We start from the raw sequence: 142330 nt of genomic DNA, 5'->3' as shown, positions 1-142330 counted from the left end.
CTGTTAACCCCCCCCCCCTCTGCAAATTGCCTTGAAGAGGTATGTGGGAGTGGGATCCAGCAGACAGATCCCAAACCAAAATGAGCACTCGGATCCCCGCAGCATTTAAAAATAGCCGCTTTCTGCAGCTTGCCATTTTGACAGGTCCTGGACTCTGATGGCATATCTTGTTTCCTTGAAGCTACCTTGAAACTAAGTACACCTCTGGGAACCATCTTGGGCTCATCTTCCAGTCTAGCTGGCGGAGGACGGGGGCCCAACTGAAGCAAGTTGTTTTGGCAGCGGCCGCAGAAACTAATAGACATCGATCATGGGAGACAAGGTTACAGGACTTGGAGCACAGGGGACGGGGAAAGTCATTTGCCAAACATTACTTTGCTGCAGCAAGTCGTCCCCGTCCCCCAGCATCTTTGCAATATTAGGAATGTACTCAAGCTAAAAAATAAAATAATCATTTAAACTAACCCCCACTGAGAACATGGCCCAGCTTTTGATGTCTGATGCATCTTGTGTTCTTTTATATTCTGTTGGAAGCTGCCCAGAGTGGCTGGAGTACAAGTAATTAATAATTTTATTATTTTTATTATTACTACTATTATTATTACAACTGTCATGTTGTTGTGCTCTGGTGTCAACCAGTATCATAACAGTATTCTGGTGCCTGTACTGGTTTCCTGTTCCCAGGCTCAAGCGAAACAATTGCTTCCAAGCCCATGGGGAAGGGATAACCGATTTGCATCAAACTCACATATACTAATTTATGTTAACAGCGTGGATGCAGATTTAGAAATAATGACTGTGGCATGAACAGTCCCCAAGCCTACGTCTGCCCTCAGCCAGCCCCCACTTGCCAGCCTTCTTACTTGCATCCAGTCTAGGGGGAAGGGGTCCTTGTCTGCCAGCTTCTTCCACCTGAGTCCCAGTGTTGCCCTTGTAGATACTCAGCAAGGAGGAGGATGGGGGGCAGAGCTAGAATTAGCTCCACCTCTCATTGGCTCTGGGCTTTGGTTCCACTGAGCATTCTGCATCCCTGCATTCTGCTCTGACCATTCTCAGTGGGCAGTGGCCACCGCAAAACGTGAATAGAAATAATAAAATCATAGAACTGTAGAGTTGGAAGGGACCTTGAGGGTCATTCTAGCCCAGGGGTCAGCAAACTTTTTCAGCAGGGGGCCAGTCCACTGTCCCTCAGACCTTGTGGGGGGGCGGACTATATTTGGGGGGGGAATGAATTCCTATGCCCCACAAATAACCCAGAGATGCATTTTAAATAAAAGCACAGTTCTACTCATGTGAAACACCAGGCTGGCCCCACAAATAACCCTCAGGTGCTTTTTATATAAAAGGACACCATCTACTCATGTAAAAACACAACTGATTGCCGGACCATCTGCAGGCCAGATTGAGAAGTCAATTGGGCCAAATCCAGTCCCCAGGCCTTAGTTTACCTACCCATGTTCTAGCCCAACCCCCTTCAACGCAGAAATAAATGCAGTTGTTCGAACCTGCAACCTTGGCGTTATCAGCACCACTCTCTAACCAACTGAGCTGTCTGTGAAGCATCTCAACATAGCTGGAGAAGACTGTGGCCAGACTGTGACCTGCTTTGTTCCTTTTTTGGTTGTCCAGGTTGGGAGCAGTTGATGGGGACCCTCCAAGGTCCCTTCTGTCTGGGTTCTGCACTGGATAGCCTTTGAAACAGAGGATGCCTTCAAAGAGAGGACCACCCTCTAACTGCCTTTCAAATGCAGGATTGTCCTCTAAAGTAGACCATGCCACTATTCTACTGCTTCTATGTACCTGACAAATAACTTGTGGGAGCATGTGATCATTGAATTGTCGACTTGGAAGGGACCGCAAGGGTCCTCTAGTCCAGCTCCGTGCAATGCAGGATCCTGCCCACAGCCATCCCTGGGTGAGCTCAAATCACCAACCTTCTGGTTAACAGCAAGACCCACGGACTCACTGTGCCACTAAAGCAATGTGGAAGCCTTTATGTTTCAAGCCCTAAAAACAGCTTGAGATTGGGAAATCTCCAGGACAGTCTCCTCTTGTATGGAACCCGTCTGCACTCTGCACTCACCAGGAAACTTTATTCCACCCAATGAGATGCAGAGGATGAGGATTCGAGACGGAGCCTTTTATTTTATATTTATGAATGCCTGGTCTTTGGAACTCACTGCCAAGGGAGCTTCAAGCAACTGAAAAATTGGTGTCTTACACCAGACAATGTGATATAAAAGATGGAAGAGTCACCGATGCTCATTTAAAAGAGAAGGATCCAGATGTCTTGTTGTTGTTGTTAGAGATGTACTGAGACTTAGGTGGCAGGAGAGATGCATTTCTGATATTTGTATTTCCCACCTTGAGAATCCCAGTAGAGGGAAAGGAGAGCAAATATAGCACTCCTAGTTTGACTCCAGTGTTAGCTTTTGCTGAACAAATAGATCAGCTTCTGTGGCAACTACTTGTGGGCCACCTTTAAGATCAATTGTGCTCATGGGCATTAGTGACAGGGCCTTCTCAGTGGTGGCTCCAACCTTATGGCACTGCCTTCCAAGAAAGATATGCATGGCTCCTTCATTTTCATTTTCAAGGAAGCCTTACAATACCATCAGTTTTGCTCAGCGGGAGCATGGATAGGGAACCTATCCAATGGGCTGGACTACAACTCCCATCATCCATGATCCCTTGGCCATTCCAGCTGTGGCTGATAGTAAGTCCAGCAATAACCCGCTGGAGTTGCTATATATTGAATTTTATTGACCTGGAAACTAGTTGATTTTTGAAGTTTGTTTGTAAACGATAATGTGCATCTGTTACTAAATGCAAGCCTCCTTGGGAAGCCAATAGTCTTGAAAGACTAGGTTAAGAAAAAGCTCTAAATCATGGAAGGCACAGAAGAGAAGCAGCCACGCAGAATTCAGCACCGTTTCTAGATTGATAGCAAAAGTAACCAAAATGGAAAAGTGGCCGCAAGAGGCTTGACTATCCAGGTCAGAGACATTTTTATTTGTCTGCAACTTTTTGAGAAGGAGAAAGAGCAACTCCTTCCTCCATACTCCAGAGAGCCATTAATCACTTTTACACATTCTTAAAACAGTAATGGCATATTTAACTTTTAGGGTGGCTGGTGCTGCTTTCTCTACTTCTTTGGGGTTGGTCCCCCCCCCCCCCCACGCTGCTCTGGGAACATGTGGGCAGGTATGTGTTTCAGCCACATTTTATTTATTCTTCAATATTTATATACCCACACAAGAACAAAGGTTTCTGTGGGTGGTTTAGAAGTAAAAAAAAGAAAGAAAAGAAAATGAAACCATAAATTACAATATCAAAAGAAAATCTAATACTACATAAAACCTGCCACTGAATAAGACCAGAATTTAAAAAGCAGCAGCAGGGCAGACATCAATACAACAGCGCTAAAAAGTACCAGATAGATAGATGATAGATGATAGATAGATAGATAGATAGATTTATAGATAGATTTGTGGGATTAAGCCTGTGGCAAGTAATGCGGCATGGCCCACACTACTGTTGTAGCACATGAGGCAAAAAGGTTTACATGTTACCAGAGCATTGCGGGAGATGGCGCAAGCCACAGTGAAGCAATATGGCAGGCAACCCCAGCCACACAACTGAGGCAACGTGTAGATCGGCCCCTCAAAGCAAACCAACTGAAAGCTGAAGGGTGAATATGACAATGCGAGCCTGTGCAGGTCTACTCGGAGGTAAGTCCCGTTTAAATCAGCGGGGCTTACTCCCAGGTAAGTGAGTGCAGGATTGCAGCCTGAGGTTTTAGAAATCTGTGAGTCACGTGTGGAGAAAATGAGGAGCAGACACACAGCACTCACCTCAGGAAACCTGCGGACAGCTGTAAAAATTCATAGGCAGTAGAATTTTTAAGAACACAAGAAACGCATAATTGGTTTATAGAACCCATAAATGGCTTTTTAAAAGGATTAAACAGATAGATGATGAGCTTACGGGCAGCTACTAGCCACAAGAGCCAAATTCTCGAGCTCCATTTTCAGAACTGGCAGGCAGTTCTAGGTGCCAGAGACAAGCAACAGGGAATGGCTATTGATTAGCACCAGTGTGTGTGTGTGTGAGAGAGAGAGAGAGAGAGAGAGCGCTTCTGTTGAAAGCCTTCCCTTCAATCTGTCTGAGTGGGAGTCTTTAGCCAAGACAGCTCTTCCCAAACCCCAATAACCTGCTGAGGGGCTTCTCTCTGGCAACTGTTCATACACAGAGTAATGCGTTCAAAAGTCTCCGTGTTCAGCAAGGTGCCTCAGACAGCAAAAAGGCATCTCGGCCTGCCCTGGACATAGCCAGCATGAAAGCAGGCCTGAAACCATCCAGGACTGTGTGTTCATTATCTAAGACCCCTTTTTCATGTGCCTCCTCCATGTGAGGTCCGGAAGGTGGCAACATGAGAACGGGCCTTTTCTGCAGTGGCCCCCCGTTTCTGAAATGCTCTCCCCAGGGAGGTTCGCCTGGTGCCTTCGTTATATACTTTTAGGAGCCAGGCAAAAAATGCTCCTCTTCAACCAGGCCTCTGGCAGAGAAATATTCTACAGCTTTTTAAATGTGTCTGTGGTAAGGGTGGTTATTGTTTTGCCATTTTGTTTTACTTACTTACTTGTTTTTAATCCTGTGTTTTATTCTGTCAACCGCCCTGAGATCTTTTGATGAAGGACAGTTTGTAAATCTAACAAATAAAATAAAATAAATGATGTACCTGGGAGGCTGGTGTAGCCTAGGGAGAGTCCTGAGGACCAGCCACAGAAGCTTGGAAGGGTACATTCTGTTTCCCTGCCTGAGGTTCTCTACCTTGGCTTCTCTGTGATAATGGCCATTTGGAGGACTCTAGGGACCAATGCCATCTTTTCTGGCTGGTGCCTTTCACAGTTGCATAACAGACTGGGATTCAATCAATGGGGCTTTCCCCATCGCTCTCCCAAAATAGCTACTATGCCTGTTGGATTTCTGCCTGTTGTCCATACAGGAGACAACCCTGTTTTATGCATCTGGTGTAGACACCAGTCCACAAAAAATCAATGCCATAATAAAATCTGATAGTCTTTAAGGTGGCACAAGACGTTTCATTACTCTTTGCGTAACAAGCTGGGCATGAACCCAAGGCCTGGCTCTGCCATTAGTACAATGCGAAAAAGCTTACTCTTCTTAGCGTCAGTACCTGTTCTGCTCCAATTGGCGATCTGGCCCCCGGAGATTAAGTGGGTTAGTTTTGCATTCACCTGCTGAGAGCATCTGTGCTTTAATTAAGCCTCATGTAGATGCATTGCAGAGACGGATGAGGGCTCTCACCACAAGCAGCCTCTGTTATGGCGCAAGGCATGCCTTCTTAAATTACACTGCCACATTTGTGTAGACAGCAGAATCAAGGCTCTCTCCTCAACTGGCCTCATTACCATACACGTTATATATGGGCCCAGCACTTGTGCAGGGAACACCTGATGCTGTAACATTGTCAACAGTGCGACCGGATGGGAGACCACTGGAGCTCCGCATAAATCCTTCTGAGTGTTCCCAGACAAAGGTGGGATACAATAATAATAAACCATACATATATACATAAGGTCATGCTTCACTAACGGGGAGTCTTTTCCCCTATCCTGCTTCTAGGCACACATCCCTATTCACAGGTCTTCTGTTAGCAGAATCAAGGCACTTGATTAGCTTGATTCGCTTGGCTCCGGCGTGGGAGTCATTTCAGCAGTGTCAGTGGCTTGCCCGCCCCAATCACCAGCAACCCATGCTACACCACTGGCTGTCTTGCATGTTGTGTGCAAGGTCTGTGCTGTCTCTGTACTCAGAAGTCTGTTGGTTGTTTCTCTCCCCCCCCCCTTTCTCTCGGTGTGCCATGTGGGTGCCTTTGTGCCAGCACATAGTGGTGGACTGTGACAGGGGTGTGTGTCTCTGGTTCACCTGCTGCTTTGAGGTTTTGTGGCAGTGTTTCCCCCTCTTCCATTCCTGACTGGCCATGTGCTGGAGACAGTGGCCAAATCTGCCTGTATAACGGTGACCAGGTCCAAGAAATAAGGCGAGCACAGGATTACTCTGGACATACCTGGCAAAAGTAGCACAAGAGAGCCGTTTGAAACTGCCCATATTTCTACAGAGTGATGGGGCAAGAGGCCAGGGCTGGCCCAAGACATTTCAGCTCCTGAGGCAAACCCCAATATGGGGAGCTGTGCTTCCCGCCAGGGAAGAAGGAATGAGTGAAGACTGACATCGGGAACAAGCAGTGACGGAGTGGGAGTGGGGAGAGAAAGATGAAACAAGGATCTGCTGCCCCGGGGACCCTGTCGCCTGAGGCCATCACCTCACCTGGCCTCGTGGGTGGGCAGGAGACAGTCCATGGACATTCTGCTGGCTGATCTTTTGACCACAATCTCCTCTTTTTTAATTACTGTAATGTGTGTGCGCGCGCACACACATTTTAATTATGGATTAAACTATGGCTTTTAATGGGATTACTTTATTGTGTATTTTAATTATGGATGCTCGTATTTTAATGTCTATGGAATGGGTTTTTGAACTTTGCAAACTATCTTGATCTTATATAAACAAACAAACAACAACAATAGAAATAACCCAGGCATTCTGCAGAATTGTGGGGATTTAAAAAGGCGATGACTGGGGACGTGCAAATATAGAAGGGGCTTTCTATAAAGCACTGAGCCTTAAATCTGGAGCTGGTCCTGAACTGAACCTCACCCTCTGGTACCCCTGTGCAAAGATGGAAGAAGTTCATGCAAACATCCAGCTCAGAATTCTGTCCGAATCAGAGGCTCGCACACTTCCGCCAACCTATAAAGCTTTCCAAATATCAAAGTATCACTTTACTTATTCCGGATTTCTCATTCTTTGCTGTACAAAGAATGCGGTACAATAAACCTTGACAGGTGCTGTAGAGTCAGCATTGTTAGAATCAGTACTACAGGCAGGTGTTTGGAGCGGGGGAGAACTTAAAGGTTGTTATGACAGGTGGCAAGACAAGGGAAATGTCCTTGTTGTTCGTCCCGACCGCTTTCGGATAAAAAGGGCCAATGCAATTCACAACAAACAATGCAATTCGGCAATTGCTCCATTGAACAAAGCAGCCAAGTTTTTTGTAGGGTTCAATGGAATAAAGCCTAGCAGCTGTTGCATTCGGGGATCAGATGTGTATTTCCACTCCTTTGTGTATCCTGAATCCAGAGTTCACAAGGAAGGGAAGCAAGTCACCTCTATCGCCCAGTTATTTGCTGGAGCTGCCATCCTGCAAGGAGAAGGGAGTGTAGGCTCTGCAAAATCCTCCAGGGGTCAGCATGCTTCAAGCCGCAGCTGCCTGCTGTCCCAAAAGAGCCATTCTCCTGTGTCACCCTGCCTTGGGGAGCCAAGAGTAACCTTCTCCCTTCCTCCATGCATGGCAGGCTGCGAGACCAAAGAAGAATCAAGTAGGATGGGGCCCATCAAACTGACCAATGAACCAAGAGGAAAATCCAAGATGGCTGAGAGAACTGGGCAGGGGTAGTGGTGGAATGAGAACCGACTGAAGAGGCCTTCAGGCACCTGCTCCCCTTCCAAGTCCAGAAAGTGTCCAGAACCAGCAGTCGAATCTTACTTCAGTGTTGGCAATAGACCAGCGTCCTCAACTGCACCCAAGTGCAGCAGGCTTGCTTTGTGGGTTCAAGCTGTGGCACGTGCCCCATACCTGCCTGCAGCACCAGGCAGCCATGAGTCCTACCTTACAGAGGACTGAAGGAGCTCCCCATTGGAAGGGCTGTCCGGTCTGAGGCTGGTTTAAAGAACCCTAAGAAGGAGGAGCACATAGGAGGCGCTAAAGCACACTCAGAAGGTCACCTGTTTGCAGCTAATGCTGGAGATGATCTGCGATGCCGCTTTATATTGTAATAGTTATGTCTACATTTGCATTTTCTTTTCCCTATAATTGTTATTAAATTTTCAGTTTTACATTTTAGGATATTCACTTAAACCACCTTAAAATAACAATGATTTCCCTTCTTCTCTTCCCATGGTTCATTTTGCATAACATAAATCCCTGCATATTTTACGTAAACTAAACCATTCAGTGTTCCATCACGTATTACATCCATCAAAACATATGGTATTTACACTGTTGAATTTATCTTAATGCTGCCCACATTTTCAAATGTACACAATTTCCCCGCATATATTCAATAAAAAATTTCCAATCTTCTTCTTGTTCTCATATTCTGTATGATAGGTCAGCAAGCTGCACATATTCCACCACTTTAAGTTGTCATTCTTCTTTAGTTGGGACTTTGCCCATTTTCCATTTTGGGGCTAACAAAACACGGGCCACAGTAGTGTCATACATAAATAACCTTTATGGACACCTGGGAATTTCCATCTGAATTACCCCCAACAAAAAGGACTCTGGTTTTTTTAAAAGCACTTTTAAACGTTTTTTTTCCAGTTCATTATGAATTATTTCCCAATACTCTTTTACCCTTTTACAGGTCCATCACATGTGATAGAACATACCCTCCGTCTCATTGCATCTCTACATTTCCATTTACACCTCTCATCTGCACAGCTGCCTCAAGCAAAAACACATTTAAGATGGACAGGGTTTGAGTCAAGGATGACTAGGAGGTAAACCTATTGTTATGATCCCAGAGGGCAGGTCTGGGACACGTGGACTGATCACAAAGACAGGTGGCCTCTGCCTCACCCACGTGGGGTCACAGCCACCCCCTTCCGAAGAAATGTCTCAGGAAACAAGGAGGCTTTCATCTAAGAGGAGATGTTTTTCAGAAAGGCTTGTATTCCTAATGCTTCTCCTATGAGAAATTAACTGCAGCAATTTCAGCTCTGCCTGTATTGTGTTACTCAACTCCTTACCTGCCCCCTTGATTCTACTCCAGGAGAGCTCCTGCTGCTGTAATTGACCTAGGTAAGGTTTCAAGAGTTTGATCTGGAGCTCCAGGTCTGCAAGGGAGGGAATTTAATTCTCAGAGTGAGAAGCTGGCAGAATACTTTCGGTTCAGAGTTTTCCTGATTAATTTAGAGCGGCCACTTACATGCATTGCCCGCCCCCCGCAAAAAAAAAAGATAAAAGAGGACACAGGTTTGCATATGTGCATTTATATGCATTGATGTGAAATTAAAAATAATTCCTGCAATTTCAATTCTTGCAGGAACAAGTCCTGTTGGGAGGTGGTGGATAAGTTTAAAAGCGCAACCTCGTTTACCACAACTATAGAATTGTAGAGCTGATAGGGAGGGACTGTGAGAATCATCTAGCCCAACCCTCTGCAATTCAGGAATCTTTCATCCAGCATGGAGTTCAAATCCACAACCCTGAGATAAAGAGTCTTATGGTCTACAGGCTGAGATATCCCTCAGGACAATGTGTGCTATATATAAGTCATGATGCTATCCACACAAGAAGAGCAGTGAGATTCTTCTTGCCTATACCACTTCAGACTGCAGGTGGGGACTTCTGTGCCCTGACGCTCCTACATGTGCATATATCCTTGAAGTTAACAAAATCAATATACTGTTACAGATCTAGAGCTGGCGAATGTTGGTAAATTAGTAAAATGGTAGAATTCAGCTGATACTTGAGGTGCTGAAGGGAAAATTCAGGCTGCAGCAGTTCTCCTGAACTGTGCAAAAAAAACCCCAGAAATTCCTGGGTTTAGCCTATGCAAACTAACCTGGCCCGGCTAGTTGAGTGGTCAGTCTTGAACACATCAAAGACAGATCCTTAGGTCTGTGCAAAACAAGTGGTTGCCAAGGTGACTGGGGAGGGCGTGATGTCACACAAGAAAAATGCGTCCCTTTTAAAACAGAGGAGGGGAGGGGCCCCTTAGCAAAGGTTATTGGGAAGGGTGGGAAAGGAGGTGCCAGAACTGGAGGCAAGAGGCTGTGTCGGGCAGAACCGTAGTATTGGCAGGCTGAGGCAGAGGTGTGCAGAATGCCTTGGACTCCAATGCTGCGTTGCTGTGCAAAAAGAGCTCCCTCTTGAGATATAACACTGCAGACTCTCTTTCTCCACCTTGGCCCAGGTGTCTAGAGGTGCAAAATAAGCCCAGTCTCTGATAGCTTCCTTCCTGTCTTCTTTCTTGCACTCTGACTAGGGGCATGTCACTGCCTGTCAGCTTCTGCCTCCTTAGTCTCAGTGTCGCTCTTGTAGAATTCAGTTGGGAGGAGGATGGAGACAAAACCAGGATTAGTTGGCTCTGCCTGTCATTGGCTCTGGCGCCACCTACTGTTCGCCTCCCTGTCTTCAGCCCTACCAGTGCCAACCCATCACTACTAAACTCTGGAAACAGGGTGATCTCAGCAAGACTGTACCACTTGCCTAATCTGACCACATAAATCAGCTTAGTCCTATCATAGTTAAAGAGCGCTCCCTCATTTCAGAGCCTTGCACTGAGGGATAATGCTGTACAGCCACAGAGAGATGGAACATGGTAATTGAATTTATTTTATGCGTTTCTAAAAAAGCACGCTGCAAGCCTGTCATATTTCCATGCCCTTTGGCTGCACTAAGACACTAACCTATTTACTGGGCAGCTGCCCGAGATCTCGCCTCAATTAAGAAGAACAAAACTTGACACTTTTGAACAAAAGACTAAAGAGCAGGTCAGTTCTGCAAAAGGAGGGGCCTGTTTGTTGATGTCTTTGCCTGCAACGGCCTCCGGTCTCTTGTCAGCTGTGTTCTCTTTTCTTGCTTATTTTCAAGGTCTACAAGAGCTTACGCTCCGGAAGAAAAGGGGTGTGTATGCATGTTGTATCACCGCTGAGAAAAATGGCTCCACATTTACAAAATGTTTTGAAATGGGAGGAAGACAAGGGAGCGGAAGAGAAGGGGGAAATGGGATACCACACCTGTTTTTGGCTCTGGGCCTACCCATCAGCAGCTGCCAATACCCCCTAAATACCACCTTTGACAGAAAAAAAGAGTTCCCCCCCTGTCTGTTATATATAGTTAAGTCACTAGGTGGCACTGGACTTAGTATTGAGGCGTGCTCAAGGATTTCCTGTGTCTAAGTTTCCTGTGTCTATCTGTTCTGGATGAAGAGTCAAAATCTGGGGGTTTTCCCAGGCATACCATTTGTAGCGCTATAGTTGCTGGGTTTGCGGTTTTCTTCCAGATTTTTCTGTATGCTTCCACATGACATTGTTTTCATTCCATCACTATTCCAGAATATTGCCTTCATCGTCAAACTGCTTTTTCCTCTTTCGTAAAAAAATTCTGAACCTTTGTGTGGTTGTCTTCTCACAGTGTGTGGAATATGTTTTGCGCAATTTCCCATTTTTATGTGAGGTGGGGAGGCTTGCGGTTTGAGCAACTTATGTTTCACACAATTTCCTCAACTTTTTTGTTTTCAAATGCGGCCTGTAACTGCATTCTCCAAAATGGTGGATAGCTCCAACTCACCCAGTGAACTCAAGGGGTTCCTGCCAACTATTTTTTCCTAATCTTCGACTGGAACAGAATTCTGGAATTCTCCCTGCTCAAAAAAGAGTGAAAAGGGCTATCAGTAACCTGTTCACATGCTCATAATTTGGACATTTGCTAGTTGCTGGAACAAAGGGGCAGAAGGGATGGAACACACCCTGTCATTGGTGTGTATGGAAGAAAGCTTAATCACCCTTCGAAAAACAGCAACAAGCAGCTGGTGCAGTGCTCCACGACTATTTTGCTCCAAAAAAACCCATCAGAACAGACAACAACTCCTCTCTTTCCCAACTGAGCTTCAAAGTCTTGTAGAGGTTTTTCAGCACATACTGAAAACAGAAAAGCTTATCTATAAATTACTCTAAGACCAAGATTGTGATTTTTGGCAGATAAACGGCGTTTCCGTGTGCTGCTCTGGTTTGCCAGAAGCGGCTTAGTCATGCTGGCCACATGACCCGGAAGCTGTACACTGGCTCCCTCAGCCAATAAAGCGAGATGAGCGCCGCAATCCCAGAGTCGGTCACGACTGGACCTAATGGTCAGGGGTCCCTTTACCTTTTATCATGCTTGGATCATCCGGCTATAGAACAAACTCACTCATTTAGATACGTGGGTATACTCTTCAATGAAACCCCGTTGGACACTTGGCAGTATGGAGGCAGTGAAAGTCAAAGCACATAAAACCATAGGGGCATTGATGAGGGAGGGCAGCTGATTGAACCTGCCCTGAAAATATTTGGTAGCACAGTGCATACTCAGGTGCTCTATGGTATTGAAATACAGGGCTCTGATCTCCATTACAGTTTTGGAAACTGCAGGTTTTTTCTCTCTCCAGAAGCTATAGCTTCTGCCGTCAGGAATATCAGCAGCTCTTCTTCATACAGAATCTGGGTGGACAACAATTAAAACAAGAGCAGACTGCACTCAGTTAAAGAATATTTTTTAAATTGCTACTATGCCTAATGAGCGCATTCCTGCTCTGTGCTATATGGAACTGGGTGGAAAGCAGCTTGTCAAGATGTTTTAGACTATTATCATTTTCCAGAACTCAGCTCTGCTTTGACCTTGAAGAAGTGTCAACTAAGGGATTGTCTCTTCTGGATAGAATCCAGAATGGACCTGCAACTAATTAGAAACACAATCCACCCCCATCGGTATCCAGGCTTGAGAAAGAGCATTTTAGAGCTTGTCATGTGACCAAACTCTTACCAGCTTCATTAAGAAATGCCTTTTAAAAAGGTAAAGGACCCCTGACAGTTAAGTCCAGTTGCAGATGACTCTGAGGTTGTGGCGCTCATCTCGCTTTACAGGCTGAGGGAGCCGGTGTTTGTCCGCAGACAGTTCTTCCAGGTCATGTGGCCAACATGACTAAGCCACATAATTAGCATCACAAATCATGTGCAAGGAAGTTGCCAAAGCAATTAACCAACTAGAAGGATTACTGTTAATAGCACCAGTTTTCCTATAACTTGATATTGCTGGATAGTTTTGATGAACTGCAAAGGCATTTTTAGTTTGCTTTCTGCTGCCACCATGGAACTTTTCTTTATTAGTGCCAGTTTGTTTTGTACGATTCCTTGCAAATGAAGGAAAACAACTTTTCTGCTTGTATATGTTGATAATGTAATTTTGGTTACTGAGGACAAACAAGGTTTTACAAAAACAAGATTGGGTGCAGGCCTGGCCAGGACATAGGCGTCCTGACTGTGACAAAGGTGACCTGTGTGCTTGCTTGCTTGCTTAACAGCTATTGGGAACTTCAGGGTCCCTGCTCTCCCTTCTTATGGTCTTTGTACTGGGCCTGGAGACTCCAATAGAGAGCATTCCATGTCAAGAAGGAGGGCAAGTGGGCACTCTATCAAATGACAGGGCAGGAGCTACACGGAGCAGGGCCACTTCACTGGTGGTGCCCATTGTATGCCTCACTCTTCCCAGACCTGCTCTCTTTTGGCCTGTATTTTGGAGCTTTATAATTTAGGAAGACCATGGAAGAACTGGTTGACAAGTCTTATCAGTTGCTGACATATGAGCGGATTTTATTTGCTGCTATTCTGTGCTTCTGGTGCACCAGGGTTTACACCAGTGTAATAGAGTTGGCCAGGATGCCAGAAGGGATACAATTTATGTGCTTTCTCCATTATCTGCACAGCAGGAGGTGTTCAGTCAACAGTGCAAAGGCTGAGCTGAAGCGTTCCCTGCTGGTTACCTGCTTTCAGCAATAGGGGTCGCTATTTGGTAGTACCCAAATTCTAGAGCTCCCTATTAGTGGCTCTTAGGTAATTTAAAAAATACAGAGTCCATTCATAAAACACAGTGTTCATTCATTAAGCAGTAACATAAATCTCCATTGCTACATATTGGTTGTATATTTCAGCGGTTGAACATACAAGTTTATGGCCATGCTGTAGTGTAGTGCTTATGCGACAGTGGATAAAAGGTGGCTGGCTCATTGTCTCAGGGTTTGGGGGGGGGCATGCTGTAGTGTAGTGCTTATGCGACTGTGAATAAAAGGTGGCTGGGCTCATTGTCTCGGGGTTTGGGGGGGAAGAGGTTACAAATCTGATTTCCAATAAGTGCCCCCCCCCCTTATTTCCATAACAATTCCTTTAGTCTGTACTCTGAATGGTGACACCAGGGACCTAGAAGGTGCAGGGCTTGTCAGTCCAACCCCTGCACAGTCTCATCAGGGCTGACCTTAAGGCAATTGGAGCAATTGGGCCAAATTGGGCCCAGCGGGCCGCTCCTAAAGGGGCCCCTGCACCAGGGGAATCTAGGTGGATTTTATTTATATCTATAAGATTTTGCAGACTTTGGCTGTGAAATGGGGCCCTACAAAAAAAAAATGCAAGTTGTGCCCCACTGCTTCAAATTGGGCCCCACTGGCTAATAGTTGCTGGGCCTGAGTTGCCCTGCCATTGCATGAAGTCTTGGGTTTGCAATTTTGGGAGAGGAGAGGCTGCAGCACTGGGGAGCGGGTAGGCTGGCGAGGCGCCCTAGATTTAGAGGCCCTAGGCTTCAGCCTACTCAGCCTATACATAAATCCCACTGCCCCAACAGTATGGTGTCTGCAAAAAATCTCAGTAAATATTCCCTCAAAAATCCATGGTGCACTGGCTTGACCTCTTCCACATTGAGCACATCCTCTTAAACATGCCCAGATGTCACTGGGTGCCAGACTGGACTCCCTTCCTCTCTGAAGAGGAGAGGTGCAAAGAGCTTCTTTCTGTGTGTGTGGTAGTAGTGCTGATGTAGGTGCCATTTTCCCATTGAAGGGGAGGGTCCATTTTATGGCCCTGTCTCCTTTTCCGTTCGTCTTGGTGTGGCGGCCATTTTGTGTTATAGCCCACACACTGCCCGGTGCTGTTTCCTGACTGGCACTCACACACTGCCCAGTAACCACTTTCTGGCTGGCACTCACGGCACCTTCCCAAAATTCAAAATGCGCCATAGCCCTAAAACGGTTTGCAACCCCTGTCTTAAAAGATGTTAGGTGATTGTTTCTGGGGGCAGCATATTCCACAATCAGAGGAGGCCCTTTCTTCCCACCTAACCTCTGAAGATGGAGACACTTAAGAAGACCTTAAGGCGGGGTGGGGGTGGGGAACCCAGTCAGGTTCATATGTGAGCAGGAGACCCTTCAGAAACAGGGCTTCACAAACCAAATAATGAAAAAAGCTTATCTAGAATGGCAGCAAATTATTCTGCACGCAGCGATATGCGTGTTTCCCTATCAACAAGGGATGCAGATCGTACACTGCAGATTTATTTTTAGCTGCAACTACAGCAGAGCAATGGCAGCCCCAGGTGTTTCCTTTTCAGAGCCTTGTTAGGATTTCCCTCCATTCAGGCACTCGCACTTTCCCACCAGGAGCTATTTTTAGAATGTGCTGCCCTTTCTGGTGGTGCTGGTAGTGTGTGTGTGTGTGTGTGTGTGTGTGTGTGTGTGTGTGGAGGGGAGTGCTTAACGTTGGGGAGGGAGAGTAAGAAGCAAACTCATTGGGGAGAAACATGAAAAGCTTGCTTGATCTCCTCTTGGAAGAAAATCCCTCGTTTCCAGGCAACAGGGAAACACTGGGGTCGGGGAGCAGGGAGGGGGATATTGTTCTGAGATGCTTAAACATTTCTGCAGAGTCTGAGCTTGGGAAGGTGAATCCCGTTTTGCAGGGAGGGAGGAGTTGCTTGCAAAGATAAGCTTTTCAACTGGAAAGCTTAAGGGTTGTCGTTTTTAAACATATGCACAGATACACACACTCAGCGCCAGGATTACACCCCCCCCCCACCAAATAATTCCATGCCTGAGAATGGAAAGTCTAAATAGCATCATCCCCAAAACAGGAAGGTCTGCTGCACAACGCTTGCTTGAAGGAACAGAAGCTGCAGAACAATACTACCACACCCCATGGGTCACGGTGTCTCCCACTCAGTGCATGAGTGTACACTCCCTTAGGTGACTGCCCCCATTACCTAATACTAAGGCAGGCTTTGTTGAATTAAGAGGACTGTCAGGGACTGTCTGGATGAAGAGGAGCGGTGGGAGGCACCAGCCAGGGGAACCCCCAAGGAAACCCCCAGGGGACAAAGGCTCAGAGCCAGGGGATTGGTGGTGGGACTCCGAGGAGAGGTCAGAGGGAAGAGAGTGGGGAAGGAGGTGCTGGATGCTGAAGGGGCAGCAGGGTTTAGTGAGCAGGAAGAGACAGTGACAGGGAGCAGTTCAGAATCTGAGGCTGAAGCAGAGGAAGGGGGTCAAGAGGTTGCAGAATAATCCAAGGAGTCTCCCTTTCCTGTTGCGACAAGCTCCCCTCTCCCCAAGAACATGCAGGATAATGAGGAGGGCAGAAAAACTCGATTGACGTTTGCTCCAATTCAGCAGTAAAGAGTGTGGTTTCCCAGGGAAAGCAGCAGGACAAGTGGAAGTGTGGAGGAGCCTAGAGACAGCCTGAGATATGGTACTGTGATGGGATATATTGCCAGGTCAAAAATTATGAAATGGATATCACAATATGGATGTCAAACTGGTTTTGGGCGATATATCAATATATCACCCAGCCCTACGCTGGACCATAGGAACATCGGCAATAGGGAAATATAGGTTTCCATATACATCTTTAACATTCAATAAATATATTCAAGCATAATGTACGATCCAGCCTCAGTTGTTCTCCTCACAGTAAGAGACCTGCAGCCTGTGCTTCTGGCCCCCCGTTGTCCCAGATCTCTGGGTCCCAGTAAAGGCCCCCACCGTGACACCTGAGTCCTGATAGGAAGTTTATTTCTGAGCCCAGACCACCATGTTTGGCTGGTGAACTCTGTTTGGGTTAGTGAGTCACAAATTGTGCAGGGCTGGTCAGAAAGCTCCCCTTTCTCACGAAGATGAGGGGAGAAAGCTCTTTCCCATGGTGCTTGCTCTGAATGTCATCAGTGGTTTTCCTTAGTGAGAAGTCCCTCTTCTTATGAAATAGTTACCCAAGGCGGGATTAGAACGTGCCTTCCTTCCGTGAGAAGACCGTGGTCTTTCCACTGTTGTGAGGGAAGGGGAGAAAAAAGGGTAAACTGCCTCCAGAAGTCACAAGGAAAGATCTTTCCTAAACACCAAAGTTATCCCAAAGCAGAATGCCAGGAAAAGAGGGGGGAGAAAATGCCATTGTGCCTTTGTTCTGGCGTGGGCTCAAATCTCCTCTTACAATAGAGATTACGCGAGTCAAAAACAGTAGCTTTATGCAACTCCCAGGCTGCAGAATGGGTAACGTAGGCTGGTTATCCAAACACAAGGCGGCACAGGAAACCATGTCAAAAGGCTGTAGTCACCAAATTTCCCTTTGAAGTAATGATGCCAGTGCCATTTTCCCAAGATACCTAAAATGGCAGCCAAAGGTTTTGGAGGTTAATATTAGGAAAAATCAAAGGTATAACGAAGGCACACTGTTAGATCCTTTTATCGTTTTGTTAGGGGTTTTTAAAGAAGAAATGGGACCGGAAACAAAAAAAGGGAATTAATTTATTCTCTGTTAATGGCAGCCAACGTTTTAGCTGCTCAGATTTGGAAAAAGGAAAAAGAACTGGGAAATCTTATGTTGCATGTTAACCTGGCCAAGTTAAATTACTGGAGAAAAAGTGAAGAAAATCAAAGAGAAATAATCAAGATGGGCTATTTTGATAATTAAAAAAAATATTTTAAGAACAGTATAGATTTTAAACTGGATTGATTTAACAGAGTGTTAAGAATGAGGGGCTTGGATTTTTTTATATATATGGAACAAGGAATTTTATGGATTTAAGTGGATTTTTGTGTTCGACGTGAATTTATAGATTTTGACAGCAAGCTGAATTATCTCTTGTCTCTGAATATTCTGGATGTTGTATCTATTGTGTTTGTATGGTTTGTTAAAATTGAATTTAAAATAAAATAGTAAATACAATAAAATAGCCAGTATGGTTATGTCCAAAAACAAAATGCAGAGCTGAAGTCACACCAGGTCATGAGCAACATTGAAAAATGCCCAGCATCTTAGGAATGAGCAGGTGGAAAGCCTGCTCTGAGATGGGCCACTCAGAATGGTCTGAGGCTCAAGCCTTGAATTCAGAAGCCAGGGCTCACCAAGCCAGAGGGCTTAGGAGACTCAGCAAGCAGGAGCGTGGGTCAGAGTTGATTTGAGGGCCAAGCCAGAAGGTGAGGCGCTAAACGACCATCAAGCACAACTTAACCAGTGAGCAGCAAACTACTGTTGACCTGACAAGATTCTCAGCAGTCTTTGGATCTCCTAAATTGTTTCCTACCTCAGTGAGCAAGACCCAACAAAGGAAACCTGTACCCGCTGAACATCTCCAACACGTTGGCCTTACCTGGGACTATGCCTGATTCTCCAGGCTGATTTAAACACGCCCTCCCATCAGATGTCAAAGAAATAAACAACTATCTGACGTTTAGAAGACATCTGAAGGCAGCCCTGTTTAGGGAAGTTTTTAATGTCTGATGCTTTAATATATTTTTAATTTTTTGTTGGAAGCCGCCCAGAGTGACTGGGGAAACCCAGCCAGATGGGCAGGGTATACATAATAAATTATTATATTATTATTAGAAACAGACACTGAATACACCCACCCACCCCAGAGTCATATACAGAAGAAAAGCATTTCCCAGTCCCAATAGATCACAAGCAAAATATGAGAATACAAATCAAGAGGCAGTTTCACAGGTAGTGACACTTTAAAATGGGTGGGTGGGGGTTAAGAGTGTGTGTGTGTGTGTGTGTTTACATTTCCCATCGTGTCTGGAACTCAGACCTACATTGGCTCCCAGTACGTTTCCAAGCACAATTCAAAGTGTTGGTGCTGACCTTTAAAGCCCTAAACGGCCTCGGTTCAGTATACCTGAAGGAGCGTCTCCACCTCCCATCGTTCTGCCTGAGGTCCAATGCCGAGGGTCTTCTGGCAGTTCCCTTGCTGCGAGAAGCCAAGTTACAGGGAACCAGGCAGACGGCCTTCTCGGTAGTGGCACCCGCCCTGTGGAATGCCCTCCCACCAGATGTCAAAGAGAAAAATAACTACCAAACGCCCTCTGAAGGCAGCCCTGTTTAGGGAAGCTTTTAATGTTTAATAGGTTATTGTAGTTTAGTGTTTTGTTGGAAGCCGCCCAGAGTGGCTGGGGAAACCCAGCCTGATGGGCGGGGTATAAATAATAAATTATTATTATCCAAAAATGACATTGGAGCAGACATGCACACAGATGAAAGATGGAAATGTTTACACTGAATGGTACACTCAGTTTGATATGTGTATAAAAGTCTGCATCTCTCTTCCACATCTGTGTACAGATTGTGTAAGGGCAGTTGAACAGGTGGAAGCTTCCAAAATGTTTGTGATCCTTCTCAACGGAATGACAAGAGGAGGCAACTTCCCAGTTCCCCCAGCCTTTTCTCACAGGCACTGGTTCCTAATCCAGTACAGCCAAGACCTCTTGGAGATCAAGCGAACTTATTTATTTTTTCTAATGCAACTGAAGGGACCAAACTAAGACACGTGTTCCAGATGAGAACTTGGGAGATCAGGGTTCACTTGGCCATGACGAAACTCACTGGGTGACCTTGGGCCGGCCACTGCTTCTCAGCCGAACCTGTTGCGGGGATTAAATGAGGAGGAACAGCCATCTGCATCACCTTGAGCTCCTTGGGGGGGGGAATAGGTGGGCTAGGAATGCAATAAATGAGACATTTCACTGGAACCATCTATGTCTGCTAATGCCTGATATCTCTGGCCCTTTCCTCCAGCTGTGCATGGCATCCCAAACCCCCAAGTATTTAATCCTGCATTTCTCTCTCTCTCAAACAGCTCTGCTTAAAGAGGTCTCCCGGCTGCACAGGCACGCATCCATCAGCCTCTTCGATTTCCCATCCACTTTCTTCTGACAGGCTTGGGTTTCCCTCCCTGCAAAGGCAATCCTCTCTCTCTCCTGGTCCGCCTTCCTCAGACAGATCCTGAGCTTTGCATCGCTTTCCCGTTTAATTACAGTTAGTTTAGAACAAAAACAAAAAGCAGACCGTTTTCCTCGATGACCGCCTTCATTACCAAGCCTGGGAAGCCCTCTGGCAGCTGCCCACAGATAAATCAGCCTTCCCCCCCCCCCCACCGCCCGCCACTCCACATCCCCACAACCCACCCCTTTCCCCTCTCCGCCCCCCCGCCCCTGCCAAGCGAGGCTGCAGTGCGGTAGGATTTGTGCCGCACACCTTCTCCTTCCCACCCCCCCCCCATCGCCCAGGAGTGGAGCCCCCCCCCCTCACACCCTCATTCTGCATTCAGGCCGGGTGGGAGCGCGTGGGAGGCGGGCAGGGAGGTTTATAAATAGTCAATGTCGCCGAAGCAGCTCTTGCTAAATATAGAAACGCCTATTGACCCAGACAACAAAGCAGCTGCTGCTGGAGCAGCGTTGACCTCCCAGGGTAGGGGGCTGGTTTGGGGGGGGGCTGGGAGAGGGGAGCAAACAACAAGGCCTTGGCTGTAAGGCGAGAGGTGCCACTCAGCCTGGGAGAAATCTGCAATGTCACTGCAAAGACTGCAAAGAGCCTTTATAGCCCTTAAGGACTACTAGCAAAAGCGCGTTGCTTTGTTATGGCAATCCAAAATCTGGCATGGCGCAGGGCAGCTGGGGAGATCCGGGGGTGGGGGGGGTGGAGGCTCTCTTCTCCACCACCATTTTGGCCACAGATCCCTCCCCACACTCCCCCACCCCACCGAGCGGCCTTGGGGAAGTTTCTGCAACCTCTATTTCCTCCCAGGTCCCTTCACTGTGTGCTCTGCAAAACAAGGCCCTCGGAGGAACCTACAGGCTGCTTTGCTCACCGTTGTGTGTGTGTTTTCCCCCCTAGGTGGCTTTGCCCAAACTCTGCCTCTTTGCACCCTTGCGCGTGCCCCACCCCCGAAATGCTTGTTAAACATTTTGGAGAACGCACTCCAGAGACAGGGAGCCGTTGGAGCTATGTTCCGGGTGCTAATGAAGACTTTAAATATGCATCGACCTATCTGCCTGTGAGTTGAGAAAGAGCAGTTCTGAAGGCCTGCTTTCTCTTGGTTTCAGGTGATCCTGCGCATAAAGTAAAGGTAAAGGGACCCCTGACCATTAGGTCCAGTCGTGACCGACTCTGGGGTTGTGGCACTCATCTCGCTGTATTGGCTGAGGGAGCCCGCGTACAGCTTCCGGGTCATGTGACCAGCATGACTAAGCCGCTTCTGGCGAACCAGAGCAGCGCACGGAAACGCCGTTTACCTTCCCGCCAGAGCGGTACCTATTTATCTACTTGCACTTTGACGTGCTTTCGAACTGCTAGGTTGGCAGGAGCAGGGACCGAACAACGGGATCTCACCCCGTCATGGGGATTCAAACTGCTGACCTTCAGATCGGCAAGTCCTAGGCTTTGTGGTTTAACCTACAGCACCACCCGCATCCCAATCCTGCGCATAAAGTACCCCAAAAGCAGGCATAGGCAAACTCGGCCCACCAGATGTTTTGGGACTACAACTCCCATCATCCCTGACCACTGGTCCTGTTAGCGAGGGATGATGGGAGTTGTAGTCCCAAAACATCTGGCAGGCCAAGTTTGCCTATACCTGCCCAAAAGGAACACGACGTGTCCTCCACCAGAGGTGCTACCCCTCCCCTAACACCCCATACACCAGGTGAGAGGATACAGAATTGTAATCTAAGCCTCTCTAAACTCAACAGATACACACATGCTTGATACTGTGATACAATAAGCTCTTGCATCCAAACATAGCCGTACTTAGAGCAGCAGCAGGCCTGCGGATTTCAGTGGGTCTGCTGAATGCACGCCTAAGTCAGGATCCCAGCCTATATTTTGGGGCCAGTCGCGCTCATGACTTCACCGAGCTCCCTTATGCTAACATTAGGCAGCTCCTGTTGTTCCCGAGGTGTTTAACCGCCTGAAAGACCACAGAGAGGCATCAGCTGAACGAGGAGAGGAAACGGAGGAAAGCTTCTGTAGCTTCATCACCGCGTCTCCTCCCTCCTTCCTCGAAGGAGCAGCTGGAGATGTCAGAGCGAGGAGCATAGCTCAGCAGACTTCTTTGGAGAGCAAGTGGGAGCAGAAATCCCGGCATCCCCCTCCAGTTTCCTCCTCCACCGCCGCCTGGTTTCCTCCACGGAGGGAGGGAGGGGGGGCGAGTAGGAGAAAAGCCTGGCTGCCTGAAGGAGATGAATATTTATGGGGGTTGAAAATAGCTCCGGCATTCGGTTTCCCCCTCACGTGCTGAGCCAGCAGGGATACTGCTAAATTGGATGTCAGCGCAGAGAAGGGATTCTGCTCATTCAGGCAGGAGAGGGATACAAAATAGATGCGTGTGTGTGTGTGTTGTGGAGATATATCTCCTGAGTGAAAAAATCCTTGAGAAGCCCTCCCTCCTGCAAACCGCCTGGCAGCATCCGGACACTCACTCACACACACACCCCTGGATCTCTATGCCATGATTGACGGCTGCAAAGCTCTGCTCCATCTCCCCCTCCCCCGCACGCCCACCACCATCCTTCCTCCTGCGACATTCCCCCAGCCCTCCACCAACCCCTAACTCGTCTCCTTGGCCCCACTGCAGGGGTCCCAAGACGCAGGTGGGTCTGGGGACTGGCAGGTGGAGCCGGAGCGACGGGACTCGGATCGCCCCAGCCCCCGCCCTGCCGAGCTCTGCAAGGGGCAACACGGAGACGGAGGGCGGGGGGAGAGGGAACTCACAGCCAGCGTCTCTCCCCCCCCCCCCGCTGTGCTGGTTGCAAGGAAGGAGGTAGGCAGACAGACAGAAAGGGGCTGGCGTGGGGAAGATCGAGCCTGGTGGGGCGAGTGCCCCCATTTGCCCTCTTGGACCAGCCTCCCAAAATAAACCAAAGGAAGAGATTAGTCAGCAAGATGGGATGGATGCAATATGGTCCCTTGCAGTACTGGGGAAGGGGGTATCCCTGCCCGCTCCCCCCACCCCGATTTATCAATACCAGATATTTGCTTGCCAGCATGTTGGCTCCCCGGTCCCATATTTTTTTCTCTGAAAACGAGAACAGGCTAGATCATCCCTCCCACCCCCTTTTCTAACTCACATTTCTCAGTTGGCGTGCAAAAAAAAAGCATAGGGGGGACGATTTCCCCACCCCTTACATTAAGTTCCTGAGTTACCTGGGGCCAAGGGGAGGTCTCTCTTACCTGTTAGATCCCTCTCCTCAGCTACTATATTTAAAGGTGGGGAAGGAAGGAGGGCGAGTCAAGGGAGAGGTCTTTCGAATTTCATTAAGGGGAATTTCAACCTTCCCCCGCGTCCCCACAAAAAAATTATATGTATTTTGGAGCGTGGCATCGCTGCATCTCGGCCAGGTAAGATACCTCCCCCCCCCCCCACTCCGCTGCCCGAGATATCAGAGGACTGGGTTGCAGATCTGCAGCCAAACCCGGGGGGGTCGAGAGCATGCGGCGAGCAATACATCAAGGGCGCTTTGAAAAGGCGATCAGAGCAATTAAATGGCGCGGCCGGTTTGGCTCCCGGTTGCGTGGCACGTCCTCGGCTGGAGCTCCTCGGGATCTCAAGGCAGACGCACATCTAACAATCTGGCAGCTCGCAGGCTCCAGCATTGCCAACTGCAGCTGCGAGGAAATCTCTGCGAGAGAGGGACCCTCTCTGCACTGGGAGGAGATGACGTCAGCCCAGGGCTCGAGAAGCAGGCCGGCGGTATAAGCAGCATCCCCTTGGCGCCAGCGTCCAGCAGAAAATTGGTAGGGGGCAACGCCACCTATCGACTAAAACCGGCATCGCCCGGCGAATTACTGCGCCGAGCTTTGGAAAAGGAACCTTTAATTCACACGCGACACACAGTCGTCTGAAGACACGGCATTTGCTGCCACATTTGCACCAGTATTCACAAGCGGGAGGAGGAGGAGGAGGAAGAAGAAGAAGAGACAGATGCCATCAAACACACGCAGCGTAATCCCAGGGGGTCTGCCTCCATGTGAGGCCCTTTCACACTTTCCTTGGGGTCCAATACAGAAACATGCAGCAAACAAGCGTGTCCGTATGAAAGGTCAGCCATCCAACCCTTGATTTAGGCTGGAGGTGCAAACGGCTTGCAAGATAGAAAGGGACAACACTGCTCACAACTTTCCTGGGAGTTGTTTTAGATGGGAGTCTAACGCCAATGTTCACCTGTTGTTGTTCAGTCGTGTCCGACTCTTCGTGACCCCATGGACCGCAGCACACCAGGCACTCCTGTCTTCCACTGCCTCCTGCAGCTTGGTCAAACTCATGTTTGTAGCTTCGAGAACACTGTCCAACCATCTCGTCCTCTGTCGTCCCCTTCTCCTTGTGCCCTCCATCTTTCCCAACATCAGGGTCTTTTCCAGGGAGTCTTCTCTTCTCATGAGGTGGCCAAAGTATTGGAGTCTCAGCTTCAGGATCTGTCCTTCCAGTGAGCACTCAGGGCTGATTTCCTTAAGAATGGAGAGGTTTGATCTTCTTGCAGTCCATGGGACTCTCAAGAGTCTCCTCCAGCACCATAATTCAAAAGCATCAATTCTTCGGCAATCAGCCTTCTTTATGGTCCAGCTCTCACTTCCATACATCACTACTGGGAAAACCATAGCTTTAATTATACGGACCTTTGTTGGCAAGGTGATGTCTCTGCTTTTTAAGATGCTGTCTAGGTTTGTCATTGCTTTTCTCCCAAGAAGCAGGCGTCTTTTAATTTCGTGGCTGCTGTCACCATCTGCAGTGATCATGGAGCCCAAGAGAGTAAAATCTCTCACTGCCTCCATTTCTTCCCCTTCTATTTGCCAGGAGGTGATGGGCCCAGTGGCCATGATCTTCGTTTTTTTGATGTTGAGCTTCAGACCATATTTTGCACTCTCCTCTTTCACCCTCATTAAAAGGTTCTTTAATTCCTCCTCACTTTCTGCCATGAAGGTTGTGTCATCTGCATATCTGAGGTTGTTGATATTTCTTCCGGCGATCTTAATTCCAGCTTGGGATTCATCCAGCCCAGCCTTTCGCATGATGATAAAACAGCCATTGAATAGCAAGCTCTGGACTGGATACACAGTGAAGTAATCACACCAAGACTTTTATTGTGAGACAAAGAGATCTCTTATCAACCCAAGATAAGATTAATGCAGGTAATCATAGTGATACTTGCTTGGGAGAAAGTCCCATAAAACTCAGTGAGACTCCGGCTGTATACACAACGTATATTCAAAGCAAATGTCTTCCCTGCAAAAGAATCCTGAGAATGGTAGTTTGTTAAGGGTACTGGGAAGTGTAGTTCCATGAGGGCTATGCGATAACTCCCAGGATTCTTTGAGGGAAGCCATGTGCTTAAAATGTATGGGGTGTGTTTGCGTGTGTTACATTAATAGAATTTTTAGGGGGGGAAATAAAATCTGCCATGATGTTTGACGAGACTCCAGGAATGATTCATGTTCAAATGTTTGTACTCCCCCCCCCTTTTTTTTTTTGCACCCTTAGAAATATCTGGGATGAATGTACTAAAAAAAAAACAAAGCCAGGGGGATAGTCATTTCCTGTTGTCTTACAAACTATATTAACCATATTCAAAGCGCTCTCTCTCTCTCTCTCTCACACACACACACACACACCTCCCCCCCAGTGGTGGAGCCGGCAGGTGGGGTGGAGGGGGGCGTGGCTGGCACGCATTCTGGGGGCGTCCCCGCACCCCTGTTCCTCCGCCAGTGCTCGCCCCACCAAAAAAAAAAAAAAAAAAAAAGGAGCAATACAACATTAGAAGCAAACCCTTCTAGCCTAAAGTAGATAATGAGGTTAACTACATGAATGCAATTAACTGTGCATATCTTTTGTCATGTAATTAGTGGCAGAGGGGAAGCCTGAACAGTAGGGAGTTTAACTCCTCCTCTCCCTGTCCTAATCCTTACTTACAACAACAACAACAACAATTGCCTATCTGAGGTTGCTATTTGCATCCAGGGATGGCTGCAGTGGCATTTAATGCTTGTGGTGAACAATTAAAAAAACAAAACAACAACTACAGTATTCAACATGAGTAGGGGCAGGAGTGGGGGAAATCTTCCTAGTTTCTCCCGAAGTTAGGAACACATGGAAGTGGGGACGATGACACAGTGGCAGGCAGTAAGTGGAACCCTTTTGCGTTGGTCACAGGGCAGTGCAAGCCCACATAGGAGTGCTTAGGGCTCAGGACATGCTCTGACCTGTTGCCATGAGTCCTTTGTGGATCTTGGCTGTCCTGCCTTGAAATTGCTGCAGCTGCCGAGTTCCTACAAAAGCTTCTGACGACAAGCAGAGTGGTTGCTGCTTCCAGAAGCTGGGCCATAGGTTAAAGAAATTACACGAGCATTTTACTACTCTTTCATAAATCCACACACTTCCCATTCACAACTGGCTGTTTTTCACGCCAAAGCACTTGGTGAGTGTTCAAGGGCTGAAGCTCAGCAACTGGAAGGCCTGGAAGTCCACAAGCAGCCTAAAAAAACAAGGTGAACTGTAATTAAATGTACCTGAAGGAGGAAATCAGACCCAAGTACCTACTTCCTATAAACAGACATGCCATTAAGTTATTAGAAGCACTTACAGACTCTTTCAACAAACCTCCATGAACATGTAGCCTAAATAAACCGCATTAGTTAATTAAAACAAGCAAGCAAACAAACAAACCTAAATCACATTTCCTTTTTCTCAAATCATCATGGCTGTACCTTTTCCTGTGCATGTCCCACCCTAGCTCTCACTACAGTGAAGCAAGTGGTGAGATTTCATGACACCTTACATTTACCCCCCCCCCCCAAATATATATCATGGAAACTGTAGTTTGCTAGGGGGTTCTGGGAACTGGAGCTGTAAGGGGCAAACTACGGTTCCCGTGATTATTGGGGAGGGATGTGTGGGATGTGTTCAGAATATATAGTGAGAGCCAGTGGGGCATAATGGTTAGTGTGTTGAACCTGGGAGACTGGGGTTCGAATCCCCACTCAGCCATGAAGCTCACTGGGTGATCTTGGGCCAGTCACCATCTCTTAGCCTAACCTACCTCACAAGGTTGTGAGCATGAAATGGGGAGGAGGAGAACCAAATACACTGCCTTGAGCTCCCATGAGGTTAAAGGTGGTATATAAATGTAGTAGTACTACTACTACTACTAATAATAATAATAAGGTATCTCGGGTTAAGAACTTAATTCATTCTGGAGGTCCGTTCTTAACCTGAAACTGTTCTTAACCTGAGGTACCACTTTAGCTAATGGGGCCTCCTGCTGCCGCTGCAGCGCAGCTGCATGATTTCTGTTCTGATCCTGAACCAAAGTTCTTAACCCAAGGTACTATTTCTGGGTTAGCGGAGTCTGTAACCTGAAGCGTCTGTAACCTGAGGTGCCACTGTAATAATAATAATAATAATAATAATAATAATAATAATAATAATAATAAGTGTATGTAGCCCAGGTCAGTGAAGGAAAGGGCCTCTTGAACCCTTACCCCATCCTTTAACTCCCCCCCCCCCTTGCTTTTTTTTCTTGGCTGGACTCTTTTTCTTTCTTTTTTAAGGATACTGGAGAAAAAAGGTAGCTGGTGAGAGGTTAGGGACTGAGGAGGATTCCACCCAATCTCCTTTCCTAATCCCTCTCAATATGAAATTCCCACCCACACCAGCTTAATGCCTTTCTGGCATGATCCACAGCCCAGTAACCACCCCATCTCATTAGTTAGCCCCACAGAGAAGACTGCAGATTCCTGTAAAGAGAGAACAATGGTCTCTGCATGCCCTCAGCAAATCGCTTCAAGAGGCTCCTGCGTTTCAGTCAAAACCAGTCTGAGCCATGGAGCCAGTGGCGGCCTTGGCGGCACTGTTTGGAAGGACATTTTTCCCCCTGTAGGGAAAGGGGAATGAAATGTCAGAGAGCAGCTGGAATAGTAGCAGGTGGGGGTGGGGGGGGGCTCTTCTCATTTCTAGGAAGGCCCCAGGATTCCTCAGCTGCTTCTCTCCAAAACATAGCGGGGTTTGGTATTCTCCCTGCGTGAATTCCAGCAAATGAAAGGCAGAGTTTTCTGAGGTGCGGACAGGGAAGAAACCGCAAATAAATTACCAGCGGGTATTGGAAGCCATTCAAGACCAAGGTGGTGAAAGATTGGCTAAATGAGGCAAGCGAGGACTAAGAAGAACGCCACAACCGAGAAAGCTGCCTTGTGTTGAGTCAGGCCAAGGGTCTTTGAAATCCTTTCTCTCAGTCCCCACCATCTTCACAGGCACATTTGGTGAGGCCACGGCAGAAGGCCTTCTTAGTGGTTGCCCCCAAATTGTGGAACTCCCTGTCATGGGAGGCTAGGCTGAACCCTTATCTGCTCTCCCTTCCCTGGCAGGCAAATACTGTGGTACCTCGGGTTACAGACGCTTCAGGTTACAGATGCTTCAGGTTACAGACTCCACTAACCCAGAAATGGTACCTCCAGTTAAGAACTTTGCTTCAGGATGAGAACAGAAATCATGCAGCGGCAGTACGGTGGCAGCGGGAGGCCCCATTAGCTAAAGTGGTACCTCAGGTTAAGAACAGTTTCAGGTTAAGAACGGACCTCCGGAACGAATTAAGTTCTTAACCCGAGGTACCACTGCACTCTTTTTGTTCAAGCAGGGCTTTGGCCGCTAACTCAGCTGTTGTGGCAGGGTCTTCTGAGGGTGGGTATTGCTTCGAAATGGTTTCCAATGCTGCTTTGAACAGGGTTCTTTATTCAATTGCTTATTCAATCCACCTGGGGATGATGATGATGATGATATTTGTATCCCGCCCATCTGACCGGATTTCCCCAATCACTCTGGGATGCTCAAGAGAAATCAACAGGTGCAGCTTTTCATCACACAGGCCAGAGGTTGCCAACACCAGAAGAGTCTTCCCTGGCACCCAAAGGATTCCCCATGCCCCACCGAACCAAGGCTTGAAAGATTCATTTAGCTGGGAGTCAAGAGAACAGAGGGGGGGGGTGCTAGGTTAGGATGCATGGGCAGTGTCCACAAAACTTTGCAAGTGTGCCACAGGTTCAGAAAAGGTTGGCAACTCCCAGCATAGGCAGAAATGGGCATGATCACCTCCTGACACCTGCAAGTTTAACAGCTGCTGAAATTTGTTGTTGTTGTTTAGTCGTTCAGTCGTGTCCGACTCTTCATGACCCTATGGACCACAGCACACCAAGCACTCCTGTCTTCCACTGCCTCCCACAGTTCGGTCAAACTCATGTTCGTAGCTTCAAGAACACTGTCCAACCATCTCGTCCTCTGTCGTCCCCTTCTCCTTGTGCCCTCCATCTTTCCCAACATCAGGGTCTTTTCCAGGGAGTCTTCTCTTCTCATGAGGTGGCCAAAGTATTGGAGCCTCAGCTTCATGATCTGTCCTTCCAGTGAGCACTCAGGGCTGATTTCCTTAAGAATGGAGAGGTTTGATCTTCTTGCAGTCCATGGGACTCTCAAGAGTCTCCTCCAGCACCATAATTCAAAAGCATCAATTCTTCGGCAATCAGCCTTCTTTATGGTCCAGCTCTCACTTCCATACATCACTACTGGGAAAACCATAGCTTTAACTATACGGACCTTTGTTGGCAAGGTGATGTCTCTGCTTTTTAAGATGCTGTCTAGTTTGTCATTGCTTTTCTCCCAAGAAGCTGCTGAAATAGGGCCAGGTTAAAAGAAAAGAAAAAAAAGAGGTTGGCAGTCCTGTTTGCTTGTTTGTTAGTTTCATGCTGCCTTTCCAGACCAAAGTCCTCCCAAGGCAGACTATGTACAAATTTAGAACATGAACTACAGATAAAGATCAATTAATTAAGATGATAAAACTAAAGCAATAGTCTAAAGCTCTCTCTACAGTCCAGCATGTCAAGTCCAGTAAAACAATTCAAAACCGAGACTACAACAATTTAAGCAACATAGTTTTTGGCACATCTCCTTTCACAGAAAGCAAGAGTGAAACTAAAGGGGTTTCAATGCCTGTTTGAAGGCTGATAAGGATGGGAGCCACACAAATGTTCCCTGCGAGGGAGTTTTGCATGTATGGGGCCACTCCAAGAAGGCTCTGTGGCCAGTCCAGACTGGTGGGGTTTTTTTTGGTGATTATATACTGAAACATGTCACTGATGCAACAACAGAGCATTCATGGTGGATTTATAGTGGACCATCCACATGAATCATTCTGCTTTATTGGTTGCTTTGCAATGATTCCACAATGGTACCACCTTATTGCCATCTAGAAGGCGACTCCTGCACTAAAGCTGAAGGAAAAGCCCCACAGAATATCTGCAAGTATAAAAAGTTACAGGATTTCAGCAGGAAGCTATGGGGCACGTACCCATTGGAAACAAAGCACTATGTCTGTCCTGGAACTTTTGCAAGTGGAAATAGTATTGACAATGGGATTGTGTACGGCCACACATCACGGATGTGTATAACCTCACGAGCATAAATCATCAGAAATGTACAATAAAAAGGACATCTGTGCTGGAAGTGTTGGGATGCAACTCAGCTTGTACTGGAGGCTGATGTGTCTGCACTGGGGAGAGCACAGCAGAGCCTCCAAATTTCCTAGGCTGCAATCGTCTCTACTCAGAATTAAGTTCCACTAAATTAAATTGGAGCTTACTCTCAGGCAAGTGGAGTTGAGATTGTAGCTTTAGGCACCTCCTCAGTGCCTATCCTGCCGCCCCTCGCCTTGCCACGGGGGATGGGAATCCCGCACTTTCCTCGTGGCATGTAGTTCCATTCAAACAGTGCATATTACCTCTTTATAAAAACAATTTGAGCGGCTCGATTCCATCAGCCGGTGACGGCGAGGTGCCTGGTTCTCACTGAGATGTTAAACCTGCTGCGCCTGCCCGCGTTGGGCTGTAACATTACAAAAAATAAATAAATATAATCGCTGTGCGTTAAAGAAAAACCAGCATGCCAGGGGCAAAAGACTAAAATACAACCCTAAAATCGACGGGAGGTATCATCATCATCATCATTTTGTACAGGGATCAGAGACAGTGCAATCTAATAATTGCACCGCCTGCACAGAAGTAATCCCCAGAAGTTAGTTGAACGGGGAAAGGCGGCGCAGGATTGCAGCCAGAAAACCCTGCCAGCCTCCGCCGTGCTCCGTAGCTCATTGGAATAAATTTGGGACTAGCGGCTCCCTGGAGAACTACATTTCCCAGCATGCTCCACCGTCCGCTGGTGATGATGTGTCCGGAGAGGCGGTGCCTGCGAGAGCTCCTTGCTGTGTTGTCAGCTCTTGGGAAGAGAAGTGTGAGCTGCGGGGAGCGGGGCTTTCGAGGGAGAGGAACACCCCCACTTCGTGAACCCCCTCCGCCCCCCACCGCCGTTGCCTTTCCAGGCAGCCCAGATCTGGGGGCCACGAAGGAAGGAAGCCGTCCCTGCTGGTAAATGAAATGCATGGGGGGTGGGGTGGCGGTGGGGCAGAGAAAGGGATCCGTCTGCTCCAGCCAAAATCACAGCTTGGGGGGCGGAGGGTGCTTGTAAACATGCCAAGGAAGGAGTGGGCGGCCAAGCGAAGGAAGTTTTTAAAAATTTGGGCCTGGAGGGGGGAAGCACCTTGGAGAGGAAGGGATGCAAATATATGGTAAATGGGAGGAGGTTGTGCACGGTTGCTTCGGGGAAACGGTGTGTGGGTTAAGAACAGCTGCTGTGGGTGTTGATAAGGGAGACGGTGTACGTGTGAACGCTTTGAAGCGCTGCTCTCGTTCAGAGAAGCTGGTGGGTTGCTTTTAAAACGTAGCCTGGGGAGAAGAACTACAGAGTCTCTGAAGTTGGGAGTGACATGCTTTTCTCCCCCTTTGGACATGCTGGGCCTAATTTAAGAGGGAGTAGAAAAGTCTAACGCAGCAGAAGCGGGTGCTGAATGTTGTGGGTTCGAGATACGCACACACCTTTCTGGGTATCTGAGCCCACGATTTAGTTCAGAGCCTGGGAATTGCCAGTGTCGGCCTTGTTTAAAACTCCTGCACCGAGCTTTGCTGCTGTGTTTTAGCGTGTGCACCTGTTTGACTTAAGCCAAGAAGAGTGAAGGCTGTCGGGAAAGCATGAGGGGTTAGGTCAGGAAGGAGAGGGGGGATGGAAATCTCCCCAAGTGTCTGCAAAAAACAAGCAAGCAAGAGCAAGTTTCACTGAGGTCACATCCACACCAAACATTTAAAGCACTCTCAAACTGCTTTAACAGTTGCGCCTCCCCCACAAATAATCCTGGAAAGTGTAGTTTTTAAAGGGTCTGAAAGTTGCTAGGAGACCCCCTTACAGAGCTACAGTTCCCAGCACCCTTAACAAAGTACAGTCCCCAGGATTCTTCATGAGAAACTATGGCTGCTAATTTATGGCATGGATGTGACCTAGATGACTATGTTGTATTCTAGAGTTTTGGGAAGTTTGTTTGTATAGAAAATGTGTACAGCTCTCTGTAATGTTGTTGGAGGTGGGGAACACCCAACTTCTATATAGGACAGGAATCAGGTTTGGGCACAACACCCCTGTCCTTTGACCTCTTTTTCACCATCTCTAATATGTCTGCTGAAGCAGCCAGCTCCATCAGCTCATCTGCCTCAAGGCAGAACTCCTTTTCACCCCGAGATTCATATTCTAATGTGGTCAAAAACCCCTGTGGTGCTATGGATAAAATTGGAGACTGGGCTGGACTAGAAACTACTGTAGTTGTTTACTTGCAAGGAGGTACGGCTCTATGAAAAATGGCACCACCCGCCCACTCGCAGCTCCAAAAGGAAAAAGGCTGCTGTAATAACTGTGTAATGACAGACAAACTGCCCTGTGAGGAATATGTACTAGAAGGCAACTTTATATATCTGGTAAATAAATACTGACTTGGAATTCTACTCTGCCTCATTCTTTTGCTTGGGCAGACCGGGTTATAGATTTGGGTCTAAGACGTGGGAATAGGGTAATACTGGAGAGATTTACTAAGCTTGGGAAAGATAGGTTTGGTTTATTTTTTGTGGGTTGGGGGTACCTTTATCCAACATGTGGTAGATGATGTGTCTATTGTTTGCTTTGGATCCTTTCAAACAACCTAATTCCTCTTGATTGACTGCAAAAGACAATGCCTATTGAGAATAAACTTGCTTGGCCGAAACCAGTCCCACTTCATCCCCAGTGTTTGGCCATTCCTTTTACCCCCAATAAACCTTCATAGTGTTTTTTTTATAGCTGTTGAAATCCATTTACAATCGCATACCGTTTGGGGGGGAAAGGTTTGGAAATTGAGAATACGGTGGGCTAAAAGGAGGCTGCTATTTCTGGACTTTGAAACACGATCCTAACTTCCTTTATGGAAGAAATCCTATCTGTGAATGGACTGTGTGCTGCCTTCGCTTCCTCCATGCCCACAGTATAGCTTTAGTGGGTTGTATACAGTCTTAGTCCCACGCAAGAGTAGACCTACTGGAACGAATGGGCATGGCCAACGCTGGTCCGTTATTTTCAACAAGTCTTGAGCAGAACGCTGTTGGGTGTGACCCAACATAATTCTGTTTATCCAGACGTTTTGGGTTCTCTCCAGTCGAGTGGGATGGCTAGAGTCATGCTGCAAAAAGGTCACTTAGAAAGAGCCAAGTCAATAGTCCAAAGAGCACCAGCTTGAGGCACAAGTGATGCTGCAATTAATGAATCACCAGCCACTGGAATAGGAAGAGCCCTTAATTATCCTCTCCTATGGTGCACTTTGCAAGGATGAGACGAGCAAATAAATGTGACTACTGCACCGTGCATGGGCAGAGGCAGTGGCAGGACAAAGGGATGGAGGAGACCTAGGGACACATGACACAGCCGCAAATTGACTCAGACCATTGGTCCACCCAGCATTGCGGTCTGACACTGCAGGATCTCGCCCTGCCCTGCCACCAGAAGGGTTTAAAATTGATGGTTGAGAATGCCATTCGCTGCAAGAAAAGCCTGCGTTCTGCCATAGAGCTAAGTTAAAGAATCCTCAGTCCAAGCTCCTCCAGCACAGCCAAACTCTGGTTCAAGAGAGCTTTAAACTGCATTTAACTCTGGAGGGGGGGGGGGGTTACCCAGCTCTTTGATTGGTTTGGTTGCCTTTTTCAGCACCTTTTTCCAGCGCTACGGTATCCTTTTTGAGGCGACACCAGAACTGTGCAAGGTATGTGCAAGATAAGGCATTATTGACCCTGGAAGATTCGTTTTTGATCCCTTAGAATGAAACTGGCTTGGTTCCTCGCAATGATCGGCCATAGTTTATTAAACTGAGGTTTATTAACTCGTAGCTTGTTTGACCCTGCTCAGCAGCTTAACAGTGGATTGTTTGCCGCCAACAAACCATAATCCAAGTGCATAACAAACAGTTTCGATTACAAGCATTTTATTTGTTTTAAATAGGGTTTGGTGTTACGTGCAAACCTGGCACCCTTCCTTAACCCATGGTTTGTTTAGCCAGGCCACCCCAATCCACCCTGGATGCTCACAAAGCTGCAAAGACATGAAAACAAAGTAATGTTTGGAGGAACGAGCTGTGGTTAATAATTGTCTGTGGGACAACTTGCAGTTAATCATGGTTTAATGTCATCATATTGTTGCAATAATATGGTCAGATGTTTCTTTCCTTAAAAAAGAAACCACCTTTAAAAAGTTATACAACCCATGTTGTTTGATTAAATTGGTATCCTTGCTCAGATTAGCTTGCTCAAGCCTAGTTAAATTTGCATAGAACAGTTACATTATGTCAATACAAAATGATCCTCAACTGAGACTGTTGAATTAAACTCCCTCAAATAAAAACCAGGACTTAAGAAATCAAAGGCAGTTGCTTAAACAAACAGCTTAGCAAATAAAGACATCGAAATGTTAGATCTGGAGGTTTCAGTTTCTGGCTGAAGTAAGCTGCCCAATATAGTCTAGTCTCAATACTCTTGTATTTTGTTCTGGTTGGCCGAAACACAAGTTGCACAAGTTAAGCTCGGTGAGCGCAGAGGCTGAGCAAAACCAAAATACCTTCAATAGGAGTATATACAAAGACCACTTAAAACAGATTTGTGATCCATGGTGCTGTTTAGGGAGCCTGGGGCATACATGTCTCTTTCCAATGCCACTCTGGAAACTACAACAAAATGTTGCAGTGTGGAGTGTTCCCTGTTGAGAATTCCAGCCATTCTATTCCCCCTCATTCCCCAAATCGTTGGTATTCCACGCTCACTAAGCATGCCTAGTTCTTATTGGAGCTGTTTCTGGGGTTCCCACCACCCCAGGCTTTCCTTTCCTGAAGTTTGTATCATAAAAGGTTTTGGGGTTTTTTAAGTTCTGCAGACTTTGGAGTTCTCCCAAGCCTGCTAATACTTTCTTCCTGTTAGCTTCAGAGCAACAAGACTCACGTCTGAAATGTTGGAAATACAGTGGTACCTTGGGTTAAGAACTTAATTCGTTCTGGAGGTCTGTTCTTAACCTGAAACTGTTCTTAACCTGAGGTACCACTTTAGCTAATGGGGCCTCCCGCTCCTGCCACCGTGTGATTTCTGTTCTCATCCTGAGGTAAAGTTCTTAACCCGAGGTACTGTTTCTGGGTTAGCGGAGTCTGTAACCTTGAAGCGTCTGTAACCTGAGGTACCACTGTTGAGGGAAACAGTCAAAGCCCTGCAACAAAATGTTGCAGGTTATCCCTGGTAACCTGAACCTGCAGCTGAGGGTGGTTGAAAAATAAAAGTTAACATCAAATACATATGCGAGTTTCTGTTCTAATTTGGTCTTCTACTTCACGTGCAATGGAGAAAAATGTGGGTGTTTTCACATTTAAAAATGGAACCAGTCTGCTTGCAAGTTAATAGAGCATGAGGTTTCTGCAGGCAGCTGGGTGCTGGGCTTGCTGTCGGAGGCCGAATAGCCCCATCTGTGGCCTGAAATACAGCAATGGGTCTACTTTACAGGGCTGCCGAAAGCTGTTTTTTCTCCAGCACAGCCCTCCAAGCTGCAATAGGAATTTAGCAGTGAACTACACTACCGGGTTGTTGTTGCCCAACTTGCAATGTGGGGATTAAAGTAGCAGACAGCAATGCAGATTTGTTGGAAGTTTAAGCACAGTGATCTTGCATTTGCTTCGAAATTTGCACTAGCGATGTTGGAAACTATTCCATTCGTTGCTGCCTTTTTCTTTGGTGTGTGTGGGAGAGAGAGAAGTGAGGAAAGTGGAGAGACATACTGATGCCTAGCCCTAGCTGAGTTACAATCTTGGATTTCTCAACTGGTGTCTATGGGCAGTTCTCAGTTCTGTCTCTGGGGACATTCGAAAATAGCTGCTCAGCGTAAACCAGGAAATGACCTAGCTGGACTTGTTCCTTCTGCCCTTTATATCAGGGGTGTGGAACGTTTTTGGATCCACAGTGTTATCAAGAACGTCCTCGCAGGCCAAATTTGACAGGTGGGCAAACTATATGAGTGAGAGTTTTGAGACTATGCCTGCGAGTTTTGAGATTGCTCTGTGGGCCTGAAGTTCCCCATCTTTCCTTTATCTGTCCCTGCAGTCATCTTCCAGCCAGTTCATTCCATCTCCCCACCACTGACACACCCCTGACCTCTCAATATTCCATGGCATTTGGTTATGATGGGCCTGTCTAACTTCTGTGTATGCATGCCTAGGATGGCACTGTAAACGGCCATCTGTGCTAGTTTTGCATGCCAAAGGAACAAGTCCTGTTGGTGTTCCTTTAAAAGAAGGGACTCATCGCGAACATTGTTATTACAAGGCATTAAAAAATAGCCACTTAAAAAAAACCACACCTTTGCTATTTTAGAGTTTCACGCAAAATGATCTCTCTGTCTCTCACTTCTCCCCCCCTCCCCGAATACACAACACATGACAAATAAGTATAAATGTGAATCTATTGAGAAATCGCTTGGATCCAGGGTCTCCTGTCCTCATTTCATGCTTCAACGCAAAGTTAATAAATTCAGTGTCTCATCTGTCCTTGTAGTTCTCTGGTTAATGTAACTTAAGACAGGAGCGCATTCATCAGGCATGCTTGCTCTGGTGCCAGCTGTTTCCAGCTGTTTATTTGCTACCCACCAGCACCACTTGTGCTCTCCCTATATGCAGCCAGATTTACCATTCTGATGGTTCCTAAGAGTTTTAATGAACACTTCCTTAAACGGAGTTAATTTCATATGTAGCCTTGTCGCCGTTGAAAGCTTTTAACATGATCACTTATTTATCCTTTGCAATCAGAGGCTTTAAAAATTAACCACAACAAACGCTGTCAAAATAGGCCAGGGACTTGTTTGCAGTCCGAATCTGAACATGCACAAAAGTGGTCTGTTAAAATCTTACTGAGGAACCTGCTTCTCCCAACCCCTCTCCAAAAACGTATTCTGAAATGGAGCTGGTTTAGAATGGTGAGAGGGGCATCCTAAAAGCGAAGAGCAGGTCTTTTGGAGAGAAAAAGTGAAATTGGTGTGATATAGAGACATTGCTTTCCCATGCTGTCATCTCTGGTTCAACCAAGTTTTGAAGCGTTCTTTCTCCCCACCCTGCCCCAAAACACAATGATAGCAGGATGAGTACCCCACTGTCAACAAAACCTCCATCACACCACATTTTAGCTTGCTTTCAAAATGCACACTGTGAATGCTTGCAAGCTGAGCCGGGTACTACCAGAAAAGACCCCACTAGACCATAGCTGTCAACTTTTCCCTTTTCTTGCGAGGAATCCTATTCAGAATAAGGGAATTTCCCTTTAAAAAGGGGGAAAGTTGACAGCTGTGCACTAGACCCCGCGAAAACAAACAAAACTATAAGCTTCAGTGTCTTCAGCCGATATGGGAGAGTTCCCTTTTGGATCCCAAATATGGTTCCACGTGAGTGGAACAAACCACTGTATGCCTCCGCAAAAATAAAGCGCCCTTAGAGCCAGCCACTACCTGCCATCTCTGAATGTCTTCTTGATGGCTGTGGCAGTCCTAGAAGAGGGATGGAGGACTACCTATGGCTTTTCAGATGTTCCTGGATTCCATCTCCCATCTGTTTCTGTTAACTAGAACAACATCCTTAATGACCATTTGTACCACTTTCAGGCTTCGGGTTAGCCGCAGCCATTTATTTCCATCTTGGCCATTGGCCTTGTGGTTGCGGGGTGGGGGGAGTGGGTTTCGGGAGTCGCATCCGAAAGGCCTAAGGGATCCCTATCCTTGAGGAAAACAAGAAAGCCAATATAGCTTCCCAGAAAAGGTGCTCTGTCTGGCTCTCCAGGTACAGATTGAGCTTTTTCCTGTGGCTCATTTCATTTGCTAAACAGGCAACATCAGTAGGAGTACTGGGCGTTAAGGATGCAGCTTGAGTTCCCTAAATCTCAGTTCAGCCCAGAGGATCTAGCTGTTGCATTTACTTAAACTGCACTGACATAAGCGGATCCATGAATGACTTTGCACAACCAACTAATCCTGATTTGTAATGGGCTTGCTCCAGATGCAAAGAGGCCTGTGATAAATCAACTTGTTTCAATCTGAAAAGGTACTATTTAGGTCTTATTTTTGATGTGCTGGACCAGAACAACAACCCTGCCAAAATGTTAATGGAGTTATAGCTATCTATAGCCCTCCCATCAGATGCCAATGAAATAAACAACTATCTTTTAGAAGACATCTGAAGGCAGCCCTGTTTAGGGAAGTTTTTAATGTTTGATGTTTTATTGTGTTTTCAATATTCTCTTGGGAGCCCCCAGAGTGGCTGGGGAAACCCAACCAGATGGGTGGGGTATAAATAATAAATTGTTATTGTTATCTATCTATTGCCAGCTTTTATGGTCTACCCATCACCTGTTGGTCCCCAGGCAGGTTACACAGGTGGTGCTGTGGTCTAAACCACTGAGCCTCTTGGGCTTGCTGATCAGAAGGTCGGTGGTTCGAATCCGCACAATGGGGTGCGCTCCCATTGCTCTGTCCCAGCTCCTGCCAACCTAGTAGTCCGAACGCACGCCAGTGCAAGTAGATAAATAGGTACCACTGTGGCAGGAAGGTTAATGGAATTTCCGTGCATTCTGGCTTCCGTCACGGTGTTCCATTGCTCCAGAAGCGGTTTAGTCATGCTGGCCGCATGGCCCGGAAAGCTGTCTGTGGACCAACGCCAGCTCCCTCAGCCTGAAAGCGCAATGAGCGCTGCAACCCCATAGTCACCTTTGACTGGACTTAACCGTCCAGGGGTCCTTTACCTTTTACCTTACATACATTTTTTAAAAATACAACCCAATCAGTCTTCAAGGGCAGCCCCAAGTACAGTGGTCCAGTTAGATCCTTCTCTGCAGAGGAAGGACCATAGCTGCTAAACCAGCTGTCGCTGGCAGTAAGCGCTTCTTGTCACCAAAGCTACTTGATGGTTCACAAGAGTTTTCAAGGATCTCTGGTATCAGTGCTTGTTTAAGCAGCATATTTTGGGGTGGATGGGAATGTAACTCTTTACATTTATTTATTTTATGCTTATTTATCGCTGCATTCACTTCATAGGAATTTGCAATGGTCAGTGTTTGCGGCGTCAACTCGCACGTTTGAACAACTCGCGACCCTGCCAAGCTAAACGTCGCCTGGCAACCTTGGCAAGAGTATTTCCCACCCTGGCAAGGCCACAGGTTCTTGGCTTGCCTGTCTTTCATCCCAGGATAAGCAGTGGCATAAATAAAAGCAGCATTGCTTTTCCTGGTGGGCAGATCAGAGAGTCTATTTTATCTCAAGTGATCACCTTAAGGGTTTTCTTGCATTGTTTGCAAGGGGCAGGTACATACGGTGTGGCTGGTCCCCACTAGGAGTTCATGCACGTTTGGGTTTGAGGTGTGGCTTTGCTGGCAGAAGAAGCCGGACTGCCATGTTTTGAATGATGGGAAGAAACGGCGGGCTTCAAGCCCAAACTAGAGAAAGTCCCACTCAGAGCAGGTCCATTGAAATTAATGGACCTAGGTTAGTCGGGGCCATTAACTTCAATGGGCCTGTTTTGAGCGGAAAACTAGCACTGGATGCAACCCAGTGGGGTTAAATACCAAAGCAGATGCAGTACAGGCGGTTTAAGGGAATGGCTGTGGCTCAACCGGAACGACTGCAGCTCATTGGTAGAACATCTGCTTTGCATTCAGAAGGTGCCTGTTTCGACTTGTGGCTTTTCCAGGTAGGGGTGTGAGAGATCCATGTTTGAAACCCTGGAGATCTGTCTACACCATACCGTTTCCTGCATTGCAGGGGGCTGGACTAGATGACACTCGGGATCCCTTCCAACTCAACAATTCTGTGATTCTATGACCTTGCTGGACCAGAGGTCTAACTCTGTATGAGGCAGCTTCCTTTGTGTTTCAAATATAGAGAGAGAATTCAACAGTGCTTAGTTTCAGTGTTGGTTGTTCCTTAGTGTTGCTAATACAGTGGTACCTCGGGTTAAGAACTTAATTCGTTCTGGAGGTCTGTTCTTAACCTGAAACTGTTCTTAACCTGAGGTACCACTTTAGCTAATGGAGCCTCCCGCTGCTGTTGCGCCGCCGCCATGCGTTTTCTGTTCTCATCCTGAAGCAAAGTTCTTAACCCGAGGTACTATTTCTGGGTTAGCGGAGTCTGTAACCTGAAGCGTATGTAACCCGAGGTACCACTGTATTGTTTTGTGGATTAGGAGTGCTGTATAGTGGTACCTTGGTAGTCAAATGGCTTAGTTGTCGGACAAATCGGCTCCCGAACGTCGCAAACCCAGAAGCGAGTGTTCCGGTTTGCGAACGTTCTTTGAAAACCAAACATCCGGCATGGCTTCCAACAGGCTGCAGGAAGCTCCTGCAGCCAATCAGAAGCCACGCCTTGGTTTTCGAACTTGGTTTGCTTTGTTAATAGTGTTTCATAGAAGGCAGTTATGTTTTACTGATGGTTTGCAATCGTTTCGCTGATGATTTCGATAATCATTTTATACGATTACGCTGCGGTTCTGATGTTCTGCTATGTTATCACTTATCGTATATAAGCCGTTTGGGACTCACGTGAGTGAAAGGCAGAATAGAAATATAAGAAACGAAACAAGTTGTTCAATAAACGCAGCAAAAGGGGAGGACCTTCTCATGTTAACAGCAATACGGGTGCATGGGTAAGGGGTGCTAAATCCCACCCACCTACAATTTACCACCCTGCAGCACCTCTTCCCAAGCACCATTTGTCAATCAGTCCATCACTAATGGATGAGCCCAGACAGAGATTTGGGAGTGGGGTTCTGCGTGCTGCACACCATTTTACCTTTTTTTGTTTTGTTTTGCTTCTAACAATGTATTTTCCTTTCTCTCCCCTCCACCCACCCCCCACCCCCCTTTCTATCTAAGCAGAACGGGAGCTGTCTCTAGTTCCACTCAGATACGTCAATTCTGCCCTGCTGGAGAGGTAAGCAAAGATTAAAGTTTGACATCTTATCAAACGCTCTCCCATATTTGCGCAAGTCCTTGGTTGGCTGCAGTGGTATGAAACCTCGGTCAGGAAACCGCTCAGTTGTGTCCGTCTTTTACGAGCAGAAAAAATAAAATTTGCTTCAGCAATCTGAACTTTGCTCTCCAATGCAAGGAGATGTTTTCCTGCGCAATCCCAGTTTTGAAGCCTCAGGGAACGATTGAAGTCGCCTCCCCACCTAATCATAACCATAGGGCTAATAAAGGCTAGGTTTCAGGGCTGTCAGGCCCTTACCTCTCCTAACACACATTTGCCTGCTCGGGGACACGACTTTGCGCCATGCTGTAGTCATCAGTAAAACAAAACTCCACTTGCAAATTTTTAAAAAGCCTCATAAAATGCTTTGCCGAAACAGGTTGTTAATTTTTATAGCTCGGTATTTTCTCTCTCTTTTTTAATTGGTCTTTTAAACTAACGCCCAATTGCTGCCAGAGTTCCGGGATAATAGCTGGAGCCTCTGCAAGGCAAATGTTCATGAATAGAGAGGGGCGATGGTTGTGTGTGTGTGTGTGTGTGTGTGTGGAGAGAAAGAGAGAGAAGCTCTTGGACAGAAGTAGTGTCTGATAATTCCTTTTATTGGCCTGCTTCATGTGCCAATCTCGGATCAGAAGGGTGCATAAAGAAATGTTGTTGCTGGTCACATTACCTGTAGAACTCCCTTTGGGAAGGAAAACTTATGCACCAGGTATCATGTTCTTACTTGCACAAGAATGTGAACAGCAAGTAATATAGGAAGTAGACTGAGTCAGGCAATTGGTCCACCTAGCTCAGTATGGTCTGCACTGACCGCTAGCCACTCCTCCAAGGTTCCAGACAGGGACATTCCCAGTCCTACCTGGAAATGCCCAGGAATTGAAGCCACGACATTTCATACACAAAGCAGATGCTCTTCCACTGAGCTGTGGTCCTCCCTCCGTGTACAAATTACTAGATCAATGGGGAATCCAAACTGCAGTGAACAAAATCCATGGAAATGCTGTCCAGCTATTGATTTTTCAGGTATTCAGTGGTACCTCGGGTTACATACGCTTCAGGTTACAGACGCTTCAGGTTACAGACTCCGCTAACCCAGAAATAGTACCTCAGGTTAAGAACTTTGCTTCAGGATGAGAACAGAAATCGTGCAGTGGTGGCGCAGCGGCAGCAGGAAGCCCCATTAGCTAAAGTGGTGCTTCAGGTTAAGAACAGTTTCAGGTTAAGAACGGACCTCTGGAATGAATTAACTACTTAACCTGAGGTACCACTGTATAAGAATGGGGGGGGGACCCAAAAAGCCAGCCAGAAAAGTGGAACGTATGAATATGTATGTTAGAAGCAGAGAACCGTGTCAGTCCAAGATTATTCTTTTTTAAAAACAATACATAATTGGTGTCTGGATAACACCACTAGAAAAAATGCTCTGTGCTTAAAAATGGGTGAGTGGGTTGTGTCCTACTGTTAAGCAGGCTGATGTGCAGGTGAAGGACCTTGTTGGGTAAATTCAGCCTAGAATGGGAGGTTCTATAAATAGCTACAGAAAATGTGTCTGACTTGCATCCCAGCTGCGTAGATAGCAGCCCACAGACAGGCCAGATGTTTGGGATCTGACTGAGATTACATGAAGCTTGAAGGACAGAACAGCTACAGAAGCAAGTGCTCTTGCTCTCTTCCTCTCCCTCCTCCCCCAATTTTTTTAAAGTGGCCAGGACAATGCAGACGGCAGAACTACAGACTCTAAAACAGCTCAGGCCCAAGTCTAGATGCATTTGCGAACATCTGGTGTCCACGCTGCCTAATGATGCAAGAGGCCGGACTGCAGCTGCCTTGATAATTAGGGCACATTCGCTGTAGAGAACAGATAATTAAGACATTTTGGAAATGGGTGCCATGGGAAACTCCTAGGATAGAGGAGGAGGAAGTTAAGTGCAATGTGCATATTCTGACAGCTGCGATTGCATTGCATGCAAATTGGATGGTTGCACGGCGCTCTTTTATGGGACTGCTTTGTAAGGATTGCTGAGAAGAAATTAAGCAGAGAGTGGCTGTATGTAGCTCATTGTAGGAATACCTGCTTTGCAGGTCCCAGATTTAATCCTCAGCGTTTCCAGGTAGGGATGGGGAAGACCGCTTCATGAAATCCAGGAGAGCCATTGCTAGCCTTTGCTAACCTGGTGTCTTCCGGATGTTTGAGGCTATAACTCTTCGGCCCCAGGCAGCACACTTGGAGGGCGCCAGGTTTGTGAAGGCTAATGCAGACTCTACTGAGCTAGGTGGGGCAGTGGTGTGACTCTGGAGTAAGCCAGCATCCCATGCCCATTCAAAAGTGTTGCATGGATGCTGAATGGCATTACTAAAGAAGAGGCAGGAACCAAGGCAGCTTTCAAACTTCTTACACCTTCTGAAACCTGTGCCTGGTCCCTATTTCCTGTATAACTGTGCCCCTAGTCATGCTTACTGGAGAAGTGGTGGAGATGTCTTTTTTAAAATATTATGATGCTGTGTGTGTGTGTCAGCGGAGTCTGTGCCACTGGTCCTCAGCCCCCCCAAAGTTAAATATTGAGCGGGAGATGGATGTGCCTTGACCCTAGCGCATAGAACATGTAAGTGCCGGTTGCCAGAGCGCCGTCCCTTCCTTGCCATCCCTTTTGCCGGCCCTCTTATCTAAATAGGAAACATTGCCTAATGTGTGTGTTGTTCTGCCTTTGAGTTGCAGCTGTTCTGTCGTCAGGACAAGTGGATTCACTGTGAGAGCAAACATTGCTCCATCTGCTATATGCATGTATTCATTTACTCTGCAATCGGAGGCTCTGCCTTGCGCTGGCAGGTTGTGGCTAGGGCCCAAGCTAGATGGGGCTATCCAGCCCTCATGCGGATGATTCTTCACCCCACCCCACCTAAAAATAAACAGGTCCTGCAGGGGTTGAACCAGATTGCAGCTGGGGTGCTTTAAACCCTTTGCACTTGGCTACAGTCAAAATTCGAATTGGGCTGGGTGCGCGCATGCACGCGTCCCTTCTCTTTGCAGCAGGAGGGAGGTTTCACATGGTTCAAGCAACAGGGATGGTCCCCCTCTTGATTTGGAGCATAACCACAGTGGGGTGCACACAGGGTTGGAGATGATCTTCCCCATGCCAAGGTATTTCTCCAGCTCCCTCACTTGGCTATTTGTTGTGGGAGAGGGCCACGCAAGGGTTAAAGATGTGAATGACTTCATGCCCCGCTTGGCCCCGGCACAACAACTTCGTAAGCCGGAGCGCGGCAGGGCATGCCATTGCAAGATAAAGACACACCATGTGCCGCAGATAAAATCAATACGCAATGGCAGTGTGCTTATGTGATTGTGGTGACAGTCGGTGTGAGGATTGTGGGTGTTGTGTGTATTTAAGGATGCCTCAATGTGTTTTTGATTGGCTGGAGAGTTCTAAATCCGGGCTCTGTTAATGATTGGACCCTATGCACCGTCCCTGCGGTGATATCTGTTATGTATCGAAGTCACAACTCACAACCTAATAGGAAGGGAATTACAAGATGGCCTCCCAGGTCTACGGGAAGCCAATTGAGCGGGGATGTGGCTGCCCTGATGATCTTGGTCTGCAACTCCCGTCTCCCCTGATCATTCACTCTGCTGGCTGGGCTTCTTGGGTGGCTAAAGTCCAGCAACATCTGGCACATCTGCTACTGAGCATCTGTAAGGGCCGTACCCTCACCTAGCCGCATTCTGAATCAGCCTTGCCCCTTGGTGGGATAATCAGGCTTAACAATATCAGGGTTGGTTTACGGAAACATGCAAAAATTGACCCAGGCCAGAAACAGATGGAGCCACCTGCTCCAGGGCTGGGGAACCCAGACCTTGTTGGACTACAACCCCCATCTGCCCTAGCTGTGGCATGGATGATGGGAGCTGTAGTCCAGCAACATTCCAAATGGCCGCAGATTCCCCCAGCCCTGGTCTTTTTTCTTTTTTTCTTTTTTCCTATTTGGGAGCTTTCCCTCATCCTGCTAACCCATCTGTGTCCCTCTGTGTCCTGCTGCAGGGCCGCCGAGCTGGAGAGATGAACGTGGGCACAGCTCACAGCGAAGTGAACCCAAACACCCGGGTCATGAACAGCCGGGGCATCTGGCTCTCGTACGTCTTGGGCATCGGCCTTCTGCACGTGATCCTCCTCAGCATCCCCTTCTTCAGCGTCCCTGTGGTTTGGACTCTGACCAACATCATCCACAACATGGTACGGGGAGCCCCTTTGGCAGCAGCTTTGAGTTCCGGTGTTGGGCATTGTAGGCAGAGGGTGCTTCTGCAGGCAGCACTTTCTTGGTTCATTCGCCGAGTGTGGTTATACCACAGTTTCCCAGTTCAGGTGAAATGGGAAACTATGGTTTAAATTAACTCTGGACCACTAAAGCTTGCTGCAGGAAGGGAGTGGGGGGGTGGAGCACAGGGTTTATTAAAGATTAGTAAGCCATCTGAAAAACCTCATACATGCTTCTACCTCACCTCCTGCTTTTGTTTTGTGCAAACCAGAGACTGTTAAGGGGAGAAAAATCCTCCCTAAACCCGTTCAGAAAACAAAAAGAACATATCCCAGTTTGAAAATCACACCAGTTTGAAAGGTCATGGCTTCCCCCTAAGGAATCCTGGGAAGTGTAGTTTGTTAAGGATGCCGATAGTTAACAACAGGAGACCCTCAACAGAGCTAGGCTTTCCAGAGTTCCCTGGGAAAGAGGGATTGATCATAGGGGGTTTCAGCAACCTGAAAACAAACTGCAGTTCCCAGCATTCTGTGACAGTTCACAGTGCTATAGTACAGTTTTAAAGGTATACTGCAGATGGAGGACTAAAGCTCAAAAAACAGGCTGCACAAGGAGCAGGTGTGAAAGTACAATTTGAAATAATCATAATATAATTTTAAGGATGATGACTATGGTGTGCCTTAGCAGAGGCTCATTCTCCCTCGTCCTTAACACTGGTCCATATTTCTGGGCATCTCCTCCCCCCAAACCCTCAGTTAACCTTAATCTGCTTAGCCTAATATCCAGACGCTATCTCAGCGCAGACATGGCAGCCTGCTGGCTTATGCCCTGTGCTCAGAGTGGTGCATCATTTTGCATCTAGCCAGGGGCGGTGGGGGTGGGGAGCAGCTCTCCCGGCGGGTCACCCCATCTGCTCCGCATGCAATTATTTCTTCACTTTAGCAGTAAAAACAACTGAGAGTGACAGCTATGTGCTGTTTGGCTTCCTTCCCCTCTGATATATTTAATGTGTCGCTGGCCCTGTAGGGTGTCTAGCTCAGGATTGTTAGAAGGGTTTTTTATAACGGCGTCAGCGTAGAGAGATGCACTTGCTGTGTTTGGTTTCCACACAGTGGTTGCATTCCAAAGCATATACATTCATCTAAGTCCAGGGAGTGAGGAAACTCAGGCTTGGGGGGCTGGATTTGGCCCTCAGGACATCTCTGCCTGGCCCTCATGCCCCTTCCCAGGCCACACCCCCTTCCCAGGCCACACCCCCTCACTCGGCTGACTCTTCGCCCTTGTCTCGTGATTTTTACTGGACCAAAATGTGTCAACTTGCATGCCTGGATGTAGGCAAGAGTTTGGCCTCACCCACCCCTGGTATGTGGCCCTTGGAAGACACACCCCCATGACAGAATGCAGCCCTTCATTGCCCCTCATGAAAAAATGTGGCAAAAAGAGAGAGAAAGATGCGATAGTGTTGGAGGAGGCAACAAGACGGGATAATCTTGACTGGATTTGTAGGCTGATGCGCGCACACACACACACAAACACAATCACACGGCATCCCTCTTTCTCTCTCTCCTGGCCACCTACTGCGGAACAGCGAGAGAGACCCTAGCTGACATTCAGCCGGACCCCAGAATGAGTGAATTGAATTGACCTCAGTACCCACTGACATCAATGGAGCAACTTCGTTGTGACTCAAGTCACCCATTGGTTTCAATGGGACTTAAGTGCCACCACCTTATAATTTGGATCCACCCAATGATTTTGCATGGGAAGAACTGAAATCAAAGAGGATAAGAGCTGGAAAGAATTAACACAAAGGAGTCCGGGCACCTTGGCACCGGTTATCGCCGTGCTTTGTTATCATTGCTTCACGATAGGATGAGCTTAAGATGATTTGCAACTGGGAGTCGCCCGCTCACAGATTTTATCTGGTGCTTTTGTTCTCTTTCAAGGCTTCCCCACCCCGCTATGTGGGGAGCGAACGCTGTACGGCCGCCAGATTAAAATTCCAAAGTGTAAGGGTTTCTAGAGTGCTTCAGTATCCTGTTTCGTGAAACTCGAAGCACGCCCAGTGCTTATTATCACACCCATTTACTCCATCCAACTTAATTGCAAAAACCTACAGCCACCCCTAATTTGCTTAATGCCACTTTAGCAAAAGCTTCCCAGCACCTACTCCATTAATTGGAAATGTGGGGTGAGCCACACTTTTTGTGCAGGGCGGATGATAAGAATAATAATTAATTTATTATTTATACCCCACCCATTTTAAAATACATTAAAACCTCAGTCATTAAAAACTTCCCTGAACAGGGCCGCCTTCAGATGTCTTCTAAACATTAGATGGTTGTTTATTTCTTTGACATTTGGTGGGAGGGCATTCCACAGGGCCGGCGCCACTTCCAAGAAGGCCATCTGCCTGGTTCCCTGTAACTTCACTTCTTGCAGTGAGGGAACCGCCAGAAGGCCCTCTGCGCTGGACCTCAGGTTGGACGATGGGGGTGGAGACGCTCCTTCAGGTATACTGGGCTGAGGCCGTTTATGGCTTTAAAGGTCAGCACCAACACTTTGAATTGTGCTTGGAAACCTTTGGAAAGGTGTTCAGTGGTAATGGAGGCACACTGAATAACGATGCACCCTTGTGCATTTTTTCATAGCGTGCTAGCCCTGCCAGGTTACAACGAGGGGAGGGTTGTCTAGCTTACAAGCACAAGAGCCCCGCTGGGTCAGGCCAAAGGCCCACCTAGCCCAACATCCTGTTCTCATGGTGGCCAACCAGATGTCTATGGGAAGCCCACAAGCAAGGCAAGTGCCCTCTGCCCATTCTGAGTCCCCCCGCGGGTGGTATACAGAGGCAGGCCACTTCTGACATTGGCGGTAGAACGTAGTAGCCGCGATGGCTAGTAGCTGTTGATGGCCTTTGTGTAATCCTCTTTCAAACCCATCCAAGTTGCTACAACATGTGGGAGTGAGTTCCGTAGTCCACCTATGCTCCATGTGAAGAAATGGCATTCTTTTGTCGGTGGCGCAGCCACATCTGGCGCAAGTGGGGTGGAGTTGCCAAACCCCTGGCAGGCCACGATCCATGACTGGTGGGCTGCATTTCGATTGGTAGGGTTGGAGCGTGGAGCCCTGACATACAGCTGTGTTAAATTTCCCACACCACACATTTATTATTTCATAAAATTTTGTACAGTGGTACCTTGGGTTACATACGCTTCAGGTTACAGACTCCGCTAACCCAGAAATATTACCTCGGGTTAAGAACTTTGCTTCAGGATGAGAACAGAAATCGTGCAGTGGCTGCGCAGCAACAGCAGGAGGCCCCATTAGCGAAAGTGGTGCTTCAGGTTAAGAACAGTTTCAGGTTAAGAATGGACCTCCAGAACGAATTAAGTTCTTAACCCGAGGTACCACTGTATATCGCTTGATGGGGAGGGGGGAGAGAACTCAAAGCGGTCTACAAAGCAGGTAAACCAATAAAATCATCACTTTAAAATTTACAACCATAATTTAAAACAGCATATCCCAAACTTGGGTCTCCACCTGTTTTTGGACTACAATTCCCATCATCCCCAACCACTGGTCCTGCTAGCCAGGGATGATGGGAGTTGGTAGTCCCAAAACAGCTGAAGACCCAAGTTTGGGAAATATACAGAAGGTCAAAACCACAACAGAAATCAACTAAAATAAGTCAGAACTCATACAAACCTTCTAAACATTTGGGTAAGCATGTCTAAACTAAACAAGAATGTCTTTGGCAGGTGCTGAAAGGAATACAGTGAAAGCACCTGCCTTGGTATCAATAGGCAAGGAGTGCCAAACTAAACAAGTTCTTACAGATGTGGTTGCGGGTATTATGTTTCACTTGATAGAAGTGCCAATTCTGTTGACTGAAGTGGTCAAGTGGGCACATATGGTAGCCTAGCTGCTATACGTCCGGCATTCCCCAGACATATCTGGGATTCGTCCGTCGGAAATAGCGTCCATACAGAATTTCCGAAAATTGGTAAAAATGGCAACCCATGTCGGTAGCGTTAATTTGGGGGCAAATTTCCTTTTAAAAAAAAAAGCCCAAAAACTTCAAAGCTCAAGAACTTTGCCCACAAAACAGCTCCACAGCTTTTATGTCCGGACTTTCACTTTTTGAAATATGGCAACCCTAACATTTAGGGTAAGAGGATGTCATAGGTAAACAGGTCCCAAGGTGTTAAGAGCTTTATATACTAATAGTAACACCTTGAACCAGGGCAGAGCCCTGAGCACAGGTGTTAGGTGCTGAAAAGGCATTCTGCACTAACTGCAGCTTCAGGGTCAAGGGCAAAGGAAGCCCCACACACAGCGCATTGCAGTAATCCAACCTTGAAGTAACCAGTGCATGAGCTACTGTGGCCAGGCTCTCCCGGTCCAGGAGCAGCTCCCCTATGTGTATTACAAATGTCAAGCTGCCTCCTACACACCTGTGACAATAACATGTGCGTCTTAGTTGTCGCTGCCCGCTGCAATAACCTAGGGCAGATTAGGAATTTGCACACAGGGCTGGCTCAAGGCATTTTGTTGGTGCGGTGTGAAATCTGAATTGGCACCCTCTCTCTGCCCTGGGTACCATTGGCCACGCAGACGCCAATAACCGGTGTGGCACAATTCGTGACCTAGAAGTAGATCTGTGTAGGAAATCTGCTTTGCGTAGAGCGCCGGCCCTTTGAAAAATTATGTGACACTTTGCCTCCAAAAAAGAGCAGGGAGGGGGCTGCCTCTTGAGGCCCCAGCTATATTTTTATGTGCATTACAGCATCTGAATTTCTGAGCACTGCTTTGTAGGCAGCAGAAGTGGCAACAGCTCCCCCTGCCAGCACAAATGTATAAATGACGTATTCCATGCTAGTTCACTGCTCAATGCTTCCTCCTGATTTCCCCCCCTTTCTTCCTTGGATCAGGTTAGCCGAAGCATTTTAAGGCTCCAAATACTGCAGCTTCTTTCCGCCACGTTTTTAAAGGTCGGTCAATAGTCCTCTTTGCAGCACTGCTTCTAGTGGACTTCAGCCAAGCACCTTAGATCGAGGGTTTGTAGTAGAATAATAATTATCCTAAATTAGCACTGTATCTGCACGTTTGCCCTCTTTCCTGCTAGGCTCCCCTTGCTTCTCATTGAAAAGTGGTTATTCATTGGTTTCCTTCAACACAGCACATCTTTTGCAAGGACGTTGCTGCCTTTTCAACTGGTTAAATCAGGACTCGAAACAAGAGAGAGGAAGAGATGAGCGAAGTAGCCCAGAATAGCGACGGAATATTATTCCCCACCGCCATGTAGCCCTTAAAAACACACATGTGTGTTTGTGTTTTCTTACAGAGCATGTACATTTTCTTACACACTGTGAAAGGAACGCCTTTCGAGACGCCTGACCAGGGCAAAGCCCGGCTGCTGACTCACTGGGAGCAGATGGATTACGGAGTGCAGTTCACCGCTTCCCGCAAGTTCCTGACCATCACACCAATTATACTGTGAGTGTAAAAGAGGGCTTGGGACTGTACTGATAAGGCTAGGTGCAAATCGCTTCTGCAGCAGGTCAGAGGCCTGCCAAGCCCAACATCCCGTTCCCACAATGGCTAGTCTGATGCCTGCGGGAAGCCCGCAAACAAGAAATGTTGCTGTTCTCCATCAATGAGTATTCAGAGTCATGATACCTGTGGTCCTGAGGATGGTATGAAGCCAAGTTGACTAGTAGCCATATCCTCCATGTACTTGCCTCGCCCTCTTTTTAAGGCTGTCTAAGCCCTAATGCCCCCCCCCACAACTCATAGCAGGCCAGTTCCATAAATTAACTCCACACTGTGTGAAGAAATGCTTTTCAGGCCCACAGAACTCCTTCCTCCCTTTGTGCCCTTCGAGCCGTGTTTCCCAAATTTGGGTCTCCCGCTGGTTTTCCCCAACTACAATTCCCATCATCCTTGACCCCGCTGGTCTTGCTAGCTTAGGGATGATGGGAGTTGTAGTCCAAAAACGACAGTACCTTAACATTCTCTGGGTAGTGAGTAATACAATTTGCAATGTTAAAAAAAAAGAAAAATCCCTGGAAAAATGAAAAGCTCTTCACCTGGCACTCAAAGAATATATATAAGATGTATAAGACTGAATCAGGTGAGTGTTGGAGATGTAATGAGACTGAGGGTACTTTCTTTCATATATGGTGGACCTGTAAAAGAGTATTGGGAAATAATTCATAATGAACTGAAAGAAATGTTTAAAAGTACTTTTCCAAAAAAACCTGAGTCCTTGAAGTTGGGGATAAGTCAGACAGAAATTCCCAGGTGTTGGAAAAGGTTATTTATGTTTGTCACTACTGCAGCTCCTGTTTCTTTAGCCCAAAAATGGAAAATGAGCGAAGTCCTGACTGGCAACTTAAACTGATGGACTATGCACAGCTTGCGGACCTAATGTATAGAGTATGAGAACAAGAAGAACATAACATTTAAAGAAGACTGGAAAATATTTATTGAATATATGGGGGGGGGAATTGTGTACATATGAAAATGTGGGCAGCATAATTAAGATAAATTCAACAGTGCAAATAAGTTTTGATGGATGTAATATAGAATGGTTTAGTTTATATAAAATGCGCAGGTGTTTATGCTGTGCGAAATGAACCATGGAAAGAGAGGAAGGGAAGTCATTGATATTTTAAGGTTGTTTAAGTGAATATACTAAAAGGTAAAACAGAAATTTAATAAAAATTATATATTGAGAGAGAGAGAGATTATATGCATGATATAAAAATGTTGTGTGTGTGTGTGTGCATGATACGGGCATCCAGCTAGCCTCCCTAGGGAGGGCATTCTATGTTTCAACCTTCAGTGTGGGCTGGTTGAGGGAATTGGGGCATACGGGATTCAATTCTCTCCTCCTTTTCTTTCTTCCGCAGTTATTTCCTTACTAGCTTCTACACTAAATACGACCGGATACACTTCATCATCAACACCATCTCCTTGATGAGCGTCTTGATCCCCAAACTACCCCAACTGCATGGCGTACGCATCTTTGGGATTAACAAGTACTGAGCCCGGGTGTCTTTTATATTCCCTTCTGGTGAGCTGTGAGAAGCCAGCAACGTGAGAACCCTGTTTCCTTCGTTCCGGCTGCGTCTTCAGGATACACTTCCACACAATGGCTCCTTTTTAAAAATTTAATTTCTTTTTAAAATGAGCACATGTTCAGCAGGATTCCAAGATCCGACAGAGAACGCAGACTGCTCAAACGATGCTTGAATCCTGGGTAGAGTTTAGCTTGGAGGAGAGACAAGGGTTGGGGGGGGGGGAGCTTAAAATGTATTTATTATTATTATTATTTTATTTTTCAAGAATCTGAAAATAGAGGCAGACAACACTGAAATTTGAAAGGTACTCATAGCTTGCTCTCTGGGTGATGGAAGACATCCAGCCCAGAAGGCGTGGACAGGTATAGAAAGGTAGGAGCCTATTGCAAGGCGATGTTTAGGATGATAGCAAATGCACTTTAATATAAAGGTGTCCCCTTTGGGGGGAATTTGTGACTTGCTCATCGAAAGGGCTATATCAGAAATTTTGAGATGCACACTAGGTATAGATTTCTTTGTGAGTTTGGAAACCTTAGCTGATCATTTATAAATACATTTTAATTATTTGGTAGGCAGTTGGGACAGATTCTCATTCTTTCTTGCAGGGGCATGAACCAGGTTTCTCCCTCCAGTTACAAAAGCAATGCTCTTCAGAGTCTTCTTTGAAAAGCCTTTGCCTACATATATATATCTCTCAAAGCTTTTCCCTCTCTGAGGTTGAGGGAGTGGGGAACTCCACATGGCAGGTTGAAAACACAACCCAGGGACAAGAAGGAAGAGGGAAGAAATGTTTTGACACTTGCCTTGCAGTGGTTGCCGCATTTCGACAGTCGCAGCTGCCTCATTGTGGCGTTTCTTCTGGATGGGAGAGCCAATGGCTGAAAGACTGGTCTCTTGAAGCATGGATGGTTTATTTTGACATTGTACAATGACGGCGGTGGAGAAGACACAACATGAGGCCAAAGGACCCAGGCCCCGTTTCCAATCTCTCTCGGTTGGAAATCCAGCATAAGTTGATTAGGGTTGGTTAGGTACCACTCTTCGTTGATTCATTCGCTGATTCATGCCAGCACTGGGGTTCAGAGAGAGCTATCTTGTTGCTGCCTTCTGTGATGTCTAACTGAGATGTTGCTTGTTTTCTGGGCAGCCTCCACCCATGTGGCTTAATGGGCTTTTGCTTTAGTGCCCCACTGTGTCAGAATAAAAAACCCTGTATTGCTCTCTGTCACCTAGAATGCAGATATTTTGGTATACGTCTGACTGCTGGTTGGTCTGCAAGGAGGAGGGTTTTCTTCTGCTAATGGATTAGTAAGTGGGTTTCTTTCTTTCTGATGCTTATGTTGGATGGAGGGGGCGCGGGGGAGAGAAACAGACTCTGAGAGCTATAATACATTATGTCATGTAATCGCCAACAGCCTTTTAAGGTGCAGGCTGCAATTCAATCATGCGGACATCAAGAAAAACGTGTGTTAAGTTTTGATCATCAGGATCATAGGTATGTGAGTTTGGTTCTTCTTGTCAATGTTGTGTCCTTTGTTAAAAAATAATAATAATACAATTTCCCTCCCCTTATCCACCCCGCCCCAGGAAATGCACACATTGCTAGCTAGGATATGAGTTTTATGATGGAATTTAAACAGCCTGAGTATTTCCTGGAATCTGTTTCTCAGGCTTGTTAGCTTGGCAACTGAAATGTTTCCTTACCCCACTAAACTGGAGAGGCATCTAAACATTTGAGGCCAGTGCCAATAATTCATACACCGTTTCCCCAGCTTTATAACTGTTTGGGACACTTCCCTGAAAGGAGGAGGAGGGCATTTTAAGCACCACCTCTGCTTTTGGCAGTATCTAGAAGTGATGGCAGGGAAAGTCCACCTGGTTTCAGTGGCCACATTAGCAGTGGTGATGCTGTTGGGCTTTGCAGCAAGCAGAGGTTCTGGGTTGGGCAAAGAGGTTTAAAAGCCTTCCACCAAGCCCAGTATCATTAAAGGGATGGGAGTTGCCCCCTTCTTTCTCTTCAGATGTCCTTCCCATTATCTGATTTGGTACAATCTACGTAATAAAACAGATGATTTTAGCTGAGGTTCCTGCATTGCAAGGGCTTGGGCTAATTGACTCTTGGCCCCTTCCAACTCTACAATTCTATGTTTCTATCCCTATCCTTGACCAGCGGTTCAAGGCAGCTCAACAGACAAAAATAAAAGCCGCTTTACACCTGCAGCAAAAAATGTAAAGGACAGTTAAGTGGCTATCCGGGGAGGCAATGTGTACTAAAGTCTACAAAGCGTCAGAGACAATGATGCAAGAAACAAAGGAGATTGAAAATGTGGAGGCAGAGGTGGTGAACCTGCGGGACCTCCAGGTGTCGGGGGACTACAACTCCCATAATCCATGAACGTTGGCCATGCCGGCTGTAGTTGATGGGAGCTGGAGTCGAGTGGCACCTGGAGCATGTTCCTCACCCCCCTCTATTGAAAGAAATACAGTGGAGCTGTGTTTGGCACAGCTGCAGCCAAACATTGCTTTTGGGCTTGTCATCTGTATGTTTTAGCAGCCTTTGTGTCACAGCTGGGACTAGTAATCTTGGAATCGAAGGTCAGGTTCTGGTGTTCTTGGAGCTCTCCCTCCAGACACGGAAGGGAAGAGTATCAGCCCTTGCAATTTCCTGTCAGTCAGAGACCTTCTCGGTTGGCCAGGTAGAAGGACCAGGTCCTGATGTCTACCTTTGGTTGCCTGACAGAACAGGACCTTATTCCTGGTTACTCCTGAAGCTGTAGTTCCTCAACCTGATGGAAGTCATCTAGCCCTTGCCCTAGCCCAACAACTTGTCATGTTGTTGTTGTTTTGATTGGCACTGACAGTTATAATTAAGTGTAGGTACGTGGGTTTGTGAATTAGGAAGGCGATAGTAGCTTTGAAATTACGGATAGGCAATATATACCACTGTTGATGATGACTGGTGTGGACCAGAGCTTGTCATCTAGGCACAGAGAGGGAGGCAGGGTCTTCTCTGAGAGAAGCAGGTGGCCTTCCCTGCTCAAACACCTGCCAGCAAAGTGGGCTAAGAGGATTAACATTGTAAGCTTTTCACCCAAATCCCAGCGCTAAGATGCTGAGCTGCTATTGACCTCCGTTAGAGCCTGTATTTTTTAACTTCCTGTCTAAGGCAACTTGAAAGCAAGGTACTTTTTAAAATACTCATGAAAAAGGAAGAAAACCAAATTTAACGAAATGTGAAAAATATACTGAGGCCAGGGATCAGACTCAGCATTGGGTTCTCAGAAAAGCGGGGGTAGGGGTGGGGGAAATAGGCATTTTAATTTTTTTTCTTCTTGAGTTCATTTCAATTATTAGCTTTTTCCAGCACTAGATCTCCCCGTTCTACCTCCCATTCTTTATTCTGCAGAAGAAAAACAGCTACTAATATGTCAAAATAATAGTGGAATGCTGAACAACCACTTCCCAGTTTTCAGTAATTCAGTGGAACCAGATGAGCCCAGGTTAAAAGTTGAAATTCAGCAGCGATTTTATGAAATTTTAAGCAAACGCACAATTTTAACCCCAGGTCTTGCTTTGATGAGGAAGCAAAAATACCGGGGGAGGGAAACAATCTGCTTCAACGTAGATTTCTGCAATAGAAGTTGTGCTCATTACTTGATGATACGTGTAACTCAATATATGGATAACTTAAAGGGCTTCTGTATTTTTTAGCACTATTCCAATATATAGGTGGTTAAGGCCTTAAACACAGATCTAAGTTGCACTCTTCCGAAAAACAGAATGTTCTTTTGCAAGGGTATAAATCAGTACCCTACTAAAAAGGAAAAAATATAGAAAGAGCTCATTAGCACTATGTCTACACACCAGCCAATTTTCATGTCATTCATTGCTCTGCAAACTTCTGCTCCTACCGCTTCTTTTTCATTATTCTGAGTAATGAGGGGATTGTTCAGAGTAGCCTGTTCACCAGCCACAGTGCTCTCAAGGTATTCTAGGCCTGCCTTAGCAACCTGAAGTCCTCCAGATGTTTAGGATGTCCATCAGCCCCAGCCAACAAGGCCCAGATCTCTAGGATGAAGGGAGTTGTAGAGCAACAACATCTGGAGAGTACCAAGTTGGGGAACCAGCTGTTCCAGGCTGTGTTTCCCATTGTCAATAAAAGTTCCTGTTACAGTTAAACAAAGGGGATGGGTTTAGCTTTATGAAAATCTAAACAAAACCCTTTACAATGCGAGCTGCCAGCTCACTCTTCTGGCAATAGTTATTGCTACTAGAAAAGTGAGCTTACGTTGTCCAGGCCAAGACCATATGAGAGAATCAGCTGACAGATTGTTCCTTTACATTAAAAATATTAAATATTTGTGGAAACTTTCAAAACCAAGTGGAGATGAAGAGAGCCTGGGCTGTGGTCAATCCTATATGCTCATTTGCTGAGGACTTGCTCAGTCCTGGCTCTGTCAAACAGAGCAAGCCCTGTTAATATGGTGAGAAACCCATTTGTTTTCCATATTCCCCAATGAAGCTGCTTCTTGGTGCTGAAACGAGAGTTCATGCAGTTTCCTTGTTGACCACTTTCTGTAACTCTATACTGTAGAAAGAGCTGCTTTGCTAAGTCTGGGCGCGCTCCATAAAGAAGAAGGTTTCTGTATACTATAAAATTTAGTAGTTGTGGTTTGGGATGAAATTCCATGGTGTTCTGTGGGCAGCAGAACTTATTAGAGAGGATGCACCGTCCTATCATTTTTAATAATTTGGAATCACTTCTATCAGTAAATTGTTCCCCTGTGTGTGCCCCTAATGGAATCTCCCTGGCAGAGGGTAGTGGACATGCGTAACTATGGATGGCAGGGGGGTGGGGAGGTATAATTGTCTTGGCTGAGTTGTGTTTTAACCAACCCAATTAGGCCCACTGAGCCTTTTACGAAGAGCCCCAAATCCCTCCTCAGTTTGCCTTGGGAGCAAACAGAGATTGAGCCCTGCCTGCTCTTCTAGAGGAGGTGCTGGGTGGGCAGGCGATAGCATGCTCCCTTTAATTCACTGTCCCAAAGGCCAATCTCTTCCACCAGCACCCTAGTCACCATTTTGAAGGGGACTCAGAATCCAGTGCACCATTTGCAATATTGTCTCTGGGCCACAAATCTCTCCCCACCCTACATGGCTTTACGGATAAATAAATGCTCTCTTCATCACTGAAGTGGTGAGTAGAGAAGATGGGATTTCCCACACAAAAGTTGCATGTGAACACGTTTCTCTTGGAATAATAGTAGGTACCAAGGCTGCTTTGCCCAGGCTGGTATAATTAAGGTATACAATGCATCTCGAGCCTGGTGCATCTCAGGCCATGCACTGTCTAGGGTTTCTGTTGTCAGGTTCTGTGGTTAGTGCAGGAACAATCTGAAACATGGGCCTGTGGTGGTCAAAGCTTCAAGTTATACTAAAATCATGCTTGGCATTTCCCATGTGTATGCAATAAAAAGCTGAGGTTTACCCCTTCTCCCATGTGCTACTGTCCTCCTGAAACTTGCCCCTCTGTGAAGTTGTTTGCCCCCCCCCCCCCAAGCTGCCATTATCTGCAAACAGCAGCTTCAGGCAAGAAGTGGGTTTTCAGTGATTATTGAAATTCAGTGATTTCATTATGGTCCCGATCTGGAATCGCTCCCTCTCGCACACAAAATAAATAGATTGTAAATAAAAAGACACAGGGAATCTCAACATGGGATTCAAGGACTTAATGTAGCATGTTGATAGAATGAAAATATGGAACCTATCTGAAACAAATCAAGGTTTTCTTGTGGCTTTTGATGTGGACTCTATGGGGTCTGTGCACGCCCAGGACAATGCACAGAGCAGCCTAGAGGAGAACAACCCCTCTCCCAGCAAGCAGCTTGCATAGCATGCAGGTTCCACAGAGCAGAGTGAGTAGCTGTGTGCTTTGTGCCAAGTCTGGAGCCAAAGTGCTGGCAGATACCTAGAACAGGTGGACCTCCTGGTCCTGGTGGGCACCAACTCCCATCACCCTTGACCAATGGTCAGGGTGATAATGGGGGTTGTAGTTCAGCAGTACCTGGAGGTCTGGAGGTTCCCCCTCCCTGGGCTAGAGCAGATGATCAGGGCAGAAGTAGTTTCTCAGAGAGGAGTGTAGCAGGTGTGAAAGATTTGCAGCAGAACTGGATTTGTTATTTGATTATCATCTAACAGTCAACAGAGTTGCTCATGTCCCTACTCAAATTGCCTACGGTTCCTTCCTCCAACCGGCACCTAGGGTGGCTTGGTGAGTAGGGAATCTGTGCCTGAATGGCTGTGCTCCTGATTTGATCCCTAAGACAACAACAACAATGCTGTTCCTGACCATGAGAACCTCTGTAACAGCAGAAGTAATGATGGAACACGCAATCGCACAATGGTCCACTCAAAGATCAGTGGAAAGGAAGCAGCGTCTTTCCAAGTTGTCACAAGAAAGTTTTGCTCGAAATAAGTAGAACTGGGTTGTGGGGCTGCAAATGGCCTGCTCCCACCCAGATTTTTGCAGCAGGTAAAGCATAGTATCATATGGGCAAGTCATGTATATGTGACCATGCAGGGAACTGTGTAACAATGATTAAAGGGTCCCTGCCAAAGGGGCATATGTAGCATTTCTGGAACTCTAGAAATGGAAGGAAAAGGGAAAAGACCAATGAGCTCTTTTCACGACTTAACAGCAAGGTGCTGTGTTTACTACAGGAGCTAATACTTGTGGGTTTAATTGCTAATTTGGCATCAATTGGTTGGTGAGGTCTAGGTTTTTCTCTTAGCTTTATAGGCTGTTTACTTCATAAGGGTTTAATTTTAAAAAAACAACAATAATTAACTATTTTAAAGGTATGGTAGTAAGCTCTTTAGGAGGGCATGGTAGCTGAGTTGTTGCCACAAACTGCATTTTATGGTATGTCTGTGGATTGTTATTTAATTGTAGTGAATTAACCTATTGTATTGATTTACCATTATCTGTGAAATATAATTTTTAGAATGTGAGTGTGAATGTTCTTTTCAGTGAGCGTTAAATGTTTTACACCTTTGTGTCGAACATAGAATTACGGTTGTGTTGGTTTTATTTTATTTTTTAATCTTCTTTTGTTTCTGGATTTGCTCTCGTTTTGTCGTGTACACGTGAGAAAAGAAAACTTTCATCTGGAGAACTTTCTAAGACAAAGTGTGAATATTATTTTTATGAGTCCTTTCTACAGTATTCAAAGACAAACCAATTAAAAAAAATCAGTATTCATGTAATATATCTTGTATGTATTCCTCAAATCTGTACATATATAAGGAAAGCTCTAATGTGTCAATGAGCACTGTCCTGCTCTTCCCCTGACTAGGGAGGATGCCTGAAAAAGACAATGGTGTTTTGACATTGTGTTGAGGGTTCTTGGCTGCTTCCAGATCAGGGCCTTTTTGAGTCGTTTTTCATCCTAATGATAGTGACGTAGGAAGCTGCCTTATACCGAGTCAGATCATTGGCCCACCCAGCTCAGTATTGTTTATACCAGTGTATCCCAAACCTGCGTCTCCAGCTGGTTTTGAACTACAACTCCCATCATCCCTAGCTAGTAGGACTAATGGTCAGGGATGATGGGAACTGTAGTCCAAAAACAGCCAGAGACTCCAAGTTTGGGAAACGCTGGTTTATACTGACAGGCAGAAGCTCTCCAGGATTTCAGGCAGGGGTCTTTTTCTAGCCTGACCTGCAATTGCCATAGGAGCTTCGCAATGCAAAGCAGTTCCCCCACCTCTGAGGTAAAAACAGATGGGCCCAACGACTCTTCCCTAACACACATTTTTTGGCAACTTGCTTGCTCTGTCTCTCTACAAGTCATCACCATTTAATACACACACAAAAATCAAGGCACAAAGCACTTGCACATTAGCATCCAATTTTTCAAAATGTGGAAAAGTAACCCATCCAACACAAGTGGTAGAGGAGCCTGTGAGGAAGGAAGGCATGGCAGACTTGCTGCAGCCTTATTGAATGAGGAGATTTGCTGGCACAGAACATCTGAGGGAATCAAGAAGAGCGTTGATAAAGACCACCGAAATTTCTCAGGGGAAAGGAACGCCTTTCGAGTTTCCGCTGGGTTTTCCTGAAGAGCCAAATTTTGCCGTGCGCTTAGAGGTTCCGCTGAGGAAAGTTTCCTTTCAGTCAGGCAGCCAATACATTTTTATTCCGCCAAGCTTTTAAGATTTTTTTAAAACTGCATTTAAATCCTCCTCCTTTTTTATGCTGCCTTTCAGCAATCCTTTTCAGATATTCTTCTCAGTTGTATATATTTGTTGTAACACACCTTGGGTCACTTTGAGGGCCAATAGGCAGCATATAAATGTTATCTTACAAGAGCCCAAGTAATATTTTTTTTTGGGGGGGGGGGGAGAGGGGACAATAAAAATAGGGTTTACTTATATTTTTAGTTTTAAATTGATAATAAAAAGTATGAAATGCCACAAAGAATGCACAATATTATATTCTTGCTCTTGATCTTTCAGGTTTAAAAGGAAGAGGCAGTTTAGAAACTGTTATTTGGTGTAGACACACCTCTCCAAGAGAAATTAATAATTGGAGCTACTGTTGTAGTTAATAGGCAATTACTTATTCCACACTAAAGAGGAATTTTGTCAACATTATTCTATGCACGGAAAATAAAAACAAATACGTTACAATTCTTATCAAAAGGAGGCACTCTTCTCCTAGATTTCAGTACGATGAGCTTCTCAGCATGACTATATTCAACCAACACTCTTAGGAATCAACTGTCACAATGTGAGTGAAAACTTTATAAAGGCGGTGATGCTAATAAGAATTGAGACGACATACAATTTCAATGCCTGCAATCTCCCCATCAACTGCAGGAGTTGCAGATATTAAGAGTAAATTCATTAGCTTAAAGCCACCATTCTTTAATCTGTCAGCACAACTATCTCAAATGAGTTATGAAATTTGAGTGAACAGAGTTAGGTTTAGGATGATTCAAGTTCCAGGACAAAATTGTACTCCAGCTCAAGATATTGTATACATACGCAAATTTCCTCACCATCGTGCACCTAAATGATCACGACAACGTTAAAACGCCTCCTGTGAAATACGCTACAGTTTGAATTCTTCACAACTTATCAGCATCGATTGAGAAAATCTTAAAACCTCAGGGACAATATGCTGATATGTATAAATATAGCAAATCTTTCTCTTTCAAAAAAATAAAAAATTTACTACACCCCACCATTAATAATATTAATAATTTATTCCCAAGGGTTGACAGCCATGAGCATGCCCCATTCCAACTTTTCTGTGGAAACTTTTGGGCCACCAGGTGGCAGCCACATAAGCATGTCTTACAGCCACCAGTAAGAAGAGTTTGGATTTCATATCCCGCTTTATCACTCCCCTTCAGGAGTCTCAAAGCAGCTAACAATCTCCTTTCCCTTCCTCCCCACAACAAACACTCTGTGAGGTGAGTGGGGCTGAGAGACTTCAAGGTCACCCAGCAGCTGCATGTGGAGGAGCGGGGAAGCGAACCCGGTTCACCAAATTATGAGTCCACCGCTCTTAATCCCTACAAGTAAGGCAGATCCTCCTCGCCTTTCACTTCCAGTCCATCTCACTCACCTTCCAAGTGGGCCACCAACTTCTAAGAATGAAGAAGCAGCTGCTGTGTCCGCTTTTCTTCTACACACACACAAACACACACAGAGCTATGGCGCTCTGCAGAGTAACGGGTGTGGACCATATGTGCAAAGCTCTCAGACCTCACATGAGAAACCCCAGATGACCGATCCCATTATAGTTGGCCACTGCCATTCCCATTGGGGCTGATGAGACCTGTAGCCCAGTGACTTCTGGCCATGGGCTAGCCTCCTCTGTTCGATACCAAATAGAGGGTCCCTCCTTATCCTGTATCCTGTTCCCACTTCCCAGGTTCTTCCCCTGCTGCTGCAAAGAAAGAAGGATGGAAACTTGACCCAGAACTCTCCTTTTAGGAAAGAGGATGCACTGCAACATTTTGCTGCCCAGCCCGCTACCTCCATGCCCATGTCATTTTCAGTAGGCCTGGTCAGTTTTGCGCAGAGCATTCTTGCATCAGACATAAATTTTCAGTTATGCTGGTCTTTTCCATCTTGTTTCCTGGCGGTGTCTTGTTTTGCTGCATACACAAAAGACAAGATCAATCTTCCATCTTCCAACATGGTACGAGTTCGATTTTTCATCATCCCTTCCACAGTAAGGCAATGAAATAAAAAATATACATGAAATGTCCTATCTATAGTTTGTTTGTTTGTTTGTTTGTTTGTTTGCTACATTTTTATCCCACCTTTCGTCCGGGGTGGTGTACATAGTTCATAGAATCATAGAATCATAGAAGTGTAGAGTTGGAAGGAACCACAAGGGCCATCTAGTCCAACTCCCTGCCAAGCAGGAATCTTTTACCCAACATGGGGCTCAAACTCACAACCCTGAGACCAATAGTCTCATGCTCTACCAACGGAGCTATCTCTCAGTTCCCCACCCCCCCATTTTATACTTACAACAACAGGTTAGGTTAGGCTGAGGCAGTGATTGGCCCAAGGTTCATGGCCGAGTGGCGATTTGAATCCAGATCTATCCAGCACTCTAACCACTGCCTTCAGGCCGTACTTCTGTAATTGAGGAGATAATTTTGCTTGGCCCACAGACCAGAATTGTGAAATAGGGTGTTGCAATATCAAGGCAAACCACCTTACTTCCCTATAAAAATTACAGTATGGGAGAATGTGAACGAACGTTTCAACTGAGCCACTTTTGAAAGGACAAAGTGTCAGATGCCAAGGCGGCTCAGTAAATTGACCTCCCATAATTGCTGATGGTGAGACATCACCTTGCCAACAAAGGTCTGCATAGTTAAAGCTATGGTTTTCTCGGTAGTGATGTATGGAAGTGAGAGCTGGACCATAAAGAAGGCTGATCGCTGAAGAATTGATGCTTTTGAATTACGGTGCTGGAGGAGACTCTTGAGAGTCCCATGGACTGCAAGAAGATCAAACCTATCCATTCTTCAGGAAATCAGCCCTGAGTGCTCACTGGAAGGACAGATCCTGAAGCTGAGGCTCCAATACTTTGGCTACCTCATGAGAAGAGAAGACTCCCTGGAAAAGACCCTGATGTTGGGAAAGATGGAGGGCACAAGGAGAAGGGGACGACAGAGGATGAGATGGCTGGACAGTGTTCTTGAAGCTACCAGCATGAGTTTGACCAAACTGCGGGAGGCAGTGGAAGACAGGAGTGCCTGGCGTGCTCTGGTCCATGGGGTCACAAAGAGTCAGACGTGACTAAACGACTAAACAACAACAATTGCTGATGGCAAAGCATTGGGGAAGTGCTATATGAAAACAAGCAGTGCAACATATTTTTCTTCCTATTTCATAACATTAAGAGAGTTGCTGGGAAAATAATGCAATCGCAAAATAATGCTATTTTACAGCAGTGATTCACGTCTTCTGTATCACTTCTCCCTCACACTTTTGCCAGCTGACTTGCTTCCCTCTTCCTCTGTACTAGTCAGAGTCTATTTTACACCATTTATAAAAATGTCATGACTTAGCATGGGGGGGGGGGAGTTGATTCAGCTCACATTTAAATCCGAATACTGTATATCAAATTTGCACTTTCCAAAATAACATGATAGCTGAGTTTTCCAACCACCCACCTTCCCCCCCCCCAAATGCATCATATTAGACAAAAGTCTTTGCAAACATTTGTAAAAAACACAAATGTGTAATCACACAAAAAGTAGGTTGATTAGAAGAAATTCACACTAAAACAGGCCTAGGCAAACTCCCATCATTCCTAGCTAACAGGACCAGTGGTCAGGGATGATGGGAATTGTAGTCCCAAACATCTGGAGGGCTGGAGTTTGCCTATGCGTGTACTAAAATGTTGAAGTAGTTTTGTATTTTTTTAACAATAATCACAAAAGTTGAGAAATGTAATTAAGACTTGTAAAATGAGAAACAGAGAAGCAAAACTGACAGATTGTTGCATCCATAGGCATGACTCTCAAATGTACGGTACTTCACCTAATTTCTCAGACTGTGTCTCATGTTCCCTTGGAAAGTTGAGAAACACTTGCAGAAGGCTGAGGAATGCAGAGCTGCCACCAAACTCTGCTGAAAGCAAAACTTTAAGGAGGATTTGAGCATGCCATTTTAGTAGCATGTCTTTTAAAATTAATTCTTAAATTTCCACTAAATGCATTTTTTGTTTAAGTGCCATCACACAAGAATTTTTTAATGATTTTGAAAGGCGTATGTAATAAAACACTTTGCCACAAATGAAAAGACTGGTTAAAAATCACCTAAATGTGCCATACATGCTGCTAAAAAGATGTTGGCTAGAAAGGTAATAGTGGACCGCAGGGTTCAGCCAACCCTACATGTCACTGAACACATAAAAACTGTGTCTTTTCTGATGGACAGAGGAGTAGCACTGAGGCAGCCAACGTCTGCAGAGTTTGCACTGCTTTTCCGTTCTGTGACTCCAAAAAATGAGATATTGTGACTTGCAAAAAGAAGAAAATAAAAAGCAGCAGAAGGAAGACAAAAGAGAAAAATGATTTTATGACCATGCAATGTGGATCAACAAAGAGTAGAAGAAGAAGAGTTTAGATTTGATATCCCGCTTTATCACTACCCGAAGGAGTCTCAAAGCGGCTAACATTCTCCTTTCCCTTCCTCCCCCACAACAAACACTCTGTGAGGTGAGTGGGGCTGAGAGACTTCAGAGAAGTATGACTGGCCCAAGGTCACCCAGCAGCTGCATGTGGAGGAGTAGAGACGTGAACCCGGTCTTCCAGATTACGAGACTACCGCCCTTAACCACTACACCACACTGGCTCTCAGTAGCCATTCTAAGGCAAATGCCTAGTGTGGAAGCCTCCTTTATTAGATAAACAACAGCTAGGTTGAAAACAATGGCTATTGAGAGAGTTGGCAGGGACATGATCAATCCGTTGCTAAATGATGTACAGATGCACCCCCCCCCCCCCATTTCGCTGTTGCCTTTGGCCAAACAGGCATTGAAAGTTGGTGTGGGACTACGAGAACCTCTCTGACTGGAGGCAAGGCTGGGATGAACTAAATTTGTCAGTACCGTGATAGCCCTGCTATATTAATTTCCACTCTATTGGAGTGAGGAGCAGACCCCTATCGTCATTAGCTAACTCTAGTGACCTGGCACAGCAATTCTTTCCCTGAAGTGAAGCAAGATTTTTATTGTAACTGCTATAATCCTTTTTCTTACCAGAGCCAGAAAGACGGATTGTGAAATCACTGCTACGGTTGATGGTAGCTCAAAAGCCCAAGGTTTCATCAGTGTGGGAAGGGGAGAAGTGGAACTAAAATGCACAGCATTGAGATAAAGGTTAACACCAGCTTGGTCTTACTTCACTGCTACTTGCTGTGATTGATGGAAGTATATAATTCCTAGATTTCATAAGCATGGAAAGAGTGAAACCACATTTCACAGTTGAAATAATGAGGGCGGGGCGTTTTGAAAGCCTGGTATCAGCACACTGTGCTATAAATGCAAGCCAGAACTGGAGGGGCAAAGCACAGAGGCCAAGACAACGGTACCAGTTTTCAAAAGTGATCTATTAATTCCATCTACTCCAGAGCTCTCGGTTGTTACCGGAAAAATCCGAGGGCTCCCTTGGACAAAAAGTAAAGACACCAACCAGAGTAAATTGGAGCAAATCAGCAGCCTGTAGGTTTGGCCTTTATTGTACTGTTGCAGCAGGGTGTTCCCCTCACTCGCAGGAGAGAGGAAAGACCCAGAACAATGGTGTGCAAGACCTTAAAAAAACTTTTGAAATTCCCCTCCTCTAGGTCAAGCCCACCCCCAGAAACATCATGCATACATTACAGAAAGGAGGGGTTGAGGGAGGAGTTGTGGTGGTAACCTGAGTGTCCTGTCACCTGGCTGGTTCCCCTCTTTTCCCCCCTCATGAGTCATTTTCTGAAGACAAAGGTAGTTGCAGTTTCCTGCCCCCTGAGGGGGAATCCAATCACTGTTCTTTTGTTATAGTCCATGTTGAATCCACTCGCGTATGCAGGGTTGATGGGTTTCTGTCTGAGACCATCAGGGTTGGCATAGCAACTGGGCAGGGCTCCTGTGGATGTGCTGGGATGTTCAAGGGATTATGGCTGGCCTGTATCAAACCTTCCCCATTTTGTAGTCCTTCCTTCATGGAGTAAAATAAAAGTGGAACAGTGCAAATCTGATGTATGGTTGACTTTCTATGAATTTATAACAGAAGTGTAGCGTATGTAGTGTGTGAGTGTGAGTGTGTGTGAAGTCTGTACAAACTGAATGATGGGGGGGGGGGTTTCCTGCTACACGGTCATACAGCACATTCAGGGATATAGTTGCCAAAGACAGTTACTGCATCAGCCTAGTAGCACCGAGGGATAGCAGAGAGCGGCAATGGTGGACTGCTTCTTTTGGCTTGCTGCAGACATTTTGCCCCCAAATACCTCTTTCCTTAAAGTTTTTACAGTTTTCCTGCCTCTAGTCCTCCAGTCCTCTCTCTCCATTTACTCTGCCCAAAGTTGAGTGACAGGCAAGCTGTTTGGCCTGATTACAAGGCTTTCCAGCCTTATTGGAATGCCGTTGCCCTTTCTGGAAATTCCACGATGCAATCTGACCCCACTGATGCTTTGCTTATTTATTACAAGCTTCCAAGTAGATAGCTCACCTTTTGGCTTCCCAAAAGCAAAATCCTGTTTACCAGAGATAAGCTGCTAAAAGCTATCGATGGCTAAGAAGAGCTTCACTCATTTGTTCAGCTTGCGATTACATTAAAAATAGTAATGTTATATGGATAATAAAAGTATAAGGGTAATGAATACATGAGTATCAGACATATTGTACAAAATAATATCTGGCTGATTATGGTCTCTGCCTCTTATTTTGGGCAGGGACCTGCCTGCTTCTCTGTGATGCTTGCTTTGGAGAGTGCTAGGTCCTCCTCTGAAGAGGATTTCTCTAGGAGGAACACTTCAGTTTCGGAGTGTCCAAATCTGTACAGATTTGAAAGGTTCAGAATGCCATCTTGTTTCAAAGTGCTACACCATCCTAGGAACACGTAGACCAAAACTTGTCCCTTAATCTCAGAAACAAGTCCATGCCAAATTTGGTTACGATATCCTAAGAGGTGTTCCGAATGCATAGACGACAGACAGACTGATTGATTGATTGATTGATTTATAAAACCTTTCCAAAATATAGAGATAATATAGAAAGATTAACATTTTATTCCCTTAGAGTTAGGAATAACACTTTCCGTTCCAACATTTCTCAGTAACTTCAAGGGATGCAGACCCACAGAGAGAATCAAGCTCCACCCTCTATGCCTCCAGCCATTTTTAAAATCTGGGTTTTCGGCTTTATCCAATTGATTTAACACCGATGAGATAAGTGAACAAGCACCCTCCTACATCTGCAGATATTCTTGAACTACAACTTCCACCCTCCCTTAGACCATGTTGACCTGGGGCTGATGGGTGTTGAGAGTCTAACCACAACTGGAGGGTCAAGGGATCCCTCTAAAGATCTCTGTATCTCAACACCTTTTGAAATTGAGCTAACCTGTTACAAACAATGGTAAAACCTTAAATCCTTATCACCTTACTTGCTCCTTCATTTATTCATCTGTCAGCATGATTGAATAGTGAGGGACAAGTCTGTCAGTTTTCACTTCTCACTGCTTCTGATTTTTCTCCACATTAGTTTGTGATTTAAAACAACAACACTCTAATGAAAATGTATCAGCATTCTAGTGTAAATTTCTCCTAATGCTGATATTTTGTATGCAATTTTTTCTAATGTACATACTATTGCAAAGTGTGTGTTCAGCTTGAGCATTTTTTAAAGAAATTGCAAATTAGGGAAATTTGCTTTAAAGGTGAACTGATTTAAAAGCAAAATTAGGTAAATTTGCTTTCAAATGTGAATATATATTGTCCTCCTCTCTAGGAAGTTTGACAGTATTAGCCAAGAAGAGAGGGAACTAAGTTACTGTCACAGGCAGATAATTTAAAGTAAAATTAAACCAAAGACATTCAAAATCTGCTGCAAAAGGAAGTTGAATTCGCCCCGCTTATTTGCAACAGAAGTGTCGAAAACAGAAGACATGATACGCAGAAGTAGTTGTGATTGCTTAAAAGCAAGGAACCATCCTTTTCTGAAAATTCGTTGTCCAAGTACAGGAGAGGTAAGAAATATTCAGAGTTTGCAGTAAGAGATTTGGGTGGGGGTAGGGGGCTGGCTTTGAAAACGTATTAGCTGTTTCTTTGTTCAATCTGCTGTTGAAGCAGAGATCCCTGTGATTCTTAGTGGCAGGTTCTCTGTGGGTCCCCCCCCCCCCCCAGTGACCAGTAAATGAAGCAACAGCAAACAAGGGGAATCACTTTTCCTTAAATGTTACAGTTGATAAGGTTTGGGTTCTCTCATCACTCGGCAATCTCAGTCTGTGAAAGGGACTACTCAAACAGATTGCTGAAGAGGATGCAAAAATTAGCCATCTGGACTGCTTCCAACATATTTAATAAAATGCATAGTTTAGAGATTCCGGACCCAAAATTTTGAAACTATCTCCACCATCAACTTACCCAGATCCAGCCTTAGCGCTCCTATCCTTGGAGCCTGGTACCAACTTCATCCACCATGCATAAATCTCTTGTGTTTATGCTACAGTGGTGCCTCGCAAGACGAAATTAATCCGTTCCGCGAGTCTCTTCGTCTAGCGGTTTTTTCGTCTTGCGAAGCAACCCTATTAGCAGATTAGCGCTATTAGCGGTTTAGCGGCTATTAAAGGTTTAAGGGATTAGCGGATTAGCTGCTAAAAGGCTATTAGCAGCTTAGCGCCTTAGAAAAAGGGGGTGGGGAGCGGAAAAAAACCTCAAGAATCGCAAGACATTTTCGTCTTGCAAAGCAAGCCCATAGAGAAATTCGTCCTGCGAAGCACCTCTGAAAACGGAAAACCCTTTCGTCTAGCGGGTTTTCCGTCTTGCGAGGCATTAGTCTTGCGGGGCATCACTGTACTTGCCACAGCCAGGGAGTCAGTGGTTTCCCACTGGAAATCTGACTCACCTCCTTCCTGAGAGGAGTGGCTAGTGAAAGTATGGAACAATTGCACTGTCAGAACACCTGGCACACAAACGGAGAGTTCATCAAGAATAGACCACTTTCATTTGACTCGGTGTAACTTTTTCTATGTTAACTTGCCCACACAGCCCACTAAACCCCCTGCTCCACAAGTAAATATGTGGAGAGGCTTTACTGAGAACTAATTTGACTCACCTTTTTCTTATATGTGATAAATCCTGATTTCCCCCTCCCCTCTGTATTCTCATTTCATTTTTCTATTTTTACATTCATTATTCTTACTGCATTTTGTATGTGCTTATGTCAATAAGCATTCTGTATGAAAAATGACAACAACAACAACATTTCCTATTGGTTTTTTTTTTTTTTTAATTAAACAATAAAAGACTTCCCTATGGAGGACTGCCTTCTGGTGACTTGAGGGGGGGAGGTCATATAACGCCATACCCTCCATCATTTCTCTGAAGAAAATAGGGACGTCTTAAGGAAAAGCGGGACACTCTGGAATCAAATCAGAAACCAGGACAGCTTCGGAAAATCCGGGGCTGTCCCTGGAAAATAGAGACACTTGTGGAGTCTGTTACGTTAATATTTTAGAGTTGGGCACAACAGTTTATATTCCAGCCAGTGGCGTAGCGTGGGGGGTGCAGGGGGGGCCGGGCGCACCGGGCGCACCATCTGGCGGGGGGGGCGCTCACACTCATAGCTCTCTGCCCCTACCTGGCTCACTAACTCTCTCTCACTGCAGTGCTGGCCGTGCGAATCTGATCCGAGCCGCCGGGTCGCCGCCCACTGTGGAGGGGAGGGTGCCAGGCGTGCGGTGCAGTGCGGAGAGAGAGAGAGGGACTATCTCGGGGAGGGACAGTACAGCGGGGTGGGGCGCAAATTACTTGCCTTGCCCCGGGTTAGGGGGCGCAAATTACTTGCCTTGCCCCGGGTGCTGACAACCCACGCTATGCCACTGATTCCAGCATTTCTCAGTAACTATAAGGGTTGAAGATGCATGGAGAGAATCAAGCTCCAAACTCTGTTTGCTCAGCCTGCTTTTCTAATCTGATCCTCTGCTTGCTAAAAACTGGCTTTAGCATGGATAACAAGCACTCGCAGATTTTTTGGCGCAACATCTGGGGGGGGGCGCGCTCGCACTCGCAGCTCTCTGCCCCTACCTGGCTCACTCACTCTCTCTCACTGCAGTGCTGGCTGTGTGAATCCGATCCGAGCCGCCGGGTCGCCGCCCACTGTGGAGGGGAGGGTGCCAGGCGTGCGGTGTGGTGCGGAGAGAGCGAGGGACTATCTGGGGGAGGGACAGTGCAGCGGGGGGGGGGGCGCAAATTACTTGCCTTGCCCCGGGTTAGGGGGCGCAAATTACTTGCCTTGCCCCGGGTGCTGACAACCCACGCTACACCACTGATTCCAGCATTTCTCAGTAACTATAAGGGTTGAAGATGCATGGAGAGAATCAAGCTCCAAACTCTGTTTGCTCAGCCTGCTTTTCTAATCTGATCCTCTGCTTGCTAAAAACTGGCTTTAGCATGGATAACAAGCTCTCGCAGATTTTTTGGACTACAGTTCCCATCATGCTCATTCATGCTGGCTGGGGTTGATGGGAGTTGGAGACCCAGACCTTTTTTGTACAGACTGTTATGCAGCGTCTTTTGAAAGTGAGCTCTTCTGTCCTAAATACCGTATTTTTTGGTCTATAAGACTCACTTTTTCCCTCCCAAAAAGTAAGGGGAAATGTGTGTGCGTCTTATGGAGCGAATGCAGGCTGCACAGCTATCCCAGAAGCCAGAACAGCAAGAGGGATCACTGCTTTCACTGCGCAGTGATCCCTCTTGTTGTTCTGGCTTCTGAGATTCAGAATATTTTTTTTCTTGTTTTTCTCCTCCAAAAACTACGTGCGTCTTATGGTCTGGTGCGTCTTATAGAGCGAAAAATACGGTAATCTTAAATTCTCATTATCACCCCATTGACTCACCTCCCCTGTCCCCATGACGGAATTGTGAAAGCAGTCCTAGGAAACTTGGCAGCATTAACGAAAAAAGGAGTGAAATAAAGTAGTGGGAGTATCTAGCTCTCGGAAACAGAAACCGAAACCAGAAAATCATAATCTGTTTTGATCCCACTACAGTATTTGCAGCTGAAGCGTGAAAATCAACAGGAAATATACAATTGCTGAAAGCCAAGGAACCAGCCTTTTGTCAAAAATTGCTGTTTAAGTACAGGGGAGGTAAGAACCGCTGAATATGTCTATAAAGAGGTTCATTCAACAATAGATCGGTGAGCAGCTGAGTTATTTCTCTTTTGCTTTTTTGTTCGGCTGAAGAAGGGATCTCTCTTACTTTTAGGGACGGGATCTCAGTGTTTTACGGTGATCAAAAGGAAATCAGGGGTGGCTGCTGATATGTTTGTGGTTATCTGATCTCTAAATATTCTCAGACTGTGAAAGGATTTATTCAGATGGCTTGTTGAGGAAGCAGCAAAGAAAGAAAGAACAAATTAGAAGCCAGTGTTTAAGATGCCTCATGGGTAGCCTGAAGCATTTCCTTTTAAATTTCTCTTTCAGAAATGTTCTCGTTCCTCCGATTTGTCACAGGGTGGAGTCAGACAGTGCTGCTGTAGTTCTTTTCCCAATCTTAAATTCAATTTTCCATGTTTCTGCATCAGTTTATCACTTTTTTTAAAAAAGAAGCCTAATAAAAATTCATTGGCATTTTCAAGGCAAACTTCTTTTGATTTACACATTTTGTATATATTTTTACCCAATCTACCCATTTTTGCAAGCATTTCCCCCTAATATGATGCATTTTGTATATAGTTTTAGTTGCCTTTTGGTTTGCTTATTATCACTGCTTTTTCCTGGGGGGACGCAGGGGGACGCATACCCCTAAACATTTTGTGAATCTTTGTACTTTTGTCCATTTACTGTATTTATTTTTCCCAATTCGAACTATAAAATGGTGATTCTCTTGAGTCAAAATGAGAGTACCCCTAAACTTTTTTGGGGGGGGGGGAGCACTGCTTATTATTATTGTAGTATCTGAACTGCACCAACTCTGTTCTCCATCCAAACCCCAGGGGCTAACAGCAGATTGCAATTTAAATGTCCTACAGACCAATCCCATGTAAAGCCAGTGTCCCCCCAGGGGTACTCGAGGTACTCAGTACCTGCACCTCTTATTGGTGTTGTTAAAAAGTGTGGCACTTACTGTAACAACCTCATGGTGAGTACAGTGGTACCTCGGGTTACATACGCTTCAGGTTACAGACTCCGCTAACCCAGAAATAGTGCTTCAGGTTAAGAACTTTGCTTCAGGATGAGAACAGAAATCGTGCTGTGGTGGCGTGGCGGCAGTGGGAGGCCCCATTAGCTAAAGTGGTGCTTCAGGTTAAGAACAGTTTCAGGTTAAGAACGGACCTCCGGAACGAATTAAGTACTTAACCCGAGGTACCACTTTACCGGCACCTATTTTTTGAGAAAAAAGCACTCGGAAGTAAGCTCCGTTGAATCCCACTGAATTGCAGCCTTAGTAGATTAATCTGTGTTTTCCTTTTGCTGTTATTTATGCAGCTTTGGGTTTTTTGTTTTGTTTTGTGTTTTATTTTTACGCATTTATTCTAAGCTGTTCAGAGAATGTCATTTTAGCTAGTGGCATTGAAATGACGTAAGTACACAGTGAAACAAATAAATGCAATACAGTACAAGCCCCTGATCCACCAGGCTGGAGGGGGTTTTGAGAGGTGGAAGTGTCCCTCTGCGCAGCCCCTGCCTGCCTCGGCCAACACAAAACCGGTCTCAATGTACTCACCCAAATAGCAGGTGAGCAAACCTCCTGTTGCTGGTATCCCTGTTGGCAAGGAGGTGGCAGAACTGGGCTAGCAAAGGATCCTGAGCTGGCCATGCCGCCACCATATGATAGCAACATGTAAGACTTGGCACACACACACCCCAATATATATAAATAATAAATCATTTTCAGATTATAGGGGGGAAATCAAGGGCTTTCAAGATTATGAAGATATAGAATTGGGATGTTGTTGTTGTTTACTCGTTTAGTTGTGTCCAACTCTTCGTGACCCCATGGACTACAGCACGCCAGGCACTCCTGTCTTCCACTGCCTCCCGCAGTTTAGTCAAACTCATGCTGGTAGCTTAAAGAACACTATCCAACCATCTCGTCCTCTGTCTTCCCCTTCTCCTTGTGCCCTCCACCTTTCCCAACATCAGGGTCTTTTCCAAGGAGTCTTCTCTTCTCATGAGGTGGCCAAAGTATTGGAGTCTCAGCTTCAGGATCTGTCCTTCCAGTGAGCACTCAGGGCTGATTTCCTGAAGAATGGAGAGGTTTGATCTTCTTGCAGTCCATGGGACTCTCAAGAGTCTCCTCCAGCACCATAATTCAAAAGCATCAACTCTTCGGTGATCAGCCTTCTTGATGGTCCAGCTCTCACTTCCGTACATCACTACTTCCGTACATCACTATCCTATATATAGCATAGCAGTTAGGAAATTCCAACAAGCTGAAGAAGTAAAGCAAGGCAGATAGAGAATGCATGGGAAAGATTATAAAACAGAAAGCTATTGCAAGGTACTTGACAGAGATGCCTTGAAGGATGTGGTGGTGCATCCATTCTGGGCGGGGGGAACCCCTCTCAGGACCCATAGGTCCTTGACCATTGCCTTCTATTCACTAATGCTATTTTTGGGGCGAGATGTTGGAGAGGGTAGCGGAAGCTGAGCGGCAGGCACTTCGGGAGGAAACCCATTACAGTTGTACCTCGGAAGTTGAACGGAATCTGTTCTGGAAGTCTGTTCGACTTCTAAAACATTTGGAAACCAAGGCGCGGCCTCTGATTGGCTGCAGGAACCTGTGTCGGACGTTCCGGTTCCAAAGAATGTTTGCAAACCGGAAAACACACTTCCGGGTTTGCGGCGTTCAGGAGCCAAAACGTTCAACTCGCAAGGCGTCTGACTTCAGATGTATGACTGTATTTGGAACCATTCTAATCTGGGTTTTGGCTTGGTTTTGGCATGAAATTGGTCCCGTTCAGCCTGAAATGTGTGTTTTTCTTGGGGAATGGCTTTTAATTCCATTGGAATCATCTCTGTGAACTGGGCAGTTGGAAGCACCGTTCCACAGTGGTTCCATGTCTCCCTACATGACTGGCCTCAGGGAATAGCATTGGAGCAGAGACTATACATCTACACCAATTTAAAAACTGCTTTGAAGGCTGGAAGGAATTACTGTTTGGAAAAGGGGAAGGCATTCTGCAGCAGATTGCACAACACACCCTACACAGTTTACAAGTTTGTTTCGCTTCTCGTTGTTTCTCTGTCAAGGTCAAACGGCAAGTCTTGCATACATCTCAGAAATGTTGTTTCATAAGGCAACCAAATCTTTGTCCAAGGAACTGGACCCAACAGGAGATTTGATCCCAGTGCGAAGTGTTATAGACCAACATCATTTTAGGCCTCTCTGCCTGGTTCAAAGAAAGAGAAAGCAGTCGTGGTGGCAGACCAGCCGTTTCCAGAGAACTGAATACAAGCTAAGTGATGTGCTGTTATCGGGAGACCATGCTGCAAAACTAGGTAATTTCCAATATTTACAAAGCTATACGTACACATTCAGAAGGAAGCCATATTTAGTTTAATGGGACTTACTCCCAGGTACGGTAAGTGTGTAGAGCAGAGGTGGAAGAACCTCTGGTCTTCCATTTGTTGCTGGCTTCCAACTCCCTGAATTTCTAGCCATGGACCATGGTGCTTGGGGCTCATAGAAGTTAAGAGTCCAACAACTTCTAGTGGCCTATAGATTCCACACTCTGGTTTAGATGATTTCAGGCTCATTCTCCTTCACACATTATTTACAGGGCTGTGTGCATTCCATGATTTGGCAAGAAAAACACAGGGTGCATAATTCAATTTCACAAGCATCTTAGCATTCTTTTAGAGCATATTTCTTGTCCCATTTTACTCCGTGGTGTGTTGTAGTGCCATAGTGTTTTGAAACCTTTACTCACAGTTATGCTGTTTTATCATTAGTTTTGACTTGGATAGAACCACAGAGTTGGAAGCCAACTATCATCTAGTCCAACCCTCTTAAGGGAGTTCATAGATGGCAAATTTCCAACCCCCTCCTTCCCACTCTGCCCCGCAAAATCTCTCAAGAATCTTATTTATAACTCATGTTATTCTGTTTTCCATAATTATATTCAGGGATGGTTTTTTCTCACAGCTGTAACTCTATTCTGGCACCCCTCAGGTGGGCGCCATTGCCATTATAAGAGAACAATGGAGGCATTCATGGTGAATTCCGGCAACTCTTTTTCTAGAAAAACAGCACTGATTATATTGTTTTAAAAAACCATTTATTGGAATCTTCAAGCCTTAACACCATGGCGAAAAGCATGCTTTGCATTAAGGAAGTCCTGGGTTGCCTTCCAGTATCTCTAGGGCTGGGAAACTCAGAGAACCACAGCTAGACAGGGTAGAAAAGACAATGAGCCTGAAGGACTTAAGTTACATTTGTTGTTCTAGTGTCCCTTTTGTTGTCATTGATTTTTCTCAATTTTTTTAATCTCCAGAAGTCCAAGGTTCAGGTTCATTCACCGTTGTGGACCACGTAGATGGAAAAGTGGAGGGAAATGTTGGTGGGCGGATTGAAGAGACAAGAGTAGAAGCAGTGGCGGCTGTTAGTATGTCTCATTCGAGGTCTGTGAACGTGAGAAAGATATATGTCCACCCCCAGCTCCTCGATTCTGCAACAAGAGATGGGTAAGGCTGGAAGAAAACAACAGTTTTGGATATTGACCTCATATGGAACTAAACATCGCTCATTACACTTTCTAAGAGGCCACCTCCTTCCCTACGGACCCTCCCATACCTTAAGATCAATAAAGGGGGGCTTTTTGGTTGTTTCACTTGCTTCAGAAGTGTGTGAGGAGGCAGGCAGAGGACATTATTGGTGGCAGCCTCTAAGCTGTGGAATTCCCTCCCCACAGAGGTGTGTCCAGTGCTAGATTTATGTATAAGCTAAACAAGCTATAGCTTAGGGCCCCACTCTCTTGGGGGCCCCAAAATTTTTAACAAAAAAACCTGGATGTACAATTCCAAAATATAAGATAAAAATAAATAAAATAAAACCTACAAACAGCAACAGTGTTTTGTGTTGTGTAGGCTCCCATGATGTAAGTAATGGGCACCGCCTGCTAGCCTGCTCCCTAAAATATCGCTGGTTTGCTCATTTCTATATACAGTCATACCTTGGGTTACAGAAGCTTCAGGTTGCGTTTTTTCGGGTTACAGACTGCCAAAACCCGGAAGTACCGAGGTACCACTGTATACCACCCACTCACATAAAATACCAAGCTACTGAGATTCTGGGTAAAAGTGACATGGTCACACTCCTGTGTCACATTTCAGCAGGGCAATCAAGGCTGATTCAGTCCCAAAACCATGCTTGGAATCAGAGGAAATGGGTCCAGAGGATCAGGAACTCTTCAGTGGAAGAGAATCCAAATGTTACAGGATTGTACCTTGTGAAAAAATCCTGTACAGTATTGACTGGAGTTTAGAACGACGATATAGATTGCAGAAGATGCACTGCATGTAGTTTGTATATGCATTGCTATTTTATGCACTTTGCTCTACTGGATAACGGATGCATATCTTCTTCTTCTTCAGGAAAATCAACTTGCAACATGAGTTCATTAAACAGTCAAAGATGATTCGAAGGGACCTGTTTGTGATCAATGAGGCAGTGGAGACCGTGGAAGAGACAGAGTTCAGAGAATCCAGCAATGCTGAAGGCAACATCTTTTACGACACCTGCATCAGTCTGAAACTGAAGGTCAGGTTCGAGTTGCGGCCTTTCATGAAATAAGTTGTGGGGGACGGACACCCACATCCTTGCAGTCAAATTTTGTTCCATGTGGTTGATCCAAATTCTCCTTTCATGTTCTAGGGTGGCAGAGGCAGTAAGAAAGCAATCATCATTCCCAAATCCTGCATTCTGGCATTCAGAGCCAAGCAACTACTATTTGGAGAGAGTGGTGCATGTAAGATACTTTTGGTTTGAGACCTAGACCACTGTGACTTAGCTGCCTTGCTGAGATGGAACTTGTGGCAAAGAAGAGATGCTCAAGCAAAGCCTCTCCCACCTTCTCCCTTGCCCAACAGCAACAAGCAGCCCTGCAGTGCTGCCTGTGGGTCTTATTCCCCAGTAGTTGCTGCCACCATCTTCCCACTTACTCCTGCAGCCCAAAATGGGAGAGGACCTGGGATGCACCAAAGCAATTGCTTTTAAAAAGGCTCTGGGTCAGGGCACCCAGCATTCCTCAGTTCAATCCACACAGATGAGACTTGATGCTGGTTTTCAACACAGCGTCCAGTTCTGTCTCAATACTGGCATAAATCAGAAATGATTTCAGTGAGGCCTATAAATGGGCCCTGAAGTGAAGGACATGAGACAGGAGTTGATCATGCAGGTGAGCTATGCATAAGCAAGCTGCCAGCAAGCTCTGCAGAGGCTCTTTTTATTAGCACAATATGCAAAACCAGTCAGATACATTTGGGACTGTGCCCTTTACACATCTTCCAATCATGCGATCGTGGGGTTGTACAAACTTATTTTGGCACCTGTTTCCACCGTGTTACTTTCCCCTTGAACAGTGTTTAAACGACAGAGACAAAGGCCACAGACAGGGCACGGCAGACTACTAAGATAGCAAAAGGTTAGATAGAGGGCATGGCGTTCAGACTGTGGCTTGTCTGTGGGCGGAAGTGTGCTTCACACCCAGCAGTCATTCCTTCAGGGCCCAAAATGGCTAGGCTCCTCAGAAAAGTTAACTTGTGGAACAAAGGTTTCTCATCTCCCCCATAGCCCTTTTGCACCATCTCACATTATCTTCAGAGAGCCTGTTTATGGGGCACGGAGGTGGTGGGAATGGAAAACTTTCCTTCTGTGAACTTCCTTTGTTTAGCCATCTTAGGACCCACTGTCTACTTTCCTTCCCAAATTTATACATCACTGGTAAGAAAGAAATTTTCACACATTTGAATATTAAAACAAAATGCCATTATTATTCATACACTTTATGTAAACTAGTACCTTTTTGCTCTTTCTCCCAGATATTTCACACTATCCATCCAAGGGAAGAGGAAGTTTTGGTAAGCACATTTTAGGAGTTCCATTTTTATTTTTTTACAGACATTGGACAGAGTGATAGAGATGGCTTGAGAGTGTCATTGTGTATTCACATCACATACATTTTTCTCTGGCCTAATGTGACGTCTGAGAAAGGGGGAGAAATCCCGTATCTTCATTTGATTCAACTTGAAGCAGGGAATAGTTGACTGTGGTAGCAGGAGGTCTTATGAAGCAATGACAACAACACCATGGGTAACAGGAGCTGAATCATGCCAACTTTGGCTCTTTGAAAACTGTCTCTGTCCTAAATTAAAATATGTTCTTAACAGATATACTTGATGGCAGAGAAATCCAGCATCTAATAGAGATGTGGGGTGATGGCAGTTATGTACATTGGTATGAAATCTTTATTTTCCTGAAATGTAAAGGAACTGAGAGGGAAGGATCAATGATCTCTATATGTACTTTCTCATTTCTCCGGATAGAATAAAATGTGTTCTTGTCCCGTACAAACTGCAGTGTGGTCCTAAGCATATTTATTTAGATAGGCCACGGAAAATTGGTTTGAAGTATTTTTATACCACTTCTAAAAGTTGGAAAGCTTCTCAAAGCGGCTCTTAAAATAAAAGCATGAAAAAGTAACACAAGCGCGCGTACATTAATTAACTATGGTTGACATAGTATTCAAAATTGAAAAAAACAGAAACGGTTAAAATTGTAATTATAAATATTTGTCAAACATTCTCTTAGAGCAGGCATGGCCAAACTTGGCCCTCCAGCTGTTTTGGGACTACAATTCCCATCATCCCTGACCACTGGTCCTGTTAGCTAGGGATGATGTGAGTTGTAGTCCCAAAACAGCTGGAGGGCCAAGTTTGGTACAAAGATGTGCAACTTACAGACCTTTGGGCCCAAACTTACAAGCCCCAGCAAAGGATCAAGTTTGTACCTTTGAGGTGCTATATATGACTTCCACTGACTTTGGCTGGTGAGCACAGCCCTTTCAGAGGAAGCCCAATCTCTGTTATCCATGTCAGGCTGGCATCTAAGATAGACTCTGAACTAGATGTGTTAGACTACACACCTAACTGAAAGTAAGCCTCATTGAACTTCAATAGGATTTTATTTTCAGTAAGTGAATATAGCATATGATTGCACCGTAAACTTGCTTATCGTAACACTGTTTCGTGAATTACCGCTGTAATTATTTTACATATAATTTTAAAAAGTATTTTACATTTAAGGTTTAATGTAAATAAGCACTCATTAAAAATTTGCATACATCCGAAGATCACAGGGTGGTTCACAAAATAAGGAACACAAATTACAAAGAAAGACAAAAAGCAAACCAATAAACCCCCTCCCACAGTTAAAAGGGCAAAGAATGTTTATAATCAGCCAAAGGCCTGATTACAGAGGAGTGTTTTATCCCTGGGGAGAGCATTCCACAAATGGTGTTGTCAGAGTCTGTTGCTGTTGTTGTTGTTTTGCATTTCTTTCCCCATTGACCCTACATTTCTCCTCCACCTGCCTACATCCATCTGCCCTCTTATGATGTTGCTGGATTACAACTCACACCATCTCTGACTATTGGCCAGGCTAGATGGGGTTGGAATCCAACAACATTTGGAGAGTCACAGGTGAACACTCCTTGTTTAAGGTGCCTCGAGACTCTGTTGCGTTACCTAATGCAACTTTTAAAAACTTCCAAAATAGACCATGAAAAGTAGTTGGGAGCTTCCATTTGTTCACCAGGCAGCAGTTAGATTATTGATGGGAAACTCAGAGGTGTGCTCATACTGTGTCAATACATTAAAATTGCACTGATTCCCTCTTTGTTTCCAGATGAAACTGTTATACTACACGCAAGTAGACAATGTGATTCAATTGAGAGAAAATGTAAGTAGATTTCAGAATGGTAGGTTGGAATTAAATGTGGGTCTTGAGGTGGGAAATCTGAAAACTACTGTTTCGGCTAACTTTTTAATTGATTACCTTTTTACATTGCAATGCCTCAGTAAAGATGTTTTTGATGATTCTGAAGGAAGACAATAGATCTTGGGCCGTGTGGGATTTAAAAAACCAATGCCACTAATATTTAGGCAAAATAAATTATTTATTTATTGTTTTTATCAAACTTATTTTATCAAACTGAAATATTATCCTGACCTTCAGATATAGAAAATGTTATATGTTCCTGGACACCAAAATCAAATACTTGGCAAATGGCATCAAGCATATTTATCGCTTACTCTGGGCAAAAATGGGGAGGGGGAATGTTAACATTTCCAGAGTACCAGCATCAAAGCTGCATGCACCATGAGAGGCAGGCACTCCAAGGCTTTTCTAGATGACCTGTGAGGTTTATGAGTTTAATGCAGCCTTCATCCTAGCACCCTCTAGCTATTCTTGACTACAACTCCCATCAGTCCCAGCCAGCAAAACTGATGGGGGGTTGCCGTCCAGAATAAATGTTAAACGGCTTAATTGAACAATAATTTGCTTTAATTGAAATTTTTTGGTGGGCCCCAAACTTTTTCGTAGGCTGTTGGGAGTTTTGTGGGTCCTAGGCACTGTTGGAGATTCATTCCCATGTCTGCAGTCATGGGATTGTTGTCTATCACATGACGGTGTATGTTTTCATTCCACAGTGTGGGAAGTGACAGAGACAGGATGTTTTGTGTTACTTTGTCCCGTGAAGTGGGACTATTGTCCTTTGTTCTTTCTCCTTGCTGTCTGATGAGAAAGAGGCAGGAGCTAAGTCAGGATGCTCCGAGTGTATTATATGTAAATAAACGTAGATTAGCCAAATGCTGAGCTACTGAGTTCTGTTACGCAAAATGTGAATATTCTGCGGATCCCTGAGTGTGCTAATGCATTAGTCGCTGTGATGTTCAGGCAGATGAAAGCTTTTGAAGCTCCCGAATGATCGACCAGGAGGGAAAGAACATGCCAATCGGGCATGTGTCTCGCTCCTAACAGGCACTGCATAGATACAGATAATCCAGCCCTTCGAGGGGCTAGTTCTAGTTTTAATCGGAGCAGTGACACTGAGGGAATTAGAGTTTCTTATTTCTAACCCTACCACAACCTCCAGCATTGCTAGTAGCCCTACAGGGAGAAAAGGTATCTTACAGGTATTCTGAGGTTCTTTTCAGTAACATGGAGTAGTATCAAATTTGTGAACCCTATGTTTTGTCCCTTCCCCTAATCTCTAATTCTGTCCGTACTGCCAGTGATCTCAGGAATCATCAAAGAACACAAGAGTAAAGACATACAGCAGGAAGTTAAGACAGAATTTGTAATATTCTCTTCATTATCTGCGATGCGTGGCAAATTTCTAACTGGCTTTCTGGTGATAATGAGAGAGAATGACTTGTTGCAGGAACTGGAGCTCCAGGTAAAGTTTTTTTTAAAAAAAAATATTTTACTTTAGGATTTCATTTATATATCACTCTTAAATTAACATATTGCAGAGTGGTTTAGAAATAATAATGTAATACAGTGGTACCTCGGGTTACATACGCTAACCCAGAAATAGTACCTCAGGTTAAGAAATTTGCTTCAGGATGAGAACAGAAATTGTGTGGGGGTGGCGCAGCGGCAGCAGGAGGCCCTATTAACTAAAGTGGTGCTTCAAGTTAAGAACAGTTTCAGGTTAAGAACGGACCTCCGGTAACCTGAGGTACCACTGTACACACAAAGAAATACTAGTACAAACAAAATCACTACTTTTTAAATCTTCAGAATTGTTCTGTAAACAAAACAAAACAAAGCAAAAACAGTGAAGTGGGGTGTTAAATAAAATGTTCAACAGATTAAATGTTCCAGACCCGAATTAGAGACTCAAAGGCCCAGGTCTGGGGGGGTGGAAGTGTAGCAACAGACAGACACGGCCTCTCAACAATCATGGGTTTGTATGGCCAGTTATAAATAGGAAACACATCTGAACAACTTAGAGAAAAGTAGGACAAAAAAATAAAACCAGTGGCTGTGTTGAACATTAGGAAAAGGTTTTTCAGGGTGTGGGCGAGGGGGTTGCAACTGAAAAGATGATTTATCATACAGCTTCCAGTTGCTGGCTGATTCCTTCCTTAGGATCTGGCAGTTCTCATATCTCTTGCTTTCAATGGGGTGTGCATGAACTTGGCTGCCCTCCTTTAACCTTGCCCTATTGACACGATGGGCCCCTCTCATTACAATCTTCTACACACACACACACACACACACACACACACACAATATGATATATATAATATATATAATAAATTGGAGGTACAAAAATTACCTACTGCAGTTAGCCGATGTCAAAACTTTACTTTACTTATTAGCAACAGTCCAGTCTATCATGAGGCCCTCAGCTCCCGCACTGCAGTACTCCCTGCCCAAAAGAATCATGCCTTTTCCTAATGTTTCTAGGCTTTGTGGATTGTGCCACATCTATATAAAAATGGCCAAATGGTCCAGAGTCTTGATGTTCACAGCCGTTTACAAATAAAGTGATACCAAGCCCTACTTTCGCATATGTGCTACGCATGGCCAAATCTCAGGTCATATGTTAAGGTACCTACCATTTGGCATTAACATCTTTTGCTGTAACCTAAACTCTCAGCTGGAAGAGGCTCTTGAAGGCACCAGTCAATTCAAGCTGAAGGCTGGCAAGCCAGAGCTGCAAGACTTGATGGAGAATTTACAAGATTCCAGTGGGGCCATTTTCACTGACCTTGTTAAGGCAGTCCTCTACTTCCTTTACGCTCTAGATGGTAAGCATTATCCCTCTCAAAATATCAGAATCAAGTATTTGACTTGAATGGAGAACATTTCAGCCCAAGAGCAGCTGAAAGTAAGGATGGAAGGACAGATCATCCTTAAGACAGATGCCAGAACTAAAGCTGGTTGAAAGCTTACACCTGCCCCCAAAATTTGAGATGTGGTGGTATTTGCTTATCAAATACCATGTGGTGGTATTTGCTTATCAAATTTGAGATGTGGTGGTATTTGCTCCAACCTGATGAATGTGCAGCCTGGACCTTAGCTATCCATAAGCTTTTATACTTTTTCTTACAGTTCTGATTATGACAGACAACATTGGTTCAATGATTCGCAAATATTCTTTTCCATGTCTTGTCACAACTACATAAGACAACCAAATGGGTTACCTTTATAAATTCGGAGTGTTTGGGCTAGGCAGAGGCATCCTACAGGTAGAATTAAGGATTATCAGTAGGCAAGGCTCAAACTGTAGGACTCCCATTCATCTCAAACAGCTCTGCAATCTTCAGGACAGATGCTGGAGATGCCAGACTGTGACAACGGTTATCTTCCATATATTGACCCTGCGCAGCTCCTTTGCCAGATGTGGACATAATCCTCCCCCCAAAATGAGCTCGTAGATTCTCTGATCCCTAAACAGAGCACTTTGAGAATATTTAAGGGAGATAGCCGTAGAGGAAGACAAGTAATTATTTTGAGAACAGTGAGGCAACTTACAGCTGCTAACTGAAAATCCTTGAAATCTTTGCCGGGTTTCTGCTTTGGCCTTGCATTTCACAGAATGGAACCCCTTCCTGAAACTGACAATATTCCTCACTTTTCCAGAATTGACAGAGGAGCAGCTGATACTCCTGGCAGAATCTGTGGAGAAAAAGATTGTGAACAGTCAGCTTGCACTGGTAAGGGAGAATTCCAGTTAGTTCTTAAGGCAGAAGATACTTTTCCTGGAAATGGGTGAGGTTAAAGATATGCAGAATGTCACTACTGCACATTCACAAGTATAAGGTTTGTGTGCATCCTTGGCTGATCCATCAGATCAGCACACATAACTCTTCCCTATGGCTGTGAGTAAGTACAGTGGTGCCTCGCAAGACGAAAAGAATCCGTTCCGTGAGTCTCTTCGTCTAGTGGTTTTTTCATCTTGCGAAGCAAGCCCATTAGCGGATTAGCGCTATTAGCGGTTTAGCGGCTATTAGCAGCTATTAAAGGCTTAAGGGATTAGCGGATTAGCTGCTAAAAGGCTATTAGCAGCTTAGTGCCTTAGAAAAAGGGGGTGGGGAGCAGAAAAAAACCCCCAGGAATCGCAAGACATTTTCGTCTTGCGAAGCAAGCCCATAGGGAAATTCGTCCTGCGAAGCACCTCCAAAACGGAAAACCCTTTCGTCTAGCGGGTTTTCCGTCTTGTGAGGCATTCGTCTTGCGGGGCACCACTGTATTGTGGCAACAAGTCAAGCTTAAGAATTATTTTTTTAAAGGCAACAACTCTTTGTGTGCTTACTGAGGAATAAGTCCCACTGAATTTGGAGGTGTGTGCTTTCTAATAAAAATGAACAACGTGATACTTACTGCACAGTATAAACTCACAACAGGAATTCTACAGTGATGCATGCTGCACCTTTCGTTAATGTAATGAATTGAATGGGCATAGCAAAAATGGAATTCAGTGTTAAACAAGTGTAAAGTGATTAACAATGGTGCCCAAAAACTAACCTCACATAAACGCTAATAAGGTCTGAATTGGCCAGGAAATCAACCTTCAGGTTGTAGTGGATAGATCAATGAAGACTTTAACTCATGGTGCAGCAGCTGTCAAAAAGGTGAATTCTGTGTTAATGAGCAATAGCAAAGGGATCAACAATAAAACTGCCTGTATCATAATGCCATTACACAAATCTATGGTGCAACTACACATGGGAATATTGTGTACAATTCTGGTCACTGTAGAAGCTGAAAAGGTTTCAGAAAAGGGCATCAAACTGATCAAGGGGCTGGAGCAATTCAACAGGGAGAAAAAGGTTACAACATATGGGGGTTTTTAGTTTATAAAAAATGCAAGTAAGAGGGGAACATGATAGAAGTGTATAGAAGTATGGCTGGCTTGGGGAGAAAGTGGATGAAGACATACATACACACACAACTCTCATAATACTAGACCCTGGGAGTCATCTGATAAAGCTAAATATTGGGAAATTTAAGACTGGCAAAAGAACTATACTACAGAATTTGCCATCCACAGGTATAGCAATGGCCATGAACTTAGATGGCTTTAAAATGGAATTAGGCAAATTCATGAAGGGTAAGACTATCCAGGCTACTAGCCATGATGGCTATGCACTAGCGTCCAATGTCAGAGGCAATATGCCTCTCATTATCAGCTCCTGGGAATTACAAGTAGGCAGCTTGTTATCTGTAGGCTTCCTTATAAGCATCCGGTTCACAACTGTGAGGACAGAATGCTGGACTTTGGCCTGATTCAGCAAGACTCTTATGTCTCTTGCTTTTCAACACTGATACCATTCCTCAAGTAATGGTATTACACACCAGCAAGTTCTGATTTTGCCTTTTTCTTGTTTGCAAAGGTCGGAAGCATCCTAGATAATGACTTCAGCAGAAGAGAAAAAGCGTTTACCATAGAAGCCAAGCTCTTAAGCGAAGAGGAACTGACTATAACTGAAGCAATCATCAAAATGAGTGGAGTCGCGGTGCAAAAAAATGGATCCAGTCTTGCTGGGACTGGAAGTCCTGCTAATTTCTCAGCTCTCTGTGCACTATATGTAGCTCTGTATGCACTCAATGCCCTGTCTACATAAGTATCTATATGTTCAGAAGTCAGTCTCACTAAAGTCAATGGAGCTTACTCCCAGGAAAGTGAGTACAGGGTTGCCCTGTTAGTCTTTTATCCTCTTTGCATTCTGACCCTCTAGAATCCCACAGTATCCACTTTGTTTACGTCTTTAAGTCTAATGCTTGTTCATGGATAGAGGCCATTGCTTTAATTCAGTGCCTCTGCTGACTCCCTACTATCTAACACGTATAACTACGGATCAGTTCAGATTTAATGAGGAGCCATGGTTTCCTTCCATAAGAATGAGCTGAAAATTCCCCCTTCCACCTTCATTTGTCCCTCAAGAAGACTGAAGATTTCTGATATTCTAACCATCTTCACTCAGAGCCATAGAACAGCCTATTGGAATGTGAGTAGTATTTCTACATGTGCCTTGATTATCTTCAAAAAATCTATGTATGAGAGTTTTGTGGAGTTTTGTTAATACTATCCAGAAAGAGAGAAAATGAACAGATGACCTAACTCTTGCAGAAGTTGTGTGTAGTGGCTGCTGGATCCAGATTTTAAGTCAAAACACATACTGTATTAAAGATCTCTTTTCTTCTAATGTTGGTGTTTTATTAATCAGCAACAGTTAAGTGGGAGAATCGGGTCTCATCCAAAGCTATTTACAAATCTTACTTGCTACCTTTTCCTCCATAAGTAATTGCTACATTATAGTCACAAAAGTGAAGGAGCCATAACATAGTTTTGTTACAAACTTACAAAATAAAACATGGTCTTTTGATATAGTGTCTCAGATTATTACGTTACGTGTTTTTGTTATGCTGTAAATCGCCCTGAGATTCTCAGGTGAAGGGCAGAATAATAAACAAAGTTAATTTTCAAAGCAGCATACACATAAAATCCAATCCTTTTTTGCAAATGGCACAGGTACGCCATATTTCACTTTCGTCCAGAATTTTCACTGCAACCTTAACTCTGGCATAGCAAAAATTACGCTACAGGTTCTCAGCAGCAAGATCAATCCTGTTTAGCACCTACAGGTATTTTTATCTTTATCCATACAGAATCAGAAGTGTGGCCTGAAGCTGGAACTTCCTCAACAGATGGCTATCCAGTCTCTGCCTAAAGACCGGACAGCCAGCCACCCCTCTAGGTAATTGGTCCCATTGCCAAACTGCTTCAAACATCAATACGTTTACTCAATTTTTAATCCACACTTCAGTACTGTGGGTGGAACTTGATACCCATGATAGGGAGCTACTACCACAAAAAATGGCAGCCCTGATCTGTCTCGGCTCATTGTAATGCTACTGATCTTCTATCCACCTATTTCCCTGGCTTTGCCAATCTTAGCCAATGAGGTGAAGCACAGACAGGAACGAACCTGGGATTGGCTTAAGCAACCTTGCCCTTCATCAGTGGCAGATGCTCAGCAGACATCTGAAGAGTGGTACTTAAAAGGTGTCATCCATCTGGTGGCTGTTTGTGGTACAGCTCTAATGAACATAGGTCCTTTCTTTTGGGTTTATGTGAGAAGTGTAGCAGCAAATACTGAAGAGTAAAGGAATAAATAACATGTCAGGGCGGTGAGAATACCCTTTAAAGACTAAAAGTATATGCTTGGGAGAAATTACAATCTGAAACTAAATAATAGGAATGGGTGGGAGAGGTTTAGATGAGTTCTTCTAATAATTTTTGAATGAATATCTGGAAATGGAAGTTAAGGAACTTGAAAATATTGAAAATCTGGTATGAGAATTCCATTAGTGAAAGGATCCTGACATTTAAGTTAAAAATCAGAATCTTAAATTTATAGCAGTGAAAACTAATAGTTGATAAAAGAATTTATTTTTGTTGTACTGTGACTGTATTAATAATTTCCTTGAGCACCCTCTAGTGTTGGTACAATGGAAATGTACCCATCACTGCATTTCAAACCTTCTATGATGCACCAGGCAGATCATGTGACTGGTCCTATTTGATCAGCATTGGTTCATGTCCGTGGCTCAAATCAAGATGCTGGTCTTTACCTTTAAATCCTCAAACAGCTTGGGACCTGGGTAGCTTAATGATTTCCTACTCCTGTATGTGTCCTTCCATACAAATAACATATTCCTGCTGCTGATAGTTTTTAATGTTATTTATTGGGGTGGTTATTTTAGATAGGAAGGGTTTTTGTATAATGCAGGGGTGGGTTATTGATGTTCTTATGCAACTTTAATAAATACTAATAGCAGACAACAGAGGATAGTATTACAATAATTTTACAAGCTGTAGAGGGGTGTAGAACAAAGCTGACAGGTGGAGGTTACAGAAAAGATGGGAGACAGATGAGTATGTGTTTGGTTCATCATGAAGAAAGCACATGACAGCAGGAGAATGGGAGCAATTCTGTATTTACAATAAAATAGACTGGCTCTGTTTTAAATGAATTAATTGAGCAAGTCTACTGTTTCTGTCCTATTATACCTACTTACTTCATTGGTTTCCTATTTTGACTGAGGAGCAAAAGACAGAATATTTATGGCCTGCAGTTTAAGAGACGAGCTATTACATCTGCTTAGCTGTAAGAGTTCATACAGTATTTCAAAAGCATCCTTCTCCCGAGTTGGATACTATACTTGGCCCTGCTTCAGCACTGATCTTAGCCTGCTGAGGGAGAAATGTAGTCCCCAACCCAAAGACCAGGGAAAGGAAAAGAAGAGAAGCACGCTGAGTGGCCCAGCTGCAAATGCAAGGCCGGGAAGTTTGCTGGCAGATTCCCGAGTTACTGCTGCCACCTTTGCTCTCCATGCCTTCTGATGCAGGGAGGATCCTCAACTCCTCCCTGAATAAACGGTTCTTTTTATATATATATATAAAAAGCCATGCACAATTACGTATGCAGCACGACATTCAGCACCCTTTTGTAAAACAATGTTTTTTTAAAATGTAGAACGATTAATTTTTTTAAAAAAATATTTAAAATGCTGCAATGCGAGGCTGCAATCCTGTTACTTACAAAGGAGCAAGTATGCATAGGATTTCAACGTTAATGAATCCATTGTTTTGGGGCTTGTTATTATTTGCCCCACAAAGGAAGGTTTTCATATTCTCTCTCTCTCACTGCAAGGTTTTTAGCGGAGGCAGTTTGGAAAAAGATCTATTATTTGATTATTGCTGTAAACCACCAAAACGTATTTTCTATATTTTAAGTTTTTACCTCTATCTTCAGTACATTTTATTTTACTTTATTGCCATGGCTAGTGGCTGATGCAAATAAAGATTCTTCTGGTTCTTATTTCCACACACCCGTTAGGAATATTGTAAACCGCCCTGGGATCTTTTAATAAAGGGCGGTATATAACTTAAATCAGTAATTTAAAAATGTATTACTGTTTCAGTTCGAAGGCCCTTTCCACCGCCCCTCCCGCTTGCTTGCCTGGCTGCCGGACTGCCCCCTCCGTCCCTCCACCCGCTTTGAGGCGCTTCCCTCTCGGCAGGGGAAAGGAAAAAAAGGAAGAGGCGCAACCCGGAAGCCGAAGCGTGGCGTCGCAGCCCGCCTTTCTCTCTCTATGGTTCCCTACCATGGAGACGGGGGTGGGGACAGGGAGCGAGGAATCAATCCATTCGTCCGCGTTCGGCGATCGGCTCGTCGAGCCTGCTCGGCTTTTCCCGTCGTCCTCCGCGATAGTTGCTCAGTCACGGCCGTAGCCGGTGTGTGTGTGTGGAAGGTGAAGCCATGAAGCAGGAAGGCGGCTCTCGGCGCCGCGCCGGGTCGGAGAAGGCCAAGCCGCCGCCCGCGGAGCCCCCTCAGCCTCCCCCGCCGCTCGCCGACGTTGAGATGCACGAGGAGGCGGCCCCGGCCGAGCCCGCCTCGGGGGAGAAGTCGCAGCGCGAGCTCGACGCCGTCACGCTCGAAGGTGAGGTGGGGGGGAGGGGGGAGCAGGAGACGGGGGGCGCGGGGAGGGGCGTGGCTAGAACGCCTCGAGGCGGCGGCAGCAAACCCCCCCCCCTTTGTGGGTTCGATGAGGGCGTGGCCAGTGGAGTGCCGAGCGGCTATTGGCCGGCCGCGTTGTGTACCTGGAGAAAGGTGGAGAGGTATCCATCCACCGCCCGGCTGGAGGGGCGGGGCTAAGCTGCAGCAACGCCCACCTAAAATAGCAGGGTGTCCCGTAGAAGGGGAGACTTGGAGCGCGGTGCAAGGGTTGGGGGGGGGCGTGGGGGGATTTAGGCAGAAATAACGCGCAGCATCCCCGTGTACAAACACCTTGGCCACCTGTGTAGCTTAGGGAGGGCAGCGTGTCAGCAGGTGTTTAAAAATGTGTGTAAATGCGCAGAAGATCCTGCAATCCTAATATCACCATAGCGGGATTTTGGGCAAGGTAGTGGTTTTTATATACGTAGTTTACTTCAGAAGTTTTCACTCGTCTGCTTCCTGCTCTGCAATTTGCATCCAAGTAAACATGTACAGTCATCAATTGTGTACTTCTTGAATGAAGAGATTGAACACACACAAAGTTCATTGCCATCAACAACAGGTGATGTGCTGCTCCAGTTTCCATCTTCCGGTTATGTTGGGTTAGCAGAAATTGACCCTGTAATATAACACTGGAAATCCTTCTCGAAAAAGACTTGCCTGTGCTCATCTTGCATACTAATTTACATGTGTTTATTGAAAGTTCATTGCAGAGAGGCTTTGTTTGCTGCTTTTAATTTTCTGTCATTGTATGTGTATGCCTGGGCTTACTCTGTTTTAGATCTTCTGTTGTTTGGTTGTTATGAATCTCCCTGACAACACATTGAAAATAAAAAAGCCGTTGTTAACATTTGAATTCATTTTCTATAAACAGCTTCATTTGGATACCTATTTGGGTGGCATATTGTGATCTGTATGTGTATATTAAGATGGTTGTATTGCTTGTTGCACTGTGAATGTGAGCTGACAATTTTCTGTTTGCTTTGCTTTTCCCCTTTTTTGTTTGTGTTTTTTTGTTTTGTTTTTCTTTAATAAATGTGCAATAAAAATTATTTAGGTTACAGCAAAGTGTGGAGAGAGTAGGCTGGTGAGTGGACCTGCCTGCTGGAAGAAAGTGAGCATGACTGAACCACTCAGCAGCGTTTTTGTGAACTAGATACTGATTTCATGCCAGTGACATATTGATTGAGGCTGCAGTCCTATACATAGTAACCTGAGAGAAAGTCTCATTGAACTCAGTGGAGCTTTCTTCTGAACAGACATGTATAGGATTGCACTCTGACCTCTGTAGCACAAAGATGGGCTGGTTTCTATATTGTTGCGGCCGTCCAAAAAGTGTTAAGTTTTTAAAGCAAGCTTTCATACTTGGGAACACTCCAACACTACATACACTCAAATGGATACTGTGAATATACCTACGATTTTAAAAGATGGAGGAGAGTGGTTTTGCAGAGGAAGAGAGGCAGAAGTGGGTCAGAACTGAGAAAGCGGGACAATCAGATGACCACAGGGGTGCATCCTGGGCATCCAGAGCAGTTCACTGCAGAGGAGCCTCTGCTTTAAGATCAAAAGTACAGTTGCATCTTCCACCAGCCCACTCCTTGCTGCAGGAGCTATGGGTTATGGTGGCAAGTCTTCATTGGATGTATGCAGTGGGCACAAAATTGCTTGCAGCACCATACATGAGAGCCAGTGTGGATTGGAATCCAGTTTACACATAAATGGTAGGAAAGTGATACATTGTTTATCTGCCCTGTGAGTACAACAGGGATTGGCTAAAGTTATCCCAAATGAGGGATATTACTCATTTGACTTCAGGAAGTGCTCTTGAATGCACAGCCTTAAGAATGGTTTTACCATGGTAATCCAGTGGGTCTCTAAAGCACTGTTTTTCAGTGACATACTACTTCAACCAAATGACATGTTTACTTCTCTGTAACTCCCAAAGTGGCCATAACTACTTTGGGAATCTGAGTTAACTTGCTGTTTAGAGGTGCTGAGACCCTTGTTTTAGAGTCCGTAGGTTGCCTGATACAACTCTAGGTGTGTTCTTGGGTTTTGTGGTTTCAGCTCTCTTTCGTTTTGAGGTTTTTGGTCAAATGTTCAGTTGCTGTAACCGTTGGTAGGAATTGACCACCACACCATATAGCGTAGCCTATTCATCTAACGGTGCTGTTTGTTGACCATTGCAGACATTAAGGAACATGTGAAGCAGCTGGAGAAAGCCGTATCTGGGAAGGAGCCACGCTACGTCCTGCGTGCCCTGAGAGCATTGCCCTCCACTTCCCGACGCCTCAACCCCAATGTGCTCCAGAAAGCTATCAATGGCTTTTTCACATCTAACAGTGCTGTGCGGGACTTCCTCATTGGCTTCCTGGAGGAGGCAAGTCAAAAAGCAGGTTCACAGGAGGTTTGGGTACTCTTACCAATAAAGCGAGATGAGCACTGCAACCCCAGAGTCGTCCGCGACTGGACCTCGTGGTCAGGGGTCCCTTTACCTTTACCTTTTTTACTGAGGTTTGGTGCATGTTTTGGAGATCTCCCACTTTGGCATCCTTCAAATGATTCTTTGGGGCCCAATTCAACATTGCTCTGTGGAGCGCTAGCATCATTTTGGTTTGCTGCTCAGTGTTGCCTGTGACAAGATTTACTAGCCATTCAGTTGCAATAAGTGGGCAACATCTGGTCTTCTTAGGCATTAATATGTAGCATTATGTGAGAATCAGAAGGTGGAGTGGGATGACACCTTCTCACTGCTCTGATCACCTCTCTCTTTGTCTCTATGTCACACTTTATAGCTTATGGACACGGAAGCTGATCTACAGTTCCGGCCCCGCACAGGAAAGGCAGCCTCTACTCCTCTTCTGCCAGAGGTAGAAGCATATCTCCAGCTACTCCTGGTCATCTATCTGATGAATAGCAAGCGCTACCAAGAGGTAATGCACCACCTGCTCTTGTGTGCCTCATTCCCCAGTGGAAAGCAAAGAACTGCCAGTGTTTGGATCTAGAGGGAGGGCAGAGAAATAAGCGAGCAAAATTAGACACTATCCTTCATCACTTTCCTCTCAACCCAAACCCAGCTTGACTCTTAAAAGCTGTAGGTTCAAACACAAAATCTTAACTTAGAACACCAAGTCTTGGTATAGACTTGGGTGAACTCTGTTTGGAGATGAGCAAGGGCTCTGCTAGGCCAATTCTGACCCAGTAATTTATGGCAGCCTGCTTTGCTTCCACCAAGAATTTCCATGAGGGGCATAAGGGGTGCTTCTTGCAGACCTTGTTTCAAAACCTAGGTTTTTAAACAAGCAAATGTTGCCCTGGAGCCCTAAGTGTCACTGTGAGGAACTCATCTATGCAGCCTTGCAAGCCCACCACATGAATTCTCTCTCCATCCAGGCCCAGAAAGTTTCAGACGATCTGATGCAAAAAATAAGTCCTCAGAACCGCCGAGCCCTTGATTTGGTGGTGGCCAAGTGTTACTACTACCACGCTCGCATCTATGAGTTCTTGAACAAGCTGGATGTGGTGAGGAGGTAAGCTTTTGATGCTGCAATTTTCTGACCTCCTTCTTTCCTCCTCCCTAATATTCTTACCCCAAGTGTTCTTCTGACACAGCCTCTCTCCATTCCGTCTTTCAAAGCTTCCTTCATGCCCGCTTAAGGACAGCGACACTTCGCCATGATGCAGATGGCCAGGCTACCCTCCTGAATCTGCTGCTGAGGAACTACCTTCACTACGACCTCTATGACCAGGCAGAAAAGCTGGTTTCCAAATCGGTGTTCCCTGAGCAGGCAAACAACAATGAGTGGGCCAGGTACCTCTACTACACAGGTGAGAGTCGGCACTTCACCACTTTTTGAGATCCTGGGTGGCCTGGGGTCAAACATGGAGCTCAAAATAGGCACCTGCGTAACTGGTATTATATCATCATATCTCTCCCCGCCACCCTCCCTCCCAAACACAAAAACTGAAATAGCCAATCCCTTGAAAAGCTTAGGCATGCTAGCCTTTCCCATAATTTATTTTGTTCTGTTGGCAAGAGGAAGACACAGGTTTTCTGTGCAGAACATGAAATCCCCATTGTCCCTCTGATTTCTGAGATTCTTCAACAGTTACACAAGTGATTTCTTTAGCCTTAACTGCTAGAAACTTGCTTTGGGCAGGTGAGGGAGCTAAGGTTATGATGATGCCAATTTCAAAACCAGATAACACATTTGACACTTGTCTGTTGTTGGCACTGACATCCAGGTTCATATGTGAACCTATCAAGCAACCTGTAGTTTAAGTCTTTTAATCTCAGGGTTGTGGGTTTGAGCCATACATTGGACAAATGATTCCTGCATCCCAGGGGTTGTACTGGGGTTGTCCCTTCCAACTCTACAAGTCTATGATGCCAAGATTGGTTGGATTAAGATTCTGACAATGGAGAAAAAGCTTTAACATGTTCATTTTACCAGCTGCTCAAGGCTTCAGGGCAGGGCGGAGCAATTTCTCCCTGCCTGCTGTGCTTTGTGTTAGTGATTTTCTACAAAAGCTATTTATTCATTTATTTTCACACATGCTGCTTTTCTTCCAAATGGGGAACTCGAAGCAAATTACAGTTTTAAAAGCATAATGTGGTGAAACAAATACTGAAAATTCAGCCTTAAATACATGTGCAGGGGCTCCTGGCACATGCATTGCCCAGAGACAGGAAGCTGTTACCTGCACTTCTGCGGGAGGCCCGTAGAGGCAGCATAGTCACTCATCAGCTGGGTTTTATATTTGCTGCACTCCAGGGAATGCAGCTGAGAATCTTCAACTCTCCATCGGCTGTCTAAGGCATAGTATACTTGCAAAAGGGAAGAAGTAACAAAGTGATGGACATTAAAAATGTAAATGAGAAAACAGATCACTATTTTCATCTGCTATTGTTACGCTGCTCAGTATTCAGTGAGACACAAGGTGGAGAGGGTAACAAAACTTTGATTCACCTGGGACAACAAAGAACTTTGGGCCAGACTTGGCTAGGGTAGCCCAGATTTGCCAGTACATTAACCGAGTGCTGTTTTTGCAAAGCAAAGGTCCCTGCTGGCCACAAACCACATGGAGAATAAAGATGGGCAGGATCGGCATAGGTGGCACAGTGCCCAAGAGTGACTGTAGAAAATAAGCCTTTCTTAAGGAACCTCCTATCCCGTTCCCCACTCCACAGATTCCTGTGCAGTGCAAAATCAACCCTGGGGGGAGGTGTTCTTTGGAGGCAGCTTTATCTTGTTATATCTCTGGCAAGCCATTCTAGTGCTGATCTCCTATCCTATTTCCAGGACGCATCAAGGCCATCCAGTTGGAATATTCTGAAGCTCGGAGAACCATGACAAACGCCCTGCGGAAAGCGCCACAACACACAGCTGTTGGCTTCAAACAGACGGTGAGTGGAGACTAGCACCTCCAGGTGGCGCTGTGGAGTAGCGATGAAAAGGGAGTGCGTCTGCTGCTTGTACACAGAGCTCTCTGCAGTCCCAAGTCTTGCTTTGTGGTTGAGACAGCAGGACAAAACCACATCTCTTGCATCTGTGCCCTAGGTCCATAAGCTGCTGATAGTGGTGGAGCTGCTATTAGGTGAGATCCCAGATAGACTGCAGTTTCGGCAGCCGTCTCTGAAGAGATCTCTCATGCCGTACTTTCTCTTGACGCAGGGTAAGTGGCGCAGCTGGTGAAGACGAAGCAGCCCAACGGTACTGCAGCACTGGAATCCCAACAAAAAACCCTAGAATGTGGAATAAACACTCTTTAGTAACAATGCGGGTGGCGCTGTGGGTTAAAGCCTCAGCACCTAGGGCTTGCCGATCGAAAGGTCGGCGGTTTGAATCCCCGCGGCGGGGTGCGCTCCTGTTGTTCAGTCCCAGTGCCTGCCAACCTAGCAGTTCGAAAGCACTCTCGGGTGCAAGTAGATAAATAGGGACCGCTTACTAGTGGGAAGGTAAACAGCGTTTCCGTGTGCGGCTCTGGCTCGCCAGAGCAGCAATGTCACGCTGGCCACATGACCCGGAAGTGTCTCTGGACAGCGCTGGCCCCCGGCCTCTTGAGTGAGATGGGCGCACAACCCTAGAGTCTGTCAAGACTGGCCCGTACAGGCAGGGGTACCTTTACCTTTACCTTTAGTAACAATGCAATTCTCTTCCCCCCCCCCCTCCATTTTAAGTGATTTCAGCATCTCTTACTAGACAGTCCATTAATATTTATTTCTTGCATTTATATTCCACCTTTTCCCCAAGGAGCTCAAGGGGGGTGTACATGGTTCTCCCCCTCCTCATTTAATTCCCAAATCAACCCTGTCATGCTCTTAGAATCAGTAACCTCTTTGATTTGAAAGGTGTTGCACTAAATGTTCTTGTTTTCTTTTGCACATAAGGTATGCATAATACAGTGCATTTTTTTAGCAGAGGGAGGCCCTTGTGGGCACAGAGCAATGGCCCACTTCCCATCCTTCAAACACCACCAGCCATGCAAAACTGGTGGGGACAGTGTGCGCACGGCAGTGCCCACCCACAAGCACTTAAAAAGTCAGGGTGATGGTTTGTTTGACTTTGCAACACATACCCCTTGTACTCTGTACTCAGTTTTGTGGTGTAGCCCTTAGACACACTGCACAGTAATCCAAGGCCTCAGCAAGGGGATAAATTTACTGGAGTGCAGGAGAGGGAGTTAGAATTCCTAGGCTGCAGTTACTTACACACGTACATGCACACCCCACATGTATGTGTGTGCATGCAGACCATACATATGTACACTGTGTTTCGCCTTTCTTGAATCTCTCTTCTTTCCTTGCAGCCGTTCGGACTGGGAACCTGGCCAAGTTCAACCAAGTCCTTGATCAGTTTAGTGATAAGTTCCAGGCCGATGGGACATACACCCTCATCATCCGGCTGAGACACAATGTGATTAAGACAGGTGAGCGACCACCAAATCCTCGAGTCATGATATGATATCACACCTCATGACAACATGGGGGATTGGGTTTGGAACGGTGTTTGAAATCCCAACTCTACCGCGCATCCACAAACATGGGAGGCTGCCTTCTTCTGAGTCAGACCACTGGTCCAGCTAGCTCCACATTGTCTACACTTAACTGGCAGTAGCTCTGCAGGATTTTGGGCAGCGTTCTCTCCCAGCCCTACCTGGAGACTCTTGAGCTTTGAACCTGGGACTTTATTCCTGCAAAAGCAGGTGCTCTGTCACTGAGCTTGATCTGTCTTCGCTATAAACTTCTGGGTTGCTACTGAATGTATCACCTTCCTTTGGGGTGTGCGGGTGGCAGGCAGGTCCCTGCTCCTGCAGAAGCAGCCCCTTGAGCCAGAGGGAAAAGATGGCAGATACCTGGTGGACGCCCCTTAAGTGTGTTCACCCCATTTGCACTTTTTAAAGGTTGCCTTTCTGCCTCTTGTGTAGGTGTCCGCATGATCAGCCTTTCGTACTCGCGCATCTCCTTGGCTGACATCGCCCAGAAGTTGCAGCTGGACAGCCCAGAGGATGCTGAATTCATTGTTGCCAAGGTGAGTGCCTGCAGCGTTGCCTTGGTTACTGAGTTGAATAGGAATCCCTACTTACCCTCTCACTTGGTTAAAGCTCTGACCACCTCTGGGTCCTAAAACAAATGCCATGATGTATCTGCCAAGAATTAGGGGTTCATCCTTCAGTATCTCACAAGTTACTGAAAAATACCAGGGGTTGGGCCACCATAATCCAGATAACTCTAAGCTCTGATTTCCCGGCATAGAATATACAAGCTCTAAATGTGCGCGCAGGAAATATGTGAGGGACCTTTTGGCAATACAGACTGTGTCAGGTAAAGGCTCACGCCTGTTTCTCCTCCTCATTCTGTCCTGTTTACCATTAGCCCTCTTATGTCTCTGCCCACAGTCTACACAATGAGCAACTGGGTGAGGCAGTTCGATACCAGCCTCAGTAGCAGACTATTAATTCCCTCAAAGTTCCAAAGGATTCAGAGGTTATTGCTGCGTGTTTAGTTTCTTAGTCAGCCCTGTTCATGTAAACTAATAAAATAGGAAGCAGTTGTGAGTGTGTGGTGGTGAATGCTTTTCCCCAGAAAGACCCACCATAACCCAGCTGGAATGTGAGGGTGTGGCCTTTTGGAAGACTTGCCTGTTTCCCAAAGCTGGATTAAAATCTTAGTCTAGAATCATAGAATTGTAGAGTTGGAAGGAACCCTGCTGAGGGTCATCTAGTCCTGCCCCCTGCAATGCAGGAATCTCAACTAAATCATCCATGACAGATGGCCATCCAACCTCTGCTTAAAGGCCTCCAAGGAAAGAGAGTACACCCCTTTCCACTGTCAAACAGCTTCTTACCACCAGAAAGTTCTTTAGCCGGAATCTCCTTTCTTGTAACTTGAATCCATTGGTTCGGGTTGTAGCCTCTGGAGCTGGAGAAAGCAGAATCATAGAATGGAAGAGTTGTCTTGGCTCTTGCGGATGTTGTCATTGGAAGGCAACTGACGATGTGCTGCCTTTTCCCCAGGCCATTCGGGATGGCGTGATTGAAGCCAGCATCAACCATGAGAAGGGCTACGTCCAGTCCAAGGAGATGACTGACATCTACTCCACACGGGAGCCCCAGCTGGCCTTCCACCAGCGTATCTCCTTCTGCCTCGACATCCACAATATGTCTGTCAAGGTAATGGAGCAAGTGTGCAGCAGTTATCTTACAGCGGGCATTCCTGGACCTCCCTGCATTTGCACTGGATAAAAAAGTGGGACTTCAGTCCTGCTGTTGGAACTCTTGCAGCGTGGTCCTAAGCATGTTTACTCAGAAACAAGCCCGTTGTTTGCATTGTTTGTACTTCTGCCATTGAAAGTCACTGTGAGGCCTGCCTCCCAATTCATAATTGCCTGCCTTTTCTTATTCCCTCCCGCTGTTTCTAGGCTATGAGGTTCCCACCGAAGTCTTATAACAAGGACCTGGAGTCTGCAGAGGTGAGGATCCCCAAGCCATGTGTACATTGCACTAAAGGGATTAAAATTCTGTGCCAAGAAAGCTGGATTATGTGACCTATATAAACTATGTAAATCAAGCACATTTGCACCATTTAATCCATCGTGTTTGCTCTTCTGTGCGATTTATCATAGTTTCACTAGACAGAGAAGGGGCAAGGACACTGAAGCCCTGCTGAAATACTTCAGCAGCTTTCTGTGATTGACGCAGATACCGCCCGCTTGCTTTCAAATATATTTTCATAATCAAAGGCGAGATTTTTTTAAAAATGAAAGTTGTTATTGGTAGGGGTTAACACATCTTATAGCTATTTGAAGTTTTTCTTGCAGCAGATTCAGGCACACTTGCCTCCTTCCTTTCTTGGGTTTATATTTCCTTGGTTTTGTAAATACTTTGGGTTTGTCCTTGCTTGTACAAAATCTGAAACATTAGTTTTGTATGCTGATTTACTTGTTTAGGACCCCTTTTAAACAAACCAAATGCGCAGAGAGGCATGTCTCGGGGGGGGGGGGTGAGGCAGACTAGCCTCTGTGACCCCACAGCCTCCCTTGTTCCATTGTGGGTGCGTTTTCAACATTTTGATGCTCTAAGTAACTATAAAAGTGTCGGGCAAGCCACAGGAAGAGTGCTTCTTGTTGTTTCAGTGTGGCCAAAATAGTAGCCAGCAACATAAAAGTGTGCACCTTTTACGACCTCATTCATTCAGAGTAAATATCCCCAGAAGCATAGTTCTCATTCAGTTTAAAGATATAGTTCCGCTATAATACATATTTACCCATAGGAACTTTAAAGAAGAGCAATGTGACATGTTCTCTAGAAAATAATCTGTCCTCTTGTTCGTGAGGTTGTATGAGATGCCGTCTTTTAGCTCTCCTTTTAGGGAAGTGCTTTTTCATCTCAACCTGCAGAGCTCCCCGTTCACACGGTTCCCTTTTGCTTTGCAGGAGCGCCGGGAGCGGGAGCAGCAGGATCTAGAATTCGCCAAGGAAATGGCAGAGGACGACGACGACGGTTTTCCTTGATGCTCTGGGGGATGGCTGCATATATATTTTTTCGTTTTTTTGTTTCTTGCCCAATACAAACCATTGTCTACTGGCTGAAACCCAGAACTTGCCTTTCTTTCTATATTCTGCATGTTTGGGGGTGGTGCAGAGGGGGAAAAACCAAAACCCTCTTGCTGCTTGTGGTGGAGGAAGCAGCACCCCAGATTAAAGGGGTGCGCCTCCCTCTAAACTAAAGGCCACTTTGTGGTTTTCAGTCATGGATGTACCCGCAAGGGCCTAAATGAATTCACAGTTGTCCTTACCGGTTTTTAGGTGGACGAATGGGGGTGGGGGAGACAAATCTGGGGGCACTGTGAAACACCTCTTCAGCTCTAGCTGGGCAGAGCAACTGCAGTTGGAGATTTTTGTCAAACTTTGTTTAGGGCTTTTAAATAAAAGTTTGGGGGAAATGGAATGTGCCTTTTGTCCAGGTTGATGTTCAGTGCAGCAGTCTCGGGGTCTTTAGAAAGGTGGGAGCTCTTGCTTTCTCTGCTTAGTAGACGATGGCCTGGAAATTTGAGAACTCTGAAGTTACCGACAGCAGAATACTGGCGTCATTAGAAATTGGTGAAAGACCAAAAAAAAAAAAAAAAAAAGGAACAAACAACAACGGAAAAAATGAAATACATGAAAAGTTAAAATTTGAAACAAATGGGACAACACAGCCCATTTTCACCATCTGGAATAATATGGCATCTGGAAATTTGGCCGCCTGATTGCTCACCTTTTCCTTCAGATAAGTTTTGAACATTTGTCCTAATACCAGTTATGAACTGGCCCTAATACAAATAGGTTTTCCTGAGGATCTGTAACTTCCTCCTTGTGAGAACTATCCTTTTACTAGTACCTTCCATTTCCTGCTCTTTAACCAGTTACTAACCCATAAAACGAACTGCCCTTTTATCCCATGCCTGCTAAATATCCTTGGCAGCCTTTGGTGAAAGTTCCAAGAATATCATCAACCCCTTGATGTGCTTGGAAGCCTTGGATCATGGCTGTTGAAGATGTCCCTAAGTTGTACTTGCACTGACTACACATGTCTGCAGAGGCCAAAACTATTATTTTCAACCAACCTACTCTTCGAATAAAGCAGCATTTGTTAACTGATGATGCTCATTTGTGACAGCTACAACTGCTAATATTGATTCATTTGTTAAAAGGCACAAAAGCAAGCCATGCTCCCCTTGCCTAACCCTGCACACGGGCTTACTAATTAATCCTAAATAGAGCCAGAAACCTATTTCCAGTGTTGAAACCTCAGACCTACATGCTGCTAAGTAATAGCAATGAAGGGTACTCTATCTGTGGCTTGCCTGTGACTTTGGCCACAAACTCTTAGGGCTATCTAAAAATGTAACACATAAAAAAAATAATTTGTCCAATTTGTCCGAATTTATTGTGTTAGTATTCCCAACACATTTTACTTGTCATTTATTACGTGTATGGAATGCACTTTTATTGATAATCCCAGAACACTCACTGAATAATGAACACCAAGGGGGAAAACTTTCCTTTTAAAATTTGGCAGTATCCTCTTTGGATTTAAGAAGCTGCTTTAATCAGAATCGGGTCTCTGGTCCATCTATTTAGGCCTTCACTTCTGCAACTGGCAGCAGTTCAGCGATATCAGGCAGGCAAAGAGGCATCTTTCTCAGCCTTGCTGCCTTTGACAGTATTTTAATATTCTTTTGGAAGCCGCCCAGAGTGGCTGGGGAAACCCAGCCAGATGGGCGGGGTATAAATAATAAATTATTATTATTATTATTATTATTATTATTATTATTATTATTATTGAACGAGGACCATCTACATGCAAAGTGTTATATTCTACCGTGTAGCACTGGTATTTGCATTCTTTCCACCATGAATTGATTTTCTATAGGAAAAAAAGCAAGTGGCTGTAATCTTCCTCCTCTTTAAGTTTTCTTTCTTTAAGACCTGCCATCCACAAAAGGACTTTAAAAAAAAATGGCACCAGTGTTTGTGGACGAGTGTATCGGCCGCATGGTTCCCTGCTGGGTGCGATGGTTGTGGTCTAGATAGACTGGCTGATAACAAGGGGGAGGAATCTGCAGCAAGGATTTATATAGTAGGCACCTATGACACTGGGAAATGCCATGTGATCCTAGAAGCAATAATTAGGTTGCTAGATAGGATGTTGAAATTCAGGACCTTTCAGATGCTACCTGTTCAAAGTGTCATGGCTGCCTGCTTCCTCCCTCAGTATTCAGTGCTGAGATTCAGATCTACATTAAGCCATAGCTGCTCTTTGTATCTCAGTGGGGTGGGTTCTGTCTTCATGTTGGTTAACAAAATCCAGGACAGTGAGCCAGGATCAGACCCTTGCTAAGCTAGATGCAATCCATAATTGTGCCATAGGAGGAACTCTACTAGCCTGTGGCTTCAAAAACCATGGTATAAGTTTATAGCAGTGATGGAGAACAATCAATGATGATGATGATGATGATGTCTGACTTCCAACTCTCATCAGCTGCAGCCAGCATGGAGTTGGAGTCTTAACCATAGCTGGAGAGCTGTAGGTTTCCCAAGCCTGTGAAACCAACATGGGGAAGTTGTGGTATGCTAAACAGGAACACTGGTAATAGGAATAATGGAAGCGTGATGGGCTCCAGAGAAGAAGTGGGATACAATACAGATTCTATAGAACGTTCATGGAAGGGTGTGTCAAGGGTGATACGGTTCTTTGTGTCAAAGAGTGCATAAACGAGAACATTTTAGCAGACTGGGTGGTAATACCAGACTAAACATAATTTTGAACAGACGAGATCCTATCAGTTCTTAGTAAAAAAGGTAAAGGGACCCCTGACCATTAGGTCCAGTCGTGACCGACTCTGGGGTTGCGGCGCTCATCTCGCTTTATTGGCCGAGGGAGCCGGCGTACAGCTTCTGGGTCATGTGGCCAACATGACTAAGCCACTTCTGGCGAACCAGAGCAGCGCACGGAAATGCCGTTTACCTTCCTGCCAGAGCGGTACCTATTTATCTACTTGCACTTTCGAACTGCTAGGTTGGCAGGAGCAGGGACCGAGCAACGGGAGCTCACCCCGTCGTGGGGATTCGAACCGCCAACCTTCTGATCGGCAAGTCCTAGGCTCTGTGGTTTAACCCACAGCGCCACCCACGTCCCATCCATTCTTACCCTGGACCAAAAAGCTGTGGGTGAACTGAAGAGCGAGAAAATTAATTGGGCAGTCAAAGGAGAAAGTGCAATAATGGGTGACACCATTACCATTACCCTTACATACTTACATAAGCTACCCTTACATACTTACATAAGCTAAGTAAATGCATGTTTGGCTCATGATAAAGGCACAACATATTTCGAATAGATGCCCTAAATGTGACACTGTGGTTGGTCACCCAAAGGAAATGACCCTGGACTCAATCTCGAGAGGTGACCAGAACATGGTATGAGATGTAAGAGTTGGTGAGCCCATTTGGGAACAGCCGCTAGAGTGCTATCAAATTTAAGGCATATGTTGCTTCCAGCAACATCACACGTTTTTCCATCACATCACTGATTTCATGATGTCAGCTTTGCTGAGTGAAGCCTGATGTTGCACATTTCGTTGCTCCCCTCCCCCGGGCATCCTGAGGGGAAATTTTAGACAGTCCTGGATTTCCCAAGATGGATTGATCACAGGATATAGAAAGGATATGTCTCCAGGCTCTGTCATGAGAAAAGCTTTCCCTGATGATCAGTTTGTAGAGTAATAAAAGCACAGGGGTCTTGGAATTTTCCTCAAGGTGGCGCTTCCAGATATTGCACAAACTCTGGTGACTCTAGGGATGCTTCACACGTTATATTACAGGCACACCAAAGGCAATAGTAAGTGTACGCTTGAACCGAATATGGCAAACTAATAATTGCCAACAGGTACTCCCATCACAGGTGGCGGGTGGCGCTGTGGGTAAAACCTCAGCACCTAGGCCTTGCCAATCGCATGGTCGGCGGTTCAAATCCCCGCGGCGGGGTGAGCTCCCGTCTTTCGGTCCCAGCTCCTGCCCACCTAGCAGTTCGAAAGCACCCTTAAGTGCAAGTAGATAAATAGGTACCGCTTTATAGCAGGAAGGTAAACGGCGTTTCTGTGTGCTGCGCTGGTGCCGGCTCGCCAGAGCAGCTTCGTCACGCTGGCCACGTGACCCGGAAGTGTCTCCGGACAGCGCTGGCCCCCGGCCTCTTAAGTGAGATGGGCGCACAACCCTAGAGTCGGACACGACTGGCCCGTACGGGCAGGGGTACCTTTACTTACTCCCATCACAGATGGGACGCGGGTGGCGCTGTGGGTTAACCCACAGAGCCTAGGACTTGCCGATCAGAAGGTTGGCGGTTCAAATCCCCACGACGGGGTGAGCTCCCGTTGTTTGGTCCCAGCTGCTGCCAACCTAGCAGTTCGAAAGCATGTCAAAGTGCAAGTAGATAAATAGGTACCGCTCCGGCGGGAAGGTAAATGGCGTTTCCGTGCGCTGCTCTGGTTCGCCAGAAGCGGCTTAGTCATGCTGGCCACATGACCGGAAGCTGTACGCCGGCTCCCTTGGCCAATAAAGCGAGATGAGCGCCGCAACCCCAGAGTCGGTCACGACTGGACCTAATGGTCAGGGGTCCCTTTACCTTTACTCTCAACACAGGACAGACTAAAGCATAATAAATTCACTATTGCTGCGTCTAGAGCATGTTGCAGAATCGTCGTTGTTGCTGGCTCCCCATCTGTCTCGAGAGACAATGGAGTGCGCCTCTGGGGGTGATATCAAACCGCTGTGTTAGCAGCACTGAAGTGACCTCCCCTGGGTGCAAGCCTGGGCAGTGTGTATGGAGGTCCTGGGCTGCCCAGTCGACACAACCCCCTCTTCGCCTCACTGATGTGGCCCAAAGGAAAGCACAGCAATACGTTTGGCACCAGCTTGGCTGCAGGAGTTGCCAGAAGGAGGCATACAAGGCCCATCCAACCATCTTAGGGACTCCACTCCAGATTTGTGTAGGGTTTAGAAGAAGAAGAAGAGTTTGGATTTGATATCCTGCTTTATCTCTACCCGAAGGAGTCTCAAAGCGGCTAACATTCTCCTTTCCCTTCCTCCCCCACAACAAACACTCTGTGAGGTGAGTGGGGCTGAGAGACTTCAAGGAAGTGTGACTGGCCCAAGGTCACCCAGCAGCTGCATGTGGAGGAGCAGGGAAGCGAACCCAGTTCACCAGATTACGAGTCTACCGCTCTTAACCACACTGGCTCTCAGTTTACTCCTTCCAAAGATATTCTGCAAGGCAGCAGAGGTTTAGGATGAGAGTTTCCCTTCTTCTAGATGAACTACGTTCCCAGGGGGGCGAGCCCCATCTGCAGCATGTGCAGAAACTACTTTCTTGACCATCGGACCCACTATTGGAACACTGTTGCAGGATATGCCCTCAATAACGCACCAATCTGGAGAGGCCCTTTCAGGCTGCAATCCTGCACATACTTACCTGGGAGCAAGTCTCATAGAACTCAGTAGAACTTGCTTCTGAATGGGCGAGCATAGGATTGCACAGTTAGAAGCTAATTGCTTCCCTGTGCTGAACTATTGCTTACATTTATCGAACTTCCAACAGCTATGTGAAAAGACCCCTCTGTACAGGCTTTTAAAGCATCATTGAAGACCACTTAATTCAGGCCACTTTTAACCGAGATGCCGATTAGACATCTCAACTGGTTATGAAGCCGTAGTGCTGCTGGTGTGAAACAGATTTCAATTGTTCCCATCGGTTAATTACTGAGAACTAGTATCGCAGACTCTGGCAGCCAGCTGCGGCGGGAAAGTTGACATGTAAGATGAAGATGGCGAGAGGAGCTGGCTCAGCTTTAGATTTTGATGCTAAACGGTTTAGCGTCCCACGTCAGATGGACTCCAGCTTCCTATCTGCAGCCACGACATGGAAGTAGCGCTTTTGCCTTGAACCACATAATATTTGCAAGTTCATTCTCAGGAAAGCTTCGATTTTCACTCACCAGTATTCCCCTTTCATCTGTATTCTGATTCATCATTTGCAGCTGCCCATCCAGCACTTCCGTAGAAGCTTTGATTTAAGATGATTCGCCTATATATTTGTCTATTTTGCTAAATAAGGGGGGGGGGGCTGAGGATGTTGTCATCAATTGCTTTGTCTCTGCAAGTTTTACAATCACAGCACTTTCTTTGGCTTCACTTTTCTTAAAAATATATTCATACATTTTTAGGACAAATCTACACATTGGGGAGGGGGGCTTGCAGAAATGATCACATTGCCTGAATGTTGGCAAATGGAAAGGCAATAGGGGGCAAATATAGCATTTCCCCATTTAAGTATTGCTGCATCTTTTAAGAGGGTGAGAAATGTTGAGAATGATTCATGTTTCGTTTACCAGATAACTACTTAGACAAGGTAATCTATCTACTTGCACTTTGACATGCTTTCGAACTGCTAGGTTGGCAGGAGCAGGGACAGAGCAATGGGAGCTCACCCCGTCGCAGGGATTCGAACTGCCTACCTTCTGATCAGAAAGTCCTAGGCTCTGTGGTTTAACCCACAGCGCCACCTGCGTCCCAACAAGGTAATCTGCTGATGAGCAGACTTAGCCAAACACCTCTCCTTTCCTTCGAATCAGATACATTTGTGTCTGTGACGTCCATACCATTTCTCCCACATCTCACTCAGGGTCAAAGCACAGCTACACACTAAAAGCACAGCCTCTCATTCATTCATTCCCCACTTTTTTCACTGATGGGGTTGAAGGCAGCTTACAGATAAAAACAAAAACCGCTTTAACCATAGAAAAATCAAACATTAAAGTACAATTAAACATTGATAGAATTAAAACTATCCATTTATTTATATAGATATATGTATGCTTATTTTTAACATTAAAAAAAAGTTCAAATGATTTAGGACAAACTGCAGATTGGGGTGGGAGGGATACCACTGGAAATAAGCACGTTGCTTAAATGGTGTCAAAGGCAAAAGCTATGGGCGTAAATCCTTGTTCCATAGAAGCTTTGATTTAAGATGATTCACCTATATATTTGTCTATTTTGCTAAATAAGGGGGGGGGAGCTGAGGATGTTGTCATCAATCGCTTTGTCTCTGCAAGTTTCACAATCACAGCACTTCCTTCAGCCTCACTTTTCTTAAAAATATATTCATACCTCATATATTCATACGTTTTTAGGACAAATCTACACGTGGGGGGGCCTTGCAGAAATGATCACAAATCCTTGTTCAATTTAGTGATGTAACATTTTCCCCCCAATTTCAGTATCATTGCATTAATGTTTTAATATGTCTTCCACATATATATATATATATGTATGTGTGTGTGTGTGTGTGTAAGACATATTAAAACATTAATGTAATGATACTGAAAATGTCTCACAACATTAAAATAGAAGATAGGTTTTTTAAACAACAACAGCAAACTCTGAATCCTTTTGCACTCAGCCCAGATCTCCTGCCCCTTTGCATACAGTGCAGCTGGGTGCAATGCGAAGTTCAGTGCTGGGGGGATTCCAGGTACCTGCCATTGCAAGCCACCGGCGGGGCTACGCCACACATCACTGCTGGTTACCCAGAGGGAGAGGGGCAAGGCAGCAGGTATCATGGGCTCTATGCCTCCAAGCAGGATTGGGGGGGGTGGGGGAATGGCAGGATCCGACAGAGGAGGATCTGATCCAGATCCCAAGGGGTGGAGGCAGTTCAAGCAGTGACTTGGATAAATGTCCTGCCCTGGGGTGGCTGGGTGTCCCAAAAGTAGAGGGGGAGCAGTCCAAAACAGTCAAGTGCTGAGGAGCTGGCGGGCTGGCCAACTGGTGGAGGCAGCCAGATCAGAGACAGAGAGAGTTAGAGGGTTGGATTTGAGGCCCGTCACCAACAGATGCAACACCCCACCCCAACAGAAGAACTCACTTGCAAGTATAGTTTTCTTGCTTGGGGTGAGAATCACGCAAACGGCTCATGCCTTAAAAGAGTGAGGAGACAGCATGCCAGGTCTTGGGACCAGGTCTTGCTCTTATGCCCATCCGTGTCTCCTATATTCTGCCTATGTACCTTTTGAGTCATGTATCCTGATGCTCAGGCGGTGTGCTGATTTCTTTCATAAAGCCTTCAGGATTTCCCAACCCGTGTCTTTCACCCAAGGGTGGGGATCCAGAGTGGGGAGTAAGGGTGCTCAGTGTAGCGCCAATACAACACTCCCAACAATGCATTTGCACCATGCCAACCAAACTGCCCACTGCCTTGCTCTCGCCCTCAGTTGCCAGAAGCGAAGTGCGGCGTTCGGGAGGCTAGAGAGCAACATAGCCCCCACACCACCCTGCTGGCTACTCCTGCCCAAAGGCATCCATGCACATTCCTTGACATATGCAATGTTTATGTGTATCTGTGCCGTAGGCCTGCAGCCCACATCCTGTAAGTACTTAGCAATATCCCTGGAGGCAGGGATAAGAGGACACTTACTAGAAAGGTGAAGGTGTGCCAAAGGGGTGAAAGGTTCCCTTGTATTCAGAAGCCTTTCTCTTGGGAATTACAGGGATAGAACAACCTAAATTGTATAAAAATTTATTCATGTATGCGACTACAGCGGGGAGAATGTTACTTGCCCCAAAATGGAAAGAAGCAGAAATCCCAGCAAAGGAAGAATGGATACAAAAACTTATGGAATATGCAGAAATGGCGAAACTTACCGGAAGAATAAGAAATCAAGATAACAAACATTTTTATAAAAGAATGGAAATAGTCTATTGAATATTTACAGATAAATTGTAAACAGATAAAAACACTGGGTGGATTACTGTAATGACCTGCAGCTACATAAGAGTATATATTTAAAGAAGATGAATAAATGAGTAAGTTAAGTTAATTTGGATATGCAGAAGACATTAAAAATAAACTTAAGGAACCGCAGAAAGAGGGGGAAGGAAGTCAAGTTTTTAAACGTCAAAATGACTGCAAAATCAGTGAGATAGATAGATGATAGATAGATAGATAGATAGATGATAGATAGATAGATAGATAGATAGATAGATAGATAGATAGATGATAGAGATAGATAGATGATAGATAGATAGATGATAGATAGATAGATAGATAGATAGATAGATAGAGATAGATAGATTAGATAGATAGATAGATAGATGATAGATAGATAGATAGATAGATGATAGATAGATAGATAGATGATAGATAGATAGATGATAGATGATAGATAGATAGATAGATAGATAGATAGATAGATAGATAGATAGATGATAGATATAGATAGAAAGGAAAAGTATAAATAATACTTTTTGTTTAAAAAGGTTCCCTTGCATCACTGCACACGCTTAAATCAAAACAAAAGAGTATCACTGTTGTGATCACTATCAGCCTGACTGCACCTAACTAGACATTGCAGGAGCACATGGGTGCCACCAACCTGCTTCTCCTTTCCCTGTCTAATTAGTAGTACCTAGCAATACAGGTGCCTGATGTGATGTCACTGCACTTGGTCTTTCCCTGTTTCAGCTCCATTCAGAGTGTGGGAAACGTTGAGAATGATGGTAACACTTTTTTTTTTACTAGGCGACTACTATGACAGTGTACTGTGCTTACTACAGTGGTAGTTGTGCTTACTACTACAACCCTCCCTTCCTTGGAAGCAAAGAAATTTGTGCAGTCTATGCATAAGTTTTCTCCCCCATCCGTACTCAGGGTCAAACTAGAATTCACACGAAAAGCACCGCTGCTGCTGCTGAAAAACGTTCTCTCTCTCTCTCTCCTCCCCCTCTAATATCTAGGAGAACTTGATACCTGAGAATGGCAATGGGATTGCACCCGCCAACCCCTGACCTCACATTCAGCATCAGTGTGAAGGGCTGTACACATACGTAGAACACACAGGGGGGAATTATTGTGCAAATGGAAAGTTGATCTTAGCACTACGTTGGAGACAACTAACTGTCTTGCTACCAGCCCTCTATCTTGCCAGAACTGCATCCTCCATGTGACCAGACTGTGGAACTGCCTCTCAATCTTGCCTTTGACCTGCTAGTTATGCAGCCAAGTCCCTGGCCAGTTTGTGGGCCTTGCTGTAGACTCTTCTCCAGCCTGTCCTAGCCTGAAACTTGTGGAAGTGAATAAATCTTCATGGTCAGAGCGGAACATGATTGTTGCAGCCTCTGGCTCCTTCCACAATTCCCTGCATTGGGGTACGAGCACCTCCAAAACCCAGCACACAGTTAAATCCCATGCAGTCACAAGTCCTTTCTGCTTTGGTATTACGTACACCAGTTCCTTATTTGCTCTTACTCACTGGCGCAGGGGTTGTTTTCAGTGTGCACATGTGGTTTTTTAAAGTCTGCTTCAGTCATATCCTCTTGCAGCTATATCCTGTTAAAACTGAACAGGTTGGAACAAGAAATGACAGAATGATTTGAAAGGGGGAGAAAGCAGCAGACACATTCCAGGAACAACAGAACGGCAAGTGGAAGCAATTGAAAGGAGACAAAGTAGCGTCATCAAGGAAGGTGTTCTGAGATGTCCTCTTGGGCATTTCTGTGTGGACAGGAAACAGGTCACACACACACACACACACACACACACACACACACACATAGTGGTACCTCAGGTTACATACACTTCAGGTTACATACGCTACTTATGGTGCTAAATTTGGTGCTGGAAATCTATTTCAGGTGTGTGACAAATTCAGGTTTAAGTCTGGATGCATTCCACACCAGCCCCATCACCTCAAGGAGCAAGATGGCCCTGGCAGCCATCCCGCTGATAACTCAGCACCCAGGAGAAGTGTTTGCCTTCAGAGTAGGTTCAGCTAGCCTGAACATGCCTGAAAGCGACTTGAAGGTGTTTATTCTTATTACAGTGGTACCTCAGGTTACAGACACTTCAGGTTACACACTCCACTAACCCAGAAATAGTACCTCGGGTTAAGAACTTTGCTTCAGGATGAGAACAGAAATTGTGCTCTGGCGGCGCAGCGGCTCCATTATCTAAAGTGGTGCTTCAGGATAAGAACAGTTTCAGGTTAAGAACGGACCTCCGGAACGAATTAAGTTCTTAACCCGAGGTACCACTGTATATCCCAACAGAGCTCTCTCTCTCAGGTGCTTATGTATCTGTGTTTTAATTTTATTTTAAAACCAAATATTTGCAGGAAACTCATGGTGGCTCAAAAGTCCCGATACAAAACCAGTGTGGTGTAGTGGATAGAGAGTTGGACTAGGAGTGTTGGACTAGGATGTGGAAGGCCGGAGTTCAAAGCCCTACTCAGTCATGACCTACCTCACAGGGCTGATGTGAGAATGCTGATATGGAGAGAACTAAGTACTTTACCATTAGCTCCTTCGAGGAAAGGTGGGAAATTAAGGTAAAGTAAAATTTTTGGAAAGTGGTTTGTCTGTTCTCCATGGGTTCGGCCACCTCCCAAAATGTAATTTACAAACTTGGCACAAGAGTTTCCGAGCTGAGGGCAGCATTTGTTATTGACATCTGGATGACAGGTGCCATTTTGAATCAAGATGGCAGACCAAAATGTCACTTGGATGTGACTTTCACCCATTTTTTGGCAAAGGTTTGGTCACCTCTCAAGATAACTGGGCACAAGGATTCCTGAGCAGTAGAAGCAGCTGTCGTTGTTCAGATGCCGGGTGCCATTTTGAATCAAGATGGCAGACCAAAACATGACTTTGGCTTCGATTGGTATTTGGTGCGATGGATCCAGACTCACAAACTGCACTATCCATTTAAAAATAGCTTTTTTATAATAAAAAATTCTACAAATCCCCAGGCAGCTGCAGGCACTCCCCACTAGTAAATAAATGTCTTTTTCGAACAGCCACATCCATAGGAGCCAACTCTTGGGACTGAGGGGTCTTCCGCCCCCTCAATAAAATATTTGAGGGAGCCCCCCCCCATATTTTGTTCAAGTTGGCACCCCTGGTCACATTTTACCAGCTGTCTGAAGGGGCTTGGTGCACCTTACTTGGCAAGGCATTCCACAGAGTAGTTGGCTCAATGGAAAATGCCTCAGCCCAGACAGAAGGAAGCACTTTTTTACATAGTACATAGTTAAACGGAAGAATTTGATACCACAAGCTGCAGCAATGGCCACCAACTTGGCCAGCTTCGAAAGGTCTTTAAAAAATTCATGGGAGCTATAAATGGTTACTAAGTATTTGTGGGTTAAACCACAGAGCCTAGGACTTGTCGATCAGAAGGTTGGCGGTTCGAATCCCCGCAACAGGTGAGCTCCTGTTGCTCAGTCCCTGCTCCTGCCAACCTAGCAGTTTGAAAGCACATCAAGTAGAAAGCACATCAAATAGGTACTGCAAGTGCAAGTACATAAATACTGGTAGGTACCGCTCTGACGGGAAGGTAAACGGTGTTTCTGTGCGCTGCTCTGGTTCGCCAAAAACGGCTTAGTTATGCTGGCCACATGACCCGAAAGCTGTACGCCGGCTCCCTTGGCCAATAAAGCGAGATGAGCGCCGCAACCCCAGAGTCAGTCACGACTGGACCTAATGGTCAGGGGTCCCTTTACCTTTACCTTTTACCTCCCTCCCAAAGCAGCCCAGGGGAGCAAACACACCAATACCGTTAGAAGAGGTTTATAATCACGTTTTAGAATCATAGAGTTAGAAGAGACCACAAGGGCCATCGAGTCCAACCCCCTGCCAAGCAGGAAACACCATCAGAGCACTCCTGACATATGGTCATATGGTTGTCAAGCCTCTGCTTAAAGACCTCCAAAGAAGGAGACTCCACCACACTCCTTGGCAGCAAATTCTACTGTTGAACAGCTCTTACTGTCAGGAAGTTCTTCCTAATGTTTAGGTGGAATCTTCTTTCTTGTAGTTTGGATCCATTGCTCCATGTCCGCTTCTCTGGAGCAGCAGAAAACAACCTTTCTCCCTCCTCTATGTGACATCCTTTTATATCTTTGAACATGGCTATCATATCACCCCTTAACCTCCTTTTCTCCAGGCTAAACATGCCCAGCTTCCTTAGCCGTTCCTCATAAGGCATCGTTTCCAGGCCTTTGACCATTTTGGTTGCCCTCCTCTGGACACGTTCCAGTTTGTCAGTGTCCTTCTTGAACTGCGGTGCCCAGAACTGGACACAGTACTCCAGGTGAGGTCTGACCAGAGCAGAATACAGTGGCACTATTACTTCCCTTGATCTAGATGCTATACTCCTATTGATGCAGCCCAGAATTGCATTGCCTTTTTTAGCTGCCGCGTCACACTGTTGGCTCATGTCAAGTTTGTGGTCAACCAAGACTCCTAGATCCTTTTCACATGTACTGCTCTCAAGCCAGGTGTCACCCATCTTGTATTTGTGCCTCTCATTTTTTTTGCCCAAGTGCAATACTTTACATTTCTCCCTGTTCTCCCAGCCCAAATATTTTCATAGTTCCCAGGATCAGTATCTTTCAGCCGTCAAATGCCTGCGTGAACAGGGATGTTTTTAAATTCTTCCTGAAAGTCCGTAATGAGGGAGACAGACACACCTCACTAGGGAGGACATTCCAGAAATGGGGTCCTGAGAAGGTTGATCTTGATACTATCTCCAATGTCAAAGGCAGCAGGCCTCTGAATACCAGTTGATGGAAATCCAAAGTGGGAATAGGGCCATTGTGCTCATATCCTTCTTGTAGACTTTCCTGAGTTGTGGGGTTCGTCACTGTGAGAATAGGACGCGGGACTAGGTGTGCCTTTGGTCTGACCCAGTAGGGCACTTCTGACGCCCCCTACCATTCCCTTGCAATGTTTCAGGAGGCCCAAGGGGGCCTGTACCTATTAAATAGTGGGTGGACATAGCAGACGACACAGAGATTTCTCCAAGTAGTTCTTTATAAGTAAGCTGGAACTGAACTGAACTGAACAGCAAACAGCTCGGCCAGCCTGTTTTTATAGGCAGCCGGCTATCAACACTGTAACACTGTTTCCCGCCTAAATTGACTGATGTGGACCTGAGTGAAAACTATATACACGATACCCCTGGTGGCCAGGGTGAGAACTTCAATACATAACAATACCCAAGGAAATGGATCCTTTCCCACATGCCAGGCTCCCTATTTTCTCATGTGATGCAGAAAAAGTTTCCTCAGAGCTGGTTCAAGACATTTTGCCGCCTGAGGCGAAGCAGGAATTGCTCCCCAAGTCAGGGTGTGTCGCATCCAAGACCAGGCAATATAGTTCGGCACCTGAGGCAAAAAACCAAAACCCACCTCTCCCTTCCTCTGAGAGTAAAATAAAATAATGATGATGATGATGATGATGATGATGAAACAACCAAACATTTGTTGCTCTTTCACGACACCTGTGTTTTATTCCTGAAAGTAGACAATTTAAAAGCACTGTATAACGGTGCAAGGTTGCAGGGGAAGGTTTTCCAGTATCAGCACCCACTGAAAAACGTTACTGCGACTTCTGGTGCTTTGTGGGGTAGAGGGTGAGATTGTTTAGCTACAAATAAGTAAGTTGAGCAGTGAGGAGACAGCAGACACTCAGGCAGTCTAAAGAGCCAGTCCTAAAGCAGTATTAATTCCAAAAGCAATCATTTTTCCATTTGCTTCCCTTTCCCACGGCTGCTTCCAACCAGCCAGCTACAGACCTTGGGCTCGTCCTTTATGTGTTTACCCAGCTCTGCATAAGTGGATGATGCAGTGTCCATACAAATCCCAGTGCAGTAGCCACCAGCTATCAATGGCCATTAAGCAAAGACCTCTTGCCATCCATCTGCACAAAAGCATCAAGAGAAGGTGACTCTGCAAGACAGAATAGTATGCCCTATAAGCAGGGCTGGTTTTGAGACATTTGGGCCAATTTGTCCTGACACCCACTTATATCAAGGTAAGAGTAATATTTGGAAACCCCCACCCAAAAAAAGTGCAGCCTACAGCAATGTGTCATACAAGACCTACACCCCTGATTTTCCCCAGTTCTGTGGTTAACGTGCAAAGTGGGGTGCAAAAATCTTTCCTACAGTGAATCCCATGTCTGTTCTTGCTTGAATAGCAGTTTATGGCTTTCCCTCCACCCTTTCCTCTTGCTTCTGCTGCAGTTCAAGGGAACTGGCATCTAGCACCAAGTGTTCTTCCTTTTTAAAAAGATTTTTTATTAAGAATTTCCTGTAATACAGTAAAATTGTGACTGCTCCAAGTGTTCTTTTTGACAGGGACAAGAGACCAAGCTCTCATCAGCGGCTCCTTTTCTCCTTTTGGTCTTCCCCTTCCAGCAATGCTCCTCCTGGGAATTTGGGGATCCAGCCTCATAGTGGCCTTTGATCCTGAGGCCAGTTGCAGAAGCCGGGGTGTGCTTTCACTCCAACTCATCAGCCCAAGGTCGTGCTCTCGATTACCGTATTTTTTGCTCTATAAGACTCACCTTTTCCCTCCTAAAAAGTAAGGGGAAATGTGTGTGTCTTCTGGAGCGAATGCAGGCTGCACAGCTATCACAGAAGCCAGAACAGCAAGAGGGATTGCTGCTTTCACTGCGCAGCGATCCCTCTTGCTGTTCTCGCTTCTGAGATTCAGAATATTTTTTTTCTTGTTTTCCTCCTCCAAAAACTAGGTGCGTCTTGTGGTCTGGGGCATCTTATAGAGCAAAAAATACGGTAGTTTTCTCTGCATCGTTTGTAACAAAGCTGGAGAACACTCCAGTGGACTGGAAGGATGAGGGTGTTGGAAAAAGAAGAGAAGAAAAGAAATCCAGCAAATAATAATAATAATTCATAATGTATTCTTACTAGGTTAAAAAAAAGACAACCAGTTTCCTAAAAGCAGTTCCCAACATAAAAAAGCTAGCATATAAGGGAGAAAGATTCCAGCCCAGTCCATTTGCTGCTGGGCTAGTTTTCTTCTTGCAATGATTATGATTAGTATTAGTAGTAGTAGTGTTTCTCTTTATGATGAGGATGAATTTACATAGAGAACTATTAAAACAACAACAACAACTAGGATTCCTTACTATCAGTCTGGATTGGAACAGTCCTTTCTCACCTGTTCTGCTGTGTGGGTAGACCTGGCCACTTCTATAGGCAGGAGGGCAAGCTTTGGGAGATAATGTAATCCTATCCTTATGTTCACACAAGTTGTTTCATAACACCTGCCCTCCCCAAGCCCAACCTAGGTATAGAACAGGAGAACGCCAAGGCTAAACCTCTTCATTCTGTAAGCTAGCTGTTAATACATGGAAATAACGTATATATATTTTGATAAAAATTATTTGTCTGGTTAGATACTTGGTTTATTTATTTAGTTAACACAAAACAATTTTTATACTGTTCTTGAAAACAGCAGAGACCACAAAAACGTATTACCACCCCAGAAATCAACAAATAAAACCAAAGGAAGACTAACGTTTAGTTGTCTAACGGTGCCCATGCAATGAACAAGAAAATCTGAAGGTTCCTAGAGAGGAAATCGCAGCCACATTGCCCCCTACTCCTATCCTGCTGCTGTCACACGGCTGTGAGCTAAGCCATGGTTTGGTTCAGCATTACATCTGAACGTGGGCTTATAGTTTATCTCACTCTGGCAAAACCATAATAAGCCAAAGCTTGTTCTATGGATAAGCTGTAGCTAAGGTTTATTCTATGGCTTACTGCTCATAGGTTGCCCGGGAGAGATAAACCATGAGCTTGGGTTTGAGAGTAACAGGAAGGCAAACCACGAGCGAAGTGGCTTTCTAGGAACCCACATCCTTACTCATTCATGCGAAGCCACGGTTTGGCTGAGCATTATGCACAAACTGGACTGGTGAGCATCATGGCTGAGTGGGGTGATTTGAACCCTGGGCTCTGAGACTCTGATCACTATATGGCATTGGCTTTCCATGCACTTAGCTACAAGTCAACCATCATGTCAGGGAGGGAACTAATTATGACAAACTTTGGACAACGATTATAAACATGGTTTATCTAATTTATAATGACAGGGAAGTAGCATTTATTTATAAATTTTGTAAACTTGATTAAATTTTAAAAAAAGCTCTCCAAGTGAAATTATAGATAAAAACACAGCTGAAATCCAGAAACCAGTTAAAAGCAAATTTACATAAAGCCATCATGGTGCAGAACAAAGATAAAACCTATAACCAACAAATCTGGGAACTAAATCATGTGTCTTGCTGATAGGCTTCCTGAAACAGAAAAAGTTTTCAGTAGGCTTCTAAATCAACGTAGTGAGGGGGCCTGTCTGGTATCAATGGGTAGCCATTTCCAAAGTACCAGTGCCGTCGCACTAAAAGATCGACTGCTCATAAATGAGACATGGACAGTATGTGGCACTTTAAAAGTGAAAGTTCCATAAGCCAAAGCAAGACAGCTGCTTAAGTAAACTGGTCTCAAGTCATTAAGGGCTTTAAATACCAAAGACGAATAACACTGAGAACACTCCAGTAACGAATCAGTAGCCAATGCAGATTGTTGCAAGGAAGTATAAAATGCTGGTAGGATCTTACTTCCTGATCAACTTCAAAGGAAGCCCCACATAGAGTGCATTGCAATAATCCGGTCTTGCGAGTTCCCAGTGTCTCCCGTGATCAAGTTATCCTGGTCCAGGAATAGTTAGACCAGCTGAAGATGGTGACAGGCACTCCTAGTTGCTGAGGCCACTTGAGCCTCAAATGACAAAACATGGCACCCTCAGGAATAGAAATCACCCAGGCAACAGACCACTTTATCCAACACAAAATGTAAAGCAGTTTTAAACTACTGATTTGTGGCAACCTTGTGGCTAGTCAAAAGCTTTTCATTTGATGAATATGTAACCCCTGTAATAAGCCAAGTGTTGGAAGTGCCTTAAAAATGTGGAGATAACCGTACAGCGGATTTTCGCTTTAGCTAATGTGTTTTGGAGTCAAACTAATACCCATATAGAAAGTTGTTTGGCATATTCTCTTTACCTAGAGACATTACTAGGTTTTAAAACCATCTATGTAAATGAGCTAATTCAGCTAAAGACACAGGGGTTTTATTATATACCAGCCTCTGCTTTATATCAGATTTTTGGACTACAGTTCCCATCAGCCCCAAGGCAACACAGCAGCCTATATAATTGTGACTGTGAAGATACTGTATGCAAGATAATGGGGGCAGTCTGTTGAATACTTCTTAAAGAGAGCTAGCTGCTTGAGGAGATGTGAAGTATGATCTGGCACTAATGTCAAATCTGGTCAGCTATGTGAAAGTAAGAGGGGGGCGGAATATGAAATGGTTGAGAGACCACTACCATTTCTTAATTTCTGGTTTGCAAACAGTAGATTTCCACATATGGGTGCTTCCTTAACTTGGCTACTATTTGTGGTGCGTCCGTTTTTCTGCATTATTGTTCCAGCAATTCTTTTTAAAAACAAAAGGGTAACAGTTTTTAAATCTAACATACATTTTAACCAACACAGGTATTACATTTCAACCACAGAACCAGGAAATGCAATCCATTTAAATCAAATTTAAGCAAAACACCTGAAAACAGCCCAGGTCACTGAAACACGCATTCCGCAGGAGGGGGACGAAAGGAAGTTCCCATTGCAAAAATAGGGTTAGCTGTGAAAAAGTAATGATTGGAGTCCTGCTAACTAAAATCTTGGATTTTTCCCCCCAAGCACATTATGAAGATCATAGCCCATTACTCTATTTACTCATCGACCCACAGGATATATCTTTTTTTTTTAAAAAAAATTACTCCCCTTTCTCAATTTGCGTTAATGGCCACACCTTTAATTCCATCGGAGGAATTTCCCCAAACTTCCTATAAATACCCCTAATGGCTGAAGGATCTTTTCACACTCCCCTTTGGACACAGAAGCAGCCAAGCCTCTCCTGCTCCTGGTGTGTTCCTTCCCGGCAGAAGTACAGGCAAGCCGTCATCCGGCATCTCGAGAGGAGGAGGGAAAAAAAGTGGGAGGAGGTCCAGCGCAAAGAGATTCAAAGGCTTTTGAAGGATGAGCTCAGAACGAAGTAAGTAGAACTTTGGTCAGCCCGTTCTAGGCGCCTGGCGCAGAGGTCGAGCGAGCTGGTAAGTTGCATGCTTTGGGGCAAGCGCAGCTGGATTTTGTTATTTATAAGGAGGGTAAATCTATTTACCTACTCCCTGCTGAAAGCCTGTTTCATACATTTGTGGGGCGGCGGATGGGAAAGGAGAAAGAGTCTCGGGTTTAGCAGAAGAGTTCTCTTCCAACTATGCGTTACGCCCAAAATAGCAGATTTTCTTATGGAAAGGATGGTGGGCTGTTAGGTTTAAAGTGGTTAAGGTAAAACCAGCTTGGAGAGATTTTTGAAGGCTAATAAACCTTGGGCTTGTTCGTTTGTTTAGGTCTTTTCTCTGAGCAAGGGGCTGATTCCTGTTTTTAGTCTTAAAGGGGCAGGGAGACAACTCTTTCGCTCAGATTTCCCAGCCTCCCAGCCACGGGCTCCAGAAGAAAAGCCAAGTTCTTTCAAAAGTTATTCTTGGTTATATTTTGTATCGTTCCTCAAACGAGCTCGAAGGAGACACTTTTTAAGTTTCACAAGAGGTCCCTGTGACTTTTAGGAAAGGCTGAACAGCGTTAACCTCTGGAACTGCCTGCCGCATGATTCCCTGATCTCCACACTCCTTTTCGGCGACTTGGATTTGCTTTCTAATTTACTTTCAAGTCTGCGGGTGGAGATCTTGATCTCCCGGCAGGTTGCAATAAAAACCGGCCAGGATTCACTCCGGGTTACTTTAGCAAACAAACGACGGCAGCAAAACTCCACCCTAAAGTGCATTGCAGAGCTGGGTCTTTGCGTGGAGGCCTGCGAGCGCGGTTTAGTTTTGGTACTCGAAACAACTTCCAGGGGTGAGAGTTAAATTCTCAAGGTGCTTTCTTTTCCACCCGGCTCAGATTAGCGGGTCTACTTATTGAAAACACAAGGGGACACACACCCCTCCTCACCCTCGCAAGCCTGAAGTCCGCCGCCTCTATTAGCTAAAAAGTGATTTGCCACGGGCCACCCAATCGAGCCGAAACCACGCCCCGCGCGCAGGCGCGTCTCGGCGGCTCCCGCTCCCACGCCGCTTTTTAAACCAAAGGGCGGCGGGCCAGAAACTTCGGAATCGGGATGTGTATAAGAGATAGTTTGATCCTCTGGGTGGGGTCCCCCCGACTCTTTTCCCATCTCCAACCCTTAACGCGCCCCAGTTCTGTTTTACGCTCGAGTAGGGACTTTTGGATTTCCCCCCCCACGCATCCTAAATGTGTGGAGAGGGTGATTTAAGACTTCTCCATGGGGCGGCTTCTTATTTGAGAAAATAACTAGTGTATGCGCGAATTGCCAGCCCCGCCTCCCCCACTAATGAATTTATTTGCAAAAAATAAAAAGCCGCCAAAAAGGGCTGAGCAAGGAGATGACTTACTGCGAGAAGGGAGAACAAAAAAATCAGCAAAATTATCCGCTGCGGCCCGGCAGCAACACGTGGAAGCGGGAGTGCTCTCGCTACTTCCTCCGCCTGCCGGAAGATAAACGTGACCGAGGGGAGATCCCTCCAAAGGAACAAGATCCCTTCCATTACACCCGTCTCCCATTTGTGCGTAATCAGCCGGTAGAGCATGAGACACTTGATTTCGGGGTTGTGGGTGCGAGCCCCACATTGGGCAAAAGATTCCTGCGTTGCATGGGGTTGGACTAGATGACCCTGGTGGTCCCCTCCAGCTCTACAATTCTATGATCTAAATACTGTACAGGACTTCTCCCTCTCCTCCTAGCCTAGTGTGGACCAGCCCTTTGGGGACCGAACTCCAGTTAAAATAGAATGTAGGTTTGCGTTTTAATAATCTCAACCTATAGTGGGCAGAATACTTGCTGTATCACGCTAGGCCAGCCAGCAAAAGCCTTTCCCTTTGTGTCTCTTATTATTGATTAAAATTCAGGCCAGAGGGGCTTGGAACTTCTCTGAGGGCCAGGTTGGCACAGCCTCCCATCCTCCCTGTAGCTATGGCTCTGAGATGAGTAGTACATCTAGTTCCCCAGTTTTGTAACTGAAAGTGGGTGAGTGATTCTTGGATTAAAGATGGAAAATGAGTGTGTGTTTATATTTTTTGAAAAAAAAACCACATGTTTCTAAATCATGTTTTCCCTGAACTTGTTTGAAAGGTATTCCTTCCTGTCATGTAGGAAGATGAAATGCCCTTAAAAGTGGGAGTGGGAGCATGGGAGATCTGACCTGCAGGATGCAGCCCACTGGGAAGTTCTCTTGTACAACCTCATGGAGCCAGTGATACTAGTGCTGGATTAATTTATATCAGTGAAACTATTCTTCCATTGTTCCACTGACTATATGACCTCATTCATTCTCTCTCTTCCTCCTCCAGGTGTTATTTTCCCCCTGATCAGCATTGCACTGTGGGGGTTGATGTGCTCAGCTACACCCCTGCCAGAGACTTCCGGGTACCCAGACTCCATCCTCGACAATTTGGAATTTGTGCTTAGGATTAGGAAGGATGTTGCTAAAATGAAGAATGATCTGGTGAGTTGTTGCGAGCAGAAGAGGAAAATGCTGGGCAAGGAATATTGCAGAGATGAAGGTGTACAGTTTGTCTAGAGCAGCCTTTTTCAACTTGGTGCCCTCCGGGTGTTTTGGAACTACAACTCCCATCAGCCCCATCCAAGCGTGGTCAGGGGTGATGGGTTCTGTAGCCAAACAATACTCAGAAGCCAACAGGTTGGATAGGGCTGCTCACGATCAAAGCCTAAACCCACAGTTTATACACTGGCAGAAGCTGTGGATTTAGGCAGCTATCTAAAAGGGATGCCTTGGTCAATGATATAAAAAACTTCTTGAGAAATCCTGAAGGACCGATTCCAGTTCTCCGTATTATATCCCTTATTAACCCACCTTTTAAAAATGTGTCAACTCCTTGAAACTGCCTCTGAGAATCTCAAAAGTACAAATATCGACTGATGATCCTCCCCAAATATTGTGCCAGGACGGGTTTGAGCAAAAGGTGGAGCCCAGTCCTGAAAAACTGCCTAATTTATCCTGTATATAACACACCTCCCCAGTAACATAACAACTTGGAAAGTGATTGTGCCCTGACAGTTATTATTTTGCAGCTCTTGGCTTTGAACCACTGTAAACTCCAGTACAAATAACTTATTCCCATTGAGCTGAGTTCTCGGATAAACAAAATAGTTGGCAAGTTGTTCTGGTATGGGACTCCGTTCCCGGCATTTCCTTGAAATTGCAGCTTGCCCCGAAGACTTAACCTCATAGAGAGCATAGCTTTCTCCCTTCTAGCGTTGTGGAAGTCTCTCCCAGCCCTGGCCCCATTTAATCTGAACAAATGGCATTGATCTTACCTTTCCCAGCATTTGTGAGGTTGTGCCAACCTGGAAAGGTCACCTTCCCTCAGTGACAAAAGGAGAAAAATTGTTTGCAGACTGTGAATAAAGCTTTGGCATTCTCGTTGGCTTCCCTCAGAGGGCGGAGGCGCTAGTTTGACTAGATCTGTCAAATTAACGTAAAAATGCATTTAATCCTCCTCTTATCCAAGCCTAACGTAAACCGGAAGAAAAATCATGCTATGATGAATGCCAGTATTTGCTGCTCAGACTGCCACCCTTTAGCTAGAATCAGATTTTTTGGTTTGGGTTTTGGGTGTGTGATATTTGCGTGTTGGTGCTTTCAGTAGTTTCAGTGTGGCATCATTTACTCCAATTTTGTTATGAAAAAAGGCAGAGGTTTCTGCAGGTCTCTTTCCAAACACTAGAAATGGTATTCATCAGTCTCTTCCTCTCAGAGGTCATGCACTCGAGAGCATAACTTGGCTTCCTATCATAAGGACTGGAAACTTGGTGGTTTGCAAATGCTGCACTCATAACTGCTATGCACTATTGTAGCGTTCCTATAGAATTCACACCTCCCTTTATTCTATGAGATAATTTACTGCTGCATTCCAAGTGATCCCATAGATGTGGATCTGTCTATTGACATGTAGTCCTTTACTATGGACTCCTTATTCAAGTGAAGGCACTAAATAACAGGGCAGATTAGGTTATTGTGAGGGCAGGACAGAGACAAGGTCTTGCATTAACAGAATGAGTAAAGTTTCTGTACTCTTACAAACTGCAAGGCTGGGTGGTGGGCAGCAAGTATTGGGGAGCCCTTGCCTTCCTGGTAGTGTCAACAATACCTTTTTAAAATATTGTAAAAATATACAGGTGGTGGGAGCTCATGGGTTTGCCAGTAGGGAGCAAGCAAGCTATATATCTATATTGGCTACTGGGGCCTTTGTCTCTTCTGACCTCAACTCCTTGTTTCTCCCTCCGCCTGCTGCCCACAGCGTAAAGAATTCAGGCTTGGCAGTGACAACGAACTTCAACTAGTGCAGGAAATCCTGCGCATCGAGCAAGTTGATTATTCCCATTGTCGGAAAGACCTCTGTAACAAGGTGAGTGGAAGCCACTGTCCAGTAACAAGCCCTAAGTAGTTATATTTCCCATTCCTGTTAACGTGCAATTATATTTCCCACCCGCTCCCACCACCCCAGAAAGTTCCAGGTGGAAAATCAACAATTCAGTAAGGGGGGGAGGGAGCTTTGCAATATCTGTTTACAAATAATGCAGGCAGCAACAGGTGGAAGGAAGCCAGAACCAAAAGGAGTGTTGGGTCCTCAAAGAAGTGAGCAAGCGGCTTCCTGCCTGCCTGCCAGCTTCGGAAACTTCTTGCCAGGCTCCACACCTCCAGCTTCTTCCCACCTTTATTTCTCATGCCCGCTATGAGAAACAGCAAGTGTCTGTCATTTCACCATTTTTCTTTCAGCTATAAAGCTGTAGGGAAATGCTTAGAGAGCTGAGGCCATTTCATTTGGGGGACAAAATGATAGCACAGCTATAACATGGACAATGGCGAGGTTGTTGCACCCTCTGTGAGCCCCATCCTTGAGTGAGCCTGCCTCCTCGTTGCAATAGGTCTAGGGGGCTCTTGCTAATGCCCCCCACCTTGTTTTGGGTGTGGTCCTTCAGCAAATGCCTGACTGTGCCTCCAATGCAAGGAGATGTGTGTGTGGATGAGCAGAGTCTGTGGCAATAATTCTATGTGTTTTGCATGCCTTACCCTTCATTCATGTCAAAATCTTGGTTAAGATTGGCAGTCCACGCCTGACGTAGTAGTTGCCTGGCCGACTGCCAAAAATACACTTTTGAGGGTTAAGGGGGAATTCCTGTTGGTAACCAAACCAGATGTCATCCATTTCCCCTGGTGCTGCAATCGTGACTCGGCGCGTTTGCAGGTTAAGCAATGAGCCAGCAAAGTAAAGGATTCTGAGTGGATAAGATTAGTTGTGTACTTAAGAGAAGGGCTTGCTCATGAGAAACAGAAGGATCTGCCTTTTCTGATTGCGAAAGGGTGGGGTTGGTGGGAACATAACTTTAGAAGAGGAAAGAATCTCAGGGGCATCTGGACAGCCACGTGAAAAACTGTAGCATTATGATCTCCAGGGGGTAGCTCTGTTTGTTGGAAGCAGTAAAGGGAGTTTTATGGCACACTTAAAATACACTGTACTTTACTGATTTTGGACAAAATGGTTGTTATGTGGAGGGGAAGCTTTTTAGGTGGCAATGTGTATTAAGATGGCAAGCTAGCCATGATGCTTTGCCAGGGTGGGGGCTCCTTCTCATTCTGAGCGTAGCACTGGACCTCTGCCCCCAAAGTCCAGCCCCGATGGCTTCGCTGCATTTATAATGGCGCAAGCTTTTGTGGATTAGAGCCCACTGCACCAGAATATCTAGCATCAGTATGTTCACTGATATATTGGACAACTTTATTACAAATCAACTAGGAGCATTTTTTCTCCACTGGGCTACTGACTTATAGTAATGACTTCCCTCGCCACCCACACAATAAAATTACTGGTTATAGGTGCAATCTTAGTTTTACACACACACACACACACACACACACACACACACACACACACCTCTTCCAAAATGAATGCCTATGTGCCACATGGATTCTGTTTATACTCAATCCATGCTTTCTCTTTAGAACTACATATGCACATTCAGTTGAGCATGGACTATGAAATTGGTAGCAATCAGCAAACTAAAACAAATTACACTTTAAGGCTGGCTGTTAAAAATCACTGAGGCTAATATGTATCTAATCTAGAAGCCCTGACCACTCATTACAAAGTTTGGTTATAGTTAACCAGTGGCAAAGGAAGAAGACTCCATACACGCTCAAATACCCAAATACTCTTCCCTGGGTCCCCTCCTAGCACTCAAAATGAGTTCTGAGGCTGATCACGGGCTCAAATGAGGTTTGGTGAGGGGGGTACCCTTTTCCAGGGGATTTTCAGGCACACCTCTGTAACATGTGTATTCAACTTCTCAAGAAGAGAGGAATATTACCAAATAGCCAATAAGATAAGAGCATGCAGAGAGAAAAAATCCCCTTCATGTTTTCTTAGCACACAGCAAATATTTCTTAACAATCTTATTGCTGCCGACCTGCTCGGCGAAAGCTTGAGCAATAACATAGATGTTGGACTCTATGCCTTTGTGCGTAAGGAATGTCAATGTCTTGGCTTGCCTACTATGGGAAAACTTTTTCTCCTCTTGCCACTTCTTCTGAGGAACCCTCTTAATTTTCCCATCTTAAGTTAATATTTAAACCTGTAGCCTTTTTCCGCTTTGTTCTCTGGCAGGAGAAACTGAGCCTTCTCCTTTATACCAACTTGAACTGTTCATTTGTTCTTCTGCTCTCTCTCTCCACCACAGATGATCAAACTGAGCCACTTGTAATATCTCATCTCACATGGTTTTACTTATACTCACAACACACCCTAAATTGGGTCGCTGTGTATAGTGTTTTAAGAGTTTAAACTGGTTTGAGAGGCATTGCTTTCAGTGATCCACATCAGGTGTGAAGAAATTTGTGTCCCTACTGAAATACAGCTCCCATTGTCTCTGGCCATTGGCTGTGTTTGCTCTGGTTCATGGGAATCGTAGTTCCATAAAAGATCCTCATCAGCGTACCTGGAAGCACATTTCTGCCTTGCTGTAATGATCTTGCTCTGTAGTTGCAAAAATGGATTGACTGTATCTTAACTGCCCTGAGAATGAATGTCCTAAATAATTTAAACAAGCCCCCTTTTTAAAATACTGTCTACACTCTGGATGTGAAAAATGGTGGTCTCCAGCCTAAATGGGAACCAGGAAAAGTTGTGTGTGCGAGCGAGAGAGATCTATCCAGACAAAAGCTGTAACCCTTCTTCCCCACCCTTAAATCTTGTTCTTGCAGGAGGATTGCTTCAACCAGATACAGACCGGCCTCAGCACCTACCAGCACAGCCTCTCACACGTTGCCCAGATCCTGCCAAGTTTCTCTGAGAAAGTGACTGGCCTCCAGCTGGACCTCTCAAACCTCTCCACCAACATCCACCGGCAGGTGAGAAGCTGGCTTACTACTTGCTCAGCTTGGGCTGAGGGAGGGGGCAGAACAGGTGGGCGGGAGGTGAGAAGAAGCCCTTGCATGCTTGCAAGGAGCAGGAATATCCATAGCCATTTTAGCAGGGTCTGTTGTCTGCACTTCATAGTTGCTTCCCCTCCTGGAAGAGTGGTGATGCCCCTAGTGCTGGCTGCAGTTGCACCAACCCAGATGCATTATTCTGGCATGGCTTGTCTTGGCTGCTATTGTCTCGGTGTCTGTTCCACTGAATTCCATGGGCAACACAGAGACAGAATATGGAAGACTAACTGCAGATGAAGACTTGTTTCTGAGACAGGCGGCTCATCCCCTCTGCTTCCCTTGGCCTCATTCCTTCTTGATTTCTTTTGGAACATATTGATTAGCATGTCAGGGTATTAATAATACCTCTAGCTGTCATTGTGTCCTTTCTTCAAGGAACACATGATTGTTAAAGGGTGTAATTGTTTAGGGTAATTCCTGCTCATGGAAATTGATGATCCATAATCCCCTCCTCCTTAAGACACAGCCCCAGGAACTTCAGTTCTTCTCCCCTTCTCAGTGTTCCCAATTTGCAGGCATGGGGAGCTTTATAGCCCTGAAGATGCAATTCCCATTATCCTGGACCGCTTGCCATGCTGGCTGAGGCTGATGGGAATCCCACCCTGATCTAGAGTTCTCTACATTTAATGTTGCGAAGACTGGTACTCTGTATTTCAAGGAATGTTTGATCTCTCTATAGAAAGCTTCTTAGCTTCTCTAACCTCTGGGGTTGCAAGGTGCAAAAGGGTACCAAGTTAGGCCATCCAGCTGTCGAGAAAAAATGATCCTCTAAGCACTTAGTAAACAGCTGCATTTCAATAACGGATGCGATTTCTCTTCTTCCCACCCCACTTTCTATCTCCCTGCTTCAGATACTTGAGAGTGTGGTGACCGCTGTCACCTTCCCCCAGGGAGAAACCCTGGACTTGCAAAACCAGAGAGCTATTGGAAGTTATCTTGTCATCCGCAACCTTGAGAAATTCATGGAAGCGATTGCCCGGGCATTGAGGCATTGTTATTCATAATGTGAAGGGCTAGAGGATTCTCCCATAAGACCCTGGAGTGGAAGGGTCCTGTGCATCCTAAGGAGGACCTAATAGGTGATAACAAACTGAAACAAGAGGATGTACTACTTCTGCCTGGACTCCTCCCAACCTACAGAATTCCAGCCTCCTAACTTTTTATTATATATTTATTGTATTTATTGTAAAGTTTTAAAAGCCGTTTGTTATCATGCAAAAGCAAGAAAAACAAAAGGCACAAGAATATTTAAAGAAGCAGCAGAACACCAGACGCATCGTTTTTAAGAAGCCCCTCTGTGCCCAGTTTGGTGTTCTGCTGCTATCAGCAGGAAGTGACTCTTGCTAACTGAACTAATCTTTATCTTTTTTATGATCAAAAGTCAAGTACAGTCCCACATTCTGATGTCTCTCCAAATTAATTGGTCAGCCTTCTCCATGTTTGGGCATTTAGCATTTCTGTTTGTGCCAAACTAAATTCCTTGGGGGGTTTTTTAAACTAGCCTTTTTAAGAGACTGATGCAGGACATCTTTAGCAATCGGGTGTTGTTGTTGTTTTTATCATAGTGTTGACATGAGACTCCTGCAACAACTCCAGCTATTGCTATCCTCCAGATGTTGGACTCCAGTTCCCATCAGCCCCAGCTAGCATGACCAATGCTCAGGGATGATGGGAACTGAAGTCAATCCAAGACATTGGCTACTTCTGGAATTGGCTCATCTCAAGCATTTCGTAGAATTGCAATTTTGGATTCGGCTTTTAATGAAATGTATTCATCCTGCGATGCCAACTTGACATTTGTATGGAAATATCTTGTTTGCTTTGCTGGATTTCTAGTGAAATATCCTTAAGAATCAATTCCTACAACTGCGTGTTTTTAATTTATTGTGCTTATTTATTTTATTTTTTTATTTATTGTTTCTTAAAAACAACAAATGTTCTGCATCTTAAAATTTGCCCTCAGACCTTTAGTCATTTCTCTGGTATTAAGAGTATTTATTACTTATTTAATATTTATACCGATAACTGTCAGATTAACTGTTTGATAAGAACCTTTGTTTATCAAAGGCACGGGAGTTTCAGCAAGTTTTACGTGTGCATCTTGCAACACTTACAGCCTTGCTGTGGTGCACATGTCAAGATGTATGCAATGTTAAATCACTGTTTAATATTTAAACATTAAGAGTACTGGCTATTGGTAGTCGGACCAAACTGCAGGGGGGTGAACAACAGGAGTATCTAGTTCCCACCTCTGGCAGTCTCCTGGGTACATGCTGGGCTGTGCATCTTCTTGTACTTGTTATAGATAAGTAACACTGAATATGAACCATAAGCACACATACCTATTGTTGGAGCAGCACCAGTAGATGATAATTCTGAAACTGCTATGAACAGTTGCTGTATAATCAATGGAGCCCTGATTTGGCCAGGGGCTGCTATCTAAATTTCCCACAATCCTCGTGTTGGCGGTATTGTAAGAAACTAAAATGGCAGCTAGACTCCGCTGCTTGGTGAATCATGTAGTACTGGGCCGTAAAATAAAGTTAACACAAACATATGTGCATCAGCCCTTGCAGTTGCATGAAGCAACCCACTTCACCCTGTTGAATGGTAGGGCTGGTCCTGCCTTCACACCACTGATGGGGAACCTGTGGCCAGTTACAGGCTGCTGGACTCCAGCTCCCATCAGCCCCAGCAACTGTAGTCAATAGTCGGGGATGATGGGAGCTGTAGTCCATTAAAACCTCTGGAGAGCCATATGTTTCCCCACTCCTGCTTTAGACAGAGAGATGTATCTAGAAACCAAAGCATTAATTGCTCATTTGCTATCTGATTTATTCCTGTAATATTCTATGCTAGAGGATGTTTTGTTTTTACTGAGGTTTTTAATAAATGTTAACTTATGATTGTAAACTGTTTTTGTTATTTAAATGAATTTGTTTTACACCAACGTGGGTCATCGATCTGTGCAGAATTCCATTTTGTATTTTGTTTAAAATCGCTTTGCAGTTTGCTAGAGAGGTACAAAGTTGCTTGCAGATTTTAGTCCGCCACCAATGCTAACTGTTTTTTCCTTCAAAACTGGACCAGAACTCTTGCTAGCTTCACATTCTTCCATTACAAGCCTCTGCAACAGAAGGCAGCTGGAATGATATGACTTGTAAATGTCATGAGGTGATAAAGAAATATCTGGAATTTGGCTAAGAGCCTAAGCTCAGCTGAAGCATTCCAAAGCATTTATTTTTGAAGCTGTTTAGATTTTCTGTCACATCACTGTAGTTGTGCTTTCATTGTAACTGTAAACTGCACTGAACACCCCACACAATTAGAAAAGGCAGGATATAAATACCTATTTATTTGACAATGATGCTAAATGGAATGGACATTGTACTTTTAACTTTTATTTATATTTTTATTTTAAAAGGTAGAAATAATTGGCCACTGGGTCATTGATTAGTGCTTAATATTTCTATTTAGAGTCTCTCAATGCTTCCATTGTAATACCAATCAGGTTTTAATTCTGTTACTACTTCTTCCGAAAATGAATTTTATTTATTTTATTTATTATGATATGGTGTATGCAATTTCTGAGTAGAAATAAATAACATTTGTTCAATCAAAAATGTGGTGTTGAAGTTTATTAACTGAAGCATGAATGAAAGCAAATGAAGTATTGGAGTAACTAATTCATACGAGGCGGGGTATAAGTTGGGGGAGCTGAGATGTCCCCAGTTTAAAAGTGACATTGTTCACACGCCAAAGACAGGTCTTGTGTCTAGTTTCCCCATCTGTCACCTAGGAATAATCATAGGCCACCTTATCGTGAAAACAACTGCGATGATTGATTGAATCCAAAGGCTGGAATTCTACACCCACATGCCTGTGAGCCCTGTGGGCAGAAATATTTTGAAATACACTATCAGATGTTCTTGGGTCCCACTGAAGTCAATGTGAAAATTAAATCACAACTAATTGAAGATGCATAGATTTCAGTAGAATTGTGACTAACAATGCAGTATAACCCGGTATATAATCTATTCAGAAGCAATAATCTCACTTTTCCTTCACTCTTCTTTTCCTGTCACCCTTATTCTGTGCCCATTTGGTTCTCCCTGGGAAGTTTGGGAACCCTCTCCATTCATTTAGGGTTTGAGTTTTTTTTTTTTTTTTTTTGCTAAAGGGTGGTGTTTTGATTTTTGGTACTACTACAAATCTCAGGCTTAGACTGCTACTACTTCCCTTTTCTATGTAGGTGGTGCTGTTTTGGCTAAGCTGGTATGAGCAAGTGAAGACTTAAAACTGGAAACAAAAGGAATCATTATCCATTACTCTGTACAGAGAGTAATGCCCCATGAGAGGCTGACAAGGCATCAGATATTTTGTTTAGTGGGTTGAGGGCAGAAATGGGGGGGGGGAATGGGGGGGTGAAACTAAGGCAAGGCAGGGACAAAGCAAAGCAAGGGGCTCATTTTTCAGCCTGGGGGTCGTGTTTCCCCAGGGGTAACCTTACAGGGGCCAAATGCTTGTGGTGAGCAGGGCCAGAGGCAAAAAGGGGGTGTTGCCAGTGTTATAAGGGGGAAAAAACTCATTTTCCCTTATGGGGTATCCAAGAGCCCGTACAGTGGTACCTCAGGTTACAGACGCTTCAGGTTACAGACTCCACTAACCCAGAAATAGTACCTCAGGTTAAGAACTTTACCTCAGGATGAGAACAGAAATCACACTGCAGCAGTGAGAGGCCCCATTAACTAAATTGGTACCTCAGGTTAAGAATAGTTTCAGGTTAAGAACGCACCTCCAGAACGAATTAAGTTCTTAACCAGAGTTACCACTGCATACGGAGCTAAACAATATAAATTGAGAGCATTTGCAGATGACCTTGTATTGACATTGCAGGAGCCAGAAACTAGTACTAAAAGGGTCTTAGAACTGATTGAAGAATTTGGTCAAGTGGCAGGATTTAAATTAAACAAATTAAAAACAAAGGTTCTGGAGAAAAATTTAACTGAAAAGGAGAGAGAAAGGTTTCAGAAGGAGACAGGTTTGACTGTGGTTAAGAAGGTGAAGTATTTGGGGATTAATATGACATCTAAGAACGGGAACCTGTTTAAAGATAATTATGAAAAATGCTGGTCGGAGGTGAAAAGGGATTTGGAAATCTGGTCAAATCTGAAGCTATCATTGTTAGGTCGTATTGCTGTGATAAAAATGAATGTATTGCCGAGAATGTTATTTCTGTTCCAAACACTGCAAATTATTGATAAAATGGACTGCTTTAAGAAGTGGCAGAAAGATATCTCCAGATTTGTCTGGCAGGGCAAAAAGCCAAGAATAAAATTTAAAATATTAACAGATGCAAAAGAAAGAGGAGGCTTTGCCCTGCCAGACCTGAAAATTTACTATGAATCAGCAGCTTTTTGCTGGCTGAAAGAATGGCTACTTCTGGAAAATACTGATATTTTGGACTTAGAAGGGTTTAATAATGCTTTTGGCTGGCATGCATATCTATGGTATGAGAAGGTTAAAGTGCATAGAATGTTTAAGATCCACATTGTAAGGAAAGCATTGTTTAACGTCTGGATAAGGTATAAAGATCTACTTGAGAGCAAAACTCCAAGGTGGTTGTCACCAATGGAAGCGAAGGCCCTTAAAAAGCTTAATATGGAGGACAAATGGCCGAAATATTGGGAGATTTTAGAACAAGATGGAGAAAAATGGAAAATACAGAGTTTTGAGAAGCTAAAAAATAAAGTGCATGACTGGCTTCACTATCACCAAATAATGGAGGCATATAAACTAGATAGGAAAGTGGGCTTCCAGGTGGAAAAATCAAAATTGGAAACAGAACTGTTAGAGTCCAAAACTAAGACTTTGTCAAGAATGTATAACTTGCTGTTGAAATGGAATACGCAGGACGAAACAGTAAAATCTGCTATGATCAAATGGGCACAGGATGTTGGACATAATATAATGATGGCTGACTGGGAACAGTTATGGACCACCGGTATGAAATTCACGGCATGTAGTGCCTTAAGAGAGAATATTATGAAAATGATATACAGGTGGTACATGACACCAGTCAAGCTAGCAAAAATTTATAAGTTGCCTGATAATAAATGTTGGAAATGTAAAGAAACAGAAGGTACATTCTTTCACCTTTGGTGGACGTGCCCAAGGATTAAGGCCTTTTGGGAAATGATCTATAATGAAATGAAAAAAGTATTTAAATATACTTTCCTCAAGAAACCGGAGGCCTTTCTCCTGGGCATGGTCGGCCAATTGGTGCCAAGAAAGGACAGAACCTTTTTTATGTATGCCACAACAGCAGCAAGAATGCTGATTGCGCAGTATTGGAAGACCCAAGAACTACCCACCGTGGAAGAATGGCAGATGAAGGTGATAGACTACATGGAACTGGCAGAAATGACCGGCAGAATTCGAGACCAGGGAGAAGATCAGGTGGAAGAAGATTGGAAGAAATTTAAGGATTATTTACAGAAATATTGTAAAATTAATGAATGTTAGAACGATGTTGGATTTTGATTAAGGGGCTTTCTGTAAAAAACGAAGAAGTAAATGGGAAAAATAGTGTAAAAGAGAGGGAAGGGTAAAGCCAAAATATTAAGATAAGAAGGGAGATGAAAGTAAAAGAGGGAAAGGATTTGCTGATCGAACAATGGAAATGGAATACAAAGGAGGGAGGTACGGGGAAGTCCAGGAAAAAGCTAATGCAAGATCTATTTTGAAAAGTGAAGTTGTTTTTAACCGTTGTTATATTATATGTTAGTTTTTTGTTATGTGTTAAGGTGTTTTTTTTTCTTTTTTTTTCTTTATTGTATCTTTGTTGTTGTTGTCTTGTTGTTTCTGTGTTATGTTTGGTTTATATTATACTATGAAAACTTAATAAATATCAATTAAAAAAAAAAAAACAGAGTTACCACTGCATAGAGTCCTTAAGTGGGTTCCCTATTGGTAGGAGAAAATAACAGAGGCCAGCCAGAGAATATTGAGAAGCAAAGCAGCTAGTAAGCCTGATATTTAATGCAATAGAAAAGTACTGTTGCAACAGGGTCCCCACTCCCCACACACAGGAGGGAGAGAACCCAGATCAGTGGTGCACAAGCCCTTACATAGACTTTGGAAAGTGCCCCCCTGTAGCTCAAGACCACCCCAAAAAACATCATACATACATCACAGAAGGAGGCAGTCTGCAGCAGAAATGCATCACAGGAGGCGGTCTACAGCAGAAATCCTGTCTGCCAGGACACCTGATAACGGTCACTGATTGCTTTACCTGGGCAGTCTGGCCATTCTTTTGTGATGGTTAATAGTTTAGTTCCTGAATCCAGGTCACAGACTCACCCTATTCATACACAATTAGACCCTTGAGACAGGATTTGTAAGCAAACAACAATGGGGAGGCTTTCCCATTTCCTTTCTCCTTGCAGAGAAATATTTGAGGTCACCAGGAGAGTCAAAATGGCTTCAGGCTTGCTCTCCTGCACTATTTCAGACATGTGGTTTATATACTTATGTATGTGCTTGCCTTGTACATTTAATTTAGATCAGAGACCTTAGAATTCTTATAACACCAGAGGCAAAAGTGGGCAGAGAAACGGATGCAGCTCTGACCTTTGTACCAAAGACAACATTCCAGTTACACAAAAGCAGTAGGTTTCTATGCACACCCTACACATATCGCGCTATACAGGAAACCCAGAGGCATTGTCACAGTCGAACACTTTCTAGCTAAGCAAAAGTGCCTCAGGGATGTGTAGGCATAATCCCGTGAGTGGCTGTGGCCTGAGGAGGCTGTTCTCAGGCTTTGCTGAATTGACTTTATCCTGTGAGCTGATGCTTCTGTGTTTTATTTTGCCCTTATATGGCTTTATGCTGGGAAGCAGTCTATAAATTTGTGCACAATTAATATGAAAAATAAACAGAGAGGCCTAGAGGGCTACACTGGGCCCACAGGTTTGAGGCGTCTTACCCCTGCCATTAAGGTCCCCTTAAAGAAGATGCAAAATAGCCCTCAGAGGATTGGCACCATATGGTTAAAGCACATTTATACTACTATAGCAGTCATGGCTGGGAACTGTAGATTAAGGGTGCTGGGGGTTGTAGCTCTGTGAGGTGTAAACTACAGTACCCAAGATCCTTGGGGGGAAAGTTATGACTGTCAAAGTTTTAAATGTATGGTGCGGATGCGGCTGATACCAAAGGAGTGGCACATAACAAGCCACGTCCCCCTTTTCTCTCTAATTTGTAGTACTGTAGTAAATATAATTTAGGCTGTGTACATGCCATAAATCCATTTATTTATTAATTTATATTTTCCTCCTTCTCTCTTGAAGGAGCCCAGGGCCGCCAACTGATTCCAAAGCGAAAACATTCTAAAACAATTACATTTAAAGGCATTAAAAACAGTGACCGCTATTCCTTCTGGCGATCCCGGGATTGCCAGGAAACCGAATTCTTCAGTTACCAAATGCCTGGGTAAATTTAAAGAGCACTGCGTCATAAGAATTGTGGGAACTCTAGTTTGTTCCTCACAATTCCCAGCACGCTTAGAGAGAGCTACAATTCCCAGGGTTCTCTGTGAGGGTGGATGGGGATGTACTTTAAACATATGGTATGTACACAGCTTTTATTTTGGTTCTTCAAGTTGTGTTTGGAACATACCAAATATACGAAGGGGCACTATTAAAAAGATGTGGCTGAAGAGAAGATGGCTGCAGGGCCAAGGATGTTTATTATTGCTGCTGCTGCGGCTGCTGCTGCTGCTGCTGCTACTACTAAATTTATTACCCACCCTTCACAAGCAGGTCCCAAGGCGGGTAACAACAATATAAAATTTAGAATTAAAACCAGTTAAAATAGAATTGTCAAGATTTTTCTCCCTACACATGACCCTCATTTGATGGCTAACACGAAATGTGACAGAAGAATCACTAGGCTGAGAAGCAGAGCTGGCCCAAAACATTTTGCTGCCTGAAGGACGAAATGGCGCATGCGTGCGTGCACGTGCGCACACTCACACACACACCTAAAGAGGCTGACTGGAGCAGCCTATGCCTGGTTTAGAGAGCCAGTGTGGTGTAGTGGTTAAGTGGTAGACTTGTAATCTGGGGAACCGGGTTCGCGTCTCCACTCCTCCACATGCAGCTGCTGGGTGACCTTGGGCTAGTCACGCTTCTCTGACGTCTCTCAGCCCCACTCACCTCACAGAGTGTTTGTTGTGGGGGAGGAAGGGAAAGGAGAATGTTAGCCGCTTTGAGACTCCTTCGGGTAGTGATAAAGTGGGATATCAAATCCAAACTCTTCTTCTTCTTCAGCTGCAGCTTTATCACACCTGAATGCAGTAAGCTAGTTTAGGGCAGGGACTCATCCCTGACCATGGGCCATGCTGGCTGGGGCTGATGGGAACTGGGAGTCCAGCAACTTTTTGAGGTTACCATGTTGGCTACTTCTGGCTAAAAAGATATAGGGCAAGGCACTGTGGCACATGCCCCTCCGAACACCTCACTGCCATTCCCCATCCCCAGCACTTGCCATTTTAGGCAGCCACCTCACGCCACAGTTGTCCACATATGACAATGACCACACCCACAAGCTGCCTCTGTACATGTGCAAGTAGTTGTGTGAAAGGGTGTACGCCTGTTCATTTGTACCATTTGTGTGTATTTGGTGAGTGTTGCATGTGAAGATGGTACAGGCTCAATTATTTGCAGATTGTACACGGATTGTGAACTAACAGTCAATTCCTCAACTGTTAATAAACTGCAGAGAGAAATCAACAATCAGGATAAGCTGAGCTGGGCTACCTTTCAGCAAACTACAGAAGAGAAAATAGGAATCCTCACACGAACACACCCTGCAACATTTTTTGAAGCTCCAGATAGTCAAGGCAAGAATAACAAGAAACACCTTCAAGTCGCTCTCAGACATGTTCCAGAGCTAGCTGAACCTACTCTGAAGGCAAACAGAGTAGCACTTCCTGGGTGCTAAGTTATCAGCTGGATGGCTGCCAGGGCCATCTTGCTCCTTGAGGTGATGGGGCTGGTGTGGAATGCGTCCAGACTTAAACCTGAATTTGTCACACACCTGAAATAGATTTCCAGCAACACATTTAGCACCGCATGTAGCCACACCCCAATAACAGCAAAAGAGGAGGCGGTTCCACCCACAAACTTCTCCAGGTTTCCGATATAGGTAGTCATCTTAAAATCTTATTGACTTGATTTGAAGGGAGGAGGAACCATGACTCAGCTCTCCCACTGCTTTGTCTGCCGGCTTACAATCCCAGTTTCTGGCTCTGACCACAGATCTCAAGTCACACACACCATAACTTTAAAGCACATCCCTCCCGCTCCCACAATCCTGGGAACCACAGCTGACCCAATATACCGTATTTTGCCACCTGAGGCAAATCAGTGGTGGCAGCAGGCAAGCCCCCTGCCCAGATGTGGGTGCGGCCGAGCTGGTGAGAATTGTGAGGAGGTCTATATTCCCTTCACGGAGCTACAACTGTCAGTTTCCTGTAAGGAAGGATTGATTGGTAGACCAGTCCTAGAACTATAGCTCTGTGGGATGAATAGGGGCCTCCTAACAACTCTTAGCATCCTTAACAAACTGCAGCCCCCATAATTCTTTGTGGGGAAGCCACGACTGTTTAAAGTGGTATCGTAGCACTTTAATTGTATGGTGTGGAAATGGTCTGGGTCTTTCAGAAGTGCAACACATTCACATATGGTTCCTGAGGCAAAGAAACTTTTGCACTAGGATTACCCAAACTCGGTCACAGGGTCAGATCTCTGTCGAAGCTTGTTGGTTCATACCTACTTTTCCATTTCCTGGGCAGCTTGCCATGACATATCAGCCCCAGACCAGAAAGTTTTCCAAAATTGCTACATTATTCGGTGGCACTTCCTGCTTGCTGTTTGTCTAGGTTGCAGGAGCAGAGAGGTGCAGAAAACGAAAGGTTAAGAGCTTATTGTTGGAAGGTTAAGACCAAATACTGGAAAAAGAGAAAGAAGGGGGGGGGGACAATAAGGAGAGTGGGAAAGCAAACAAGGAAAAAACCCTTAAAATGCAAAGCAGAAAGGGGAGATGGGGATGGGGAAGCTTACTTGTTTCCAAACATCAGGATTTAGCATTATGTTGAATATCCTTAGTATGTAATCCAGACAGCTGTGCAGTTAAGCAATTTGGACTTTGGACTTAATCATCTTGGGGAGGGGCTCTTTACTTACGGCGGGTGCCTTTAAATGTTAACATGTACTACTTCACTCACTTCAGCTGATTTTGAACCACCAAAAAAATAGCCCAAAAAGAGGATGTGTTCCGACTGTGTTGGGTCTGGCATTATTCTTATTTCAAGCTGCTGGCAATCTTTTCATCCTGACAGTGGTGCTTTCCGAGTTTTGTGGTTGGTCACAAATTATTTGAAGGGGCCAGTGGAATGTTTAAAATAATTGACTGCTATGAAGGAAGGAACATGACTTTGGTTGAGGAGGCAAGGAAAGCTGGATTTCACAGATATGATCCAACATACAACCACTCTAGTGGGTTAGCGGAAGTTGAAAAGTTGGGTACCGTGAAGTTGTTCACTCTCCCTCATTCTTAGCTTCCTGCTTGAAATTTGGGCACCAAAATTTGGCACCAAAATGAGCATGACACCCCACCCTACTTTGAGGTTCCTCAGACATCTGTGGGATTCTTTGAAGTCATTCCTCATTGTTGCCCAATTCTGACTTGATGACGTATTCTGCTAGGCCAAGCTCTTAGAAAGCGAAAGGATTTCCTTCTGCTTTCCACACGTTCAGACAGATCCCTGCAGAAATCACATTTTCCTAACCTCGGTTTTGACAAGCGCATCAGCTTGACTTAGATTCAACAGACTGGGCCAAGGGAAGGAGAGTCTTGAGTTGCAAAATGTTGAGAAGTATCTGAAGCTACCAACAAAAAGAACTGAACTTCTCAACAGGAGAGCTTGGTTGTCCCACAAACCAACATTGCTTTCAGTTTGGGTCAACCGGACAAGCTTGCGACTCTGACCATGAATTTGGATAAAAAAAGCAGTTTTCAAAAATGTATAAGTTTCACACTGGCTTGGAATACTCCTTAGTTATCCATTTCTATTTGTGTTGACTATTTGTCCCAACTTCATGAAATCTTGCACAGAGAGTCTGCACAATGACAGCTGTAAGATGATAAAATTTTAAAATGTTTGGATTTTGAATGAGACAAGACATTTAAAGAGTTTTTGTTTGCAACTGTCACCTGCTTCTCCTCAGTTTGTGTGCGTCAATCATCTCTAGTTTTTCCTTTTGCTGATTTAGAGTGTATCCAAATGCAAGGGAAATAAAACAGCTGCTGGACTTTCATATAATTTTGCCCCTGTATCTTCAATAAAAACATGCAATACACTATAGAAAAATAGAACTCAATATAACATAGTATCAGGTGCTACTTCTCTGATCTGAAAGCATACACTGTTCTGATTACAAAACAATAAACATGTCCCTGTTTTGAGATGTAGCTATTTTGGCAGCTGTTTGGATTTTCAAATTTGCTAATTTGCTGGGGGCGCATGCAGATACAGCCCACAGACTACTCACTTCTGCTGTTGGGCCACTGCAGTCTCTAACAGGAAGATGGGGAGGGAGAGGGGCTGGTAGTTTGCTTCATTGGGGCTATGTTCTTTTCACATTCTTATCACACCCTGTCATGCTAGAACCTAGGCTCTGCAGACGTACTTTCCGCATGCCAAAGGCCTCCATCATATTTCAACTCCCTAGATTTACAACTATGGCCTCCGTAGTCCCTTGCACTACCAACGTCAATCAACTGCTGTCACAGGCAGTAGACCTTGATCATCCCCTCCCTGGGCTATGGGATTTATGGCCCACTCTTTCGTTTTGAAGAAGTCACTCCAACTCTAGGGGGTTACATAAGAATTGGACGACCACTCATGCTGCTATTTATATCTTGTTCACAGGAAATAAGAAAGGGGGGAAACAGACATAAGCACTCTCCAATACAGAGTGTAACCACTTTATTTTGAGTCACCCTGAGATTAATTTCATGCGTACTTGCTCCAGTGCAAATCCTGGCAACCAACAGTGTTCTGGACGATGATCTGGGGTCAGTTGTTGCTTCCTCATCCAGCCAAACAGGAAGGAAACACAACCCAGACTCCAAGAACAGCATCGACTCCAAATCCACTAGGGTCCCTTTTACGTGTTTCACCAAGCCAACCAGGCAAAAGGCTGACCACCCTACCGAGTTCAGATCACAATTCCCATTAAAATTTGTATGGACTACATATCAGCGGAGTCCAGTTTGCAGCGATTGGTTGGCAATCTCTTTCACCCTAGCTGTGCGCTGGCTGTGTGCCTGTGTGTGATTGAGACATGGGGATGTTGCCATGCGCCAGCCAAACAAATAGTCCAGAATCTGATTGGAAGCCCTGCTCATTCCCAGTTTTTCTTTTGCCGTCTTCTTTGTACATCACAGGCAATTCCCACAAGCATGGCTTGCAGGTGGTGAGGTTTCCTTACCTCATGCTTAGGTCCTGCTCATGTCCAGAATGCCTCAGACTCTCTGGGGTTTCATGATTCATATTGGGAAACGCTTGACGCAAATGTGCAAGAGCTGCTATGACACCCAGGATATCCTGAATGAAACGGCTTTAGGAATACCTGTAAATTACACTCAGATATTACTGGATCCAATGGGAGATCAGGAAGGGCTTACTGAAGATCCTGGGAATTTCCCTAGCCCCCCTCCCTTTAAGGTATCAGGGACTTCTGAACCACTAAACATATCATTAGACTCAGCCCCAATAATATTTGGCTCCCATACAGAAGGAAAGAGGGCAGGGTGGGGAAAAGAGAATGCATGAGTGACTCTTCTTTCCAAGCCTGTGGGTTATGTCCAGTGTGATGATTTGGCATCTTAGCTGTGGGAACATGCACAAGTTTTAGATGTGCATCCAGCTCAGGCTTGGTCTACACATGCAGCACAATGAGGAAGGAATGAGGGTGGCAGAATGGATTGTATCACTTTAGACTGCGGGCTATATGGATGCATTCATATAGATAGGTAATATCATCAGTCCGTTTCAGGAGACAATGGAGGAATGCGCCTTTGGGGGCAGGTTGCAGTGCCTGCCATGGCTGTAGAGAACATAACTAAATATTAAGCCCCCTGCAACATCTTTCTGCAGGCGAAGCAGCAGGAGTCTGATGCTTTGGACGTTAGCTGGAAGTGTCAGAATAAGTTTCACAAGAAACTCTTTTCGGCCCTTCTGCACTGACTGCTTTTAGCAAACAAATATTGGCTCAGGACATGAATGGTACTTGTGTTGGGGAAGGAACTGCCACCCCATCCCTGAGGTTGGACCGTTCAGTGGGCAGGGGTTTTCATGCACCTTCACCAAGTGATTACAGTTTCATTCACTTGCTTGAATTTCCTGCCCATATTTCTTCTGTACGCACTTAATTAACCAGTTTTGATCTGGAGGGAAAACCACTTCCTTACAGAACTGGGACAACTGAATTCCGCCCCCACCAAATGAGCAAAGCCCATTCAACTCCATGAATGGATTCTGGACAACTTTTCTCTCCACCCACAAGTTGCTTGAGGCTAGGTGGGAGTCTATCTGACATGGCTGCAGTTTTGCCATCCTACAATGCATGTGGAAGTGGGGTGGGGCCAACGTCATCACAAAGTCTTACTGTTTTCAGCTTTGAGTTTCACCCAGCATGAATGGTTGGGTTCTAGATCAGCAACCCCACCACTTTCATTAGGAAACTGTCCCAGCTGTGTGGCATATAAGTGCATGACACAAAGCCTCTGGCAGAGTCTGTTGGTCAGACTCTTCTTCCCCAATTTGTAAGCCACCCAGCTCTCTGACATCCCATGTCCAACTTGCTAGAACTCAAACGCAATCTGCTATACACTGGGAGGCAGGTTCAAGCCATGTCACAAAGAACTCAACTGCTGGTCGCAATAATCTTTACAGCTATCTCCTTAATGATCCTCACCAAGTCTTCCATGGTATATTGCAAGGAAACAATTCCAAAGGTAATTTAAAAAAAACCACCACCCCTTAACCTTGCCTCAAGGATCAGAAGGAATGCAGGATGAACTGCCTATTACTCATGGGTGCAATAAAATAAGACAAACGGTTTACGACGAGCGA

General features: G+C 45.1%; 5 protein-coding genes and 2 long non-coding RNA genes across 15 annotated transcripts in view; 4 read left to right on the top strand and 3 right to left on the bottom strand.

The window, feature by feature from the left end:
• LRRC3C (leucine rich repeat containing 3C) overlaps nucleotides 1-499 on the bottom strand; it is a 17517-nt gene extending 17018 nt beyond the window's left edge. Inside the window, exon 1 of the mRNA XM_083408786.1 lies at nucleotides 1-499. This exon is cut by the window's left edge and continues 1325 nt beyond it. The gene's annotated coding sequence lies outside the window, so the exon portion shown is untranslated.
• Nucleotides 500-6833: 6334 nt separating this feature from the next.
• LOC310662051 lies at nucleotides 6834-9760 on the bottom strand. The gene is made up of 3 exons (XR_014504230.1): nucleotides 9717-9760; nucleotides 8899-8985; nucleotides 6834-7822 (listed from the first exon to the last, which is right to left on the bottom strand). It is a non-coding gene; the product is annotated as an uncharacterized lncRNA (long non-coding RNA).
• A 21451-nt stretch (nucleotides 9761-31211) lies between these two features.
• On the top strand, nucleotides 31212-60003 carry ORMDL3 (ORMDL sphingolipid biosynthesis regulator 3). 4 transcript variants are annotated; one of them, XM_083408813.1, is made up of 5 exons: nucleotides 31212-31389; nucleotides 41308-41362; nucleotides 45439-45630; nucleotides 50997-51148; nucleotides 52567-60003. In XM_083408813.1, the coding sequence occupies exons 3-5, from the start codon at nucleotides 45457-45459 to the stop codon at nucleotides 52700-52702; spliced, it is 462 nt and encodes a 153-aa protein (XP_083264939.1). In that variant the 5' UTR covers nucleotides 31212-31389; nucleotides 41308-41362; nucleotides 45439-45456; the 3' UTR covers nucleotides 52703-60003. The 4 variants fall into 4 exon arrangements, with proteins under 4 accessions (XP_083264939.1, XP_083264940.1, XP_083264941.1 ...); XM_083408814.1 differs by having other exon boundaries at nucleotides 41305-41362; XM_083408815.1 differs by lacking the exon at nucleotides 31212-31389 and adding an exon at nucleotides 33921-34133.
• An 8636-nt stretch (nucleotides 60004-68639) lies between these two features.
• GSDMA (gasdermin A) lies at nucleotides 68640-87392 on the top strand. Of its 4 annotated transcripts, none has more exons than XM_083408708.1 (12): nucleotides 68640-69008; nucleotides 72033-72181; nucleotides 75240-75488; nucleotides 76484-76673; nucleotides 77583-77748; nucleotides 77863-77956; nucleotides 79029-79067; nucleotides 80893-80946; nucleotides 82284-82447; nucleotides 83660-83810; nucleotides 84646-84719; nucleotides 86400-87392. In XM_083408708.1, the coding sequence occupies exons 3-12, from the start codon at nucleotides 75272-75274 to the stop codon at nucleotides 86628-86630; spliced, it is 1380 nt and encodes a 459-aa protein (XP_083264834.1). In that variant the 5' UTR covers nucleotides 68640-69008; nucleotides 72033-72181; nucleotides 75240-75271; the 3' UTR covers nucleotides 86631-87392. The 4 variants fall into 4 exon arrangements, with proteins under 4 accessions (XP_083264834.1, XP_083264833.1, XP_083264832.1 ...); XM_083408706.1 differs by having other exon boundaries at nucleotides 68641-69008; nucleotides 72033-72131; XM_083408707.1 differs by lacking the exon at nucleotides 72033-72181.
• Nucleotides 83332-84681, bottom strand: LOC310662034. The gene is made up of 2 exons (XR_014504212.1): nucleotides 84538-84681; nucleotides 83332-83884 (listed from the first exon to the last, which is right to left on the bottom strand). It is a non-coding gene; the product is annotated as an uncharacterized lncRNA (long non-coding RNA).
• Nucleotides 87393-90218: 2826 nt separating the features above from the next.
• PSMD3 (proteasome 26S subunit, non-ATPase 3) lies at nucleotides 90219-101021 on the top strand. The gene is made up of 12 exons (XM_083408684.1): nucleotides 90219-90513; nucleotides 92762-92952; nucleotides 93368-93505; nucleotides 93966-94102; nucleotides 94210-94400; nucleotides 95876-95979; nucleotides 96134-96248; nucleotides 97383-97502; nucleotides 98001-98104; nucleotides 99090-99245; nucleotides 99494-99544; nucleotides 100508-101021. The coding sequence occupies exons 1-12, from the start codon at nucleotides 90333-90335 to the stop codon at nucleotides 100583-100585; spliced, it is 1566 nt and encodes a 521-aa protein (XP_083264810.1). The 5' UTR covers nucleotides 90219-90332; the 3' UTR covers nucleotides 100586-101021.
• Nucleotides 101022-116229: 15208 nt separating this feature from the next.
• CSF3 (colony stimulating factor 3) lies at nucleotides 116230-130745 on the top strand. Of its 3 annotated transcripts, none has more exons than XM_083408808.1 (5): nucleotides 116230-119591; nucleotides 121964-122118; nucleotides 123935-124042; nucleotides 126895-127041; nucleotides 127974-130745. In XM_083408808.1, the coding sequence occupies exons 1-5, from the start codon at nucleotides 119576-119578 to the stop codon at nucleotides 128124-128126; spliced, it is 579 nt and encodes a 192-aa protein (XP_083264934.1). In that variant the 5' UTR covers nucleotides 116230-119575; the 3' UTR covers nucleotides 128127-130745. The 3 variants fall into 3 exon arrangements, with proteins under 3 accessions (XP_083264934.1, XP_083264935.1, XP_083264933.1); XM_083408809.1 differs by having other exon boundaries at nucleotides 116232-119649; XM_083408807.1 differs by lacking the exon at nucleotides 116230-119591 and having other exon boundaries at nucleotides 121554-122118.
• The last annotated feature ends 11585 nt before the right edge of the window (nucleotides 130746-142330 follow it).

The sequence above is a fragment of the Podarcis tiliguerta genome (assembly GCF_965153285.1).
Source record: "Podarcis tiliguerta genome assembly, chromosome: 13".
Taxonomy (NCBI): domain Eukaryota; kingdom Metazoa; phylum Chordata; class Lepidosauria; order Squamata; family Lacertidae; genus Podarcis; species Podarcis tiliguerta.
The sequence above is the reverse complement of the archived record's forward strand: the minus strand, read 5'-3'. Positions and strand labels throughout refer to the sequence as shown.

Coding starts and splice junctions, on each gene's coding strand:
- PSMD3 (XM_083408684.1), top strand. CDS start 90,333: ATGAAGCAGGAAGGCGGCTCTCGGCGCCGCGCCGGGTCGGAGAAGGCC. Junction 94,401..95,875: donor CAGGTACCTCTACTACACAG/GTGAGAGTCGGC, acceptor TCCTATTTCCAG/GACGCATCAAGGCCATCCAG. Junction 98,105..99,089: donor CTGAATTCATTGTTGCCAAG/GTGAGTGCCTGC, acceptor CCTTTTCCCCAG/GCCATTCGGGATGGCGTGAT.
- GSDMA (XM_083408707.1), top strand. CDS start 75,272: ATGTTGTTTCATAAGGCAACCAAATCTTTGTCCAAGGAACTGGACCCA. Junction 77,957..79,028: donor ATTTGGAGAGAGTGGTGCAT/GTAAGATACTTT, acceptor TCTTTCTCCCAG/ATATTTCACACTATCCATCC. Junction 79,068..80,892: donor CAAGGGAAGAGGAAGTTTTG/GTAAGCACATTT, acceptor CTTTGTTTCCAG/ATGAAACTGTTATACTACAC.
- CSF3 (XM_083408807.1), top strand. CDS start 121,930: ATGACCTCATTCATTCTCTCTCTTCCTCCTCCAGGTGTTATTTTCCCC. Junction 122,119..123,934: donor CTAAAATGAAGAATGATCTG/GTGAGTTGTTGC, acceptor TGCTGCCCACAG/CGTAAAGAATTCAGGCTTGG. Junction 124,043..126,894: donor GGAAAGACCTCTGTAACAAG/GTGAGTGGAAGC, acceptor TTGTTCTTGCAG/GAGGATTGCTTCAACCAGAT.
- ORMDL3 (XM_083408813.1), top strand. CDS start 45,457: ATGAACGTGGGCACAGCTCACAGCGAAGTGAACCCAAACACCCGGGTC. Junction 45,631..50,996: donor CCAACATCATCCACAACATG/GTACGGGGAGCC, acceptor GTTTTCTTACAG/AGCATGTACATTTTCTTACA. Junction 51,149..52,566: donor ACCATCACACCAATTATACT/GTGAGTGTAAAA, acceptor TTTCTTCCGCAG/TTATTTCCTTACTAGCTTCT.